General features: G+C 38.9%; 1 protein-coding gene, 1 long non-coding RNA gene and 1 pseudogene across 8 annotated transcripts; 1 reads left to right on the forward strand and 2 right to left on the reverse strand.

The window, feature by feature from the left end:
- Positions 1 to 22655: 22655 nt before the first annotated feature.
- On the reverse strand, positions 22656 to 91053 carry LOC140685391 (junction-mediating and -regulatory protein-like). Of its 7 annotated transcripts, none has more exons than XM_072956906.1 (7): positions 90918 to 91053; positions 90385 to 90549; positions 88910 to 89044; positions 86059 to 86302; positions 65864 to 65939; positions 53266 to 53347; positions 53046 to 53180 (listed from the first exon to the last, which is right to left on the reverse strand). In XM_072956906.1, exons 2-4 carry the CDS (start codon positions 90418 to 90420, stop codon positions 86201 to 86203), a joined length of 273 nt encoding a protein of 90 aa, XP_072813007.1. In that variant the 5' UTR covers positions 90421 to 90549; positions 90918 to 91053; the 3' UTR covers positions 53046 to 53180; positions 53266 to 53347; positions 65864 to 65939; positions 86059 to 86200. The 7 variants fall into 7 exon arrangements, with proteins under 7 accessions (XP_072813011.1, XP_072813008.1, XP_072813007.1 ...); XM_072956908.1 differs by lacking the exon at positions 90918 to 91053 and adding an exon at positions 90676 to 90789; XM_072956905.1 differs by lacking the exon at positions 90918 to 91053 and having other exon boundaries at positions 90385 to 90643.
- Positions 63117 to 63804, reverse strand: LOC140692172 (large ribosomal subunit protein uL16-like; annotated as a pseudogene).
- Positions 91054 to 129237: 38184 nt separating the features above from the next.
- LOC140692201 (uncharacterized) lies at positions 129238 to 133028 on the forward strand. The gene is made up of 3 exons (XR_012067774.1): positions 129238 to 129508; positions 132326 to 132515; positions 132902 to 133028. It is a non-coding gene; the product is annotated as an uncharacterized lncRNA (long non-coding RNA).
- The last annotated feature ends 6017 nt before the right edge of the window (positions 133029 to 139045 follow it).

The raw sequence follows: 139045 nt of genomic DNA on the forward strand, positions 1-139045 counted from the left end.
TTCCCCTTTTCTAGTATTCTATCTTTTGAGATTCTGAGACACTATTGTACTTCATTGCTTCTCTCAGGTCCGTTTTCAAGGCTTGCTCTGGAATTGTTTTGGAGTCTAGTTCTTTAAAGCATTTTCTGGAACCTCAAACTCTTTTGAAGTGAAAATGGTATTTTCTTTCTCTTTGAGTATACTTCTGTATCTCTACTGGTCAAGTATTATCAGGTATATAATGTAGACTTCAGGGCTTGATTAAGTGAAAACTTTAGTCTCTTGTTTGTACGCAATTCCATGATATTTCTGTGAGGACAATTTTTCCTAGACACTGATGCCATGTCATTTTTCTCTGTATGTAGTGTGGCATATCTCTAATTGCTTGGGTTTGCCTTTGTTGTCGTGAACAAAATCTACTCTTGTCGTTTAGTAGAACTTCATTTTTATTACGATTATGTCACAGCTCTGAAAGTGCACAGAACCCTACCTCTTGTGTAAATGAAGCTTCCAATGAGTACTGCTCAGCAGGCGGCTGTATGTCAATTTGGAATGCTTCCAAAACCCCATCCTGACAGTGTGCGTGTCCTTTTTATTGCAAAGGGAATTTCCCAATAGTACAAGGTCTTCCCAGAGCTTCTTTGTCTACAGAAACATCTCTGTAAACATATCCAAGGATGTCACGCATCAGAGACTGCTACAATGATCCCACATCCCCACCTTAAGGTCCTCGTTGCCGTAACATTTCAGTGTCATCCCAAATGGATCATCTGCACTTGAGTGATAATGCTGAAGGAAATGCTTCATCTTCTCACGCTGCGGACCTCGACCACTCTTCTTTGTTCTCTCATTCTGCCAGCATGGGACCATAAAGGCTACCACAGTGCTGATCCGCATCCTCTGCCTCGTACCAAACGCTAATCCCAGTCCTGCCTATGAAAGTGGCAGATACTATGGCACTGGATTCTGATTTCAAACCCAAGGGCCCCTGGATTATTCAGACAAGGTGCATGATGGCTCTGATTGAGCCCCACACGTGCTTGATTGCTGAAATGCGAAATTGGTCCCTGGGACTCCAGAAGCTTTGGTTGTTGTCATGGGATATTTTGATAATCTCAAGCTCACATGCCAGTGTTGTTGCATTCTCATTTTGATCCCAAACCGGTTTGCTCCCTTGATAGGACCATCCACAATCCACAACACCCTCCAGATCACTAAGACTCCGTGTGTGCCATCATCCATAGCCCTCTCCGTCATCTTGCGCAGCTTCTGCTAGCTCAATTTTGGCAGCCCCGATCTTCGTCTGGGTATCAACTGTGGGGATATTTTGTGTTGATTTCTTTGAATTCTGTCAGACAAGCATCTGCTGTGCCCTCTTCTAAAATTCAGTGCAGCACTTTCAATCACTTGTGTCCTGTCCGCTTGAGAGTGTGCGCCATATAAAGCAGAATTTCACCTTTGCTGCTCCTTCACCAGAGGTCAGGTCCTGCACTAATTTCCATTCTCTAGTTTCCCTCTGCTCCTTCCAGGTTTTGTGGGGCCTCTTTCTGTCTTTGGAATTAAGAGACCATTCTTCTGCAAGTGTCCTGAGCCAAGGGCTGTTTGAGTCGATATTTCTTTTGCTGTGTATGTGCCAGCAAGTGAGTAAAACTTGCATGTGTACTCTGCCAAATTGACATTGATAAATCAAAACTTTCCAGACATAACTCACAGACATGTGATCCGTGATTAGCTCTTTTATCTCTACAGCCATATTGGGAGGGTTTGTCTGAAGACTCCAGTACTGACATTTTGTTGATACTTCAGTTGCAGTCTTTCAAATGGTTAATGGAATTGATTTACATATTTTGGGATTTTATGAAAATGAAGTTAATTTTCAAAACATACTGAATCTAGCTCCAAACCTGACTTGTCATTTTCAGATACCAGTTTGTCAGCTCTAAGAGAAAAATAGACAGAAAGTATGTAATATTGCAGTCCAAAGTGATGAAGGGGACAGGTGAAATCTTTACTGTTGATGCCTCCAACACAACAGGAACTGTGAAATAAATATTGGAATCATGATATAACCCCCATCCTGGATTTCCCTTGTGCATGTGGTGCCCTTTCTTCTCAATGACACATACTGGACAATGTTGGCGATTCAAGGGACAACTTTTCTCTCTAGGAAAACACAAGGAAACCCAAACTACATATTTAAATATAGGCTTGTTTCCAATAGCAGCTAGAGGCATTATAGCTTTGAGAAGACTGCTGCAGCTTTGCTAGTCTATGGAGAACCAGGTGCTCTTCTATCAAAAATGAGAATGTTTAATCATTCAATCATCTTTGGTAAAGCAGTTTGACCCATCCAAAACAGCACCCCCATGATATCCTGCACCCGGGACTTGACTGAAGGGAAAAGACAATCCACAACACATGTGTCCCTACATGTCTATGGCGACTTTTACAGTTCATTTCAATAACTGACTTATAAGAGTTACCTATGCTGTCTTGAAAAACTGAGGCCTAATTCATATTCAAGTTCAGTCAAAGATTCCCCTCACTTACTACACTCCTTTCAGCCCAAAGAAGACAATACTGCAGCATTTGCTGAATCTATGGGATGGTCATCATTTCGTGGTGTGAGCTAAGAATTCAATACCAATTTATTTTATTCGGGAGTAGTTGACCATGGAGGGTTTGACTGTTGTGCACAGAATGTGAATTTAGAATGACTCTGATACTAGGAGGGGCTTGCTCTGCTCCTACTGGCTTCATTGCAGCTCATATGTTGATCCTTTGAAATCGATTCCTGAGTGGATGGGAGGAAAGAGCAAGTTTTTGATAACTAGACCCAAACCTGGGAATAGGCTTACCAGGGCATGGTGCTTGGTGGTCTGCGCTGTTTGTAATTACCCCTTGTGACGTGTGGATACTCACATCCTCCTCCAAGAACATGAGCATTTTATTATCTCTACCATCTCTTCTACTTTAGACAGCAGGAATCTTGGACCCGTTCTTGGAGCAGTGAATTGAGTACATTCCTCAATTGCACGTTGACCCTCTACAGATTTCTACCAGTATCAGTGAGGCTCAATATGTCTCAAGAGTTTCTTTTGAGCCTAGTATTGTGTACAGAACTCTCCATACCAGTATTCTCCATTGTATCATAACAACTCTCATCAATGTGTTCGCTTCTATCCTGAATCCGTGCAGAAATCTTTTCTGCCAACTTCTCTTCATGTCTCCCATAAAGTCGTCTTCTACAGGACTGGGCAATTCTGAAAGTACCTCGGAGCCTCACCAGTATGCTGAAGACTGACAGAACTTCCACTCTCTGCCCTTTCAGGTTCTGGAAACTGACCCGTGAAATCAGGCCATTGGGCAGCAGCAGTATCTCGAACTTACACAACTTCCTGAAAATGAGACCTAACCCATGCTTCACAGAGGGTGGCAGCCCGTCTTTGACACTGATCCACCCACTGGGTTATGCCCAGTTACCTTGGATCCACCAGCCACAACAAGCCACGTGGAACACACCAACATTCCACCTGGAATTCAACCGGTAACTGCCATCCCCAATGGTTGCTTTATCTTGTCAGTGTTGGAGGAGGGGCTGCATCAGACAAGAGTTTCCTAAGGTAAGTGTGATTCTCTGCATTAGCGTCCCATGGTCCTTTTTTCCTTCCGTCTTTCCTTTTGTGCAGATCTCTATACACAGTACAGAGAGTAGTGTGTCCATGATAAGTTTATGGATTCACACATCTTTAAGCTTTCTTACAGTTAACAGTATCCAAAGACCCACTACAGGAATCTTATGTTTGTGTAATATTCATTCACCCAGAATGCATATTCGTCTGTTGCATTTCTGCTGAAACCCCCCACTCTCAGATCATGGATCCGTTTGTTTCATGGGGGCTGAATTTCCTAGAAACCGAACCAATCTCAATATACACTTTTCTGTCTGTCTCTTTTGCTCTTAGTACAGTTTTGCAGAGCTATTTGTCTTTGTTCTAGGCATATGCCATTTATTCTCTTCATAGGCCTGAATATCCCATTCATTCTTCCTGAAGGAAGGCTTGTAAGTCTATATCACGGACTGTGAAACCATTTTATTGAAAATAGTCATTTGGGTTAGGTCACGATGTGCTCTTTTGTATCAACATTTATGAATATTAATGCATGCATCTGTTTTCTAAATACAAGTGTGTTGTGTACATGCATGCAGCGAAACTGTGTCAGAGCATGCTGAATGGTCCTTGACATCATTTTGAGTATATTCTTTTGAATTTTCTTGGTTCCCCCGGATATATTTCAGTCAACTGAATACTTCTGTTGTTTGTTTTTTTGCTTTTTGTTTGTTTTGCAAACACATTATGCCATACATCTCTCCGTTTGCTTCAGAGAGTCATATAAGCTGATTCACATAGTGAAGTGCTGAAAATCACCTATCTTTTCCTGCTTCCCTCTCCCTTCTTTATTATTTTGAAGTCCTCTTTGCCTTCTTCTTGTTTATTCTTTGCAACTCATTGCACTTCTTGCATTTCCAGTGGTGATTTTCTTATTTCCAGATAATGTTGCTTGTTTTGTATTCAAGGTAGAATTCTCAGTTTTTCTTTTAGGATAAGTTTTGAACTGCTGAATTCTTTTATGTTTTGCCGGTCTGCGAATTTCTCTACCTCTGCCATTATTGTAAATTGTGGTCTTTTGGCATAGGGTACACTAGACTGCAGCATTTTCTCATTCAGATTTTGGTCTATGTCTTGGTCCTGCTTCCTCTCCTGCAATGAATCTGTCGAGATATCAACTGAATCCCCTCTGGAGGTTCTGTTGTGACTAAGTTGCTATTCTCTAGGTCCATTTATCATCATTGTGTAGGTCATGAGGTTTGATGATTTGAAATATAATACAGCTGCTTGTACATCTATTGGGATTCCGCCTTCGTTGGACGCTCTGTGCTTCCTGGTTTCGTATTGATGATTGTTGCTTGGCTTTCAGCAAGTTTCAGTCTGATTTTTTTCGAATTAGCTTTTCAGACCTTTTTTTCTTTTTTCTTTTTTCTTTTATTATCTTGCTTTTTCATCTGGGAATCCTATATTTCCTAGCCCTGCATCCTTTGTCTTTTCCCAGATTTCAACAGCAATGTTTGCATTGGTTTTCCCTTGATTTTCTATATCATCTTTTTACTGACGTTTTTCTGTTCTCGTGTGTTTTCAAACACTTTCAAGTCCCTCTTCATTACCTAGTCTGCCAATTACTGTCTTTAGCCGTGCTATTATGTCACCCATCAAATTTCTTTTTTTAAGTTTTCATTGATTCATAATCATTTTACAATTTTGTTTCATATTCCAGTGTAGAGCACAGTTTTTCTGTTATGCATGAGCTTATATACATTCATTGTCACTTATCTTCATTGTCAGCCAGCACAAAATCTTGTAAATATTTCCCTGTGATACACAGTACAGTCTTGGATATATTTTCTACATTTTGCTATCCCAGTCCATTCCCACCCTCATTCCCTTGGACCAGAAGTTTGTATTCTATGTCTTTGATTCTGTCTCTGTTATATATATATTCACATATGAGTGATCACATATGGTATTTTTCTTTTTCTTTCTGGCTTAATCCGCTTAGAACGATATTCTCCAGTAACATACATGCTGTTTCACATGGCATTATGTTGTCGGATTTTATGTCTGAATAGTATCTCATTTTATAAATATACCACATCTGCTTTATCCAGTTATCTGTTGATGGGCGTTTAGGCTCTTTCCATGTCTTGGCTATTGTAAATAGTTCTGCTATGAACATTGTGGTGCAAGTGTCATTTTGAAGTAGGGTTCCTTCTGTATATATGCCCAGGTGTGGTATCCTGGGTTATATGTTAGGTCTATTCCTAATCTTTTTAGGAATCTCCATGCTGTTTTCCACAGTGGCTGCACCAAACTGCATTTTCTCCAGCAGTGTAGGAGGGTTCCCTTTTTTTCCACAGCCTCTCCAGCATTTGTCATTTTTGGACTTTTGAATGATGGCCATTCTGACTTGTTTGAGGTGATACCTCATTTTAGTTTTCATTTGCATTTCTCCAATAATTAGTAATATTGAGCATTTTTTAATGTGCCTGTTGATCATTTGCATGTCTTCCTTGGAGAATTGCTTATTTGGGTCTTCTGCCCATTTTGGATTGGGTTGTTTGTTTTTATTATTATTAAATTGTGTGAGCTGCTTATATATTCTGGAGATCAAGCATTTGTCAATTTCATTTGCAAAAAATTTTTTTCCATTCCCTAGGTTGTCGTTTTGTTTTACTTATCATTTCTTTTGCTGTGCAGAAGCTTGTAAATTTTATTAGGAACCATTTGTTTATTCTTTCATTTATTTCTATTGCTTGGGTTGACTGTTCTAGGAGAATATTTTTGAGATGTATGTCAGATAATGTTTTGCCTATATTTTCCTCTAGGAGGTTTATTGTATCATGTCTTATGTTTAAGTCTTTGATTCATTTTGAGTTTATTTTTGTATATGGTGTAAGGGACTGTTCTAGCTTTATTGCTTTATGTACTGCTGTCCAGTTTTACCAATACCATTTGCTGAAGAGACTCTCTTGATTCCATTGAATATTCTTGCCTCGTTTGTTGAAGATTAGTAGACCAAAAGTTTCTGGGTTAATTTCAGGGCTCTCTATCTGTTCCAATGCTCCATATATCTGTTTTTGTACCAATACCATGCTATCTTGATTAATGTAGCTCTGTAGTATTGTCCGAAGCCTGGGGTAGTTATTTCTCCAGCCTCTTTTCTTTTTCTTCAGTAATGCTTTAGCAATTCTAGGTATTTTGTAGTTCTATATAATTTCTTCTTTGAATTTAATAGATGCAAATAGAGCATTTGATAAAATTCCATGCCAATTTATGATAAAAATTCTCACCAATGTGGGCTTATAGGGAACATATCTCAACATAATAAAAGCTGTTTATGGCAAACCAATAGCCAGCATAAAATACAATGGTGAAATGCTGAAAACCTTCCTACTTAAATCTGGGAAAAGGAAAGGTTGTCCACTCTCACCATTTCTGTTCAACATAATCTTGGAAGTCCTAGCCACTGCACTCAGGCAAGAAAAAGAAACAAAAGAGATCCAAATTGGAAAAGAAGCAGGAGATAAAGATCCCTGTGATGTACAGAAGAAATTTGTTTTTTTAATAGTTTTTATATATTGTAGCCCACATTTGCAAATCACAAACTCCCAAATTTATCCCTTCCCACTCGCTTTCCCCAAGTAACCATAAGAATATTTACTATGCTTGCAAGTCTATTTCTACTTTGTAGATGAGTTCATTACTGTCTTCCTTTTCTTTCATTTTTTAGATTTCACATATAAGTGATACCATATATTTTCTTTCTCTTTCTGACTTACTTCACTTAGAATGATGACCTCTAGATCCATCCATGTTATGATTTTATTCTTTTTTATGGCTGAACGGTATTCCATTGTATAAATATAACACCGCTTCTTTATAGTGTCATATGTCAATGGACATTTAGGTTGTTTCCATGTCTTGGCTATTGTATATTGTGCTGCTATGGACATTGGGGTGCATGTATCTTTTCAATTTAGAGTTCCTTCTGGATATATGCCCAGGAGTGGGATTACTAGATCATATGCTTGGTGCAGCCATTATTGAAAACTGTATAGAGATGTCTCAAAAAACTAAAAATAGACTTATTTCATGATCCACCCCCTGGGCATATCTATTTCTGAATGATCTGATTATAATTTATAGAAATCATGTCTCAAATTCAATGACTATTTTTTAAGATTTTCTCTTATGCAATCACAATATATTTATCAAAATCAGGATACTTAATACTGATTCAGTATTATTATGTATGCCACAGTTCATATTCAAATTGTACCAGCTGTTCTAATCATGTCCTTCTTAATAATATCTTTCTTGGTCCAAGTGCAATCCAGATATTTGTGGGAAGGTTTTCAGTTTTTCACCATTGAGCATTGCGCTGACTGTAGGTTTGTCAAAAATAGCTTTTATTAAACAAGATTATGTAAATTTTATTATGATTTATTCTACTTCTGTGAAATATGTCCTGGGTAAATTGATAGGGATCACCTTAAATCTGTAGATTGCCTTGGGCATATGACCATTTCAACAATATTGATTCTTCCAATCCAGGAGCACTGGATATATTTCCATTTTTTAATGTCTTATTTAATTTCATTCATCAGTGTTTTATAGTTTTCTGTGTAGAAGTCTTTCACTTCCTTGGTTAGATTTACTCCTAGGTATTTTATTACTTTGGGGGCTATTTATTCTTTACATTCTTTTTCTGTTGATTCATCATTAGTGTAAAGAAATGAAATTTATTTTTGAATGCTAATCTTGTAACCTGCTACCTTGCTGAATTCTGTGATTATTTCTAGTAGTTTTTGGGTTTTCTATATATAACATCATATCATCTGCATATAGTGACACTTTTACCTCTTCTTTTCCAATTTGGATTTCTTTTATTTCTCTCTCTGGCCTGATTGCTGTGGCTAGGACTATCAAGACTATGTTGAATAGGACTGGTGATAGTGGGTAACCGTGTCTTGTTCCAGGTTTTAGTGGGAAGATTTTGAGTTTTTCACCATTTAGTACTATGCTGGCTGTAGGATGTGTAGACATATTTTTGATTTAGCATTTCCTTTGGATAATTGCCCAGGAGTGGGATTGCTGCATCATAAGTTATTTGTATTTTTAGTCTTTTTAGGAATCTCCATACTGTTTTCCACAATGGCTGCACCAAACTGCATTGACACCAACAGAGTATTAGGGTGCTCTTTTCTCCACACCCCCTCCAGCATTTTTCATTGGTGGACTTTTGAATGATGGCCATTCTGACTAGTGTGAGTTAATATTTCATTGTAGTTTTGATTTACATTTCTCTGATAATTAGTGATATTAAGCATTTTTTCATGAGCCTATTGGGCATTTATATGGCTTCATTGGAGAATTGCTTGTTTAGGTCTTCTGCTCATTTTGGGATTGGGTTGTTTGTTTTTCTTATTAAGTCATATGAGCTGTTTATATATTCTGGAGACCACGCTATTGTCAGTTTCATCTTTTGCAAATATTTTCTCCCATTCCATAGGTTGCCAATTTGTTTTGTTTATGGTTTCCTTTGCTGTACAAAAGCTTGTAAGTTTAATCATATCCGGCTTGCTTAGTTTTGCTTTTATTTCTATTGTTTGGCTAGACTGCCCTAGTAGAACATTGTTGAAATATATGTAAGATAATGTTTTGCCTATGATTTCTTCTAGGAAGTTTATTGTGTCTTGTCTTATGTTTTAGTCTTTAATCCATTTCGCATTTATTTTTCTGTATGGTGTAAGGGAGTATTCTAACTTCATTGATTTACATGATGCTCTCCAGTTTCTCCAACACCATTTGCTGAAGAGACTCTGTTTATTCCATTGTAAGTTCTTGACACCTTTGTTGAAGATTAATTGACCAAAATTTTCTGGGTTTATTTCTGGGCTTTCTATCCTGTTCCATTGATCCATATTTCTGTTTTTGTACTAATACTATGCTGTTTAGATTACTGTAGCTTGTAGTATTTTCTGAAATCTGGGAGGGATATTTCCCCAACCTTATTATTTTTCTTCAGCAATGCCTTGGCAATTTTGTGTCTTTTGTGATTCCATAAAAAGTTAAATATGATTTGTTCTATTTCTCTGCAGTATGTCCTAGGTAATTTAATACAGGTTGCATTAAATCTGTAAATTGCCTTGGGCAGGTGCATGGGATATCTTTCCATTTTTTCAGGTTTACTTTAATCTCCTTAATCAAAGTTTCATTGTTCTTCATGTATAACACTTTCACCTCCTTGATTAAATTTATTATTAGATATTTTATTACTTTGAGTGCTATTTTAAAAGGGAGAGTTTCTTTACATTCTTTTCCTGATGATTCATTATTAGTATAAAGAAATGCAACCGATTCTTGTCCATTAAACTTGTATCTGCTACCTTGCCAATTTCTTTTATTAGTTTTAGTTTTGTGTGAAACTTTCAAATTTTTCTGTATTGAGTATCATGTCATCTGCATATAGTCACAATTTTACCTCTTCCTTTTCCTTTTTGGATCCTTTTTATTTCTTTTTTCTTACCTGATTGCTGTGGCTAGGGCTTCCAAGACTATATTGAATACAAGTGGTGAGAATGACAACCTTGTCCTTTTGAAGATTATACTGTATAGCACAGGGAAATATATACAAGATCTTGTGGAAGCTCACAGCAAAAAGACAATGTGACAATGAATATATGTATGTTCATGTATAACTGAAAAGTTGTGCTCTACACTGGAATGTGACACAACATTGTAAAGTGACTATAACTCAATTTTTAAAAGTTAAAAAAAAGCTTATATTATGTTGAGATATTTTCCCTCTATAACCACTTTGGTAATGTGTTTTATCATAAATTAGTGTTGAATTTTATCAAATGATTTTTCTGCACCTATTGAGAAGATTGTGTGTGTGTGTGTGTGTATGTTTTCTCTTGTGATGCATTACATTGATTGATTCATGTATGGTGCAGCATCCTTGTGTTCCTGGGATGAATCCAAATTGATCATGGTGTATGATCTCTTTTAAGTGCTGTTGGACTCTGCTAATATTTTGTTGGGGAGTTTTGCATCTATGATCACCAGTGATATTAGTATGTAATGTTGATTTTTGGTAGTACCTTTGTTTTTGGTATCAGGCTAACGGTGACTTCATCGAATGAGTTTGGGGGTACTCTCTCTTTTTCAGTCTACTGGAAGTGTTCAAGAAGGACCGTTATGAGTTCTTTGTATGGTTGGTTGAATTCCTCAGTGAAGCCTTCTGGTCCTGGACTTTTGTTTCGAGGTAAGCCTTTATTTCTAATTCAGTTTGATTTCTCCTGATTGGTTTGTTCAACTGGTCAATTTTTCTTCACTCAGTCTTGGTGGACTCTATGTTTCCAGAAACTTGTCCATTTCTTCTAGGTTATCCATTTTGTGTCCTAGTAGTTGTTCATAGTATTTTCATATTACATTGTGTATTTTGTGGTATTGTTTGTAATTTCTCCATTTTCCTTTCTTATTTTGTTCATTTCTGCTGTCTCTTTTCTCCTCTTCATGAGCTTGGCCAGAGATGTGCCAATTTTGTTTACTCTTTCAGAAAACCGACTCTTGGTTTGATTGATTTTTTTCCATTGTTTTTTAATCTTTATTTCCTCCATGATCTTTCTTATTTTCTTTCTTCTGCTGACTTGCTTTTGTTTGCTCTTGGTTTTTCTAATTCTTTTAGCTAGTAGGTTAGAATGTTTATTTGAGATTGTTCTTCTTTTTTGAGGAAGTCCTGTATTATTATGAGCTTCCCTCCTAGGACTGCTTTTCCTGCAAAGCATAGATTCTCTGTTGTTATGACTAGTAAAACTTTAAATAGATGTTTTCCAAGAGCAGTTTTATGTTCACAACAAAACTGAGAGGAAGATACAGAGATTGCCCATATGCCCTGTCCCCATACTTGCACAGCTTTCCCTATTAGGCCACTTTGGTGCGGGACGTTTCTATCTGTTTCTGTTGATGAACCAATAATGACACATCTTTATCACCTGAAGCTCATGGTTTCTATTATTTCATCTTGGTGTTCATTCTGTGGATTTGGACAAATGTGTAATGACATACATCCATTATTATAGTATCAAATGGAGTATTTTCACCAGCTTCAAAATCTTCATTGCTTGCCTATTCAGCTCTCCCACCCAAAATCCCTGGCAACCACCAATCTTTTTACTGTCCATATGGTTTTTCCTTTTCTAGGAAGTCACATAGTTGAAATCATACAATATGTAGCCTTTTCCAATTGGCTTTTTCACTTAGTAATAGGCATTCAAAAAAAATACAGGCATTCAAATTTCTTCCATGTCTTTTCATACCTTGATGGCTCATTTGTTTTTAGGATAGAATATTATTCTATTGTCCAGCTGTACCACAGTTTATTTACCCATTACCTAATGAAGAACAACTTTGTTGCTTCCAAGATTTGGATATGATGGATAAAGCTGCTCTAAACATCTATATATTGTTTTTTGTGTGGACATAAGTTTTCAACTCCTTCGGGTAAATACCAAGGAGTGCAACTGCTGGATTATATTGTGCCTGAGTGTTTAGCTTTTTAAGAAGATGACAAACTGTCTTCCACAGATTCCCTACCATTTTGCATTCCCATCAGCAGTGAATAAGAAGTGCTATAGATCCACAACCTCACCAGGGTTTGGTGTTGTCAGTGTCCTGAATTTGGGGTGTTCTAATATGTTTGTTTCCATTTGCCTAACGACATATGATGTGGAACATTTTTTGATATGCTTATTTGCCCTCTGTGTATTTTCTTTGGTGAGATGTCTATTAATGACTTTTGGCTACATTTAGTCAGGTATTTTTGTTTCACTGTTGAGATTTAAGTGTTTTGTGTATATTGAAGGTAATAGTCCTTTATCAGATGTGCCTTTTCAAAATATTTTCTCCAAGTAAGTGTCTTCTCTGTCATTCTTTTGGTATTATCATTTCTCTAACAAGTTTTTAAATTCAGTTATACTTTTCAACTTCATGTTTCCCATTCTTATTTTTTTAGTAAGTTCTCTCTTATTATTTTCTATTAGATGAGACATTTGCATATCTTCTTTTAAATTTTTAACAATGATTTTTGTTCTTATAAGAGTTATAATGTCTAATATTATATCTATAATGTCTAATATCTGTGCTCAGATATTGAAAAATAGTATTCATTTGATTTGTACTTTTATTCTCCTTTAGAATGGAACAATTTTCAGCATTTCTTTTCTTTCATGATCTTATGATTTTTGAAGAACATATGTCATTAATTTTATAGTAATTTTAAAATATAAAATGTGTCCATTTTATATTTTTCTGATATTGCCTCATGACTAGTTCCATGTCATGTATTCTTAGCAGGAGCACAACAAGCATCAGTGATGCTATGTTCTTCCCAAGGTGTTATTTTAAATGGCACAAGATATCAATTTTTCCATTTATGGGTGATGCTAAGTTCATCACTTCACTAGGTGGTGTCTATTAGGTTTCTCCCCTATAAAGTTCTTTTATCCTTTGTGACTAACCAGTAACTTGAGATTATGTAAATATTCTGTTCTTCATCAAAATTTTACCCACTGTTTTTAGCATCTATTAATTTGAGATTATGTAAATATTCTGAGATTATGTAAATAATCTATTCTTTTTTTAATACTTACTCAATTTCATTTCTAGTGATCGGTTTGTTCTAGTGGTCAATTTCTTCTTGATTCAGTCTTTGTGGACTGTATATTTACAGAAACTTGTCCATTTCTTCAAGGTTATTCATTTATTTTCCATAAAGTTGTTTACAGTATTCTCATATGATATTTTGAATTTCGGTAGTATTGGTTGTAATTTCTCCATTTTCCTTTCATATTTTGATTATTTGTGCTCTGTCTTTTCTCTTCTTTGTGAGCTAGGCCTGAGGTTTGTCAGTTTTATTTACTCTTTCAAAAAACCATCTCTTCGTTTGATTGACTTTTTCTGTTGTTTTTTAAAATATCTATTTCATTTATTTTCTCCCTGATATTTATTGTTTTCTTCCTTCTGCTGGCTTTAGGTTTTGTTTGCTCTTCTTTTTCTAATTCTTTTAGTTGGTTGATTAGGTTGCTTATTTCAGATTGTTTATCTTTTTTGAGGAAGGCCGTTATTGCAATGAATTTTCTTCTTAGGACTGCTCTTGCTGCATCCCATAGATTTTGTGTGGTTGTGATTTTTGTCATTTGCCTCAAAGTATTTTTTTATTTCTTCTTTGAATTTAACATTGACCCATTGGTTTCCTAGTATCATGTTGTTTAATCATCATGCTGTCAATTTTTTCTGCTATGTTTTGCTGTAGTTGATTTCTAGTTTCATGGCATTGTGTTCAGAAAAAAAAATTGCTTAAAATAATTACTATCTTCTTAAAGTTGTTGAGTCTTCTTTTGTGCCAAAGTGCATGATCCATCCTAGAAAGTGTTCCATGTGCACTGGAAAGAATGTTTATTTTAATTTTGGGGGATGTAATATTCTGAAAATGTCAACCAAGTCTAATTGTTCTATTGTATCATTTAGTTGCTGTTTTGCCTTTGTCTTTCTGTCAGGAAAACCTGTCAAGTGATGTGAATGGGGTGTTCAAATCTCCTACTATGATTGTGTTCCCATACATTTCTCTCTTTATATTTGTTAGTATTCACTTTATGTATTTAGGTTCTCCTATGTTTTGTTCTTATATGTTAACATATATACTATCCTCATCTTGCACTTTGCCTTCGATCATTATATAGTGCCCTGCTTATCATTATTTATGGCTTTAGTTTTTAAGTTATTTTGTCTGTAATCAGTATTGCTACTCCTACTTTGGTTTTCTTCCATTTGCATGGAATATCATTTTCAATCCTCTCATTCTCACTCTATGTCTCTTCTTCTCCCTAAAGAGTGTCTCTTGTAAACAGCATACTGTATGTTCTTGTTTTATTTTCCAATATACCACTCTGCCTTTTGATTGGAGCATTTAGTCCATTGACATTTACAGTAATCATTGATAGACTTGTATTTATTGCCATTTGGAACTTAGTTTTGCAGTTGATTTGGTATTTCCTCTTTGTTTCTTTTTCTTTTTGTGGTTTGATAATTTTCCTTGTATTATCTCTGTTTTATTTTGTGTGTGTCTCCATTGTTAGTTTTTGTCATATGGTTACTCTGTTTTTTGCATATACTAACCCATTACTATATCTGTTTGTTTTAAACATATAGTGATATAAGTTAAAACCATCCTGCCAAAAACAAAAAGAAAAAGAAAAAGAAAAGAAAAATACTCTTAATTTTCTTGCTCCCTTCTCCCACTCTTCATGATTTAGACGTCTCTCTTACAGTTTCGTGTTTATTCTGTTGTTATTCATTAAAGTTATCATCTTTCCAATTATGTTCTTTTCCCTTTCAGTAGAAACCTGGCCATCCTGATTACAATATGTCTTGGTGTGGTTATGTTTGGTTTCTTCTTGTTTTGGACCCTCTGTGCTTCCTGTACTTGGATATCTGATTGCTTCTTAAGGTTTGGGGAGTTTTCAGTTATTTTTTCTTTAAATGCCTTTTCAGTCCCTTTTGATTTTTCTTCTCCTTCTGGGACCCCAATTATGCATACATCAACACACTTTATATTATACCATATGTCACTTATATTGTTTTCATTGTTTATTTTTTTTCTCTCTCTCTCTCTGCTGTTCTGATTGGGTGATTTTGTTTTCCTGTCTTCTAAGTCACTTATTCATTCCTCTGCATTATCTAGCCCACTAGCTCTCATTTCAATAAATGGGTTTTCCAATTTTATGTGGCTCCTCTTTATAGTGTTAATTTCTTTTTTTGACATATTCTCTGTCTCTATGCACAATTTGTTTCATTTCCTTCTGTACTGTGATCAGTCATTTTTTGAAATAATGATGTAGTAGACTATCAAAGTCTGTTTCATTGATTATTCTTTCAGGGAATTTCTCTTGTTCTTTTAATTGGGAGTGATTCTTTGCCTCTTTACCTTGCTTATCTTTCTCTGGCACTATGGATTATAAAGTATCAGTTATCTACTCTGGTCCTGAAAGGTTTTATTTATTCATTTATTTATCTGAAGTGGATGCAGAAATAAAACTATAAAAGAGAAATGTAAAATAAAAAAATTGAAAACAGTGTATAATCAATAACAGAAGAACAAAACAAATAAAAATCAAATAGAAATCAATTTAAAAATTAATAAAAATGTCTTAAAGAAAAATTTTAAGTTAATTAATGAATAAAATATTTTTAAAAAGTAAAAATTAAAGAAAATATGGATACATTTCTCTATACACTATGCCCTTATAATTTTGTTGAGAGTTCTTTCTAACTTACAGGTAGTTGCCAAGTCTTCCTTCCTTCCCTTTTGCCTGTTATTACTTTGGTTGGGGATGTGGCCAGTGTTCTGGTGGCAAGAGCATGCCCTGGCTATTTAGTGGGGCCTCCTTTTTGTTCTGTTGTTGTCACCAACCCTATCCTCACCCTGCTGCCGGAATTCCACTCACTGGTTCTAGAGGCCCACCAGTCATGTCCCTGGATCAGGGAAAATGGCCTCACTAGCCCTTGCCTCTGCTCTGTGCCAAATCTCTGCTTCTTATTCATTTGTCTTAGAAGCACGAGTCCACAGAGGCACCTTTGCAGAAAGTTTCCCTCTGCATGGGGCTGCAAACAAATCTCAGTCTCACCTATGAGGTTGCCGAACCCTAGGTATAGCTTCAGGTTTCAACCCCACTTTCATGTGGGAGCTGCACACTAGAGAATATGGTTGTTGTCATTAAGCCCTGCCTCTCTTCTCCCAAGGATACACCAGTAATGGTGCCATGGGTCTGCAGAGACAAATGCTACAGTGCCCCTCTCCCTAGGGCACACCTGCAGTGTTGCTTTGTGTGTGTGTGTGTGTGCGTGCGTGCGTGTGTGTGTATTTTATGAGGGATCCAGGCTTTTCTGATCTGTATATCCCGCTAGTTATGGCACACAGCTCACTGAAGTCCCCCAAGCTTGCCTCTGTACACTTGGCCCATGTCCTTTTCCTGGCTCAGGCAGCCTGTCCTGTCCCAAACCTGCTGGTTAATATCTATGCCTGGGGATTACAAGGATCCTTTGTGCCCACTTAACTTAGTTCTGTCATCAAAGGCCATTCCATCCAGATCCAAGCCATGGAAGTTCCCCCTCCATCCCACTGACCTCTCCTTTGGAGTGAAGGAGACCCAGCAAATGAATGCTATTTCTCTTTCATCACTCTCTCCCTGCAGGACTGGTTCCCCACTATTTTCCTTTCTCTTCCTTTTTTTTTTTTTTCCTCTTTTCTCCTACTCAATTGGCAATGTATTTTTTCTTTTGAAGAAGGCAATGTTCTGTCAAAGTTCAGCAATAGTTCTGATTGGATGGGTGGGTTCATGGATATCAGTCTTGGTGTATTTGTGGGAGAGGGTGAGCTACAAGTGTCCTTCTACTCCACCATCTTTGCCCTTCTCCTCTGCTTATTTTCTATTTAGAGTAAACCTTTCATTATTTACTTTAGCATAGATTTAGTATTGCTGAATTCTTTTAGTCTTTGCTTGTCTGTGAAATTCTTTCTCTTTCTATTCTAAAGTACAGCCTTACTGCATAAATTATCCTAGGTTGCAGCTTTCTCTCATTCAGAACTTTTAATATATATTGCCACTCCCTTCTGGCCAGCAGTGTTGGTGAAGGGAAACCAACAGATAGCCTTATGGGGTTTTCCTTATAACTAACAATTCATTTTTCTCTTGTTGCCTTTAGTATCATTTCTTTATGTTTAACTTTCACCATCTTAATTTTAATATGTCTTGGTGTAAGTCTATTTGGGTTCTTCTTCTTGAGTACTCTCTGTGCTTCCTGTACTTGGATATTTGATTGCTTCTTTAGGTTTGGGATATTCTCAGTCATGATTTCTTCAAATACCTTTCAATCTCTTTTGCTTTTTTTTCTCCTTCTGTGACCCCTATTATGCATAGGTTGGAATGTTATATATTATCCCATAGATCCCTTATATTGGTTTCATTGTTCTTTTTTTTTTTTTCTTGCTTTTCTGTCTGCTGTTCTGATTGGGTGACTTCTCTTATCATGTCTTCTAAGTTACTTCTTCATTTTTCTGCATTGTCTAGTCTGCTTTTGATTGCCTATAGTGGCTCTTTTCATAGCCATTGAGTATTATGTTTTTTATTATCTCCCCTTTATAGTTTCAATTTCCTTTTCATAATGTTCTCTCTCTCTATTTATAGTCTCTTTTATTTCTTTCAGTGCTTTCATCACTCCAGTTTTGAAGTCATGATCTAGTAGACTATTCAAATGTATTTCATTGACTGTTCTTTCTGGGGATTTCTATTGTTCTTTTAATTGAGAATCATTCCCCTCCTTCATCATTTTACTTATATCTCTCTGGCACTATGGATTATGAAGTATCAGTTATCTTCTCTGGCCTTCAAGGGATTTCTTTTTTTTTGAAGAGTATGTGTTTCTGTGTAGACTGCACACCCCTAATAATTTTGTTGCTAGGTCTGTTTTTAGTATGGATGGTAGCCACGTCTTTCTTCCATGTGTGTTATCTGTTATCCATTTGATTAGGGATGTGGCTGGTGTTGTGGTGACCAGAGCCTTCTCTGGTTTTTTAGTGTGGTCTCCTGTTAGTTCTGTGGTTGTCACAGCTCTGTCAGGGACTGGGTCTGTTTCCTTTTTGTTGGGAGTGAGGCTTCCAGACCTGGTTCTGAGCTCTGGTGCATACTAGGTGGGGTTGGATCACTTTAAGTACTTTTTCTTGATTCTGCCCTTGTCCTAGCTTCAGTCACAGGAATGTCAGTATGCTGCTCTGGTTTCCCCAGGTTCTCTGCCCTCAGAAATACCAATGCAATTCCACTGAATTCTGGGTTACACACTTGGTTGGTGATGCACTATCAGGTCAGTGACATCCCCAGCAGCAAACACTGCACCTGCACTTGCCCTGATACACAAACTCTGTTCACCTGTCTTAGATGCCTACACCAGTAGGGCTTCCAGCACTCAGTGACTGCATTCATGCTACCAGATCAGCACCATGCCAAGTGCCAAATGCTGCCCCTTCAATCACCCCACTTTTCAAACTCTGCTCATTTTTCCCAGAGGCCCACAGGTCATGCAAGTTGGTCAGAACTTCTCTCGGTGCTGCATCCACTCAGGGTATGTGGGCTCACAGAAAATGGCCACACCAGCACTAACCCTCATTCTGTGCCAGAATCCTAGTCCTTGCCCATTTGTCTTAGAGGTGTGGGTCCACAAAGGCACCTGCATAGCAAAATGGTCCCCTTTGCTTGGTGTTGTAAACAAATTTCAGTCCTGCCTGTGAAGTTGTGGAGCCTCTGGGTATGAATTTGTGTTTCAAATCCACCTCTACCTGGGAGCTGAACACTAAGGGATATGGTGGTTGTGGTGGAGCCCTGCATCTCTTCTCCTAAGAACACACCAGCAATGGTGCCACAAGCCTGTGTAGACAAAGGCTATGGCCCTGCCTCATTGTGCTCCTCCCTGCAATGCACACCAGCAGTATTGCTTTCTTTTTTTTTTAATTTTATGGGGAACTCAGGCTGTTCTGTTCTCTATACCCTCCCAGACATAGTTCATAGCATACTTCAGCCCCCTGAGATTGCTTCTGTGCAGTTGGCCCCAGTCCACCACTTGGCTCTGGCAGCCATTCCCAGCCCACCCCCTGCTGGTTTGTGTCTAAGGCTGAGGTCACAGGGAAATTTAGTGCTCATTTTACTTATTGTTTTGTGAGCCAAGGGCTACTTTGCACAGATAGAAGACTTGGAGTACCCCTTCCCCCCCAGTTTAAGAGTGCAAATCCTCCTTTGTCACTCCCACACTGTGGGATTTTTCCCATGCTATTTTCCTTTTACTTTTTCCTACCAGATTTGTGGTGAATTCTGTCTTTTGAAGAAGGTGATGTTCTGTTAATGTTCAGTAGGTGTTCTGAGTGAATGGGTAGGTCCAGGGGTGTCCCTCTTGGTGTATTTGTGGGAAAGGGTGAGCTCCTAGTGTCTTTCTACTCCACCATCTTGGCTGCTCCTGACTCCTCTTTCTTAAATTTGATACTGAAATTACTAATAATTGCCCAGAATTCTCAATGTTTCCATGATTTATTCAGACAGATATTGTATACCTGTCTGAAAATTAACATGACATTTCTTATTTTCAAAAAAAATTGACAGCACATTCTGCAGGGAAGAAGTAAATATAAGTGTAATCCTATGAATTTTCAATAAAAGGATGAACCGATGAAAAGTCTGGTAGCCATGTACAGTGAACATCAGTTATCTTTGTTCTACCTTCCTTGATAATGACATTTTCTGTGGTACTAATTTCTTCTCTTCCCTCTACTGATCAAAACTTCTCCACTTTAAGGCATATAGTGGTGAGCATAGATGCCTTCCACAACTTCTCCACTCTCCACTGTGAATAAAACATAAAACTAAAATGTCTTAGCCAGACATCCAAAGTCCAACATAGTTTTATCTTAGTTCCACTCCCCCACAATTCATTTAATTCTAGGAAATAAAGATGAACATGTCAGTCTAATACTGGAAGACACTGCACTTTTTTTGAATGTTTATTGATGGATATCTAATATCAGTTTTAGATTTTTTTTCCTCTTGGGCTAAATCTAATTCCCCAAAAGTAAATATTTAAGTATTTTCTCTGCTGGGTTTAAGCGTTACAAGTTATTTATTAATTATAGACTATAATCATCCTTATATTATGAGATAATGAAATACAAACACATTTCAAATTGCTTCTCCACTCACTCTCCTCTTTCTTTTAGAGAATAAAAGTTTATCATTGAATTTTAATTCATAATTAAAATATATCTATATATAATTGTTTATATTTATTTATTGAAGTATAGTCAATTTACAATGTTATGTCAATTTCTGGTGTACAGCATAATGCTTCAGTCATACATTAACATACATATATTATTTTTATATTCTTTTTCACCATAAGTTACTACAAGATATTGAATATAGTTCTCTGTGCTATACAGTATGTAATTGTTGTTTATATTTTATATATATATTAGTATCTGAAAATCTCAAGCTCTCAATTTAACCTTCCCACTCTCTTCTCCCTCTGGAAATCATAAGTTTGTTTGCTATGTCTGTGAGTCTCTTTTTTTTTAAATAATTTCATCTATTTTTTAAATGCTACATATAAGTGATATCATATGGCATTTTTCTTTCTCTTTCTGACCTCACTTAGAATGATACTTCCCAGGTCCACTCATGTTGCTTTAAATGGCATCATTTTATTATTTTTTTATGGATGTGCATTATTCCATTGTATAAATATACAACTTCCTTATCCAGTCATCTGTCCTCTTGTTAATCTTACTGGGGAAGCCAAATCTTACTGGAGAGACCAATGCTCACTTTCTAGGTCACAAGTGGAATAGTCAATTTGTTTTGGCTTGCTTTGAACTGAAAATTGTTGAGTTAGAGGATTTCATTTCCTATGATGATGCCTTTTTCCACACAGTAATGTTCCCACTGTTTAGTCATACCTTTCCTGAATCTCCCTACATGGACAGAAATGTCAAGCTTCACCATGAGAGACACAAGCTCATAGACTTTATACTTCCAGAATGATTCAAGATTTGGATGTAAGACTCAGGCTAGAATCAGTGCATTAAGTTGTTCAACAAATAAATTACACAGACTTAGTATATGCCAACCTCAGACACTGGCTGCAAGTGGAGTCAGGGTATTCACAAACCAGAAAGCATCACTGAGTTTATGTCCAGAGTTTTTACTTGGGCTTTATAATTTATTAAATCATTGGACACATGATTAATCTCCATCTCCAGCACCATCTCCTCCCATCTTCCCAGAGTCCAGCATGGCCCTAATTTTCAACCCTCTAATTATGTGGTTGGTCATTCTGGGATTAGCCCTCATGCTGAAGTTAACTTGGGGCCCACTACCATGAGTCACCTCATTAGCATAATAGACACTCTTCTCACTCAAGAAATTCCAAGAGATTTGAAGTTCTGTGTCTGGTACCAGAAATAAAGGACAGATATTTTATTTATTATACCACTGGTAATAACTCTAAAAATTTGGTATGCATGAGAACTACAAAGGAGATTGTTTAAAATTTTACCCTTTGTAGAACTGAATTGAGGCTCAGAACTTCCTAACTTTCAGGAGCACATAAAGAATGTTACATTGCTGATGAGCATGTAAATTGGTACAATCACCTGAGAAGCAAATATCTGTCAGTATCTACTTTAACCTGAACATACAGATAAACCTATTCCAGCAAATCTGCTTCTAGGTAAATACCTAATATAAGTGGCCACTGTCAGGAAAAACTGAAACATTTTGAAACACACACTCAACAACACTAAAGATTACTTGTTGTCTGTCTAGCTCACCCTTTGAATATTTCAAATTCAATGTTACTGAGCTATTTTCTAACTCTGTAGGTAGTAGGAAACATACAGTGCTATAAATTATTATTTTTCTGTAGAAATGTTAATGTACTAAATCTTGTGGAATGTAATTGCTGGGTACCATTGACTCAGTGTGCTGTAGTTTGTCTAGATTTCTTCTGTAAAGGAAACCTTCATCTCCTCTCTAAGTCACCATTTCTAAGAGGGACAACACTTAAATTGGTGTGAAATACAAGACTTATAAAATATGAGAGCACATCTTAATTTGAGCTTCTAGTCTTTTACATTCTGGCCTCAAGCATCATTTCCAAATTCCCCTTTTTATTTCCTTTTCTCAACTCATATCCAAAGACTGTTACTGACACTTCAGCCATCTTGCATGATGTCTTCATCCATTACCCAATTCCTCTCCCAGCATGCATGCGCACACACACAAACATGACCACTTCCACCTGGTTTCCTTTCCTCTTTGAACTTTTTGAGCACAACTGTGAGACACTTAAATTTCAATTATACATCATCTTACATATTTACCTTAGTGCATACCAATCTCTCCTTTTGCTTGGCAAGTTCTGAAGGCTTATCCTTCCTGTTATTAACTGATTTTTTACCTGGTCCTGGGGTGGCATCTTTTATGCATATGAGTTGAAAGAGAAGCAGTCAAGTGAATGGTTGATGAAGAAGTATAAAAATTGCCATGTAGGAAAATCTAGGACAGCAAAAAGAAAGAAATAAACAAAAATAATTGGTCATGCAGAGAAACTGTGAAACCAATGATCTTTATGCTTTAAGTCCAGGATTACCTCCCTGCCTAGTTCATTGGAATTCAAACCTAGGAATTTGCGCATGTGGTCCCACACCAGCTCCACTTTCTGCTTCTGCTATTCATTCTTGTGGAATTTTCTGTATGACATCTGCCTTCAGCCTGTCTTTGTCTTCTGGTTTCTGCTTATGTCCCTTCATCCCAGTTCTTAGTGACTTGTCAGATGTCTCTGAGATCACAGCGATGAAGTTCCTTATACTATGTCTGGTGCAGGGTAGGTGCTCAGTGAGGATTTTCCTTCTTCTTAAAGTAGCTCAGATTTGTTATTATGCTTCCCGTGGAAGTGAGCAAAAGGCTTTTATTAAATTAGGACATAAAAGCAACCTGTGTTGTCAAAGATGTTAGCCTGAAGCAAAATTCCAAGTTGGATGCTTGGAGAGTCAGTGGGAGCACCACAGGAACCTCTCCCTCCTTGTCTCTCTAGATGGACTCACTTGCTCATTGTCCTTTAGGGGCTTAAGGAGCAAGTCTGAACTCACAGCTCCTTGTTCACATCAGAGGCTGCCATCCAACCACTGTGGCCCTGACTCGACCCTCTCCTCCAGCAGCACCAGCTCAACTCCAGAGTAGAAGCTGAGAGCAGTGTCTGTAGATCAGAGTCCAGAGAGCTAGCTCTTCCTGCATAAAGTGGGGTGCCCCTGCATTGAGCTGTGTTGAATGGCAGCAAGCATCCACTTTTTAGCAGGTAGGGCTTCCCCCTTCCCAACTCTCTCACCCTTAGGGTATCTTCCCCCTCTCCCCTTTCTCCCCTCCATCCTTCTCTAACACACCATTGAATAGATGATGCTGGCTTGCAGCTGTTAACTTAGTTCTTTTTTATAAACCCAGTAGTTTATTTCAAAGTAGAAATTTTAGGTTTACTGGAAAAAAATCCCACTACAATTGACACTTATACAGACACTAGACTACTGTACATTTAAAAAGAGAAAAAATCAAGAAGGGCCAATGTGGTGGATTAGAACGACACTCTTAGCTCACCCTCTCCCACAAATGCACCAAGACTGACATCCACTGACCCACTTATCCAATCAGGAAGTCTGCTGAACTTTGACAGAACCTTACTTTCATCAAAAGACAAAACACGTCATTAATCTGGTAGGAGAAAAGGAAAATAAAAGGAAGAAAAAGGGAAATAGTGCAGTCCAGTCCCATGGGGAGGGAGCAGCTCATTTGCTGGGTCTCTCCCACTCCAATGAAGAGGTCAGCTGGATGGAGGGGGGACCTCTGAGGCTTGAAATAGTATAGAATAGCCCTTGACTGACAGAACAAAGATAAATGGGCAAAAAGTGTCCTCATGATCCCCAGGCTTAGACACCAACCAGCAGGTGTGGGATGAAACAGACTGCCTGAGCCTGATGGAGGACTTGGGCCAACTGTACAGAGGTAACCTCAGGAGATTTCAATGTGCTGTGTGCCATCGCTGGAAAGGTATACAGAGCAGAACAACATAAGTCCCCTATAAAATATAAAAAAAAAAAAGGAAAAGCAACACTGCTGGTGTGCCCTGGGGGGGAGGGGTGCCATAGCTTTTGTCTTTGAATACTTGTGGCATCATTTCTGGTGCCTTTTCTGGAGAAGAGAGGTGGGACTCAACCACACCCACCATATACTCTAATGTGCACCCAGGTGGAGGCAGGGTTGAAATCTCAGTCCCTACCTAGGGGCTCTGAAACCTCATAGGTGGGACTCAGATTTGTTTACAGCCCCAGGCAAATAGGAAAGTTCTGCTTCAGTACCTCTGTGAACTCATGCTTCTAAGACAAACAAGAAGGGTTCTGGCACAGAGCAGGGGTGATGCCTGGTATGGCCATTTTATCCAAGTTCACCTAAAGAGCATGGAACTGAAGTGAAGTTAGGAGGGGCACTGAAAGGCAGAGAGACCCAACCACCTAACATGCACAAGTGCACCACCACAATACAGCATTTGGAGGAGACATGAGACATGGCACTAGGAGAAGCACAGATCAGGGGCACAACTGGAGGGCCTCTGGAACCAGTGAGTGGAGTTCATGCAGCAGGGTGAGAACAGGAACAGCGACAACCACAAAATAAAAAGGAGATCTCACTTAATAGCCAGGGAAGACTCTTGCTACCAGATCACAGGCAAAATCCCCAACAAAAAGAATAACAAGCAAAAGACAGGAAGACATAGCAACCACCCATACTTCAGACAGAGCTATCAACAAAATTATTAAGAGCACATAGTGCCCACAAGAACACATCCACATTTTTTCACTTTTTCTTTTACTTTTTAAATTTTTACTTTTAAAATATTTTTATGTTTCTGTTTAACCCCTTTTAAAATTGGACTTTAAAATATTTTAAATTGTTTTTAGTTTGTTTCAATTTCATTTTTATTTCTCTTTGCTTTATTCTTCTATTATCGATTAGACTATGTTCTCAATTTTTTTCTTCTTTTAAGCTTTTTAAATTTCTCACAATTTGCTTTTTATCTCTTTGTTTTGTTCTCTTATTAAAATCAGCTTTCAGATATTATTTTCTAATTTTAAGACTTTTAAAATTTGTCTCAATTTTTATTCCTCTTTGACTTGTTCTGTTATTGTTCATAATCTGTTTTCAAATCTTATTCTCTTCTTTTAATTTTTTTTAGCTTTATTTCTGCATCTGTTTTAGGTAAATAAGTAGAAAGAAAACCTTTAGAAACAGAAGAGATAACTGATGCTCCATAATCAATAGTGCAGGAGAGATATAAGTAAAATAAAGAAGTAGAGGAACAACTCCCATTTAAAAGAACAGGTAAAATCCCCTGAAAGAATGATCAATGAAATAGACCTTGATAATCTATTAAATCATGTTTTCAAAAAAAGAGAGATAAAAGTACTAAAGATACAAAAAGAGATTGTATATAGAGGCAAAGAATATGGCAAATAGGAAATTGAAACTTTATAAAGAGGAGTGAATTAAAATAGGAAAACAAATTTGCTGAGATAAGAGCTGAGTTAAAAGTTGTAAAAAAAAAAGTAGGCTACTTAATGCAGAAGAATTAATAAGTGGTTTAGAATACAGGACAACAGAAATCAACTAATCAGAACAGAAGAGAAGAAAACAAACAAAAACCAATGAAAGAACAAAATTCAATGAAAACAATTATCCTGTGGGATACTATAAAGTTTGCCAAAACCTACACATAGCAGGGGTCTCAGAAGGAGAAAAAAAAGCAAAAGGGATTGAAAAAGTATTTGAAGAAATCATAATTAAGAACTTCTGAAACATAAAAAAGCAATCAGATATACCAATACAGGAAGTACGAAGGGACCCAAACAAGAAGAAACAAAACAGACACACACTAAGATATATTATAATCAGCATGGCCAGGGTTAAAGATAAAGAAATGATTCTAAAGTCATAAGGAGAAAAACAGAGTTAGTTACAAAGGAAAACTCATAAGGCTTTCAGCTGATTTCTCTACACAAACACTACAAGCTAGAAGGGAGTGGCAAGATATATTCAAAGTCCTGAATGAAAAACAAAAAGATTCAGCCTAGGATAATTTATCCAGCAAGTCTATTCTTTAGAATAGCAGGAGAAATAAATATCTTCACAGACAAGCAAAAATAAAAGTATTTAGCAACACTAAATCTATACTAAAAGAAATATTGAACGGTATAGTCTAAATCGAAAAGAAGCAGGTTGATTTTGAAAGGAGAAAACCATAATTGGAAAGGTGATAACTACCATGAATTACAACAGAATAAACATGGAATTGTAAAAGAAGACATCTAAATCATTAAGAGTGGGAGAGGGGAGCAAGAAAATATAGAGTTTTCTTCATTCTTTAATTTGTTCATTCTCTGTAGGATGGGTTTGAGCTTATATTACTATAAGTTTAAAACAAACAGATACAGTAATGGGTTAATATATGTACAAAATTGGGTAACCATAAGACAAAAACTTACAAGAGAGTCACAAAAACTAAAAATTAATGAAGATAATAGAAAGGAAAATTTTAAAAAATAAACACACACACAAGAAAAAGAAAGGAACAAGGGGAAAAGTGCCAAATCAACTGCAAAATTAAGTTTAAAATGGCAATAAACCAAAGTTGATCAGAAATTACTTTAAATTTCAATAAATTAAATGTTCTAATGAAAAGACATAGAGTGACAGACTGGAAAATAAAACAAGAACCTACAATATGACACATACAAGAGACCCACCTTTAGGAAAAGGACACAAATAGACTGTGAAAAAGATATTACACACACCCAGAAATGAACCCACAAACTTTTGGTCAACTCATCTTCGACAAAGGAGGCAAGAATATACAATGGAATAAAGACAGTCTCTTCAGCAAATGGTGTTGGGAAAACTGGACAGCAGCATGTAAAACAATGAAGCTAGAACACACCCTTACACCATATACAAAAATCAACTCAAAATGGATTAAAGACTTAAACATAAGACAAGATACAATAAACCTCCTAGAGGAAAACATAGGCAAAACATTATCTGACATACATTTCAAAAATTTTCTCCTAGAAGAAATAAAAGCAAGAATAAACAAATGGGACCTAATGAAACTTACAAGCTTCTGCAGAGCAAAGGAAACCAGAAATAAAACAAGAAGAAAACCTACGGAATGGGAGAAAATTTTTGCAAGTGAAACCGACAAAGGCTTGATCTCCAAAATATATAAGCAGCTCATACGACTCAATAAGAAAAAAATAAACAACCCAATGCAAAAATGGGCAGAAGACCTAAACAAGCAACTCTCCAAGGAAGACATACAAATGATCAAAAAGCACATGAAAAAGTGTTCAATATCACTAATTATCAGAGAAATGCAAATCAAAACTACAATGAGGTATCACCTCACACCAGTCAGAATGGCCGTCATTCAAAAATCCAAAAATGACAAATGCTGGAGAGGCTGTGGAGAAAGGGGACCCCTCCTACACTGCTGGTGGGAATGCAGTTTGGTGCAGCCACTATGGAAAACAGTGTGGAGATTCCTCAAAAGACTAGGAATAGACTTACCATATGACCCAGGAATCCCACTCCTGGGCTTGTACCCAGAAGGAAATCTACTTCAGGATGACACCTGCACCCCAATGTTCATAGCAGCACTATTTACAATAGCCAAAACATGGAAACAACCTAAATGTCCATCAACAGGTGACTGGATAAAGAAGATGTGATATATTTATACAATGGAATACTACTCAGCCATAAAAACCGACAACATAATGCCATTTGCAGCAACATGGATGATCCTAGAGAATGTCATTCTAAGTGAAGTAAGCCAGAAAGAGAAAGAAAAATACCATATGAGATCGCTCATACGTGGAATCTAAAAAACAAAAACAAACAAAAACAAAGCATAAATACAGGACAGAAATAGACTCATGGACAGAGAATACAGACTTGTGGTTACCGGGGGAGGGGTAGAGGGTGGGAAGGGATAGACTGGGATTTCAAAATTGTAGAATAGATAAACAAGATTACACTGTATAGCACAGGGAAATATACACAAAATGTTATGATAAATCACAGAGAAAAAAAAGTGACAATGAGTGTGTATATGTCCATGAATGACTGAAAAATTGTGCTGAACACTGGAATTTGACACAACAATGTAAAATGTTTATGAATCAATAAAAAATGTAAAAAAAATAAAATAAAATAAAAAATAAATTAATTTAAAAAAGATATTACACACAAACAGAAATGAAAAGAAAGCAGGAGTAGCAATACTGATTTCACACAACATGAAATTTAAAACAAAGACCATAAAGAAAGATGAAGAATGTTTTACGATTTAAGAAGCAATACAAGATGAAGATACTACATCCATTAACATAACTATACCCAATGTAGGAACAACTAAATACATAAAGCAAATACTAACAGATATAAAAGGAGAAATTGCTGGGAATAAAATAATGGTAGGAAATTAAAACATCCCATTATCCTCACTGGAAGATCTTCCAGATGCAAATTTAATAACGCAACTGAAACTAAATAATACCATACATAAATTAGATGTGGTTGATATTTCACAACATTATATCCTAAAAAAATACAATATACATTCTTCATAAGTGCACATGGAACATTTTCTAGGATGGATTATGTACTTGGGTACAAAAAAAGACTCAACAATTTTAAGATGATAGTAGTTATTTTAAGCATTTTTTCTGAACACAATGCATGAAACTAGAAATCAAATACAGAAAAACAAAGGAGAAAGAAATGACAGCATGATAATTAAACAACATGATACTAAGAAACCAATGGGTCAATGATAAAATCAAAGAAGAAATTAAAAAATACTTTGAGACAAGTGACAAAAATCACAACCACACAAAATCTTTGGGATGCAGATAAGCATTCCTAAGAAGAAAGTTCATTGCAATAAAGGTCTTCTTCAAAAAAGATGAACAATCTGAAATAAACAACTAACCAACTAAAAGAATTAGAAAAAGAAGAGCAAACAAAACCTAAAGTCAGCAGAAGGAAGAAAACAATAAATATCAGGGAGGAAATAAATAAAATAGAGATTTAAAAAACAATAGAAAAGGTCAATCAAACAAAGAGCTGTTTTTTTTGAAAGAGTAAATAAAATTGAAAAACCTCAGGCCTAGCTCACAGAGAAAAGACAGAGCGCAATCAAAACAAGAAAGGAAAATGGAGAAATTACAACCAATACCACAGAAATTCAAAATATCATATGAGAATACTGTGAACAACTTTATGGAAAATAAATTAATAACCTTGAAGAAACAGACAAGTTTCTGGAAACATACAGTCCACATGACTGAATCAAGAATAAATTGACCACTAGAACAAACTGATCACTAGAAATGAAATTGGATAAGCAAAAAAAAAAAAAAACTCCCAACGAACAAATGTCCAGGACTGCATGGCTTCACTGGAGAATTCTATCATACATACAAAGAAGAACTCATACTGGTCTTTCTCAAAATCTTTCAGAAGTTTGAAAAGGAAGGGGTACTCCCAAACTAATTCTATGAAGTCACCATCACCCTGATACAAAACCAGACAAAGACACTACCAAAAAAGAAACTCACAGATCAATATCAGTGAGGAAACATAGATACAAATATTCTCAACATAATATTAGCAAGCAGAATCCAACAGCACATAGAAAAGATCATATACCATGATCAAGTTGGGTTCATCCTAGGAACACAGAATGGCTCAACATATGCAAATCAATCAATGTAATACACCCTAACAACAAGAGAAAGGACAAAAACCACATGATCATCTTAATAGATGCAGAAAAAGCATTTGATAAGATTCACCACCCATTATGATAAAAATCCTCACCAAAGTAGGTATTGAGGGGACATATCTTAACATAAGAAAAGCTGTTTATGACAAATCTACAGCTAGCATAGAACTCAATGGTGAAAAGCTGAAAACCTTCCTACTAAAATCTGGCAAAAGGCAAGGTTCTCCACTCTCACCATTTCTATTCAACATAATCTTGGAAGTCCAAGCCACTGCAATCAGGCAAGAAAAAGAAATAAAAGAGATCCAAATTGGAAAAGAAGCTAAAAAATCCTCACTATATGCAGAGGACATGATACTATATATAGAAAACCCTAAAAGGTCCATGCAAAAACTACACGAACTAATGAAAGAATTTGGCAAGGTACAAGGATACAAGATCACAAGATTAATGTACAAAAGGATACAAGATTAATGTACAAAAATCAGTTGCATTTCTTTACACTAATGATGAATCAACAGGAAAAGGAAGTAAAGAAACAATCCCTTTTAAAATTACACCTAAAGTAATAAAATATCTAGGAGTAAATCTAACCAAGGAAGTGGAAGACTTATACATGGAGAACTACAAGGAAATTAAAGGAAATTTTAAAAAATGCAAAGATATCCCATGCTCCTGGATCGGACAAATCAGTATTGTTAAAATGGCCACATTTCCCAAGGCAATCTACAGATTTAATGCAATCTCTATCAAATTACTAAGGACATATTTCACAGAACTGGAACAAATCATTATAAAACTTATATGGAATCACAAAAGACCCAGAATTGCCAAAACATAACTGAAGGAAAAGAATGAGGCTGGAGGAACAACCCTCCCACACTTCAGCACATACTACAGAGCTACATTAATCAAAACAGCATGGTATTGATACAAAAACAGACATATCAATGGAACAAAATAGCCCAGCAATGAACCCACAATCTTTTGGTCAATTAATCTTCAACAAAGGAGGCAAGAACATACAATGGAATAAAGACAGTCTCTTCAACAAATGGTGTTGGGAAAACTGGACAGCAGCATGTAAATCAATGAAGTTAAAATACTCCCTCTCGCCATACACAAAAATAAACTCAAAATGGATTAAAGACTTAAACATAAGACGTCACAATAAACCTCTTAGAAGAAAACATAAGCAGAACATTATCTCACATACATCTCAGCAATGCTCCCCAGGGCAGTCTACCAAAGAAATAGATATAAAAGTAGAAATTAACAAGTGGGACCTAATTAAACTTGCAAGCTTTTGCACAGCAAAGGAAACCATAGGCAAAACAAAATAGCAACCTATGGAATAGGAGAAAATATGTGCAAAAGATGAAACTGACAATGCTTGATCTCCAGAATATATAAACATCCCATATGACTTAATAAGAAAAAGACAAACCACCTGATCCAAAAATGGGCAAAACACCTAAACAAGCAATTCTCCCATGAAGACATACAAATGCCCAAAGGCACATGAGAAAATACTCAATGCCACTAATTATCAGAGAAATGCAAATTAAAACTACAATGAGGTTTCACCTCACACCAGTCAGAATGACCATCATTCAAAAGTCTATAAATGACAAATGATGGAAAGGGTGTTGTTCAAAAGGGACCCTCGTACACTGTTGGTGGCAATGTAGTTTGGTGTAGCCATTGCGGAAAACAGTATGGAGAGTCCTCAAAAGACCAAAAGTAGACTTACCATATGATGCAGTGTTCCCACTCCTGGGCATATATACAGAAGAATCCTTAATTCAGAAAGACACCTGCACCCAAATGTTCATAGCAGCACTAGTTACAATAGCCAAGACACGGAAGTAACCTAAATGTTCATTGACAGATGACTGGATAAAGAAGTTATGGTATATTTATACAATAGAATACTACTCGGCCATGAAAATTGAGAACATATTGCCATTTGTAGCCACGTGGATGTCCCTGGAGAATGTCATTCTAAGTGAATTAAGCCAGAAAGAGAAAGAAATATACCACATATCACTTATATGTGGACTCTAAAATTTAAGACCAATGAACTTATATGTAAAACAGAAACAGACTCATAGACATATAATACAAACTTGTGGTTGCCAGGGGAGAGGGGATTTGGAAAGGAAAAGCTGGGAATTTGAGATTTGCAGATACTGAGTGACATATATAAAATAGATAAATAAGTTTTACTGATAGCACAGGGAATTATATTCAATATCTTGTGGTAGTCAATTTTTTAAAAAGAATATGAAAATTAATATATGTATATTTATGTATCACTGAAGACTAGTGCTGTGCACCATAAATTAAGGCATTGTAAACTAAGTATAACTCAATTTTAAAAAGTAAAAAAAAAAGTTGTCATTAAACTAGCAAAAATGCTCAGAGAGCGCATACAGATGAACCCACTGCCTCTGTCAAAATGAAATCACAGTGGGTTAGGAGGGAACTTGCACTGATTTCGAAAAAAACAGGCAATGAGCCCAAACCAAAGTTAATATCTTCCACTCCGTTTTTCCCTTGGGGCTTCATTCTCATGGAAATCCGACATGGAAGGGAAGTGTTAGGGACTTCAGGCTAGCTGACGCTCACTCCATGTTCTCTGATCAGCCATCTTAGCTGCCACAGGGGAGCGAGTGTCTCACTCCAAGTGGAAGAACACAGCACCAAGGCAGTGAGGGACCTCAAATACATCCACAGCATAAAGAAACAGTTTCTCAAAACATTTTGAGATATATGTCTATCAATCAGCATCATCAAATTATTCACTTGTATGTACTGCTTATGAAGCCATCACTATGGTCTCTGAGGGTACTAGAATTACAAGAGTTTACAAGATCTGACAAATAACAATGAGTTTTTCTTCTGTCTTTAAAATTTAAAGAAATTGAAAACATTATTTTGGTGGGCTAGCTGCCTCCATTGAGAAAAATTTAAAGAAGCACAGCTACAAATATAAATATCAAACCAAGCTCGGTCTCTGTACTGATCACTGGTCCCTGGCAGACACAAGATGGAAATGTGTAGCTCAAGATCTTGGCATGAATTACTTCCTATTAATTTGTCATTAACAGTAAATTCTGTTAAACAAATTTAATCTTATTGATTTGTTTTCGAAAATAAAGACCTCTCACTTAAAAAATAAAAATCTTCAAAACCTTTTAAAAATGGGCAACTTGCTATAGCCTGGTTTATATTAGACATTAGGAAGGTCTTCCATTGTCTTCTTATTTACACTTTCACGTGCAATAAAGAAAAATCAGGATGCAGTTTAATCTAGTTCTTTTAAAAGATCTCTGAAGCCACCATAGCAAGATAGATAGGTTGATTCACACACTACCTTCTCCAAATTTCAGATAATTTTTACAAGTGTCATTTATTCCAAATTTGGAAACACCCTGAAGGAAGGTAGGGACGAACGGTGGTAGGAGACACACTGTAACTATAGGAAGGACCTTACCTCTTCCCTGAACGTGTAGAAGAGCAGAGTGAGTCGTACTTCTGGAGAGCAGAGAGGAACCGAGTGCAGGTTCCACCGTGGACCTGCTGAGGGTAGGGTTGGCGGGGTGCTGTTGATGAGCATGTGCTCCGAGGAAAGGTGGGGTCAGGGAGTCCAGAATCACTGGAAATGGTTTCCTGGGACATGTGTCTAGAACCGGATGGCCTGGAATGGAACTAGCATGCACAGAATTCCACAGTCCCACAAAGGTAGTTTCCCAGGTCCATGAACAACCAGGACCACAGGTGTGGGGTAGATGAAGGCCACTGTCTGAGAAAGTGGGAACAGGCCATGAACAGCAGTGAGGGTGTATGTGTCGGGGCTGGGAGGTGGGGTAATTCTTAAATCTTAGTTCACATGAAGACTACAAGAGACTGGGTGTGGAGAGGCCAAAGTCAGGGTGAGGTAAAGTAGTGGGGTATTTTTGTAGAAGGACACACTGAGGCTTGGTGATGTGTTAAAAATAGGGGAGTACCCCTGGTTTTTTGTTTGGGGAGACTAAAACTGACAGCAGTGGAATGAGAGGTGGATTGGAGGAAAGAAAGGACATGGTGATGTAGTGAAGACACTCTTCTTGGGAGGTGAGGAGACTGGAACAGAAGTAAAATGTCTCTTTTCTCCAAAGGGATCCTCAAAGGCACAGAGAGTTCAGAAGTACCCCATTCTTCTCCCATTACCTGTTGCTTTCAGGGACTCCATGAGGGATAGGGAAACCACCTGCTTGATTATCACAGTAGAGAGCATCCTTGGTGAAGTGGAAAAACTTAAAAATTATATTTGAAATTATATTTTCTGAAGGCATCCATTTAAGAGGTTGCCATTGGGGTTCTTTTTTGAGAAGACTTGGACTTACAAATAAGTGCAATATATCCATTGAGATCTGCCCTGTCCAAAGTGGCAGCTGCTAGAGGGAAGGGTATAGCTATGTGATAGAACATGTGCTCAGCCTACACGAGGTCCTGGGTTCATTCCCCAGTACCTCCATTAAATATAAATCAATAAAAACCTAATTACCCTCCCAAACAAACAAAACAAAAACCAAAAAATGCACAGAAAATAAAGTGGCAGCCGCTAGCCACGTGTAACTATTGCTTACTTGATACATAGCCAGCTGAAGTTGAGATCGCGGTACGTGTAAAATAGACTCAGATTTTGAAGGTCTAGTATGAATAAAAGCATATGAAATATCTCATATTTTTTTCTGTTGATTATATGCAGCAATGATAATATTTTGGCTCTATTGGATTAAATATAAATATATTGCTAAAATCAATTCCTTTTTATTTTTTACTTCTTTAAAAAAGTTGGGGAGGCTTCTGGAAAATTTAAAATTACATGAGTTGTTTGCATTATATTTGGACATCCCCTGAGTTGATTCACCAGAAATGTACTTTTGAAAGTCCTGTTCATTTTATGAAGTTTTGTTTAATTATTAGAATTACGTTTTCATGCTGTAACCTTTACCAGCCTTCTGTCTGAAATCAAGCTCAGTAAGGAGCTGGCGTTTTTGGTTTTCCTTTGTGAATTTGATGAATGATTGCATTACTGTTTTGTGTTTTCTTTTCCAAAATTTAATTGTGTGCTGGTTAATTCCAGGATAGTGATGTCTGAGTTTTTTTGTTTTTGTTTTTTTTCTCTTTCCCTTTTTAAATGTAAAATTGCACCATCCTGGAAATAGTTATCTCAGGGTATTAGGAATTATTTTTTAAAACATTCACCTCTCAAAATTCCTTCACTGGGCCTGGCAGCTCACACCATGACTCTATTGCTCTTTAGAGCTGCAATTTCAGAACATTTTATTGACATATATTTGATTTACAATGTTGTGTTAATTTCAGGTGTACAGCAGGGTGATTCAGTATATATATATTTTTTTCTTTTTCAGATTCTTTTCCACTGTAGGTTATTACAAGAAATTGAATATAGTTCCTTGTGATATACAGTAGGTCCTTGTGCTTATCTATTTAATATATAATGGTATATATAAAATATATATGTATCTGTTAATACAGCCTCTTTTTGGATGCAAACAACATAGGTTGGGGCTCGGAGCCTTGAAAAACGAACACTACTAAGGCCATCCGCCCAGGCTTTGGGGGCTTTCTGAGTTTGTCTGCCCTCCAGGTGAAGGCAATGGCTCCTGTCATGGGATGTGATGGTGCTTGGGCATCAGGGCTCTTTCCTGTAGCCACCACTGGGTGTCCTCAGTGAGCAGGGCAGAAAAATTGATGCCTACTCTGAAGTGGACGGGGGGTTCTGTGGACAGTGTGTTCTCACAATATTATCTTTTTCTGAGTGGCAGGGGATAATTATTTGACAACTTCTCTGTGACTGACAAGAAATGTGTGTGATAGAGTAGCCTTTCACATCTTACTTCTTAAAGCAATCACTTTCCCTCCCTTTTTGTTACAAAAGAATTTATGTTGTTGGGAAAACTACTCATTAGGTGGACTTACCATAGTCACGGCCTTATGCCACTTAACCATATTTTCTTCTTGTGCTTTCGAGAACATTGTAAAGCTGATAGAAAGAAAACAAGTAGGAGGGAATACTCCCAAACTCATTCTATGAGGCCACCATCAGTCTGATACCAAAAACAAGCAAAGACACCACCAAAAAAGAGAATTAAAGACCAATATCACAGAAGAACATAGATGCAAAAAATCCTCAAGAAAATACTAGCAAATAGAATGCAACAGCACATAAAAAAGATCATGCATCATGATCAAATGGGGTTCATCCCAGGGACACAAGTGTGGTTCAACACATGCAAATCAATGTAATACTTCACAGCAACAGGAGAAAGGACTAAAACCACATGATAATCTCAATAGATGCAGAAAAATGCACTTAATAAAATTCAATGGAGAACTATAAAACATTGACGAAGGAAATTAAAGAAGTTTCTAAGAAATGGAAAGATACCCCATGGTCCTGGATTGGAAGAATCAATATTGTTAAAATAGTCATACTGTCCAAAGCAATCTACAGATTTAATGTGATCTCTATCAGATTACACAGGACATTTTTTATAGAATTTGAACCAATAATCTTAAATTTATATGGAATCACAAAAGACCCAGATTTGCCAAAGCAATATTGAAGAAAAAGAATGAAGCTGGAGGAATAACCCTCCCAAACTTCAGACAACACTACAGAGCTACAGTCATCAGAACAGAATGGTATTGACATACACACAGGCACATGGATCAATGGAACAGACTAGAAAGCCCAGAAATAAACCCACAGACCTACAGTCAATTAGTCTTTGACAAAGATAGGCAAGAAAATACAGTGAGTAAAGACAGTCTCTTCAGCAAATGGTGTTGGGAACACTGGACAGCAGCAGGTAAATCAATAACGTTAGAATAACTCCCACACACTATACACAAAAATAAACTGAAAATGGCTTAAAGAATTAAATATAAGACAAGACACTCTAAATCTCCTAGAAGAAAACATAGGCAAAACATTCTCTGACATAAATCTTAGCAATATCCTCCTCGGGCAGTCTACCTACAATAGAACTCCTAGACACCTCTTCATACCACGATTCCACAGTGTTCAAATCAGTAATTCACTTGTGCAGCTGGGTAATAATCCACAGATGCCAGACCACTGGGCTTTTCTAGATTTCTTGTAATGTCAAAGAAATCCAGAACAGTCATTAGCTATTTGAAGAAATCTTTGGTATCTCATTTTACAGTTAAAATTTTTTATTTCATTTTTCTAAAATTCAAAACTTCTGATTATATTAAAGCATAATCATACAGACACCCTTTTCAGGTGTACACACTACACTTTTTTCTTATCATTATAAACAAAGTTCAATTAATCAAGAAGTTACAATGAATTACAAATTATGTGCTAGGAAATGAAGCAGATACATAACATGTGAAAAAGAGCAATCTTTATGATAGTTTGGAATCTAGCTGGAGATCTAAGTACTATGTTGTGCCATCAATTACTTGGTTTTGTGTTAATTCCAGATATATAAAAGAATTTTCAAGAAATCTTGTGTGACTAGAAATATGACATAGCTTTGCACCTGAAGGACACTCAGTAAATACTAAAGGAGGGAACAAATGAATGAACAAGAAGAACCAGCATAGCTGTGCAGATACATAGGATTGAGCAGGGTTTTCAACAACCAGCAACACAAAATCTGCTCCTCGCCAAAAAGAGCCCTCAAGTCTAAACACACACCTGAAATATTTCATTGAGTCTAAAGGCACTTATTTGTTTTCATGTCTCAGCTTCTCAGAAATTGATGAGATGGCATAATTTAAAGAGTAGCATTTTTTCTTTCTAATAGTTAAAATAAATGTGTATCTCAAGCTTCTTAAATTTGATCAAACATATCGATTGACCTAAACAAATGTTATTGTATGTAACATGATTTCAAAATTAATCACTTAATACATGCAAATTTAGATCCCTAATTATAACTTTTAATATTCATAACAGCTCAAAAACTTAATGAAATCTTGTGATGTCAAATCCTGTGAATTCTAATTCTTAAAGTTTCAAAACATAAAACAACAAAATTACAACCACTACAAACTCATACAGCACAGCTTAAAATCTAGAGCATGCAGAATCTACAATATTACTGCAAACGGTGCTGTGAGGTAAACAACTGTCGATATTGTAGACAAACCTCAGTTATAGAAACACTGAAGATATTCTTTCCTTTTTACACTAAAAGGTGGAAACCTGGGGAAAAGAAAATAGTTTTTGTTGCTGTAACTTTATAAATAAAGAATAAAATACTAACCATCTTAACATGTAGAAATTTTACTGAAAAACAAAAGGTGTTAACTTCGTATTAATGAATTTAATATTCATTTATAAATTACTCTAATTAAAACTCATACAATCAACATAATGCAGTAACATAATACAAGCAACCTGTTATATTTTATTTTGACCAGGGGAGATGTCATTTAAAAAAAAAAAAGGAAGCAATGAATTTGCCAATGTCTGACTATTATCAGGTAGCTAGGGAAACATTTTGCAGTCTACTGGAAAAGTGCAAACAGGCATGAATAAAACTGCTGACACAACCTTAGTACAGCATCCTAGTCTAATTAGTATAGGAAGATACATCAAGGAAAGAGCTTCCTTACCAATTTTTTTTTATCATTATCAGCCTCAATATCTGAATAGAAAAGGATATGAACTAGTGAAACATTAATCAATTAAGGGAAGAATAAACATAAAATCAGTAGGAGAATCTGCATATATCTATGCACCTACAGATATGTATGTGTGTATAGGAATTTCTCATAAGAATTACATAGTGAATCTGACTTTTGCTATGTACAGGGGTAACTAGTCACTTAATCTTTTTAGTCTTAAGACTCATCACTAGAAAATGAAATAACACTTGTTGAGTATCTGCAATATGCCCATCACTGTGTTAGCTGTTTTATGTAAATTATCTCAATCTCCAAAAGAATCCTACCAGATAATTAGTATTTACTTCACATAAGCAAAACTCAGTCACCTAAATTTGATTCCACTGGCCAAGTCAGCCGAATTCCAAAGCTCTTTTCCTTTACTACATGGTACTATGTATATATAACATGAATGTGAACAGATACTGTCCACTACATAAATCATGACATAGCAATGGGACAGCTAGAGGCTACTGTCTAATTTTTTTCTACATAACACACTTCTGTAGTGAGAATTAGTTCAATCATTCATCATTAAGTGATAAGGTCAGTATAATGTGAAAGTCACATTGGTCCAGAAATAATTGTCTCCTGCATAGCAACGTTCTAAAGCCATGAAGGATGAGCTTTCTCACAGAGTCTTAGCAATATATGATGACCTTAAGGAAAACACCTGACAATCCTGTGGAAGAGGGCAAATAGAGGCCAGTTAATGGATTCAAGAACTACTAGGATTTCTACAATGTTAGACTACCTGGCTGAGCTGTGAACACAAATAAACCATGAAAATGTTTCCCCATGTTTACTTAAAAAAAAAAAAAAAGAGAGAGAGAGAGAGAGAGTAGTATCTAAAAAACAAAGGCTACAACCTGGATCAGAATTTTTAATTTTGACAATTTATCTTTAACAGAATTGAATGCCCTCGTGGACCTACATTTCAAAGTAGAAGACTAACTGATATTGGGTGCAAATGTTCAGCTATACTAGAATTTTATGAGAACTCTTACCAGTTTTGCTAGTACAGAGATTACAAAGCTGCATAGTTCTGAGTGGCTTGTCTGTATTTTTAGGGTATGATTTTGCAGAACTTTAGGTTTTTTCCAGAGACACATATGTTGTTTTACAAGAGAACTGCCTGCATTATGGTATTGTAGAAAACTCAGTTTCACCATGAGCTTTATTCAGACCTAGTCTAAATTCTTCAGTATTTGCAGTTACAGAGTAAAACCAATCTACACTGAGAGGTTAAATAAACTTTATTTCTACTAAACACTAAAAAATTACTTTGTCAAAGCAAATCATTGCCCATTTTTATTTTTACTTTAAGAAATAAGAAAGAGTTGGAGTGAAATATTTGAAATAAACAAAAAATAGAAAATAACATTTTAAAATACAGATTATATTAATAGAAGTAGAATACATGATCTCAAAATTCTCAAAATTATGCTAAATTAAATGTAAATTCTAGTACATACTATATATTAAAAAAACAAATATTTTGAGTCAGTTTAAATTTTTTTTTAATTCCACAAGGAAGATGACATTCATTACAATAATAATACAGGTTTTTCCCTTAGAAGTAGTCTATAGGTAGCATATTTGAGATTATTTTCCTTATGAAAATATCAAATTATTAAGGAGTAAACAATATTTACCAATATTGGCCACAGAGAATAGACTTTACTAAGTTGGCTTCTTCATTTAAATCTTTTTCTGTAATGTGTCTAAGACATCACTAATATTTTAAAAATGTCAAATCCTAATCAAATTTTAACTCTGGTAAATTAAGTTACTAAAAGTTATCAATATTGAAAGTTATTAAATTTCCACTGTGATAAAACAAAATAGGAATCAAAATTAAACAGTCCTGCATATAATAAAATGTTTATTTAACAACTAGAGCTTACACTGCTTAGTAAGTGTTTTACTCTCCTCATTGAGATGACTGAAGATTTCAGAACTAGGCTTCTGTCAATTTTCTAACTCTCAATCTCAAAAGGCTTTTGTTTCTTGATTCCTCCTTCCGTCCTTCCTGTCTGTGAAGAAAAAAGTGATCCCTATCATTCCCAAGACTAATATCAGTCCTTTTGATTTTGTCTACCCCATGTCTCTTCCAGAATCTTGCCCTTTTAATCATCTCCCTTCTGCTTAAAAGTTCAGTTGCTTTAATCTCATTTGTCTCTCTTTCCATGAACATTATTCTTCCTAAGTTTAAAAGATAATGTTGTTCCATGAAACTTACCTGTGTTTTGTGTATTCAGATACCCTGCTGTAAAATGTATCTCTTACTATGACTCACAGTAAAAAAAAAAAAAAAAAAAAAAAAAAAGCTTGAAAGTTACTAAACTAATCTTGTGCCTTCATTTCATAGATGTGAACATTGAACCCACAGATCGGATCTATCAAAATTCACTCACTCAGTAATAGAATCCTTGGCCTTTCAATTCTCTCTATGGACAGAGCTTTTCTTTACTTTTCAAACTATGTCATGACATGGTGTCATTTAGTGACGACCATTTGTCATTATCTTAAGGTTGTCTGTCAATAGACGCTTTATGTTAATATTAAATGAAAACTCAAGTTACTGGTTCCAAGCAAGGTCAGAATTCTGGACCAAAACTATTAACATATTCATTTTGTTCATGTGCATCTCTTTTATTATAGGTCCATGAAGTGCCATTTTTTTCTGTCACCTTCTCCCTTTCTAGGTCATACCTCAGATAATGCTATCTACCTTGGAGCTCAGACTCCATCCTATCTTGTGTGTCTGACTGTAGAGAAGGCAAATGTGTGTATTTTCCCAGTTTTCTAGGATGCTCTTTGACTTGTGGGGTGACATATTGGAGACACTTTACAAAAATGTGTGCTGTTCGGAAAGTAACAGGACTTGCCTTACCCTGTGTGTAGGCTGGAAATGAAGGTCAGTGGTGGGCTTGGCAGTGGCAGCCGCATAGGCTTACTGAGCCGTCCTCCAGCAGGGGGCAGCACTTACTTTACTGCTAGTGGAAGGGAGGGAGAGAGTGTGCGTGTGGGGGGGTAATTTACAATAACTGTAGTATGTGCTTTACTATGTTAAAGAGCTCCTCCCTTCACTCTTGAAATAATTTGATTTCTTTGAATTTGATTTTTGTATAAAGATCTACAGAATTAAATTAGCTGTATTCAAAGAAGTTTAAAAACCCTCCCATCTTTAATAACAATTTTACCATGATTTATCATCATGTTTGTTTAAGGACCATTTAACATTGTTTTTTTAATAGAAGAAAAAACATTTTAACTTTCAAAAATATATTTATTATTTTCTAATTATGCATTTATTACATTTATTTTGAAGTAAAACCTGTAATCATTAATCACTTAGAAAAATCACTGTTAACATTTTTCTATGTGCAATTTTTTAATGTATAAATAAATTTTTTAAATATACAGCTAGACTGAAGCAATATGCTGTATACCAGAAATTGACACAGCATTGTAAACTAACTGTATTTCAATTAAAAAAAATCTAGAAGAAAACATAGGCAAAACATTCTCTGAAATATATCTTAGCAATGTTCTCCTAGGGCAGTAAACCCAGACAATAGAAATAAAAGCAAAAATAAACAAATGAGACCTAATTGAACTTATAATCTTTTCACAGCAAATAAAACAATACACAAAACAAAATGACAACCTATAGAATGGGAGAAAATATTTGCGAATGATGAAACTGACAAGGGCTTAATTCCCAGAATGTTAAAAAAAAAAACAGCTGATACAACTTAATAACAAAAAACCAAACAGTCCTATCCAAAAATGGACAGAAGACCTAAACAAGTAATTCTCCCATGAAGACGAACAAATGGCCAATAGGCACATGAAGAAATGCTCAGTATCGCTAATTATCAGAGAAATGCAAATTAAAACTACAATGAGGTATCACCTCACACCAATCAGAATGGTCATCATTCAAAATTCCACAAATGATAAATGCTGGAGAAAGTGTGGAAAAAAGGGAACCCTCCTACAGTGCTGGTGGGAATGTAGTTTGTTGCAGCTATTATGAAAAGCAGTATGGAGATTCCTTAAAAAACTAAAAACAGACCTAACCTATGACCCAGCAATCCCACTGCTGGGCATACATCTGGAGGGAACTCTAATTCAAAAAGACACATGCACCCCAATAGCAGCACTATTTACTATAACCAACCTAAAATGTCCATCAAAAGATTACTGGATAAACAAGCTGTGGTATATTTACATAATGAAATACTACTCAGCCATATAAAAGAATAAAATAATGTCATTTGCAGCAACATGGATGGACTTGGAGATCATCAGCCTAAGCAAAGGAAGTCAGAATGAGAAAGAAAAATACCATATAATATCACTCATATGTGGAATCTAAATAAAGAATAAAAGACACTGATGGACTCATCTACAAGAGAGAAAGAGACTTGCAGACATAGTAAACAATCTTATGGTTACTGGGGGAAAGGGGATGGGGAGGGACGAATTGAGAGTTTGAGATATGCAAACATTAACTACTATATATAAAAACAGATTAAAAAAACAAATTTCTTCTCTATAGCACAGGGAAATATAGTCAATATCTTGTAGTAATCTATAATGAAAAAAGTGTGAAATGAATATATTTGTGTATATGTATGACTGAAACGTTATGCTGATCACTAGAAATTGAAAAATTGTAACAGTATAATTTTAGAAAAGTTTAATTGACTAAAAAAAAAAGAAAGTCAAGGAGAAGAGAAAATATATATATATATATATATATGTATGTATATTCAGCTAGATTCCTAGTCTTATCACTTAATGTGTAAGGGGAATGATGTTTTTCCCTCAGCCACCTTCTGGCAGGTTGATGCGTTGGGAGTCTCCCTGGGCCTCTCCATCACCTCTCAGTGTGGAGACTGTCCGCACTTCCTGCTAGAACTTTGGTGTTCTTATGGCTTTAGTTACTGCCTCTATGTTGGGATCCATATCTGCATCTCTAGTCCCTAAGGCTTTTTTATATTCTTCTAACTGCCTGTCAGAAATTTTCAACTGGATGTTTTATAGGCACCTCTTCATGTAAATCTTTACTCTCTCCTGGGGCTTTTAGCGTGCCCTACAAACTTTTTGCAATCATGTTGATGTATTTCTCTCTTGTCACCTTACTGTCCTACATTGTTCTCTCCCACCCCTTCTAGGCTGGTTTCCTAGCTTCTGAGCAACTCCTTCCTTCGCCTTGGCCTGGCTACTCAGACATCAGCTTTCAGAGCCTGATTTCTGGGAAATGTTTTTGAACTCCTCTTTGACCTCCTTAAGACTGGGTCAAGTGCTTTAATGTACCCTGTGATACCTTTTTCCAGCATAGCATTTGTCACTTCATATAGTATTATTGTTGTCTGTTTACTAGACATAAGCTTCTTATTCACAACTTCCTAACACCTAGTCTGGGGCCTGGCACTTAGTAGGGATGTAATAAAAATTGGTTGGATAAGTGAGCAGTATTATGAAATGTCCGCAGTCTAATTAGCTGTAATTAATATTCTACAAAGTTATTTTTAATGTCTTTGATGGTATTGGCATTTAATAGCATAAAGGTTCACCCAGTGTTTGGGCATTTTCCTTTCTTTTTTTGAGTACAGCACGAATGGGTTTTCATAGCTCAGTGTTCAGAAGAAGCCTCCCCTTTGCTTTCTCATGGGAGACTCAGCGGAGCTTAACATGCCTGGGTGGTGCATCTGATTAGGATAACAGAACCGGAGCTGTTACCCAGCTCTCCTGTGTCCTGCTTTATTGCCCTATTCAGCTGCTTATATGGCTCTTATGAGAACTTCATACAGGCTTCAGATTATTTTTACCTACCCTCAGACTCAATGGAGGTTAATTTAACAGTCTCATCCTCTCCCTACAGGATGTTGTTAGCTAATAATATGTTTGAAAAGAATTCTCTAACCTAACAACATCCCCACATCTGTTTAAACTTTGTTATTGAGACATTTGTGGAGCTGGCTCTTATTTATGATTTGCTCTTAGTATTTTGCTAATACCATGGTAAGGAATTGGCCCTTGTGTACGGAAGGAGGTACTTTTCTTTTGGTGGTTTCTGACCAGCTGGCAGTATCTGGCCCATAAAAAGCGGCCCTTACCCCCACTCCACACTTCTCTAGCCATTCCTTTCCTGGTTCTCTTGTTTCCTGAATATGTATTTCCCAGGTGCTCTTTTGGGCCTTGTCTTCTCATCATCTTCATCTTAAAACAATTGCAAAGATTATTGACAAATTTTACTTCTTGGTTATCATCTCAGATTGCAGTTGCTTCTTGCATATCCCATAAACCTGAGAGTGAGGCTTAGATAACTCAGGTACCTTATACGTCAACTGATTAAGCAGGGCTCTTTCCCCTTCCTTCACTGAAGTTCTGAGTTGCTCCTGTATTTGTAGTTTTTGAAGACTGTCACTATCACTGCTGTCATCTGGGCTCTGAACATGGACAGATCATGCCAGTTCTATTTCCCATAACATATCCTGAATCTCTCTATGATGCACACCCTACCACGGTCAGTTCAGAAATGAATTTTCTCTGACCTGCTCACTACTCTTCCATCTGACCCCATCCTCCAATGCCTTGTGAAGGTGCACATTCACAGGGAGCCTCGGGTGCTTGTCTCTCCTAACTCTGCAATGCTAACCACCTGTTGCAAATTGCATAGTCCTACCAGTTCTGCCCCTCTTTAGCAGGACCTGGTAGTGCCTTTTCATGTGAATTCTCTGATTGTAAAACTTAAGCACCAGATGAAGATCTTTTGTAACTTTCTTTCAAAATTGTTCCAAGTTTAAATAGACCCTTGGCTTTCAGCAATTATCTGCTGTTTAAAAACAGTGCGGTTTTTTTTGGCTGGAGACCGTGGGCTCTTAAATACTGGTGCACCTCTAGAAAGATACAAGAATCATTTGGAATTGTTGTGACCTTGTCGACAGTCTTAAGTGAGTAGGCCATGGGACCAAGGTCAAAGTTCACAATAACTTGCATGTGTGTCAGGTGGGAAGTATATGTATGCATGTGCCAATAGCATGAGAAAGTGTTCTGAACAATACGCATACACGGGCATAATAAAAAGACAATTGCATACGCCCGAGTACGCGCTTCACCCGCTTGTACTGCAATAAACTGCGGTTTTGCTCCATGTCAGCTCCTCACGCATCATGTCAGCTCCTTGTGTATTTTTCCACTTGGGCAGCTCACCTCCTCGCATCCCTCTCCAGACTCCTGCGGCTGACAGACCTAAACCAGTATTTCTCAGATTATTTCTAAGGCTGTAGTTTTGCTCATGCTACTTCCCTGTACCCCAAAACTATTTGTATTCCCGCTGCTTTCAGAATGTTTACGTAAGTTCCAGATAGCCTGGCATTCTGGGTGCATTACATATTGGCTTAGAACTATGTTTCCAACCTCATAACCTGCCATTTTACACCATATTCCTGGTATAACTCCTGTCACAGCCATATAGGTGTATCTGAGGCACTCTGGTCTGGGGTGCCCTGTTCATTCCCTCTCCCAAACCCTTCATCCTCTACATCATAAACTCTTCAGTTCCAGCTCCATCATAAGCATTCTCTGGCATGCCTAGATGAAAATAATACCACACTTATCACCTCTAACACCTAAAACTTTTTACATTGGATGATAGTTTTTTTCTATGCACTGCTCCTACTCACTGGATGTTCTCACAGCAGGAATTTATATCTCTACAGCACCCAGCACATAATAAGCACTTGCTATTCTATTGATGAAGAAATTGTCACTTAATCAATTTCCACCTGTGATCCACCTGTTTGTAAGTTGAGAGTACTGTGGATTCATTGGTTTAGCTCCACACTATGAAAGTCTTCTTTGTGGAAAAACTTGTTCATAAAGGCGAAATTTCCCTTAGCTTACCATGATTCTGTTCCTCTAAACTTCTAACTCATTTTCAAGTTTACAGATAGGGCATGAGAGTCAAAGTGAGCCTGTGGACATATATATTTTTACTTGATAAGTTGTAGAAATTTACTGGTATATTGAGAAGATGATCCGACTAGGACTCAGAATACAGACCTAAATTTGATTTCTACATTTCCACCTAAGCTTAGATAAGTCATTTAAAATCTCTTGGTCTTAGTTTCCTCTATAAGGGAAAAGTTGCATAAGATAGTTTCAGCTGTCAGTTTGGAATGAAAAAGCCTATATAAATGCTTTTGAACAGGAGGCTGCAAACTTTTTTCTTTAAAGGACCAGTTAGTATTTTAGGCTTTGTTAGCAATAGAGTGTTGCAGCTCCTCGACTCTGCTATTAGTAGCTTGAAAGTGGCCATAAACAATATGTAAACTAGCATTTCACTATTTTATTTATGAGAACATTACTATATAGTTTCATTTTTATGAAATTATAAAACAAGCAATACTTATCTGTGCTTGAAAAAAGCTCAAAATTATGTCTGCCTTCAGGATGGTGGGTGTGGGGATTGACTGGGTAGGGACATGAGAGAGATTTAAAGGGTGATGGTAATGTTCTCTATCTTGATAGTGGCTTGGATCATATAGGTTGAACTCAAGTAATGGTACACTGGAGGTTTGTGTATTTCACTGAATATAATTTGCTTCCTCAATTTTAGTTAATATGCATGGAGTGTTTAGGGGTAAAGTGTATGGACATCTGCAACATGAAATGCATTAAAAACAAATGGTAAATAGATATAAGATAAATATAGTAGGCTACTGTAGAATCTAGGTGGGTTTATGGATGTTCACTTACATTTCTGTGAACCTTTCTATGTATTTGCAAATATTCCTAATTAAATGTTGCAGAAAAAATAATATATGAATATATTGATATTTCCCTTGTCTGCCTTCTACCAGTTAAGGATTCTTTCCTGCAGATAATGATTGCTTGTCAGTTTTCCTACCAGTGCTTTTCCAACATATTTATGTACGTCTGTCTGTATATGTCTGTATGTGTGTGTGTATATATGGGTCTATGTGGAATATGTAGGAATCATTTTCTTTTCCAATTTTACATGAGTAATAGGAAGAATGTATGTTCTCGAACTTATTTTTTCCCACTTAATGTCTTGATTGTGTTTCTTTGTCTCTCTATATATATATTATACATGTATATCTCCTTTGAATCATTGCAAAATATTCCACAGTAGAGGGATATATTTCCAAGATTATATATATATGTATTTCTTGATGATATATATTTAGATATTTCCATTTTTCTCTCACAAATTGCTGCAGTGCAATTTGTAAAAGAAAAAACTATTTCTCTAGGGTAGACACTGAGAAATGGAACCACGAGTTTGTAGTATATTTTTTTTTATATTAATAGATTGTCCTCCTGTAAAACTGTACCAGTAGTCCCTCCAGGGGAGATAAAATTACCTGTTTCTTTTGAACTTTCTGAGCATTGATTATCACTTTTTTCTTTTCTTTTTTTTTTTTTTTTTGCTAATTTGATAGGATGCTGGTATCTTGTTGGGTTAATTTGCAGTGTCTGGTGACTGCAGCTGAGCATATTTTTATGCTTGCACCATTTCCATTTCTTTACAGTCATGTGCTCATCTTCTTGCTCTCTTTTGTCTTATATTTTCTTTATTTTAGAAATTGTACTTGTTTTAAATTAATATTTTCATTATGGGCTTTTCCTAATCATTTATACCAAAATATTTTGCATAATCTGCCATTCCTCACTATTTCAATTGCCAAATGTGTTGCATGTAAAACTCCATTTTATATGGATCCTTTCCTAGACACTGTTTTGTTTTGTTAATTTCTACCTCTGTTCTGTACCAGTATCACACTGTAGTATGTAAGCTCTATGTAAGTGTTCGTAAAATAAAACAAATGTGTGAAGTTTGTGTGAGTACCGTCTCTCCAATTTTGGCTTCTGTGTAGTATTAGCTTTATTAAAATCATTTAGGTAAATTTGTAGAAAAGGAAAATATATGTAGAAAAATAATGTATTCCTTCAAAATTGGGAGAACCAACTAAAGGCATTTGGACATTACAGATAAAGCTCTATTTATTTTTTCTAAGAACTCCTGATTTGAAAATGTTAACCAGCTCTTACTTAGATGGTACCAGTAGGTCTTACTGGTTCCTTTTCTCGCCGTTGCTTTATATATTTTTCTTGTATCAGATTTTTTAAAAGAAAATTTTAAAAATGAAAAATATACAATTACATTAAATTTCTGGAATTTAGTCTATGAGATTTGTCCTTTTTCTCATGTTAGACAGATAATATTTAAGAAAGTTTTCTCCCCCAACCAAAAAAAAAATATATATATATATATATATATATATATATATATATGCCTCTAGAGGGCAGCATTCCTCATACAACAGATATGAGAAATCAAAAAAGAATTCCACTGTCCAAGAAGTTAAAGAAACAAAAGATAAACAAGCTTTTACAAGTTTCTTTCTTGTAAGATGTCTCAGAAACTTTAACATATTATTGTGCCTTATGAATCATCAATAGGCCACTATTATGGTACACAGTGTTTCTTCAAACTTAATCACAGAGACCTTTCTTCAAGGACCATCTCTAGTGACTACTCCTACAGAATACATTTGGAAACAGTCTAGTAGACAAATTCTCTAGTTGACAAGTTTCAATTCCTTTTTTTATTCATAGACTTGCTCCTCTGATTTTTAAAACAGGTCTTTAGACATCCCCCTCTATTCACAGATCATGACTGAGAATGGAATAAGAATTTACCTTCATTTATTTTGGGGAAATCAGAAACATGGAGAACTTACTGCTTGGCTTGCTCAAAGGACAACAGTGAAAGAAAGAAAAGAAGACAAAAGAAAAAGCAGGAAAGAAAGAGAGAGAGAGAGGGAAAGGCTGGTTCTATAACTAGTTGAGAGACCCCAGATTTAAAAACCACAGAGCAGTTGAGGTGTGCATAATAAAACATTTCCATATTTACCCAAACTCAGAATATTAAATACTTGAACTCCATTAACATCCTTCCACAGTCCATATCAGCTGAAATTAAATTTCCTAATTTAAAGATCTGTTGTAAGCCTGATGAGATCTCTATAGATCTCTATAGATGAGATGCTCTTTAATTTTAACTTGTGAGAGAGCGCTTAAACAAAATACTCCCCTCTTTTGTTGTCATTTGGTCTTTCACTGAAATGATGAAAGCTGTTTTAGAATATAGACATGCCCCCACTCCCCAAGTACTCCTGCAGAATACTCGGAGAATATTGGGGGATGAGCCATGACTTCAAATGTAATACATGTGTCCAAATGTTTGATTCCTAAATAGCCTTTATCCATAAGAAATGTTTGAAATGTTCTTTTTTCTTTTTAATTTTGCATGACTATGAGGCATGCCACAAAGACAATGCAAGTACAGGCATACCTTGGAAACACTGCAGGCTCAATTCCAGACTACTGCAATGAAACCAATGTCACAACAAAGCAAGTCACAGGAGTTTTGTGGTTTCCTAGTGCATATAAAGGTATAGTTACAATATACTCTAGCCTGTTAAGTGCACAATAGCATTATGTCTAAAAACTATACATACCTTTATCAAAAAATACTTTATTGTTAAAAAATGCTAATCATCCACTGAGCTGACAGTGAGCTGTAATCTTTCTGGTGGTGGAGGGTCTTGCCTCCATATTGGTGGCTGCTGACAGACCAGGGCGGTGGTTGCTGGAAGCTGGGGTGGCGGTGGTAATTTCTAAAAATTAAGCAGTGAAGTTTGCTGCATCAATTGGCTCTTGCTTTTACAAATGATTTCCCTGTAATGTGTAATGCTGTTTGATAGCACTCTTTCCACAGTAAAACTTTTCAAATCTGGACTCAATTCTCTCAAACCCTACTGCCATTTTATCAAGTTTATGTAATATTCTAAATTATTTTGGTCATTTCAGCAATCTTCATAACATCTTCACCAGGAGTAGATTTCATCTCAAGAATCACTTTCTTTGTTCATCCATAAAGAGCAACTCTTCACCCATTCACATTTTATCCTGAGATTGCAGCTAATTCTGTCTCATCTTCTTGCTCCACTTCTGATTCTCATTCTTTTGCTATTTCCACCACATCTGTAGTTCATTCCTCCACTGGAGGTTTAAACTCCTCAAAAAGTCATCCAAGAGGATTGGAATCAATGTCTTTCAAACTCTTGTTAATTTTGATACTTTGACCTCTTCCAACAAGTCACAAATGTTCTTAATGGCATCTAGAATGGGGAACGCTTTCCAGAAGGTTTTCAATTTACTTGGCACAGATTCATCAGAGGAATCTCTACCTATGGCAGCTGTAGCCTTGCAAAATATATCTTAAATAATAAGACTTGAGAGTTGTAGTCACTCTTTCCATGGGCTGAAGAACATGTTTTGTTAGCAGGCCCATAACATTAATCTCCATCAGAGCTCTTGGGTGATTAGTTGCATTGCCAAAGAGCAAAAATATTTTGAAAGTAATCTTTTTTTTTTCCCTGAGGTCTCAACTGTGAGCTTAAAATATTCAATAAGCCATGTTGTCAATAGATGTGCTCTCATCTGGGCTTTGTTGTTCCATTCACAGAGCCCAGGAGAGCAGACAAAACATAATTCTTCAGGGCCTGATGGTTTTCACAATGGTAAATAAGTACTGGTTTCAACTTAAAGTCACCAGCAATGTTAGACCTGAATGAAAGTCCTAGATGGCATCTTCCAATATAAGGCTGTTTCATCAACACTGAAAATCTGTCGTTTAGTGCAGACACCAAAATGAATTCTCTTATTGAGATCTTGAGGCGGACTTGCTGCACTTTCTCCACCAGCCTTGATTGTTTCCCCTTGTACTTCTGTGTTATGGAGATTGTGTCTTTCCTTAAACCTCATCAACCAAACTCTGCTAGCTTCAGACTTCTCTTCTGCAGCTTTCTTACCTCTCTCTGCTGTCAGGGAATTAAAGAGAATTAGGGCCTTGCTCTAGATTAGGTTTTGGAGTAAGGGAATGCTGTGGCTGATTAGATTTTTTATCTAGAACAATAAAGATTTCTCCGTATCAGCAATTAGACTGTTTCAGTTTCTTATTATTTGTGTATTCACTGGAGTAGCACTGTTAATTTCCTTCAAGAACTTTCCTTTGCTCACAATTTGGCTCATTTGTACAAGAGGCCTAGTTTTCAGCCTATCTCAGCTTTAGCATGTCTTCCTCACTGCACTTAATTGTCTCTAGTTTTTGATTTAAAGTGAGAGACATGCAACTCTTACTTTCACTTGAACACTGGGACCACTGTAGGGTTATTAATTACCCTGATTACAATATTGTTCTGTATTAAGGAATAGGCAGGCCTGAAGAGAGGGAGAGAGGGGGGAATGACCAGTTGGTGGAGCAGTGAGAACACACAGCATTTACCAATTGTTTGCCATCTTAAATGGGTGTGGTTTTTGGCACCCTGAAACAATTGCAATAGTAACATCAAAGATTACTGATCACAGCTTACCACAACAAGTATAATAATAATGAAAATTTTTGAAATATTGCAAGAATTACTAAAATGTCACACAGAGACATGAAGTGAGCAAAAGTTGTTGGAAAAGTGGCACCAACAGACTTACTTAACATAGTTGCCACAAGCCTTTAATTTGTTTAAAAAAATGCAATATCTGCAAAGCACAATAAAGAAAAGTGCAAAACTAAAACAAGGTGTCCCTGTAGCTTTAAGCAGCTCATTCCAGGTTTCTTGAGTCATACATAAGCCCTCTTTGTACTGCTCCTGTGACATTAATATTATCAAAAAAAGAAAAAAATGCTAAAAAGGCTATAATCTTTGATCTCAAGTCATCAAAATATTTTAACCAAATATATAACCAACTCTCAAAGTTTAATTTCCAATACATTAACTATTGGCTGCATGTGACTAGTGAACACTTGAAATGAGACTACCATTACTGAGGAATTGAATTTTTATTTAATTATAATTAATTTTATCTAAATTTAAAAGCTGAGGCAATGTAAAATATCTATCTACAAAAGAAACATTTATTGTTTTTATCTAGTCAGCATCAACTAACTAATCAACTAAAATGAATTTTCTCTACACATCAATGTAATAATAGAGTAAATCATTTATTGAATTTTTTGCAAAGTACACAAGTTACAGTGATCCCTATGTAAATCATAACTGATAACCAGAGATACTATTTTAATTTTAATTATTGAAATTTTTAATTTTAACATATTTTGAATTAAGTTGTTTTCTTTAACTTTTTGGTCTGGGCAAAAGGGGATAGGGTATAACAAAATTTCTAAATTAAAACATAGGCATTCTACCCAAGCAGAATCAAGTGGAGATGCAGTGAAGATTGCGCTGCCACCGGCACAGTGTTGTGAGACTAGAAGAAAACAATGCACCAACTTTAACATGAATAATAATCACAATTAGCTTTGGTAGAGCAAAATTTAAAAACTATGACTTACATAAAAATATTTTAAACAGCATGTAGACAATATTAGGAGACATTTTTCAGGAAATACATAGTACATTTTCATAAGAAGTTTCCTAAGTCAAAATAGAAGCAACAAAGTTATTCATCTGAGATCAAAATTAAATGTCCAACAAACATTTTTAAAAGATTTTTAAAGGATCTGAGTTTATTACTCTCGTGAGCTATAGAATGGCATGGATTCTTGCAAAAAGAAAGGGAGGGAGGGAGAGAGAGATGAAAGAAAGAAAGGAAGGATGGAAGGAAGGAAGGAAATAGGGAAGAAACCATATTTAAGTAGAGATGGTAAATAAATTATTTCAATTATAGATATTTTATTATAAAATTATGAGGAATACTAAAACAGATATTATAGAAAAAGTAGAAGACCTTCAATTAAGCCACCAATTTACTGTCCATCATATGGAAGACCTGTCTAACAGTATCAAAAATCAGTAGATTCAAAATATGAGAAATTACTTTTCTTTTAGCTTTAGATAAATCATGTGATACAAGAGACACTACCAAAGTACAAATTTAGACACATTTTGTTTGAAAGAACTTCCAAACTTAAGAAGAAATGTCAAATATGTACCTTAAAAAAATTAAAATTGTAGCATGGATTATTTTTCACCTTTAAAACGGCCAAAGAATTTCAGCTATATATTAAAATAATAGTCTCCATCTCAATAGACAGCTCCAGCCATGTTAGGTTAAAAACCTACACTTATTGGACTTTTAAAAGAAGAAACTGATATTCCTCTTATTGCTCTGCTCCACTGTATGATATACATAGAGTAGATTTGAGAGGGGATGAGTATAGCTCAATGATAGAGTGTGTGCCTGGCATGCACAAGGTCCTGGGTTCAATCCCCAGTGCCATCATCAAAACAAACATACAAACAAACCTAATTATCTCCCCCTCAAAAAAAAAGAATGAAAAATATTTGTGCTCAGCATTCTAAAGCTATGAAAAGTAGCATGTATTAAGTTGTTAAAACTGATGTGTGTACCTGAAAATAATCAGAATCCTAGCCAGCTTACAAAACTATTGAAAAAATGGAAAACAATACATTTAAGAATCTTGTGTTCCTTGCTCAATGGTTGAGTAGAGGAAGAATTTCACAAAGATTTACTGTATTATTAACGCTGATCAAGAAAGTATTTTTCTCAATATTCAATAATCAAAGACAAAAATGGCAGTGCTCATGTTTTATCACTGGTATCTCAGTACAGGTAGACAAGCATGGCCTGAAGTACCAAAGAAAGAGAAATTGTACCTATGACCTAGTTACACAGGTACAGACATTTATGTTGAGATTGAAAGCTTTCATAATTGTGGGAGCCCATGATTGGGGTAACAAATTGTAACAGATCCCAGTCGCTTATGTCCTTAAAGAAGACGTGCTTAGTAACTGCCTTGAGGTTTTAGCAATGACCAAGGTCCCTGGCTATAAACGTTGGGCGTGCCTGCTGTTAGTCTTCTATCCCCAAAACAGCCTTGGGCTGGAATGATAAAAAGCTGCAGACTCAGAGGTGAGGAGGCTGGGTAGCCAAAGACAGGAAAGATCCCCTGAGGGGGGCAACTTAAGACAGGCACAGCCACCTGAGTCCAAGTTGTTAGGCAGCTGATTCTCAGATGTTCCACCCTGATAAGCTGAAAGGCTCAAGACCCACGAACATGATTCACCAAAAATGGTCTTCTGACCTTGAGCCCAACACCAACAATAAACAAAGCCTTTGTACTCATTGTGATCCCACTCTATCCTTCACTAAATTCCTGCATTCCTCCTTTGACTGTACTCAATAAATGTGGGAGATTTGAGAGGCTCAAGGCTCCCAACTCTCTCTCGCTCTCTTGACTTTTCCACAGAGTCTTGAGTAATTTATTCCGTTTCGGTGGGACGTCTGCTGGCCAGAACCCACAACTGGTGGCGAACCTACAATAATATGATTTGATAATAAAGATTTTACACTTTTCCCTAACATGAATCAATATGCAGAATATTTTATTTACAATGCAGAGTGTTGTAAAAATTGGCTGCAAAAATAATCAGAAATAGTTGAACACTTAGTTGTTTTTATCGAGTTTAAAGTTGTTGTTCAACTTATGCAATATTCTTAGGAAATGATGTTAATAACACTGTTGACACAAGAATTAGTGAATTTGCTTAATTTAAGAAGCACAGATTTGAAACTGTTAAATTTTTGCTTCAAATTCTAAAAAAGCATGAACAAGTTTTATCATAATAAATAAAAATACTCAAAAGAAAAATTTTTGGCACTTAATTCAGATATTGAAAAGTATAAGTTTCTTTGGAACAACTTAGTCATGTGAATCTACATTTTCAACCATAAATTGAAGTCTCAACTGAGATCAAGCATTTTTGATGAAAATTTGGTGATCCAATCAAGATGTAAAACATCTACTAGGTTTCAAGGAATTGGTTTAAAAAAGTAAAGCAGATAAAGAAGTTTATACTGTATAGCACAGGGAAATATACTCAATAACTTATAGTAGCTCATGGTAAAAAAAGAATAAGAAAATGAATATATATATATATATTCATGTATGACTGAAGAATTGTGCCATACACCAGAGATTGACATAAGATTGTAAACTGACTATACCTCAATTTAAAAAAAGGATTACAAAAATTATTTAATAAATATAAAGTGAACACATAGTTCCAAAAACTTGAAAAAGTATTAAAACAATGTAAAATATCTCAATCCTGTTATATTGTTTAAATGTTAGAATGATAATATCCTGGATATGTCAGATTAAATGAAATACATTAAAACTATATCTAGCCCTTTTTAACTCTTTTAAATAAGGCTACTAGAAATGTTTAAATAACATATGTGGCCCAAATTATATTTCTATCACACAGTGCTATTCTAGGCAAGAGTAACTAAAGATAAACATAATTAAGTTCTTGCAAGAGGAGCACATGCTTTAGAACATTGCTATCAACTACTAAAAATTTACCCTGGAAGTTCACATTACAATAGCCCATCTCACTATCTGCACAACACACAGTGAAAAAGTCTCAGCACCAGAATGTAAATTTGCCCCAGAAAGATTCCGTATTTGCAGATGGATGGGTAAAACCATACAGAAGGAGGCAAACTTCAGTAGTATAATGGCTTAAAGTGTCTTTCATAAAAAACTAAAACATGAAAGACCCATACTCTAAGAAACTAGTTGCAGAATATAACAGAAATTAATTATAAAAACATAACAAGAGTAATAAAATTAGGTGCTAAAGTAAAGATACAAACTATACAACAGCAAAAAAAAAACTATAATATCTAAATTTTACAACTTTGCTGCAACAGGGATAAGCATCTCATATACTATACTAACGACATCATAAGGGTGGACTCACATGAAAAAATAGAATGGCAAAGCAAAAGTAAAGAAATTTTTAAGTAAATGAATGCAGTTGCAAGTTGTTAGAGAACAGAAACAAGACTTGTGCATTTTCATGCTTCCCTCAGAAGCCCAGGAGTGTACATATCACATAATACTAAAGTTACTTCTTTATAATTTATTAAGTGCAATATTTTAAATGTTTAAAGTTATTCATAATTTTAGTCTTATCAAGAACAGAAAGTTAAAATAGCACTTAAAGTGCCTAAAGAAGTTTTTTAAAAGTATATAAAACAGCATGAGAAATGTATATTCAAAACAACATAGTACATAAGAATAGACATATACACCAATGGAACAGAACTGAAAGTCCAGACATTAAGCCATAAATCTATTTCCAATTGATTTTGATTAGGGTGCCAAGTTCATTCAATGGAGAAAGAAAGGTCTCCTCAACCAATTGTGCTGGAGCAACTGGATTTCCACACATAAAAGAATGAAGTTGACCCCTGCCTCACACCATATACAAAAGCTAACTCAACATGGATCAACCATCTACATATAAAATCTAAAATCACAAAACTGTTATGCAAAAACACAGTGGTAAATATTCATGATCGTGGATTGCCATGATCATGGCAGTAGGCTCTTATATATGACACCAAAGTACAAGCAACAAAAGAAAAAATAGATAAATTGGACTTCATCAAATGTAAAACTTTAAAATAAATAAATAAGTAAAACTTTTGTACATCAAGATATTATCAATAAAGTAAAAAGATAACCTACCTAATGGATGAAAATATTTGTAAGCCATATATCTCATAAAGATATATAAGATATATAACTTTTTATATCTAAAATATATAAAGAATTTCCATAACACAACAACAAAAAGACAAACAAGTTAATTTTAAAATGGGCAAAGGTCTGGAATAGACATTTCTTCAAAGGAGATATATAAATGACCAGGAAGCACATGAAAAAATGCTTAACATCATCAGCCATTAGAGAAATGCAAATGAAAAACACTGAGACACTACTTTGCTCCTACTGGGATAGCCATAATTATTTTAAAATTTTAATACTTTTTTGAAAACAAAATATAAGCACTGGCAAGGATATGAAGAAACTGTAGCTTATTGGTGGTAATAAAAACAATACATACACTGTGGAAAATAGTTTGGTGTTTTCTAAAAAAGATAAAAACAGAATTACCATATGACCCTCAAATTCCATTCCTAGATATATACACAAGATTTGAAAAAGTCTCTAAAAAATATTTATATATCAACATTCATTGCAAGCCTTATTCACAACAGCTAAAAAGTGAAAATAACCCGTGTTCATTAACAAATGAATGGATAAACAAAATATGATATATACATACAATGGACTATTATTCAACTATGAAAAGGAATGAAGTTCTGACACACATTCTACAACATGGATGGACCTAGAAAACATGATGTTAAGTGAAATAAACAAGGCAAAAGGGACAAATATTGTATGAGTCTCCACTTGTGTGAAATATCTAAAATGAACAAATTCATAGAGACAGAAAGTAAATTTGAGGCTACCAGATTCAAAGGGAGGAGAGAACAGAGAGTTAATCTTCAAAATAATTCACTACCACTACAAGCTAGGTTAAACAGATAATATAAAACAGCAAACAGATAAACTGGCACTTTGTACCTCCACCAGTAATTAGAAACAATTTACAGGAAATGGACACAGCAATGTTTCTCCTGCATCAGGATCACCTGAGGGTTTGTTAACCCACACTACCTCCTCTGGGTGTTACCCGAGAAGGCTACACTTCTAACTAGTTCCACAGGAGGCTGGCACTACTAGAGGTAGGGGAACACACTTTGAGAACCACTAGTAAAGATAATTTACAGATAAATACAAGATAAATTAATGAAGAGTATGAATGAAATCTGTGGTGCCAAAACAACTCAGCCTAAGAACATGGGGTTCTAATGCCTCCCTTAGTTTTAAGTTCAAGTGTCTAGGAACTAATGGCTTGGAAATAATGCTTAATAATTTGTCTTTTCCACCATTCTACAGACTGCAAATTAGAAGTTACAGTTTGTGACAGGGATCTAATTTATACTGTATATTAAGAGCAAATTTGTGTTTTAGATGATAAATAAGGAGAAAAGGCTGAAATCTTTTGTAGATATTGTAAAGACTAATCAAAATTGTACTCTGGATAGATGGCCAACCCACCTTCTTGGAAGTGAACCAAGAAAGTACTTAAAGCAAAGTCAAGATTTTTCTTAAGAAAAAATAAAAGAGACCACTATACTAAAAATATGGAGAATATAAATATTTCTATACTATAAGCACTGGAAGAAAGCTCTTGGAAAAGTTTTCAAAACTGTTATCAAATACTCAATGAAGCCAAAGAAAATCTTCAACCATGTTTCCATGAAATAACATATTTGGCACAGTGGAACCTGTGCAGAAATCCTCCCACTTTAATTAGTGGAAGATGAATCTGCTGGGGACAGAATATATTACAAAGGGAATTACTGGATATAAACTAACTTCTGTACAGCAGCGTTAAGTGCCCGCATCCTCCAAAGTGGCTGTATATTGGAAAGATTTTTAAAAGATGGTGAGATACAAGTATAAGGGAAAGAGCATGGAAGAATTCCAATCTTCAATAAAGAGAGCTAATCTTCCTTGGTGAAATGGCTAATTCCAGGGCTAGAGCAGAGAATGCACAACATGAGCCTGGGACATCTTCTGGTACTAGAAAGCCAGTCAATCCTCAAAAAGTGATGGGCCAGAAGCCTTCTTGAAAGAGTTCCCTAGGGCCAAACTATAATTATAGCACAAAAATAATGATGGTAATGGATTGAATCCATAGAATAAGAATCTGTAAGTACATTTGATATAAGTAAAATAAAAATCCTCAAGGCTATTCTGATATAGATTTAAAAATTGAACACATACCTAAGAAAGGAAAGTTTTTCTTTTTTTTTTTTTGATTGAATGCAGATTTATTCAGAGAGATACATTGAAAGGCAAGAGAAAGGCCATGAGGTGTGGGGGTTGGGTGCTCAGATTAAAAGTAGGTACACACTCCATAGATAGTATACGGGCTGTCTCCAAAGAGGGAGAGAGGGGTGGCTGTGAAGGCACTGTGTTGCTGGTTTTTATGGGCTTGGTGGTGAAAGCTTTTCTTTATAGGAGATCCAACCAATAAATGCAGAAGGAATGATGGAAACAGAAAGTCACCATTTGGCAAACACCACAGTAATATCATTTCAGGTAAGAATCATCAATGAAAATAAAAATTAGAGAGTATGATGAAAAATAAGATAATTACCTGGTCACAAAGTGTTTTCCTACAGAACACTTTTCAATTACAAAGGAAAAGCACAACTACAGCAGACAAGCCCGATTGTATCACCTAAACCAAGTGAACAAATTAGCATCACTTGTAATTGTACAAATCAGTAGCACGTGCCTCCTAGTAAGCTTAATAACGTCACTTGCATAGTTCTCTTAACCAAAAATGTTTAACATTCATTGACTCATGGGGAAACCACACAAATCCAAATTGTGGGGTATTCTACAAAATTACTGACCAGTACTCTTCAAAGTATAACAGTCATGAGAGACAAAGAAAGATTTTGGAATTGTTTCAGATTAAAGAAAACTAAGAGGGGACATGACAACTAAAATGCAACTGCATCAGTTCCTAGACAGAGGGAGGACACTACTGAGACAATCGGTGAAAACTGAATACAGACTGGAGACGAGGTAACAGTACAATGTCAGTGTTAAGTTTCCTGATTTTGATAACTACACTGTCACTGTGTAAGCTGTTAATATTTGGGGAACCTCGATGAAGACGACATGGGAAATCTTTGTAATATTTTGGTAGTTTTTTCCTGAGTTTGAACCAAAAAAAGTAAAACCACCAAAAAAAAAGCTAATAGATCAGAATAAAGTCTTTCTTTCATATCATATCAAGTTATTTCTGTACCTGTGAAGAAACTATTACTGTTGACCCAGACTTTCATTGGGATAATAAAAAAAAAATGACATATGCTAGGGCAGATATTCAAGTTAAGTAACTTAAACTACCTTTGCTTCTTGCTAAAGGAATGAGAAGATAAAGAGAAGCCAAGAAAATCAGAAATAATCTTATATAATTTCTGCTATTTTTATAATAGTTTTAAACTGGCTGCAGTATTACCTCCTTAATGACAGTTGAAGATGCTTTGTGAGTCAGTAACTATACACAATTGTAGCACAATGGTATCACAGTGGAGTAGGGGACCAGAAAAGCATGGGACTCCCTCACCAATGGGTTGTCTTGTCCAAAACAAATACTAATGGCACCCTCACTGGCACACACCCCTAGAGGAAGGTGGAGAAGTTGATCGTGGGCAACAGTTAGGAGCGCATTTGTTACCACTGTCCCAGGTCAGTCTGAGAGGCCCAGATCTGCAGTAACTCCTGATCAGGAAGGGCCAAGGGTTTGCCATCAGTCACACACCCCTGCAGACAATCAGTTGTGACTTTAAACTGAGCTCTCCTGGGCTCCTTGAAGTACAAAGAGGAAAATGTAAAGCAGAAGACTTAACTACAGCAGGTAAGACACTTTCAGCACTCATAAGTGTGTAGCATGTACATCAAGATACTCACTGCAGCATTTTTTATACTGTAAAGCACTGGGAACAAGTTAAACATCCAGTAGGTAAGCTATAACATACCTCCACTGTGCCAGGAGAGCTGGGGTAGGTTTAACAGCTCTCTTGTTAGTAAACACTAAGTCACAGGCTGCAGCTGTGCTGAATTTCCATCAGAACAAAGAATTTTCATCTCTAAAAGACTCGCCTTTCAGATAAGGTTGTATGAGCACATCTTTAGCGCTCAGTTCCTGGAGGTACAGCTCCTGAGTCACAGGGTATCTACACCTTATTTCAACAGATAATCCAAAAAAGGCTGCATAAATGTACAACTCCCAGCAATGGGGAGAGAGGAGTGAAAAAGCACAGAGTAGGACAGGTCCATCCTGTCACAGGTCATGCCCAATAAGGGTTGAGAGCAGAACTACAGCTTTTGTAACTAAAGCACATGAGGAAAGCTGTGAGCCTGCCCCAAGATGGTGTTAAGGAGCAATTACAGAAAATACAAAACTGTGGGGGCACAAACTTGGGTTAACAAACTTTGATATTGTAATGATTGTTTAACCAAATCATATTCTCATCTTTGTGTAAACATATAAGAAATGTATAACCAAAACCCCTGCTTTCTATATTTGTCATTATACTGCTCCTTCAAAGCAAAATGTCCAAAAGCATGAAAGACTGAACTCTCAGTACCACTCACCGCCTTAACTGCGGGACTTCGCTCAGCTGCCTTGAAGCTGCTGTGCTAGCAGAGACCTGCTACGAACTGTCTCCTCGCCGTGAAAAGCAGAGACATAGACATGCTTTGCTCACTTTGCTTAGTTCAAGATCATAGACTCAGGGCTGCTTCTGCTTATGGAAAGCCATAGCTCATCCCTTGCCCTAACCGGCAGGACGTGCTTGGCTTACCAGGCGCAGGTGGATAGTGTAGGTCACTCCTGCTCACAGAAAACTGACCTAGCCCTCAGCTGGGGACAGCTGGGCTGCTTCACGTGCTTAGATGATTTCTGATCATAGTATGGAGACTCTGTGGTGGCCTGGTGTTTCATTATCAATTATTCAGAAAACTGTAACCTTGCCCATGATTTTTTGAGGCGTAAAATAACCATTTGTATTATCAATATCGTAACCTTCTAAGTATAAATTAAGATTATAATGTTTTTGTTTTTCATGATCTGAAACTGCTGACCCGCATCCCTCCACATACCACATACCCCTTACTCATTCCTATGATGTATTTCTCTTTGATTTTTTTTGAATATTCGCAATAAATATAAGAGCTTTGGAGCAGCTTGGGAGTCAGTCTCTGGCTCTCTCTCACTGTCTTGAACTGATAAAGTCTGAGAAAATTCATTCTTCCATGGTGGAACTTTTGCTGGACAAAAACCATGACAAACAGAACTCACACAAAAATATAGTGATCAAGAAAAAAATGAAATTTTCATGGCTGTACTCACTCAGTTCAGTCTATTTAGTAAGAAGGCTAACCTCACAAAGTCCTTTTATATTATCTTTTGTTTAATTTGTAAATTATTTTTTATTTAAAGACTGAAGCAATGAACAGGTGTTGTTGTCCTTGTTGTTTTGTCAAATGATTAGAAATTTGTTGCAACATAAGTCACCAAATCACGGGGGAGGGTACAGCTCAAGTAGTAGAGTGCAACCCCCAGTACCGCCTCTAAAAATGAAGAAACCTAGTTACCTTTCCCACCAAAATAAAAAATACTTATGTAAACCAATATTAAATACATAAATTTTTAAAAAATCATCAGCTCATCCATCTTCTCCCTCACCAATCTGAAATGCTGCCTGCGATAAATACCTATGTATATTGGGGTCTCTTTTTCTGTACTTCACTCAATTCATCCTAAAGTAGTGTTGTTGTTTTGACAGGAAAGTAGGATTTATTGGTGGTTGTGTGGAAGGAGGGGACAGCACCAAGGCTCTCATGAGTGCAGGGCCTGCCATTTGTCCAGGGGGCCACAATTTGGGATGTAGTTGACCCCACAGCCATCCGGGATGAGCCAACTTTCTGCCACCATGTTTTCAAATATATTTGTGTTAAACTTGGTAAATCCCTAATTCTTTGAGGTGTGGATCTTCTGGTGACCAGGGAACTTCAACTTGGCCCTGTGCACGGCCTCAATCACATGCTTCTTGTTCTGCAGCTTGGTGCGAATGGACGTGATGACTTGGCCAATGTGGATCCTGGCCAACGTGCCCTGGGGCTTTCCAAAGGCACACCGCATACCTGTCTGGAGCCTTCAGAGGAAAGCTGCTCATATTTATCTGACACCATTTGGCCACAGAGTGGAAACTGATCCACTTTTGCCTTCTTCCACCCCAGGTCAAAGATGCGGGTCTTAGTATCAGGGATACCTCGGCAGAAGCATGGCTTTGGGTGTGGATTGTTCTTACAGTACTGGTAACACCAGGCGGGGTGGCGGCCTATGGTGACACCAGGATATTCAGTAGCACGCAGAAGGGAAAGAGCTAAAGTGTTTTATTTACTATCATTTCATGATACTTTTTTTATATCAGAAATAGTCCTTTTGAAGATTGAAAAGCACACCTAGAGGCTTCAGAATGCAAAGCTTCTTAAAGGACTAATCCAGAAAATAAAGTCTGGAATTCTATTATTTCTGTTGAAAAAGAATTTGGCATGACTTCTCTCCCCTTTTTTTCATCAAATGCAACATAGATACAGCAGGGAGGCCATGAAATTGGAACACCTAGATTAGCATCGGGACCCTGCGCTGGTTGCATGATCCTGGGCAATTACTTAAATTTTCTGATCTTCCATTGTTTTCACCTATAAACAAAGTCCAAACATCTGCATATTGTTTCCTTTTTCCCATTTATATTCCCTTGTCTCTTTTTCTAAGTATAGGTAATCACATTTCAAGTGGATACACATTTTAAAGAAATTATCCTGCAAGAAAAAAATGAGAATGTCCTCAATCTACTATTATGAAAATATTTCTAAGATATACTGTGATTTTTTTGTCTACATACTATGCTCTATTTTTCCATATAATGGGAGAAAAATGCCACTATGCATTTATATCTGTATGTGTATATGCAGAAAATACTCGGGAAATAATTTTTAAGTTTATGTAAAAATATTTCCTTTTTAACAATTTCAGACATGTCAAAAGGAGAAAAAGATTGACTCTATCTGGATTTTTAAAAAAACAGAAAAACTGAGGCCCCAGAAAAAAAATAACCGTGCTAACCAGAAAATTAATGATTTGAATGAGTTCCACCTATCAAAGGCTGACTCAAATAAGGTGCTTTTTCACATTGTATGATATGAAATATCTCTGTTTGACATTATGGTCAAATCCAGAAAAGTTTGTTTTTCTATAATGTTTCACTTTACTCTGTTCTAATTCTCCAGACTATCTATCTACCTTCAATCTACTCTTTGGTTTGTAAATAAAGTCTTTATTCTTAAAAAGTTAGATCATTTTTAAGTGAATTAAATTGATAAAATTATATATATTGTTTACATACTCTATATTCATATGTAGCACACATTTTAGAAATAATAAATTATAACACAATGGAAAAGAAGGGTGGAAACGAAAGTAGCGAAGGCTTTTAATGCAAACTAGGCATCTTCTATTTTGTTGTACAAGCAATAGGGAGCCACTGAAAGTTTTGACAAGAATGGGAGATAATATGAAGAAAGTAATGTTTTTGAAGAATGAATGTAATCACAAAAACTAGGAGATTATTCATAATAGCCAAAAATTGGAGAAAACCAAAATGACCATCAACTGAAGAATGAATAAACAAAATGTGGTATCACTATACAATGGAATATTATTCAAACCTAAAAGAATGAAGTACTGATACATGGTACAACGTAGCAGAACATTGAACATTATGGTAAGTGAAAAATGCCAAATATAAAAGGCCACATATCATATGATTCCACTTATATAAAATGTCCAAAATAGGAAAATCCATAGAAATAGGAAGTAGATTTGTGGTTGCCAGGGAACTGGGAAGAGGGGAGATGGGAAGGAACTGTTAATAGGATTGGGGTTTCTTCCTGAAGTGATGAGAATGATAAAGCATTCAATAGTAGTGATGGGTGCAAAACTTCATGGATATACTAAACCCTACTAAAATGTATACTCCAAAATGGTAAATTTTCTGGTATGTGAATTAGATCTCAACAACACAAAAAAGGGGTGTGTGTGTGTGTGTGTGTGTGTGTGTGTGTAAAATACTACAGGCAAGGAAAATAGAAAGCAACCATATTGGTTTAGCAATGAGTGCGTAAAGGTCATCAGGGCTTCTATTGTTAAGCCCATCTAGGGAGCATCACTCAGATAACCAGACTCCACAGAGGACCACTCACAGGGTCCCCATGGGGAATACAGCCTGGGACTCTGAATGAGTAAGTGTAAGCAAAGGGGCAAAAGGACTGTCAATAACAATAAATATATGAATATGAGGAGAAAGGAAATATGACAAAAGTAAATATCTTTTCTCTTTAATTGAAAATGAAACATTCACAAAGAGGAAGTTCAACAGAATTCAATACTTACCATCTTTGGATTGAGAAATAAAGGCAATCTGTAGTCTCTTACCCAGACTTTGTCAAATTTTCAACAATAAGATTACCTGTATAAGGAGGAAAATGTATAAAAATGTGTTTGTCTTTATTAACAAAATATTTTATATCTCAACCATAGAAACCATTCTGAAATACTCAAGCCCTAACCTACTAGAGAGTCAAGCATAGTTAAAGCCAATTTCTGGTGGAATCTATATACTATTGTCTTAATGGGAAAAATAAAGTTCATAATCTGCATCTTCACTGTCCAATATGCCAGCCAAAAGCTAGTGAGCACTTGACATGTAGCTAAGTCTACACTGAGACATGGTGTAAGTATAAAATATACTCCAGATCTCAGAGTTAGTACTAGAAAAATAATCTAAAATATCTCATTTATAAGTTTCCATAGTTTCATATTGATTACATGTTGAAATAATAATATTGTGATATATTAAATAAAATGTATTAAAATTAATGTCACCTGTTTCTCTTTAGCTTGTGTTTATATGGCTACTATATATCTGGCTTGCATTATACTTCTATTGGACAATGTTGTGTTAAGTGGCAGCAAAAAAGCTTTCTGAGAGCTTCATGAGTCCTCCCTTGGTTACCTTTTTTTGTGCTCCAGGAGTGACTTTTCCCAGAGTGTTTCCTGCACTGGAAACCGCTGCACACAGCAAGCAACATGAAACAAGCAATAACCCTAAGATGTGACTGGGAGGGAAATCTCTTACAGTTCCTAAGATCCACACTGTACTATGAATCTGAACAAGAAAAATGGAGATTCTCTTGGGGGGTAAGACTGCCTTAAGTAACAGGAGAACAGCCTCAGACAGCAATGATGTGAAATTTTTTAGGAGCTTGGAACTCCCAGCTGAAAGCCGCTGCTGTTGCTGGGCCTCACACAGAGAGCAAACAGAGCAGTGGGCCAGGAAGCCACGCACGCACACGTGTGGGGCAGGAGAGCCAACTCCGAGAGGTGGTGAACAATGCCCAGGCAAAGAAGAAGTCAGGGGTAGCCCACGGTAGTGTCCAGAAAGCTTCACAGAGAATCATTTTACCCCCACACTGAAGGGATAAGCCCAAGACCTAAAAAGAAAATTATTCCTCTAAGAATGAGGGGGTCTGGAGAAAACCCCAAAATTAACAATACTGTCTCCATAACCATTTTTTCTCACTTAAATACCAGAAAATGCTAACTAATCTACAATAACAACAACAACAACCAAATCTATAATTGCCGGGGGTGAAGGAACTGACTCTTTTGAGGCTGATGGAAATGTCTTCATTGTGGTAGTGGTTCCATGAATACAGTTGTCAAAAGTTATCAAATGAAACCCTACATGGGTGCAGTTTACTGTATTTATTATATCTCAATAAAGCTGATTGAAAATAAGTAGGAAATAAATAAAATCAATCACCATTTTCCCTGTGGCAGTCAGAATATAGCTGTCATTCCCTGGGCATGTGAAAATTTGGTCACTGACAGTTTGTATCATCGTAAGCTTTGCTGAATTGTGTGTACTTTGTGTACACATATGTCACATTTATGACCCAACTTTTAATATCCTTTAAAAGATTACACTATGATTCAGCATTAAAACAAAAATTGATGCTTGCAAAAAAGCACAGAAAGGCAGCAGAGGGGACTAAGTTTGATATTCATGAAGCAAATATTTGTGGTTAGATGAATGACCACAATTCTATTTTTTTGTTTGTTTGTTTGTTTGTTTGTTTTTTCGGACAAGGCAATATCCAAGTGCTAATAATGCACTCTATCATACTTTAAGCCAGCATTTTTCTTCCTTAGTGACAAATAAAATAACAATTTGTCTTATAATTGATTATATAGTGGGCAGAATTCTAAGATGGCCCCCAAGATTTTAACACCCTGGTTTACACACCTTCTCAAAGTTATTCAACCAAATAGTAATCTAAATGCTGCTGTGAAGGGATATTATCAATGTAATTAAAATCCCTAATAAGCTGACTTTAAATTACTGAGATTACTGTAGGCTAACCTGAACTAAAAAATCGGTACTTATGAGAACAGTAACCTTTAATAGCAAACAGCCATGCTGTGAACTGTGCATACAGAAGGCCATGTGGGAACCTAAGCGTGGCCTCCAGGAGCCTCTAGGGGAGTGTCTGTGACTCCCAGCCAGCAAGGAAACAGGAATGCCATTCCTACAAATGCAAGGAAATGAATTCTGTGAACTACCATGTGAGCCTGGGAGAGGACTGTGAGCCTCAGATGAGCTCGCAGCACTGACTGACACTTTGATTTCTGTCTGGTAAGGCTCAGAGGACAGGACCCTACTAACCATGCCCAGACTCCTGATGGACAGTGACTGTGAGGTGAGCTGCTAAAGCAGCAATGGAAAACTAACACAGAAGGCTTCTTAGATTTGAGGAAATATGGTTTATATTATTTCTCTTAAAGGCTGCTGATATGCTCCATCATCAATACAATTTCTCACACTTCATATTATTATGAGTGATGTGATTCAATTTCACAAAGCAGCAGGAGGTAATACTACTCTCAAAATTTTACAGGTAAAAAACTTTAGAACATATAATAATTTGTTTCCTCCAGCAACTGGGCATACGATTTAGCATATTTGCCTCTCTCTGTCTAAACCAATATCATTCCAAAAATAAATAAATAAGTAACCATCTTAGTCCTTATCCATTTCAAAAGGAATGAAAATAAAGTTGAATCTGTGGTGAGAAAAGCTAATTTTGAGATCTAGCAAGGCCATATAATTTCAGGCAATCATCTAGTTTCTAAGAACTTCAGGGAACTCAGCTAATAAAAAAAGGACTAGTGGAAATTTAAATCAAGTCTGGAGGCTAATTAATAGCAGAAAAACATACAGACATATATACAGACATAAATGGATAATGACATGCTCTGCCAAAATTATACAGTGTATAATTAAATGCCATTGCAAATGGCCTGAACTTCAATATCTCTTGTGTGCCAGGCACTGGTCTGTAAGTGATATATGAAGTGTACAGACAAGGACTATCATATAGAATAGTGGTTAGGGATTCCAGCCACAGCCCCAGACCGCCTGGCCACAGCCCCTGGCCCACCACTGACTGAAGGCGAGGTCTTGGGCATGTCTAGCCCCCCTTTGCCAAACCTTCAGCTGTAAGACAGGGACATGGACAATGTTTATCTCTGAGGGCTGCGGTGAGGATTGAATGAGTTAATACATACAAAGCACACAGAAGAATGCTGGGCGCATATTAAGCATTCAAACGCTGACATCAATATTGTTTTCATAATAATGCCATATTAATATTCACTTCTAAGAAAGGCAAACTGTGCATCTATGGAGGATACTACCGGACTGTCCTCCTGGGATGGTTTTTACTTTTATTGTATGAATTTGCCAGGGCACTGTTCAAATTTGTTACTGTGTTTTTTACCTTAGTGAAATGTTTATGGGTTCAAGTACTGTATCTATTTCTGTGTTAAAAATCTAATTGAAACTTATATGGAAACATTAGACACTGACATTCTAGGGCTTTGTTATACAAAATAGTTTTGAGGACCACCAATTCAGCATCCCCCAGCTGCCTGTTAAAAATGAACAATCCCAGAAGACACAGTACATTTGGCCAATATACTTTGTTTCTTTTCCATGGGAGGGATAGTCTCTCAGGCTTTTCTCTTCTTCTTTTAATACTCAGCACTTCCTTTTCTGTGCCTGTAAGGCTCCTGGATGCTATTCAGCCTTTTTATAGCAGGTGCAACACTATTTTTCAAAATATTTTAAAAATCAAACAACATTATCTAGGCCATAGAAGACTTTGACAAAAGTACTTTTATGGAAATCAGATACTAGGAGGCAATATTCAAATCCAAATAAATGTTGCTTTAAAGCTCATGTTGATGCTTTATAGCCCAAAACAGTGCAAGCCAAGAAGCAGGAGTAGGTAACAAATGCAACATGAAAAGCTGATATCTAAGATTGGGTACTGTTAATTAAGGTTACAAGTTCAAAGCCTTAATCTTTATACACAAGTACTTGAACTTCTGAAGTAAGTGGTTTGCATCACCTCATTAGTACAGTACATTGGTTCTCAAATTCTGGGCCCCCAATCATCAGTATCACTTGTAAACACATAAGAATTATACTCCTGGGTCTCTCCCCAGACCTGCTGAATCAAATACCAGGATTGGGGAGCAGCATCTATGGTCCTACAAGCCCCCAGATGATCCTGATGCTTGCTAAATTGTGGGAACTACTGGAATAGTGGTTCAGGCACAGTACATTTCTGCTGAGTTTTTCATCACTAGTTTGAATACAATTCTGCCTGGTCAAGTATGAAAATGTATGAATATTGGAAATAGGACACTGAAATAAGGAAACCCAAAATGTATGCCTGCAAATAAGTGCATCCATGACAAATTATAAAGAATTATGTGATTTAAAGCTGATATAATTCAAAGTTACTGCACATTTACTTGATTGTCTACAATGTATGTTTGAAGAATTATTTATAAACTTTCTATAACCTTAAACTATTTACAAAACTGTAAGTATGCAAGCTTACAAGGTAGAAATAAAACCCGTTTGCCTGGTTGATGGGGGTGGGGGGAAATAAAGATAGGTAATGTGAAAAAACAGTAAGGTGCCTAAGACAGGATCCTTAGGTCTTGACAGAATTCTCTGACTCCCTGTACACCAACCATAAATTCCTATTTACCACAATTTATTTCATTCAGGCATTTTCTTCTTTTTTTTAATTGAGTTATAGTTAGTCTACAATGTTGTGTCAATTTCCAATGTAGAGCACAATTTTTCAGTTATACATGAACATACATATATTCATTGTCGCATTCTTTTTCACTGTGAGCTATTCAGACACTTTTAATCTTTAATAGAGCATCATTCAGCACACTGCTTTTAGTGTCTGCATGTAACTTTTGATAAAATTTTCAAAGGCTTTGAATTATAATTCTGGAAGGAGCAAAGTTCAAATGTATATAACTACAGTTAGAAATACAGTATTTAAAACACAACCAAGAAGAAAGAGAAAATCTTCTATGAGACTTTTTAAAGAACAATATTCAGGGTTAGCTCTTTTTAAGGTAACAAAATAAAATTCAAAACTATTTAAATCTCCTAATGAACAAATAAAATAACAGGGCACAGACGTCAAAACTATGTTCTCATTATATTTATTAAATGTAAAACAACTATAAATAAACTAATTAAGGAATAGTCCCATACAAAGTATGGGGAGGAAGGAAAAATTAATGTTATCCTAATGACAAACACTAACTCAGCAAACAAAAATAGTTTTAAAAAACCACATAAGAAAAACACTCTGCTTGTACCCACTGACTTAACTGTATATCTTAGAGACTAACAAGTGCTGCTTCCCAAATTTTCTGCTACCCCTTCCCAGCATGACAAACCACACGTTTCCAAATCTAAATAATATACTTCTGAGGCTTGTCTCCTAAATAAGAATCTCTTTCAAAAGATTTAACTCTAATGACAAATCACATTTTACAGATAGAATATAATTATTTATAAACATCACTTTGCTCCCTTAGCCTTTAGATTTGACCTAGACAGGCTTCTTCTACTGCTAAAGATGTATCTGGGACGCCTGTCCTGATGGTGATACCAAGGGCAAGACTGAATTTAATTTTAAAAATGCAAATTACAGCAAGTTGGTTAAATTACAGGTTTAAATTACATAATTATTTTGTATAAGAAAATAAAAGTGGAAACTGCTTCTTCAAGAGTCTGTTAATCTTCTAACATCTGTATAGGATGAAATCTGATGATTTTCCCCTCCTATTTCAGTACTACAATTTTCAATATAAAACTTTTCACTGAAGGGAGAGGGCATAGCTCAGTGATAGAGTGTGTGCTTAGCATGCACATGTTCCTGGGTTCAATCACCAGTACCACCTTAAATAAATGAATAAATGAATAAATAAATAAATTTAATTATCTCCCCCCAAATAAATAAATAAATAAAAACACAAATTAAAAGAAAAAAACCTCCTCCACTGAAACTTAAGAGGCAGCAGCACGGTGACTAAAAGCATAGATCACAGTCAGATGGATCTGGATTTGAGTTCTAGTTCTGTGAATTCAAATTCCTAGCTATGCATTCTTAGACAATTCTCTGAATCAGTTCTTCTGCCATAAAACAGGCTTGTTAGTATCTATTTCATAGGGACTGCTGTGAGAAATAAGTAATGCATGTAAATATCCTTAGCAGAGGGTCTGATATATTGCAAACATTCAATAAGTGGTAACAATGATAATCAAAACAAATAATGATCAAATTATTAATTTATCAAATAATCAAATCTGCATTTTTATCCTGTAGATTCTCAGCCCTCTCCTAGTTGATTCTTTATAAATAACTAGGGGCAGCTCACAGGTATAAAATCAACCATCAAAAGAAAGAGACCTAGCAGGCACCTTCCTCACCCTTGTTCTCTCCCATGTTTCAACAGCCTTAGTCATTATCCAAACTTGAGAATAAAGACCTGCTCACACTGGGCAGAGGAGATCAGAGGCCATATTTAACACCTGTACTTAATGATAGCTCACCCACAGTGTAAGACTGATACTGTACATTCATTTTTCCAACACACTCAACATAAGATTGGGCACTTAGGTGGAAAAGAAATCAAACAAAAGCATCTTTCAGGAAGTGCCTGTTGGATCAAAAGTCTCATTGCTGAGTCAAGAAGAAGGTCAACTTAATGCATCACATGTGCCAAAAGTATAGGCTGTTTTATACTTCCTAGAAATGAAGGGAAAAGTTCACATGAAATCTCTATCAACTTTGGTGACTGCCTTCTAATTCATTTAATAAATATTTGTTGAACACCTTTGGATTGACACTACACTAAGCACATGGATACAAAAGTGACAAGATAATAATATTTTCCTCTTGCAGAGCCTATTAGAAAATCATTCCCTTTTTTTCTCTCTCATTCATTGGTTGACTTACTATATGCCACTATGTGGCAGCAAATATTAGGCATTTTGGGGAGGAGAGATTTACTAAAAAGATAAATAAGATAGAACCCTTGTAGTCAAAGAATTGACAGGCTAGTAGAAGAGAAAAATACAAATACCTATGTTAACTGCTATGAAAGCCACATAGATACTGTGCATAATCAGTAGGAAAAACAACTAACTCTACTCACATTAAACAGGACAGGCTTTCTAAAGGAGATGATATTTAAATAGAGTCTTAAGGGATAAATGTTTCACAGATGAAAGGAAAACAGTACTTCAGACAGAGGAAATAGCCAGGTGCAGACACATACATGAAACCATATACATGCACACACACATACACACACACAAACTGCATTAAATATATACATGTTACATACAAATGGATATACAGTCAGTTTTTAGATGGAAGCAGTCATTTGAATTACAACACAGAAAATGATGCAATTGACTACTTTTCCAATTCTCCCAAAGATGGTACACAGCTAATATTATATTTATAAGGGAAAAGTTATTTCCTTCCAATTCCAGCCTTAGAGCATTAGCACTTAAATCTCTCCCTGAAATAAAGGGAGGTTTGAATGCTAGATTAAATCTGGACTAGAAAAGGCTCTCCCTTAAGCAAAGTATCAATTCAGGTAGGAAAATAAAGGAAAAGAGCAACGGGATCAAATTAGAAGCTCCTTAAATGGACAGGGTTCAATTTTAAACAGTAGGAAAAAAATTAATTCCTTAGTGAGTAATAAAACTTGAAGGAAGAAAGGGAAATCAGACATGATGCAAGGTTTCTCCCAATGATCATTCTATTAACATTGATACTTGCTTTTTCCATTAGCATGTACTTGACTATACAAATACTTACATATCATGGCACTCACATTTTGTAAGCCCCCTAACTCTTGCTATACTTTCACGTGAATAGTTTGCCATTTAAAAAAATTAAATTCAGGCAGATGGGGTGAATAAATTTTTTTAAATTGTATAAAAATTAGTAAAATCTACCCGGAAACCCTTCCTAGCTTCTGAATAATAGTATAAATACTTTTACCTTTTGAGTAATTGCCTTATCATCTTAAAAAATAAAAATCATGAAATTTGTTAATTTTCCTTTATGTCTATGTTTTAAAATGTGGGTTAGAGGCTTATCCATGTCTAAGCTTTATCTTTAACAATAATCAGTATTTATACAAAATCTAACTGGTAAAGTACCTTATGCTACAAAGGAAGTAATCAAATGAGAAACAGAGAATTTAATGATGGAGCAAGGTTTCCCAAACTTGGTATCATTGACCTTTTGGACCAGATCATACTTCATCATGGGGTGCTGTCCTGTACAAGGTTTACACCTGACCCCTACCAACTAGAAACCAGCAGCACCCTCACACACAACTCTCCCCTACTTGCGACCATCAGAAACATCTGCAGATGTTGCCAAATGCCCCTCTGTGGCCACTGCTGCATGCAGGCAGCGTGCTACGCTGCTCAGTGGTTATCTCACTTCACCTAACAACATAGTGTCCATGAAATAGTTGTTATTTCCCCAGCTCAACAAATAAAGAAACTAAGGCCAAGAAAATTAAACAATTTGCCAAGAGTCACATAACCAACAAGTGTGGCAGCCCATACTTAACCCACACAACGGGGCTTCAGTCCCTGCTCTAGTCACTGTTCTGTTGTCACTTATTAATGCCTCAGCCTTTTTCATCTGACACTTGAAATGTAATATTCTGATTTTTATCTGAAAATAAAAAAATAAAATTATCCACACAAGAGGAATTTAAATTAAAAGACTCCCAACCTCAATTCAGGATAAACTAACAAGTATTTTTTAAGCACTGACTGTATGTATGCCCAGTACCAACTTTAGGAACTAGAGTGATTCAAAGAAAAAAAAAAACCACATTTATTAAGGATTTGGCTCAAGACCTTTTCCACACATTACCTCTCTGAAGTCTCACAACATCCCTGTGAGGTAGGTATTAATATCGTCGGTGGATGTAACCAGTGTACCAGGTTCTTGTCCCATTGCAGAAAGAATTCTGAGATAAGATGTAGTGGTTAATAAAGGTTAAGTGAGAACTTATTAAGGGATGGATTGTACACTCTCAAGGGGAGAGTTAGCAGGCTCAGATGAGCAGCTGCCCTGTGTTTCTCTGGCAAGTTGATTACATAGGGTGTAAAAGAGAATGGGTGGATTATTCATTCGGGAAGGAACGGTTTGGGGTCAGATTCCCTGATTATCATCCCAAATCCACATTCCCAAAGAGAAAAGGGATTTCTGTCCTTATTTAGACTGGATCAGAAGTGTGGCATCAGTGCATGATGGATACTTCTAATCTGCAAGGGTAATATTAATGAAATGAGGACATAATGAGAAAAAGTTTCATTCAGACACTGGAAATTCCTGCCTTTTCTCATCTTTCTTTATTTGTCTCCAGGCCACTGATCACCCCCAAATGAGCTCAAAGATTCCTGCTTATCTTTCTCTGCCAATGGACCTCTGGTGCTTACATGATATGTGGTTTCCTGCATTTGGCTTGTGCCCCTCCTTTCTGCCCAATTGCTGCCATTTGGTCTGTGTTCCCCTTTCTCTGCTTATATCTAGCTATCTGCCTGCTCTAACATTACCTTGTTTCAAATGGGGAAGCTAAGGCTCAGAATAGAAAGGTAGTCCCTGACCTAAGAAGGCTTACAACTCAATTGAAGAGACACACACACACAAAAAAAAGGTTTTTTTAAAGACACAGAATAAGTTAAGTATCTCAGTTAACAACACACAGAGGGTGAGAAACACAAATGAGCAGAAGTATGAAGGAGGATTAAAAAATGGCCGCACTTAGGCTAACAGATTGCTTATTCTTATGCTCACCCTTAAAACGGTCAACTGACCTGACTGACCGGTTGCTACTCATGGTTCCAGGCCTGTTGTTGAAACCGAAGCTATTGATCCTACTGTTTCTACTTTATTCCAGTCATTGAAAGTCATCATCATGCTGGGTCTCTGAGTCCTTCTCCAAGAAGAAGGTCTGGTCACAGGACTGTCACCTTATAAAATAGCCTGAATTACCAAGAAGACCACACCTTGAAATAAAGCGATCTACCCACTACCCTCCATAGAACTGATCACCGGAAGCATCATAACACCATTCTGAGTTTTCTGATGAGAAAATGATTGTGTTGATGGTTATCAATGCTTTATTGTTTGAGCTATGGCTCTAGAACCACCCCCACCCACTCCATCCCCAAGGTGGGTACACAGTTTGGAAGGCACTAGCATGCTGTGAATCCCCTTTGCCTGACAAAGCTATAAAGCTGCCTCTTTTCTTCTAAGCTCCAAGATCCAGTCTCTGAATTCTTTGGCTTGTCAGGGACCGGGGGCCAATCTTTTGGCAACAAGTATACAGTTACATTAGTCAGGGAATACTTCTTAAAAAGGGTTTCTAGTATCCTCTCTTAGGAAAGAAAATGCATGAGCCAATTGTAATAAACTGAGGAGGAGCAACACATCTGAAAACAACAAGAAACAGAAGTTTGGGGACTGAAATGTAAACTTTGTGATAGCCAATGCAAGCAGCAACTCAGGGAAATGATGAGGAGTGATATGTGCCTTAGAATTCAGATGGAACAGTAGCTGGAGATGAGACTAGCTCTGTGCTTTTAGGGCGTTCCTGTCACAAACACTCAGGCACAACTACAGGAATGAAATCAAAAGAGCTGAAGGTGAAGACTAATGGTTGTTAGTGGAAGCTTAGACATATGGAGTCAAACACCAAAATTCATAAGATGGGTGATGGGTCATCTACTTTGCTTTATGTATTTTGTCTCCCCCAAGCAGAATGTAAGTTTCCAGAGGGTAGGGGCTTTATGTCCTGTTCACTTATGTCAATCCCTGTCACAGTAGGTGCTCAGTAAATGTCTGCTGCTGAATAAAGGCAGTTTTCAAAACAGTTCACCTATTCAGAAACTAAGGCCACAAATGTATTCAGCATTCAAAAAACAAAAAACAAACAAACAACAACAACAAAACACCCAGCAAGCACACACACAGAAATAAGAAGACTATTGTACTATTCAACGTTATTGCAACAGCTAACATTTACTGGGCACTAACTCTGAGCAGACACTGTGATATATTATCTCAATCCTCTTAGCTGCCCTGTGACAGAGGTAGGTAGTATTCTTATGATCCCAGGTTTACAGGTTAACACAGAGAATAAATAACCTGCCCAAGGTCACAAAGCAGCACAGCTGGAGAAAGCTGGGTCTGTCAACTCCAAGGCTTGCCTCTCAAATACTATGTCACATGCACAGAACTACAAGTATCCTTCTTAGGCAAGGCTAGGGAAAAGTGGCCAATGAGGAAAGAAAACAGCAAAACAAAGCAAAATAGAAACTCCAATGTAGTCAAAAACCATTGGTCCACCCCTCTCCTATAGCAGCTGCTGTAGAATCTCCCTGCCTGGGTACCCTGACTGACCCATGCCCAGCACAACTTCAGTGGTTTAAACAATCCAGATGCTGAAAAGCAGGAACTAGAATCAAGCATCTAATCAACATTTCAAAGAGCGGTAGATAACAAGTGGTAATGCCCCAGGGCCACAGCCCGAAGAAATGACAGCTGTGAACTCAGACTAAGGCTGACCTCAGACCTTCCCAAGCCCTTCTCTCCGTGTCTGCCTCTTCCCTCCCTCCTGTGCCCTGCGTGTCTCTCCCCACCTCTGCACGTCCCCTCTCCCACTAAATGGCCTTCACAAACACTCTGAAAATTTTTGTTTCCTGCTCTAAATTTCTCATCTAGTAAGTTAAATTTGTAATATTTCTCTAATGAAAAGAAGTCTACTTGTAGACAGGTAGAAAAATGTTCTCTGCATGTTGCAGCATCAGTCCAAAGGGCACATTATCAAATTCACACAGTAGTCACTAAAGAGACCACCAATCAAACAAATTAAAACTGACATCCCACATATATATTTATGTAGCCTTCTGGTGTTACACACATGGTAACTACACAGGAGGAAATTAAACCCACTAGACAGACTCTGCTCTTCTCCCTTCAGTCCAGTAACACATCCATGACTGCAAAGTTCTGAAAATCTCTACAATGGAAAGAAGTGTAACTCCAGAAGCATGATTGCAATCGTTACCAACAAGCAAAAATATTTAAAATATTGAATTTGCTTAAAAAATTAGAATATTCATTAAATTAACTACTTAGAGATGCACTAATACATAAGCTAATTTAACTTCTGCATTTACACCAAAATCTAAAGCAAATGTGCCTTAAAAGCAGTCCGAGAGTAAGCCAGAAAGAGAAAGAAAAATACCATATGAGATCTCTCATATGTGGAATCTTAAAAAACAAACAAAGTATAAATACAGAACAGAAATAGACTCATAGACATAGAATACAAACTTGTGGTGGTCAAAGGGGTGGGGGGTGGGAAGGGATAGATGGGATTTCAAAATTGTAGAATAGATAAACAAGATTATACTGTGTAGCACAGGGAAATATATACAATATCTTATGGTAACTCACAGAGAAAAAAATGTGACAATGAACGTATATATGTCCATGTATAACTGAAAAAGTGTGCCCTACACTGGAATTTGACACAACATTGTAAAATGATTATAAATCAATAAAAAATGAAAAATGTTTAAAAAAAAAGCAGTCAGGGAATGAGGACAAGAGTTGGCAAGATAAAAAGTACTAAGAAACATATCTCAATCTTTTCTTTCTGCCTTTGGATTTTTTTCATACACTTGTCTTAAATATAGAACTCTATTAAATAAACAGACTATGAAAGCAAATTCATATTGCTCTCAAAGTAGAAATACTTCCCAAATACAAAAAAAAAAAAAACAAGAAGCATTTATTTCTTGAATTTGACAGCTGAACACTGATTATGCCAAATCTAAGGAAGGAAAGGAAAATTATTTCTGAAAACGGATCCTGTATTTAATAAATATTAAGCATGAAAAGGGAATGTCCACCCCACCTTCACATCATTTTAGGAAAAGGAGAAAATCAAACTTCAGTTACAACAAAACCACCTGAATAAAATTCCATCAATCATAGTTTGAGATGTAATGATACAAATTAAACTTATTAAACTTCTTCCTGTATTTTTTTAAGCTTTTCATTTCAAAGCATTAAACCAAAGGATGTTTAAAAAAATAGATATTTCCAAACGGACAATTTAAACCAAAGTCACTTTCAGAGCTAATCAATGAATTCATCAAAAACATTCTTTCTGATCTAAGCACTACGGAGGTCTTTGGAGATGAATTCAAACTCTAATTATGTTCAAATTAGTCTTTCTTTTCTGTAAATAATAAGCACAGTAGTTCTGTCATTTCTCTACTTTTTAAGATTTTTAAATAATATGTTAATGAATCACACACTAGTACAGATGCTTTTGAAAACACTGTAGAATTATTTCAGTTTTATTTGTCAAACTCCAGGGCTGAGTTTAAGTGTTGGGCAACATAAAGCCTGACTTTAGCCTTCTGTCTGCTTCGCACTGTAAAAGACCTTTAACTCACGTTAATAGTGCGGGGCCACACTGTCCTATGTGGCGCTGGGAGAGTTCTGCATGTGCTTTATATTATCTCATTTAGTCCTAACAGCCCTGGGAAGGACATGGTTTTCCATCCACATGTGATGAGGCCCATAGCGAAAAAGGGTAAGTAACTCATTCCAGGCCACATAGCTAAGAATGACACTGCCTTACTAATGAATCTTCTGCCTCCACAGTGTGAATATATTTTATGAGGGAAATGAGAAGTGAACCAGCAACACGGTGCTGGCTCCAGATACGCATAGTGCTTCCAAACATGAGATTGTTGCAAATTACCCACTACTACTAGTGAGGCAAGTCCTTCTCAGACATAGAGGATGTCATGCAAAGGTCTATTATTAGACCCTTAACCAACCTAAAAAGCATGACATTTTAAAAGCCTCATAAGATACATACATTCTTCCAAAAACAAACCAGCAATGTGTCTTGCTACTTCATATTTGGCCCAAAATATTGATGCATTCAATGTATTATCCTAGGGTGATCATCTCAGAGGAAAGGCTAAGTGACAGAAAAATATTCTGCACCATTAATACTCCCTAAGTTCATAGCCATCATGCAGAAAGAAGCATCCAGCATGACTCAGGCTCCCACAGACACAATCTCAGCACGTGCTGCCTCCTGCCTGAAGCCACCCAGGTCTCCATTAGCCAACCTTCAGCTGGAAAAAGAGGGGGCAGAGGCCACACAGCAAAGCAACAGACACTTCATGCTATCTGACTGATCTGCCAGCTGTCCCTAAGGTGATGGGGGAAAAGCAAAATATAAGATACTCAAGCAGTAAGGACTCTTGTGCATTTGTATTATTTTTCAAAAGTCTGCATTGCAGGATAGCACAACACAAACATAGGATCTTGTATTTACTTGTATCAACTTACAAGTTTAGAGAAATCAATTGTTACTCAAAACTTTTTAAGGGAATATTTTAGAAAAACTGTCATACATTGGTCTGTCTCTCAGTATCCAGATCAAGGACAGATGTTCCCTCAAATAATTCATAAATTCTAAAGGTAGAATAGGAGGAAATTTTAAATATACTTGTGGGTAAAAGTATACTTATTAGAAAATATATATCCCATAGTGTTCAGGAAATGTCATGTTGATTAAGGAAATACACTCTAAACACATATGAAAGGGAGCATGAGAATGTGCCCAGGAGGGGTCAGAAGAAAGCAAGGAAAACCTACAACTACATGAAGGAATAAGACAGGCTGGTTTTCTGCTTAGTGGGAAAAAGTCTCAAAGGAGAAAGGTTGAACAGCAAGAGTTCATTATTTGAAAACAACTTTACTCATCTGTTTGTAATGAAAATTCAACTACACTAAAAAGGAAAAATAAACCAATGCTCCACTCTTTTCCCTGGTCCACTGAATGTGTCAACAATACGGAACATTTCTATTTGGGATATTTGCAGATATGAGAGGAACACCTTGTGTCTTTTAAATTGCCACCCATCCTTAAGCCTGAGAATGACAAATTACGTAAAAAGACAAAAAAATTAATAAATAAATAAAAGAAAGTATTCAAAGACAGCAAGGAAAGAATCATCTCCTAATGAATGGGAAAGTAACTTTACAGTGACCTTCTTTCTAAAAGGTATACTAAAAATGTCGGTTTATATAAAACTGTCAGGCACCTTTCTTAAAGGAAGAGGAATTGAAGTATCTATTACATGTGTAGAAATACTATGTAAAGTAAAAGCAGGCTTGACACGAACTAAAAAGTGTCACTATTGGAAGAGTAATCCTTTCCCCTAAGGGAAACTGGGGAACCCAAAGATAAATAAGATTTATGAAACCAGGCAAAAATATACCATCATCCAACGTAGCTATTTGTTGACATATGAAACAAGTGCTGTGGTGCTAGCTATGATGTAAAATTGACCAAAGTGAATTATTCTTTCTAAACAACACTTGTGAGATAGAGTCACTTAGGAAATAATTGGCCCCGTGCTGCCGTCACCCCAGGCTGCGGAAGCGCTCTAACGCGCACGCGCACGCACACACGCTGTGCGGGGCGCCTAGGAAACAACAGCCGCCAGTAGCAGGACCAGACGGCAGAGCGGGACTCTGCACACTGCGCTGGGCGCTGCAGGAGGTCAAGGCTCTAAGACGCTTAAGTATCAAACCTCAGTGTTCTTACAGTTAGACGAATACTTCCATCTGGTTCAAACAGACCATAAGCACTTCTAATTTCACATCTAAAGTAAGTGCTTTACAACTTATTTTCAGAATCTTTCATAATTATACCCAGAAGTTTCTTCAGATCCTCCAAAGACACTTCTGGCCATGATGCACAGCCATTATATCACTATGTAGTACCTTATATATTATGGTATCTTTGAACAAGAAATGCAAGTGTCCCTACTTTTTGGCTGCATCCCTTCATAGATGTCATTGCCCCTGTTCCTCAGTCCATTGTTTTCATTACTATGGAGGCAAAAGTAACTTGAACAGTAGACTCTGCAGAATCATTTTAAGAAAGCCCCCAAGGAACACATCTCACTTAGAAAACAGAGGCCACCTGAAATATCCAATCTCAGCTTTGCAGTAGAGGGATTCTCAGACTGCATGCAGGTGGACTTGGCAGTTGTCTACATCAGGGGTCCTTAAACTATAAGCCAAACCCATCCTGCCTCCAGTTTTTATGCATAAGGTTTTATTAGAACACAGTCACCTTCATTCACCTACAGAATGTCTGTGGCTGTATTTGCACTACAAGAGCAGAACTGAATCATCGTGACAGGACCATGTGGTCCACAAAATTTAAATATTTACTAACTGGTCCATCACCAAAAAAAAAGAAACAAACAAACAAAAAAAGTTAGCCAATCCCTCCACTACACAACGAGATGTCAGAGGCAGCACAAGAATTCTCCAAGTACCATCTCCAATGTACACACACTGGGCTGCTGCTAGCCTAGGTGTGGGCTGCTAGCTCATCTGGTGTCAAGCACACAAACACAAATGCACACTCCTAAGTCTTTTTAATCATCTCATATCCATCCCAAAGTTGCCAGGGCAAAGCACATGACGTTACCATTTCCAACTACCAGAGTCCCACCCTTCCCACTGCCTTTACTAGTAAATTATGTTAACCCAAAAAGACTGCCCTTTAAAGTTCATCAAACCATGATTTCACTTGCATAAAAATGTTGTGGAAGATAGAGGATGAGGAGGGAAGGTGCCCATATGGCATCTGTTCCAGAACCACCTTACATCTAGCTCCCCATCTAAATAGATCTTACCTGGAAGTTCTGCCATTGGAACAGTCACTCCTAAGAAAAGGCCAAAGAAGCTACAAAGGAGGTGGTGAATTCAAACTAAGAAACACAAGACTACAAAGGAGGTGGTGAATTCAAACTAAGGAACACAAGATAGTGTGGCTATAGAGATTCCCTACCTCACAATCCTCAATCCTTGTTGGCATCAACAGTAAATTCCATGCTTCACAATGAAAATTTTTAAATTGTTTTAAATTTTTAAAAAATCAGTCTTCCAGCATCTTATGCTTCAAAAATGTAAGGAGTTTTTAAGTGTCAAGTTGGTTTTATTTGTTAGTTTTTTAATAAAAAGATTTTTTAAAGGCATTTTCAGCAATGCTATGCCAGCAAAGGGCTGTCCCGTCCACTGTATGGGACACAAATACACACACCACCTGCCAGCAGGAGAAGCAGCCTTCTTTGCCAGCTATTTTAGCCCCACTTCATCATGTTGGGGACAAAACTCAGTATGATAATGAAAGGCAAATTTTAAAAACATGAATTTGGTGAAACAGATCTGTCCTTTATGTATAAGTTCCTTAACAGTGAAACCCTACATATTCTTTTGAACTTAACCTCAAGAGACATACATACCCTACAAAAAGCTTGCCAGGAGTTTCAAAAAAATCATGTGTCCTGAGACTGGCTGTTCCCCCTTTTCCACTTCAAGTTTTACTCACTTTAGAAATATCTATTTTAGGGAGAGGCTCATCCATCTCTATTCTTACTGTACCTTTGCTAACTTTAACAGATTCTCCTCTCCCAAGTAAAAATACCCATTTGTCAGCTCTTTGCTCTCCATCAGCACTCTTGAGAAACTTTAATACTTTGATAATGACTTCCAATTCTACATTTTCAGCATATTGCTCATTATTTTACTGTCTTGAGATTTCATCAGTATCCAACTTCAACTCGAAAATTTATTGTCCAAAACAAAGTCCACTGCCCCATTTCTGAATTACTTTGTATCAGAAACCACTAGCACCATGCTAATATATTGGAAACACCTTTTTCACTCCTCCATCTGTATTGCTCTTCAGTGACCATGGTATAAAAATGTTGGCTCCCTAGAAAAACAAAATCCTAATCCAAGTATAATGCCTTGGTTTAAAATACAATTTCTCTATGGTTTAAAGCTACCCTTTCAGGAACATTGTTCTCAACTGATTCTTTGAGCTGTAAACACATACCCACACAAGCACAAACTGACCCTAAGCTACTCAACAACTTCCCTGTGATTTCCCATCAACCATCTTCCTAATTACCTCTGCTCCCCACATCCTCCAGCTCCAAAAGTCTTCAACACTATCTCCAGCTGCTCTTTTCTTCTACTGGCTCAGACACTCCAATATGTTCTGTGTAGTCCAATATCAACATTTCCCCAATGAAAAATGTACAAACACACTTACATCTATAATATACCAAAAACTTTCTGGCATATAGTGGTCATAGATTAAAAACTGGTTCATTTCCCTTTCCCTACAGTTTTGTGCAATCTGTGTATCATTGTCTCTGCCATTCATAAGTAAAAGCATCTCAAAAGCGGGGCCCCCAATTAATTTGTTGTTTCTTTGCTCCTAAATAAATACACAATAAAGCACTGACATGAGTTTTAACCAATCTATAGTAAAAGCAATAAAAGTCTTAAATTTACTAAGAAACTCTGATGGAGTATAATTTACACTGAAACTATTTTGTTGGTTTGTCCTCCCTTCCTACCCCCGAAAAGCAGCCTATGCAGGACTAGATGTCTCTTCATATCTTTGTGAAACATGGGATACATGACTTTCCCATGGTCACAAAATAACAGGTCCAGCAACAGTTGTCTTTGATCTCACATCTAACATTACATCCATTACACAATAATTTAATGTCAGCATCTATTTAAAATAGACAGAATTTAAGGTTCATAACAAAGGCATAACAAGAACAAGGCATATAAAGAAGAATAAAACAGCTGGAGAAGTTCCAGGGGAGGGCAAAGTGATTGCAAAACAGACAAAAACAGTCAGGAACAATGATGGTAAAGAGGAATACTGAAAATCTACAAAACCAGGAAAAGATGAACTCCAGCTCATTTTAGCATTTCTCAAAACACACGCTCAGGACTTGTCCTGGAACTTTAAAGAGACAGGTTTTGGATAAATAAATGAATTACTAATAAAAACGAGGGCTAAAAAACTTGTAGAATTTGTCACTTTAGAAGAAAAAAGTACAGGCTAAAAAGTGTTTGAGGAAGTTTTAAATAAGTTTGATCAAGGTCCTGAATGGAAAAGTTGACACAGATGACTCAGGCTTACATTCACTCCACAGAGCCTCTCTCAGCAGTGGCTTCAGAACGAAGCCCACACAGCTCTCCGGGGGCCTGCGATCCTCAGTTTGGTACTGTCTGCTTTGTTATGTAAAATTCCACCTATGCCTAACACTTAAAGTCTACGTAAACATACAAAATATTCATTATCTTCCTCCTCTTTAATTTTGCACTCTGAGAGGATACTTAATATACAAATCAAAGATTCTATAGGCTTCTCCTTTAAAGTAACAAAAAGGGATAAAAAAATCATCCTCATTTAATAGAGAAGACAACTGAAATAAGTCACAAGTCATTCCACCAATTAAAAAATGCTGTCGATTAGGACATATACAACTCAGGGAAAAAACAAATTTTGGCTAAGGAAAAATGAAATACGTTTTTAATAAACTGGTTAAAGTACAAAATGCTCTCCCCCAAATCAGTTATGATTCCTAAGAACCCCAAGTTTCCTGAGTAACTGATCTCGGTTACCACGTCCTGCTGATACGCAGGAACTGCACCCAGGAAATGAGAAGGTAAAAAGCTCCTGTACTGAAATGAAAACTCTCAAGGAAGACTGCAGAATAGAAAATAAATTTTACATTCAGGGCCTCACAGAGTCAGAGGCTTCCATTTGGGAACCCAAATAGGAGTTGCCCAGAAACAAAACCTACAGCGCTGTTTCCCACCCGATGTACCAGGAAAAGCTACATACACAGAGATGTCCTCTGTGCGCACATATGCTCTGGCTTCCTCAGTTTCCTTTTACCAATTAATGGCCAGAAACATGCAAGGGTCCACTCTGCAGAAAGACAGAACTCCTCAAAAAGAAACCTGCAGGCTTGCGTATCACACGCACAGAGAACTAAAAGGTTACAAGACACAGGACTGCCTGATGCCTTCTGCCCGCAGTGAGGACTCAGACACCCCGCTCATCTGTATGCTCCCAACACTCCAGGAAAACATCGGCAAAACACCGCAGGACGCACGGGCACCCTCCCCCTTCCCCCAACTCCCCTTCCCAGAGCCACTCACACTTTACAGAAGAGCCAGAGCGCTGAAAGTGGGCTGGTTCCCTTCCTCCTCGGGATGGAGGCGGCAGCTGCGGCAGGGCCTGCGCCTTACTGAGGAATAAGCGGGGCTGGTGCCGCTAAGCTGGGCAGCCACTCAGGTCTTTTCAACACCGACAGAGCAAAGGAGGCAGCGGCCCCAATTCCCTCCTCTTCTCTTTCTGGGCCTCTTCAGGCTGGGTCTTCTGCCGGTCCTGGTCCACTTGTCCCTGGACAGTCAGGTTTGGGATGCTCTGTACTTTGATTTTAATAAAGTTCCCTCTGGGCAAAGGCTGCAGTCGGCCCTCCAGGTCCCCCAAAACCCGCCGCCCTCGGGGCTGGGGTGGGGGTGGGGCCCTAAGACCTCCTCCCGGAGTCCTGCCGAGGAGCCAGGGTCCAGTGACTGGTTAAGGGATAAAACCCCCAAGGGGGCAGAGGGGAGGGGGAGAGAAGGAAAGAATGGCGGCACCGGTCCTGCTGATCCCGTTTCCCAGGCCACTACTTCATATTGGTGTCCCCGCCCACACCCCTGGCTGGGGGGTGGTGGCCGAACTTGGGGTCCCAGCTCATATACTCAGTGTCGAGATGCTATAGACGCAGGAGGATGGCGGAGATGGCACCGAGGTGGGGGATCCAGCCAGCTCCGCTCGGCGCCGACCCGGCTTCCGGCTCCCATAGGTGTCGCTGAGGCTGGGACCCCCTCCCTCCACCTTGGGGGTCCCTTGCCCCACGCCCCAGGATGAGACAGAGGCTCTGGCCCCTTCTCAGCGCCCTCTCACTGCGGAGCCGCTGACGAGCCCCGCCCGAGGTAGGTAGCCGCCTCCCGGCCCCCGGCCGCCGGCTCGGGCTCCGACGTGTGCAGCTGTCGCTGCCGGCGGGGAGGGGATGGGGAGACGGGATACCGTGGCTCCCGCTGGCCCCAGGTAGGGCACGGGTCTCGGCTGGGCCAGTGCACAGGGGCTGGGTCCCTCGGGTGCTCCCTTGCTCTCATGCTGCGGTGGTGGCAGCAGCTCCAGAATCTCAACTCGCAGTCTTGCTCACTCAGTGCCTGGGTCTGGCCTCATTCCAGAAAGAAGGGCGGAAGGAAAGCGGTGCAGACTGATGACACTTATAAGGACACTAATCCCATTCAGGAGGGCTCCACCTTCACGACCTCATCTAATCCTAATCACCTTCCGAAGGCCTCACCTCTTAGTACCTCTGAGCATCTCATAAGGAGGAAAAGGAAGGGGGTGGAGGGGCAGAATCGAATTTCAACGTGTGAACATTTAATCCATAATGCTCTTAAAGATGTTTTTCTTAAGAAGCCCATCTACCCTAGAGATGAAATGCCAGTGTCATAAACCACAGAAATTTCTACCATAGTTTTTGTTTTAAATAGCAATTTAAAACAAATTTGGTATGCAATTATTGGTAACATGTAGAATTTTCCTTTTGGCTTCTTAAAGTTTAAAACTTCTAGCTATGTAATTCCAGGATCATTTTTAATAAATGAATTTGTGATCTCTAGATGACTGGGTTTTAATTTGTTACATTATCATCGCAAAACACATCATATTAGTGACATTTTAAGCTCTTTTTTTAGACCCATGTGTAAGAATGATTAATTTCCCTTTTAAAACCACAAATTATTTTTTATTTAGTTTAAAACAATCTGAAACTTACAGAAAACTGCAACTAGAGTGTAAAGAACTTTTTTTTAATCTTGAACTCCCATTTGGGATTAAGTTACCAACCTGACTGTAGTTCCCTGAGGCAGCTCCAACCCTAGCTCCCTTTCTCAGAGGTGGAAAGTGTGGAGACTTGGACTATACCTGGCCCGATCTGCACAATAACTCCTCCCCCACCCCACAACCCCCATCATCTGCATTTCTGTTGTTCTGGGTGGGGGCAGTTAAGGTCTTGGCCCCAAATTCTGGGCCAAAGGCAGAACTCATGCAAACTGTCCCCTGCCCCAGGAAGTGTAGTTTCTCAAGGCGGTGGGAGGAAAAAGGCACACCCGCAGCAGAGCAGGGGCAGCAGAGGGGAATGACCCCAAATTTAAAGCCCTGAGGAGCGGGTCTGAGGACAGTCTCAGCCCTGCTGTCCCAAACATGAAACGAGCATCCAGGACTCACCTACCTTTGCCTCTGAATTTCGTGCTTTCCCAGAAGGTCTAAGGGGTGGACTTCAGCCCCCAGGCTGTCACATGACCCACTATGGTCACGTGATTCACGGACACCGGGGACAGTGGTTAGTGTCTTTTCACCTCTCTGAGCACAGGTTGGAGTGGCTGTTGTTTCCCAGGATGACCTGTTGGGTAGGAGCAGTCACCACTGCCCTGGTGGAGGCTCCGTGGCCTTCTCCTCTGTGCTCCTGGGAGCAGCGCAGTGACAACAAGGTCACCAGAGCCTAAGCAGGAGTGACAGGTGTGGTGGGCCCACCCATGGCTTCCTGGGAAGTGCAGGTTAGCTCCCTTAAACCTTGTATTTCCTCACTACTCATCTCCTCTCTCTAACCTTCTCCTCTAATGTCCTTTCAGCTTTCTGCTTTACAAGGGGAAGCCTGGGGAAAAAAAAATAACTTATTGGATGGTTTCCAATTTGCACTTTCCATGTGTAAAGCCCAGTGTGGGCTTTGTGAGAGAAAAGCAAACCTGTGAGAAAGAACTCTGTTGTTATGATAAGGGACTGTGATCCACCATCTAGTGGACAAAAAATTGAAAATACACAAGCAGGTTTTCCTTTTCCCTTGTCTAGAAAAACAAGTGTCCCAGAAGCGCACAGCCTAGACCTAGGCTCCAGCCTTTGGCAGTGAGTAACTAAAAGCTATGACTGGAGCCCAGACTAGGTCCTTACCTCCTGGATGCGCTTCCTGGCCCTTCTGCTGCAGCTCGCTAAGGGTTCATAATACTCCCGGTCGTGGGTTTCCGTGAAGAATTCTTGGGAGAGGATCTTCCAGCCACAGGTGTCCAGGTCGTGGCCCAAGTAGACCTGAATTCGGTGATGGTAGGTAGTTAGATAGAAATGAGCATTGGGCAGGGGGAGAGGAAGGGGGAAGGAACAATCCAGGAAATAACAGTATGTATGCATTCAGGATTAGGGTTTCCAGAAATTTTTACTTTCTCTAAATGAGGGCCAGCAAAAGAAGCCAGTTAAAATCAAAATGCTGCGGCTGCATATAAGACAAGGACCCGGCATAACTTCAATCAATGCTCATTGTAATGTAATTAACATTACAGTCTGAGCCCCCTCCCATTGGTTTCTCTATGTGCTTCATGGGTAAAAACCTGCCCAAAAGGGGATGGGCATGCCAGAGCACAAGGAACCTGAGCTGTCAACCAGAGCATAAGGAACTTGAGTTGTCAATCAGCTTGTTCACTCAAAGAACCTGAGCCATTAATCAATCAATCAATCACACACACACACACACACACACACAATGCCCCTAGGCCAGGATACAAGACAGAAAATCAAAGGAGCAGCGCCATTTTTCCCCTCTTGGATTGGCCAGCTCCCAATTCTTGGGAATGTACTATTTTTTACTACCTTTTTATTTTACTAATAAAAATCTGACTTATATCACACTTTCTTTCTCTCGTTAAAAATTCTTTCTTTGAGGGGTGACTAAGAAACTAGGTAATTCTTATTTCCCTTTTCCCAGTAACAGTAACAGTGGCGATCTCCTGCTCAGTCACCTCCGGGACGCCCCCAAAGAGCACTGTCCACATGCCCAAGATCTCCTCGAGGAATACCAGCAAGCACGGCTCCAGCTGCGAGTTCACGGGGCTTGGCTGCTGGTGCACTGAGCGCAGATCTTGGAAGAAGTGCCCAGCCCAGCTTCACGCCTTGGCGGGGACTCCAGCTCCACGGCGGGCGTCCACTGCTTCGTGACCGAGAGTCCCAGGTATGCCGTATCCGCCTCATCCTCCCTCACCATTTCTAGCACCTCAATCTAGGTGACCATCCTGCAGGCGCTCACTACACGCACTGAGGACACCTGGGCTTCCATAGGCGCCAAGAGGGCTTCCACAGCGGCACATCACTACCTGCAGATGTGCTCAGGATCGGGCTGGACTTGGCCCACACCAGGATCCAGTGAGGACTTCCCACCTCTTTTCCAGACAAACTTCAGGGCAGCAGGTCCCCTCAAAGGCTGCACATGCTCCATGGAGAGCTACCCTCCGTCCAGGACGGGAGGCTCTGGGCCCAGGGCTTCTGCCCTGAGTCACTGAGGCAGTGGCCTCAGGCCAACCCCTGCCTGCTGGGCTATACAGCCTGCAGGTCCTGTTGGACATGGGTGTGCCAGGCTTGGCGCCCCATCCCGCACCCACCTGACCGCTGGTGCCGCTCCTCTGCCTCTGGGCCATCCGGTTGTAGCAGGTTATGGCAAAACTGCCCTCAATCTCATTCCAGGAGATGATGAAGATGAACTTGTGCTTCTTCCGCTTGTAGAACACATGCAGCCGCCAGGCCACTCAGTCCAACTGGAGTCTCTCCTTGAGCGCCAAAAACATGGTGGCTCCAGAGCCAGGCCCCGGGGAAGGGGTCACCAGCCCTGCCCGCCAACGGACTCAGCCGCTGTCTATGCCGTGCCAACAGCACCCCCGCCCCCCACCGCTCACCCTCGCCAGGCGCCTTCAGCCATCCTAAAACGCTGGGGGTCTCTGCCTGCTTGCTCGCCCGCCTCTCTGCCCTCCGACCGCCCCCAACCCTTTGTGGCACAGCTCGCGGGAAAGAGAACACGCCCCCAGGAGCTCGTAGTTCACACGGTCACGTGCGAGGGTATCTGTTTACAAGCCCCGAGCTGCCGCAGCGCCTGGCGCCCGCGCTAGCCACCCCCTGGGGCGAGGCCACGGTGCTGCACCTGTGGGGCTCTGGAGGTGAGGCGCGGTTCCGTGGGACCAGGCAGGTGGTCGGGAACCGTGTGTGTGTCTCCAACGCTGGTACCAAGGCCGATCTCCCCGCCCCACCTCCTCCTCTTCCCGGCAGCCGGGAGCTGGCTTGAAGGAGGGTCGTGTCTCCTAAACTTTGTGCCTCAGTATTGTCACAATGTCGCCAGTCGGCTGCTGACTTAGGCTCCACTGGGACGTAAACACAGACACTTGGCGCACTCCAGTGACGCGGTAGCGGCGGCAGCGCGCGCAGCCGCCCGCGCCCGTTGGCCCCGCCCCCAGCACCCCCGCCCCGCCCTCTGGCTGCTGCGAGCCCCTCCCTTCTTCCTTCCGCAGAGCCGCCTGCGGGCTGGAGCCGCCGATTGGCCGGCGGTGAGAGTGGCAGGTGCGCCCCGCGGTAGAGGCGGCCTCCGAATCCAGGAAAAGAGGAACAAAGGCGGAGGGACTGGGAAGTTTTGAACTCCATTTATTCAAAGGGACCCTCAAGTGTAAGTTTTCCTCCATTCACCGGGAGGGATAACTTCTAAGTTCAGAAAGTACTCCGTATCATATGAACTATGTGCTTTATTTTATTGAGACCCCCTAGGCTGTTGAATTCTCTCCTAACATCTTTGTGATACAGTTTTTAAGATATGAAAGGAAGGTGTCTGAAGACAACTGAGTAGAACTCCGAAACAAAATAAAATTAAGTGAAAGTTAAAAAAAAAGAAACAGAGGAAGGAAGAAAGAAAATACAGAGAGACACCGCAAGCCCTACTCACCTCACAGCACCTCTGTGGTTTCCCGCTACCTCTCCTTTTTCTCCATCCTACAGTGGCATTTTACGATTATTTTCTTGGATTTTTACTTTATTTTTGCCATTGCTTCCTCTAAAAAAATAAAAACTTAATGCACGCTGGAGTTTCAGAGGACAGCATTTAGGATACTGAAAGGAAAATTGACAGCAGTTGAAATCATTGTTGGCAGACATACTTAAGGATCTCATCATGTCTGTCCTGAACTTCTCATTCAGCAAGTGTTTATTGAGATACAAATGTGTACAAGCCAGGAACTGTGCCCTATGATAAAGATGTGAAAAATAATGGAGCTGTTTTAAAGCTACTATTCACTGAGCACTTAAGTTGCGAGGAGCTGTACACACATTACTTCACTTAACACTTACAATCTACAAGAGAGTTCAATGAAATTTATATACTTGTTCCAATATGTGCTAAATGGGCTAGGACAGTCATAATCCCTGCCCCAGTAGAGTGTTTGGTCTTAGTGGAGCAGATAGATAAGTGATCTGACAATTGCAATTCTGTATGACAACAGCTACTGTAGGAGAGGTACATGTGGCTGAAAGACATTGGAGGCCACTTCAACCCCTGGGAGGATGGAGAAAGCTTCCTATAGGAAATAAAGGCTAAATTTGACCTAAAGCACCTAAAGGATGAGGCAGCAAAGGTTGATGAAGAGAAACCAGCCACTTTCAGTGAGAAAAATCCATGTGAATAGCTGCATAAAGTCTCTGTTATCCCCCAATTTTACAGACAGATAAAGTGAAGCACAGAAATTAAGTAACTTGCTTGAAGTCATGGCTGAACCAGAATTCAAAGCTTGTTTTCACTCCCTTGCTTATCCAACTTCCATTCTCTCATCCTTCCAGTGGTCTTTTGTCAATACTCTGAACCCTTGAACAACAGGGGTTGAACTGTGAAGGTCTATTTATACACAGATTTTTCCCCAGTAAATACATGGTGAGCAGATTCCTAACATCAACTGTCACAATGCAAAACCCAGGGCCTGCACCCAATTTCTGGATTTATTTAATTTGAACAGACCCGGGTACCATTGGCTAAAATGGAGGGTGAGTGCCTGTGAGGAAGGACTCTGTAATGACATAAGAATAATTATAAACATTCTACCTACCCTTCTACAAAGGGCCTTATGAGAAAACTACCAAATGCTTGTTGGACTTAAATGATGCCCAGATAAATAAAAAGGTCTTCAGGAGGCCCAGGCAGTTGTGCAAGTTTCTTGGAATATCAGGCCATGTGAACCAGCAGATCTGACAGTAGCTAGAAAGAGCTGTGCTGATTAAAGAGGAAAAAAAAATGCTGGCCTGGTTCACATGTGGGTTAGGGTGGCATATTGATGGCAGCCATAAATGAACTGTTGTCACACTACAGCTGCACTCAGAGCTCGCCCTAAAGAACGCATCCCTAAAGGGAGATCCTTCCAGTGGGAAGAGCTCCAAACAGAACAACTCATATATTACATTATATGGAGGCAGAAGTGGCCTGAACTATGGATACGTATAGACTACTGGGAAGTAACAAATGACTTTTTGTCAGGGGCTTTGGTAAAGCAAGAAAAAAAAAAGAAAACAGAGACAAGGAAATCTGGGGAAAGAGGCAAGTGGATGGATATCTAGGGGCAGATATATAGCATTCAGACCATTATCTCGCGTTAGTGCCCACCAAAGAGCACTCTCTGAATAGAAGACTCTCAGCAATCAACTGGACAGCTTAGTTTGCTCTGTGAATGTGAACTATACTGCATCCTTAACCTTTAGAGGTCCCCTGTTTGGACGATTGGAGCATGAACAGATATGACAACATGGCTGGGAAGAGCCGTGGGCACAGCAGACCAGGCTCCCTCTCCCTAATGCAGATCTAGACACTGCTCCTTTCTGAGTGCCCAGCTTGTCAACAGTAGAGCCTGGTCCTGAGTCTGTGATATATTATCTCTCAAGGAGGCCAGCCAGCCATTTGCTGTCAGATTAACTTTATTGGATCCCTTCCACTCTAGAGATGGCAACAGTTCATCCTTGTTAGAATTTAAACCTACAATGGTAATGCATTTAATTCTCTGCCAGCAAAGCCTCCACCAGCACCATGAATTTGGGGCTTACAAAATGCCTTATTTATTGGCACAACATCCTCTACAACACTGTGTTTGAGGGATTAATTTATGACAAAACTTGTGAAACTAGGGGTGCATGAGCACAGATTCCACTGGGATTACCATCTGTCTCATCACCTAGAAGGAGTTGATCTGATATAGTGGTTGGATGAGTTGTTGATGGCTCAGCTCAAGTTTCAGGTTGGGGAAAGTGTGTGCTATGTGTGCTGTATCGATGGCTGACATATGGTGCTGTCCTGTCAGGAACCAGGAGGTGGGAGTACAAATGGCCCCATTTACCATTACTCCTAGTGACTCACCTTCAAAGTTTATGCTTCCTGTGTCTGAAGTTTTAGGCTCTGCTGGGTTGGAGGTCTTGGTTCCCAAGAAGGAAAACACTTCCACCAGAGGACAACATAAACATTCCACAGGATCTGACTATCATCTAGCCACTTTGGGCTCCTGATTCCAGTGATTGGCCTTCTCATTCCTGGATCAGCAAGCAAAAGAGAATTAATATGTTAATATATTTTCAAGATTAACTTGCCCTTATTAACGTGAAGAACCTGGGTCACTTCTGTATAGTGGAGGCAGGAAGGAATAGTCACAAACTTCACTGATGCACCGCCTGGTGTTTTGTATCAGGTGATAATGGTATCTTGGCATTTACAGCAACTATGTCCTCATGGAGGTAAAGCAAATCAAATCTAGATAAAGAAGGTCTGGCTCACTCTACCAGGCAGGCAACCTTAGATCAGCTGAGACACTGGCCAAAGATGAGAGAAATTTAGAATTAGTGGTGGGGAGGAGAGATGCTGACTCTCAGCAAGGCTTTGGGAGCAGCTGTGGCCACCGGGATGTTCCACAAACCCTCTTATGGAGATTGCAGTTGGCCAGCACCTGGAAGGAGACTTACGGGCAGATTAGAGCTAAGGGAGAGAAAAGGGGTCTGAGGAGTGCTAAGGTTCTAGTGCACCAGCACGCACTCTGAGCATCACTTAGCACCCTCCTGGCCCCGTGTCCTACTGCAGGCACCTGTCCTACTACCAATTCTTGGAGACTTTGACCAGCTTCCTGCAGGTGCAATTGGGAAGTCCCTTACTCTGGCTAAGGTGTGAGCCTCTCCTTTCCTTTCCTGGAAGCTTTCTGACAAGAAGTGCAGGATGCGGAATGTGCAGCCTACAAGTGCTTATGTGATAGACAAAGTCCAAGGACCACTAAATCCATGGCAGGTGGAAGCCTGTGGGAAAAGCCTTCTCTTCATTTCCTGGCTTTGATGAGGCCTCCCGGAAAGCCTGTGGACTCCAGCACAGGTCGGCCATGGTCATTGTGATAACATAACCTTACTTCAGCATTTAATTCTTCCCTGTTTTCACCACCTTGTTCATTATTCCTACTCTTTGGGGTCACATTCCCAGATAAATTCCTTGTGAGAAGGCCTTTTTGGGAGGAATTCGTGTCAAGACAGTAGTCTTATTAACTAAGTTTAAGTAATGAATTCAAATCTTAATATAAAATATTGCTGCCTTATTCATATGTACAGGATTAAGGAAAAATGATGGTTTTGTAAATTAAAATAATTCTTTCAACTTAGCCAAACTTTATTCAATTTCCATTTGAAAGCTAGTAGTCGGAGGAGTATGTTTTTATATCAATGAAATGTTCATTTTACTGTATATAATGTGCACACATACACTTTGAGATTTATACACTGTGAATAAGAGGGATTTCTTATGCTTTGAAGTAGTATGAAATTGTCCAACACTCTTTCTATATTGTTGAATAATTGATAACGTTACATTCTCAAGGTAAATAAATATGAAAAGAAGGGAAATGATCTTCAGTAACAAGGTAAATGGAATTTGTAGCATTATTTCTGTTGATATTTATAATGTCAATTTACATTTCCACCATCAGAGGTCATGAAAGAAAAATGGTGAAAAGAAAATTTGAGCTTTGTTGAAAAAGCTGAAGTTTGAAATCTGAACTGTAACATTATTAGTTTTTTGGGGTTTTTTTGTTTGTTTGTTTTTGCAAAGGAAGAGCCACAGTCTACTGAATTTTATTTGTAAAGGAAGAAAAATAATTTTTAACAGTAAAATTAACTGATAGATTACAAAAACATGAGGTTCTTATTTGACTTTGGTGCTTTCAAATTTTAGTTTAAGAATAAAATTGTAAATGCAAAATGGTGATGACTGCTTGTCTTGGGAATATATAATATTTATTTCAGCTGGGTTTGTGGTATCTGTAATTGATGAAAATTTTCCCACTTATTAAAAAAGAAAGGAAATAAGTAAAATTAACACTTAGAAATATTTAGGAATACACTTCTTTGTGAAAATAATATCTACTTCATAAAGAATAGTAAAGTGTGTCTCAAAGTTTTCATTTGAGAAACTGACAATGCAAAGTGTATCAAATATCTTATTGATAATAAATTTTAATTTAAGTGTATACTATTGATATATATTTTGTTATTGGTAGCATGTGTTGATTTAAAACCTTTCTTGCTCTAAGTAAATGATTAGAAATAAAAAAGTAACAGTAAGTTAAAATCATTATTTGAGTTAAAAAAAGCACAGAAGTCATCATTTGTCATGACCCTTTTTGGGAGATAGTAATAATTTTAAAAAACCTTCTTATAAAATGAAGATATGTTTCTTATAACATGAAAATAATATGTTTGCATTATCATAGTTTCATACGTTTTCAAAAATTCTGTGACACATGAAATAAGGAAGCCACAAGAAGACAACTGCTGTGTGAATTTACTTGTATGAGGTGTCTGGAGTAGACAGAGTAATAGAGACAGAAAGGAAAGTGGTGGGTCTGTGCATTATTTACTGGGTATGGGATTTCAGTTTTGCAAGATTTGAAAAGAGTTCTGAAGATTCTACAATAATGTACTTGTTATTAACATTACTGATCTGTACACCTAAAATAGTGAAGATAGTGAAATTCATGTTATGAGTATTTTACCACTGTTTTTAAATGGGAGATAAAAAATACTGTGCATATAATTTGACATCAGATAATCAAAATCCTGGTAGAAGGAAATTGTATTTGACTTACACAAGAAATTTAGATTAAAATGTGACACCATCCACCCAAAATTCCTAATTGATCCAAGAAGTGTAACAAAAGAATCCGCACCATATTGTCGTGAGGAATAAATGAATTAAAACATGTAAAATTGCTCATCGGTGACTGTACATCACAATGCTCAATGCCCGTTAGCTCTCGTGTTGTTGTTGTGAAGCACGTCCTCGTATGCTGCGTGTAGTACCCAGATTTAATACCTATTATTATCATCATTATTAGTTGTTCTGTTTTCCAATCTAGTGTATAAAAAGACAGTTTTCATATGTATCTTGGAAGCCCAGGAACGTCACAACCATCAAAAAGCCTTAAAATTAATAAAAACAGAAGTCTTTATCTCACAGAAGAATTCATTTTTGTGACTATTTGTTTAAACAGCCAAAACTTAGTCTTCACTAATGTCCATACAGATGTCCCTCCCCTTGTTTGTCCTCTTTTATTGAATCAGTTCTATCTTATTGGGTTTAAATAAAGTTCTGGCAGCCCCCATACTGCTTACATGTGCAGCCTGCTTCTGTCTGAACTTGTTCTCCGTGTTACAGGCAATGACCATGGGGGTGCAGTAGATGAGGAGGCTGATTAGCATCTGGGGCTTCAGAAACTTTCACCACAGATTTCATCATTTTAATTCATGTTCCTTTCTTGATAAGAATCACTATTCTAAAGTCATTCTTTGTTGTTGTCGTTGTTGTTTTAATTTTACTTTTAGATTTTTTGTTGCTCTCACTTGTTTATTTCTTTACTAAATTTAAGGTCCATCAATTTTAACATAAAAACAGATTCTGCTAGTTCTGTGAATACTGATGTGTTCTGTTAGTTGAGAAATATTTTATCTTGGTTTGTTTTAGGTTATAAAATCAATTTCAAGAGGAAAATATAAATTAATATTTGATATGAAATGGGAGAAAACTTTATTTTCTTGAAGTCCTTCTTTGAAGACTCCTTTATCCAGAAAGTCAAAGCACACATGCCATTTTCTAGTCTCCATATAAATCTCACTGATGGGAAACAAGGTTTTTTGAAAGAAGACAGTATAAAGAGACTGTTTCTACAATTCCATCAAAACTTTCACCAATGCTCCCCAAAAAATTCCAAAAGGAGTTTCAGTTCCCTCCCCTCACTTGTTTGCCCTCTGCAGGTGGTTTTAATGAGCAGTGAGCTGGTTCTCATGGTGAAAGACAAAGGAAGAAAAATCCTGAATAGCCTGCCATCTGCATTGTTCCACATTCGATAATTAGGGATATTAAGAGTAGTGTTAGTTCTGAAACACCACTGCCTTATGGAAGGAATCCATTTACATTTGGGAAGACTACAAAAGGGACAAAAGAACATCCAATTCAACTTTATTTCATGCTCATATCCCCAAGCCTTCAGTGCCTTCTTATGCTTTAAGTTGGAAATGCCAGCTCTTCTTTGCTTCTATTTCCAGTAGAAAATTCATTTTTTCAGTATTTATGTATTTACTTATATGCTTACTTCTTTGTTGAATACCTGCTCTTTCTCTTTCTCTTTCTCCTACTAGGTCATAAATTCTTTCAGGGTGGGTGTGGTGTTATCAGTTTTCTGTATCAGACAGGTGTTTTGCACTAGTCAGTGTTGCTTAGCTAGCTGTTGAAACCATTGGCTTTAATGTTTCTGTTACACTTTATTATTTCATGGTTTAAGCTATAAGTTAAAACATTTCTAAAATGATTGTTCTATGCATGGGGTAATGGTGTCCCACTCCCCCACTAACCTACACCTGTGTATTGGGAGAGAGAGAGTTCTTCGGCCTGAGCCTGGGAAGCCACATTATTTCTAGGTTGGAGGAATCACAATCACAATCTAAATGCAATGATGATCCATTATGACTTTCTCTAACTTCAGAGAGAGCCATGAAAACCAAATGTCTAGGGGGAGCACCAGGAGACATGTGGGAACTGTAGCATCATTTCCATCAGCTCAGCAGCTGCTCAGAGTCAACCCACATGTCTCCACCCTCCTGGGGTCTAGTAAATGGATGAATGAGTTTCTTCTCATTATGGATAAATATCGCACCAAAGGGAAATTGTTCTCATTTTATGCCTTAATTCTCAAAGGTTCAGAATAAATTGATAATATAGACTAATTGCTTACTATTTCATAATAGATTTCCTCCTCTAGAATCAGAAAGACCATTGGTAATGACCTTTGTGATAAGGTACCTGTCTCAATATCTTTGAGAAGTCTGAAGAAGATTTGCAATTTTCACCACATTTTTTTTCATAAATTAAATTAACAAGGTAAAGTAACTGACTTCAGGAGTCTAATTTCCTACCTCTTATAAAAAATAAACACAGTTAGGCTGTTCACCCACTCTGAAAAGCTATTTTTTATACATAAGTAAACATTCAGGATTAATGCTCCCCTCCCCATGTCCCCACTGAGAAGAGAGGATATAATGATTTATTTTGCTTAAAAAAAGAGAATAAAACCCATGAGATTATGACCGCCATATTTCAAGGTTGTTTCCGATTTCTTGATCCTATTATAAAGGAGATACATTTGAGTTAATTTTAATTGAAATTGAGTCTTTTATCTAAAAATATGTAACATGGACACTGCAAGAAATAAAGAAGTAAAGTCATAGATTAACAAAAATGTACATTATGTGTAAATCTAAGAAGAAACCTTAGGCTTATTAGGGGGAATTTCATGGCAGACCCAGCTATGACGTTAAGCGTGGAGGTAGACCCTACATAGAGCTTGGAAACGCCACCATCACAAATATACTTTGAACCCAAACACCAAGTAATATGGCAGTCGAATGGCCAGAGATGTCTGCCATCCTGGAGGATAAAGTTCCGTGGTCTGAGATCTCCCAGTCATGTGCAGCAGAGCCACAGGTAAGTGAATCACATGAGTGGGGAGCCAGGGCTGGCAGGGCCAGCAGGCAATTGAATGGAAAACAACTTGGGGGAAGGCTACTTAAATGGTAGCATCTGACATTAAAAGAGAATTATATTTTTTTGGCTCAGATCAGCAGTCTTCTTTTTTTTTTTTTTTGTAGAATCTTTTTATTCAGGAAAAATACACAAAAAAAAAAAGTTATCCAACCACACACACGAAGGGTATGAGAAGAGGGAGGTGTACATCCAGCCCTGGCCTCTGACCATGTGGTTTGGGCAGCAAAAAGGGATGTGGCATAATGGCCCCAAAAATAAAAGTGGTGTATGTGGGGGGAAGGAGAGGGGTGCAAAATCAGTGGGGAACAGTAGGGGAAGGGACAGATGAGGTCAGTCCTGGGAACACCACAGGAGGGAGGCCATTTTATAACATTTCCTGTTGATCATACCACCATGGACACCTTCTTTGCCCATCAGCAGGACTAGCGTCTTGGCAGTCACGGTGACCATGATATTGAAGGTGAGTGATCCACCTGTCATCTTGGTACAAAGATCCATGGGAAATTCCCCATCCTGCAGCAGCGAGTCCTGGATCACAGTACATTTCTGGCCCCCAAGCCTTAGCCCACTCATGAAAAATCTTGACCAGTCTTTGCCAATCAGGACACCAACCTCAGCTGGTGTGATGCTAGCAAAGGTTTTCCTGGGGTGGTGGCCCAGATGTGGGGCGAGTCCTTTGAGCCTACCATGGCCGCATCCTGAAAGGTCCCGTCCACGAGCAGGTTATGGATATAGGTCTTCCCAGGCGCTGCTGCTGGGGCCTCGGGCGGGGCTCGGGAGGCCTCGGGCTGGCGGGCGGGGGGAGGCGGATAGCTCGGGGCACGGGCTGCCCACTGGACTGCAGCTCTGCGGGCTGTTCCAACAGTCTTCTAAAGTCTGGATCATATAACTAGAATATACTGCGAAACTGGATTTTACATTTTGAGTTCTGGCAACTCTTCAAGAACAAAAGGCTATTTTATTTTTGGTTTCTTTTGTATTTTGAAAAGCCCTCTAGTCTTTAAAGTTTGAAATCTCTGGGATATATATATATATATTCCCAAAAAAACAGTCTGCGGTCTCAGGTGCACCCTTTGGTCAGCGGTGGACACAGGCGGGGGTTGGGGGTTTCTCAAGGCCTGGAGGGCGTCCGCATGGAATTTACAGGGGTCAGATGGACCAGAAACACTAGAAAGCAGCTAGATAAGAGCTGGGCAGGCTCCAGGAGGTCATTTCTGGGAGAAAGAATGGGTGCCCCTCATGGTATTTTGATGGCCCAGCCCTGCCACCGGTCCTCTCTGGTCCATGGAAGGACAAGAAAGCAGGGGAAGAGGCTGATGTTTGGTAAGTGAGAAAGTTCCTGAAGACCGAGGCAGGTTTTGTCAGCTCAGGCCTCGGCTGCCCCATCCGGTGGTGATTGTGTCACTGGAGGGGCAGCCCAGAGCCACAAAACTGTCTTCCCCGCAGAGCCCTGAGGAGGGCTGATGTTCCCCTGCCTTCGATGAGGGCCAAGCATCTCGGTTTGATTACAGAGTTGCTGCAGATTGGATAATCTCTGGTTCCTTTGTGTGAATGTGCCCGACCCTCCTAAGCGGGAAAAGCACGGTGCACTTCAAAAGATACTGATGGTGTTCACACCAATATAAGAAATCTGTTGCTATTAAATGGAACGAAAAGGAACAGGCAAACTGTAGCAGAAGAAACCTTTCCAAATACAGTTATTAGAAAGGAAGAAAGAAAGGAGGAGGGGAAGGAGGGCAGGACGAGGGCTGCATCCTGACCTGAGCAGAAGCCCCGCTGCTGGCTCACCCACATCTCCCAGGTCCGGGTCTTCTCCTCAGGCTCTGCTTCTGTGAGGCTGTGAGGTAATTGTCCTGCTGAGTTTCTTCTTAAAAGTTTTTCCCACTTGACACCTTAAAATATATGACAAATTTAATGATGAGATGGAATTTACTGTGAGTCAGTGAAGCCTTGTGGTTGCCACTGGTCAGTCTGCTGGGCTCCCCGCATGGCCCCAGGGAAGGGGGAGACACGGGCATGTGCCCTATGTGTGTGTGATGTGTGTCTGCATGTGTATGTTTGTGTGGGGGGTGTATGTGTTGTGTGTGTGTATGTGGTATGTGTGTTTATGTAGGGTGTGTATGTGGTGTGTGCTGTGTGTGTGTTTGTGTAGCACCCAGCAGCCTGAGACTGCAGGGTGACCCTTGCAGAAGTGAAGGGCCAAGTCCCTGCTTCCTCTGGAGGAGCACAGGTAAAACACATGCCCCCATATGTGGAGACCCCTGGCACAGAGCCTTGGAGCCCCATGGGTCAGGTGGCCCTTGGCCTGTGTCACTTGAGGATTGGACACAGACAGACCCAGGGTGGCACCTGATGTTTGGATCCCAGCTTTGGTACCCAAGACACCTCCCTATGAGGGAGCTCCCATCATTTCCAGGCTCCTGGAAAGAAGCGGCCACCCCAAGTGAAGGCCTGTGGGACAGTCATGAGGATACTCAGAGAGGCTGAGCCAAAGATTCTAGCCCAGTTCATGTGGACCGGGGTAAAGGGGGTCTGTCTGGGTTGGGCTGGAGGGAAAGGAGGCCATAGGGCCACCCCCTGCAGCTTCATCTGCTCTGCCCCATCAGTCCTGCCCCTCAGTGCATCACCCCCCTTTCCTGGGCATCCTGGCCAGCCTCTAGTCCCAACCCCGTGGGCTCCAGCTCACGGAGCGCCGCCCAGCAACAGTCCGTGCCCCAGGAGGGAGACGGCTCCTTACTCCAGCCCTGCAGTCGGGAAATCACTGGGAGAGGTGACCCTATTTACCCAGAGTCACAGAGCTGGCAGCTGGTGGAGCCTGCATTCCCAACATCAGGGTTTTAACTTTTCTATTTCCTCTGTGATCACAGCGTCTAGTATTTAAATGTACATGTGTTTGTGAGTTTCAGTTTCCACATTTTTACATCTAAAATAATTATTAAATACAGTATAAATTCAACATGATTATAAATTTAAAAGGGGATATACAAACTATTGTATATAAAATAGATAAGCAACCAGGATTTACTGTGCATCATGGAGAATTAGACCCAATATCTTGTAATAATGTATAACGGAGTATAATCTGCAAAAGCACCAAGTCATTATGCTGTACACCTGAAACTAACACAATATTGTAAATCAGCTATACTTCAATAACAATAGAATAAAAAGAATACATACTACCTTGTTAATTAAGATATAAGGAATGTTTCAAATGAGACAGCAGAAGGTAAAGTGCTTTAAAACAAAGGTGCTGTGGCAGTGGAGACGTGGGGGGTGTATTCATTGCTTCTCTTAGTATTTTATTGTATTTACCTAATTCTTTCATTGGAGGAAATGGGATTAGTGAAAAGCCACAGGTCTTTTGTCTGGTGACACAGAGGGTGGCTGGTGACTGGAGACTGAGGTGACCTCAAGTCCTGGGAAAGTGAGCATCTTGGGTGGAGATGTCTGAGGGGGGCCCTCCTGGAAGGGGAGCCTGGGTGGCAAATGGGATGGTTTCCATTTTTGTGTGTCCATCATTTCAGAAATTGGGCGCAATGAAGACAGTGCCCTGATCCATGGGCAGCCACAGCACTACTAGGGAAAGTTACTCGACAGGTGCTAAAGATGGAACACTATATTCAGGAGGGACTCTCCAAGGGATGACATGGCTAGGCGGAACCAGGCCCAAGTCCACCTTCGGCCTAGTCCAGTGGGGGTTACGGCCCAGGAACAGGGTGGGGTCATGGATGAAGACTCACTGAGAGGAAACATCCCTGGTCTGGGCTCTGGCTGGCCCTTAAGTGGTTCCTGCTGCAGGCAGTCCAGGTGGTCAGATTCCCTTGGGTGGTCAAATCCCACCCCTGGCTAAGCTGACTCGGCAGGGGACTTGCCTGGGTGACATGGGCCCAGCAGGATGATGCTGAAGGTCAGATGATGGAGGTCTAGTCTGGAGAAGCCAAGATTTGGTCAAGGAAGGGTCATGTGCCTCATGGAGGATTTGTTTGTCCAGGGGGTAGTGCTCTCAGACTCAGACCCTGGAAGCAGGTGCTTCACACACCGCATGTATCCAGAGGTGCCCTGAGACTGTGAGTTAGAGGCTGCACTGGTGGGGGCTTTGCAAGTGGATAAGAAATCAAACTAAGGTTAGAGACCTGGAAATCCAAGGCTCAGAGAGGGCAAGTAACTCTTCCAAGGCTTCACAGTGAATGTGTATTGCTTCTTTATACTGAAGACAAGTCCCCCATCCTCATCTCCCCTGTGAGGTGTTCCCTCTACTACTGCCTCGAGAGTCCTAGCCCAACACACTCAAAAGACTCCCCACGGTCAGCAGGTCAAAGAGCAGAACTCTTAATGTTTGCCAAGGACCTTGTTAATTTGAACAATACAGAAAAGTACAAAAACGGAAAACAAGTTTCCCATAAATAGGCATGTCACTCTTAGTAATGTTTGTGTTGTTCCTTATGTTTAACTGCCGGAACGTGAGCTTGTGTATATTCGCCATCATTATGCATACATTATGATATACTCACTGAGGTCATTGTAGGATTTTAACATGAAAAATAACATAAATAAATTAGAAGAAATCATTTAATTTAAATGTAAATTAAATCACATTGTGAAAGTGTTGCAAATTCCCTCTCTGTTGCAATGTGTAAATTGTTTATATTTTATAGAGTAGCAAATTTCCTAAAAATTCAAAACAGCAAATACTTTTTGAACACCTGCATACACACAAGGTATATACTATGTATGATTTATACATACTGCAATGTCTATGTGTCAATATTCATGTACATAACTGCATAGACCGACGTGGAGATTTCTCATGTTGTTCCTTGGGCTTAATTCCTACATGTAACCAGTTTTGAAGTTTGCTGCAAATCCTATTGGGTTTGTTTTATGTTTTTGTTTTTGTTTTTTTAAGTAGAGCTAAAATTATATTCCAGGTCAATATGCTCCAAATTCCGTGTTCTTTCCATGAAATGAGATAATGCACATAAAATAGAAGGAATGCCTGGTTTGTAGCAAGACTCAGGATTAGCTGTCATCCTGTTTCATTTCTATCAATGCTGCTAAGTGGAATTAGCTGCTCAGTTAGTGAATACTTGGTGCACACATTGTTCTCAGCACCACAGTAAGTACAGAAGGTATCTGAGAGGGTTTGAGTGACAAAGGCTATGCAATGTCATTTTCATTTTAATATATACCTACAGTTAAGTGTGGCACAGAGACCATTGTAATATATCAGGTTATAAATTAGATCTTCAAGGCCATATTGATCTTAAAGTTTACAGATTGCCTTCATTCTCCAAATATTACCATTGCCCCTCCCTTGATTTTGATAAAGACAGGTTGTAGGAGTGTGGCAATTTATGTGTGGGTCTTTGCTGTAGTGTGTGTAATCAGCAGCACACAGATACACCGAGCTTTGTGGCCCACCTTTCCAGAAATATATGATTTCAAGTCTGGCTGCCCTCCCTGTTCATATCAAACTCTATACCAGCCCACTGAGGATGAAGAACTGTCTCCTGAGGCAGCTCAGACAGCTCTGATTGCTAGAAATTTCCATGTGCTGGCCTTTAAATTTAACTTGGCCAGAGTAAAATCTCACTAAGCTGAGCCTTCAGACAGGGATGGCACACTTGATCTTTGATAACACAGAATTTATGCCAGCAAATTTTCAGGATTCTCATCCAATAAAGGCCATTCAGGCTAATGTTAGTGGCTTCCTCCAAAGAGGGCTCTGTACACGGAAGTTTCTTTAACCATGTGCTTCTAGATGCAGAGATGGGCTCTTAGGTGTAAGCGTTGTAATTCTGTGACACTGTGTTGTGAAAGGTGCACCTCTTATGGACTTTAATAAAAGCATGAGTTAATTTTATAAAACTCATAAATGAGTGAGTGACTAAGGTCACATTCCTAGAACTCCTGACAACTGCTCAGAATTTCAGAATGCCTGAAGCTCTGGGACAGTCACCTGCCCCCACCCCTTGCATCAGGAATTGTGCTTTGGGTGGGTGGCCTTCCCTGCTGTGTTCTAGAAATAATGCAACATGTTGTTTAAGTATTCTGGAATTTAGCTTTTTGATTTAGTCAGCCTGGCCTTGTTCCAGATAAGATGGCCTGGATATGCATAGGGTTACAGTTTAATTTACAAGGGAGATGTTCAAAGCACAGGAATGTGGATATGCAGACCTAAAGGAAGCCAGTGGTCTGGGCACAGGCCCCCTGTGCCGTGTTTGGGAGAATCAAGGGATCCACATTATTTGTTGAAGTGTTCTGAGTTGGTTTCCCTCGTTTTGTTTGTAGTGATATTGAAGGGGCTGTGTTTAGATCCTGGCTTTGTTTTGTAACCTGAACTTTATGGTTTTTGACTCATCAATGTTTGTACTTGCAGTGGGTTTATTATTATTATTCTGGTCCCTGGGGTACAGGCTCATCCTGTGTTGGCAGTACCTGCCCCAGCTATTGCCATGTGGACACTCAGGATTTCCATTCCTGAAGCCTCCCCAGTCCAGAAGTCTGAGCTTATTTGACCTGCTTTGAAAAGGTGTGCATATATACATTTTTAACATTCTTCAGTATCCCCGTTAAGAAGGAGGACTTTAATTTCTACTAGGTAGAATGTTCTTTTTTCTTCATATTTTTTTCTTTTGCAGTGGCCCTGCGTGCCTGCACAACGTGAGTGTGTCCTGCCACGCTGCTTCATGCAACCCCATGCCCCACTGTACAACCGTTAGATTGCTCCTTAGTTGGTGTTCTGTGGTTTTACATCAGATTTAATATTGATGTCTGGTGGATCCAGAGGTCCTGGTGATTGTCTGTGTGTTTATCTCATAAGCCTTATTGTTTCAGAAAGAGTAGCCCCTGTCCCTGACAAGCCAAATAACAGAGACAAGTTCTTAGAGTTTAGAAGAAAAGAGCAAGCTTTATTATTTTGCCAGGCAAAGCGGACCCACAGCAGGCTAGTGCCTTCAAAATTATGAAGCCATCTTGGGGATGGGGCAGGGTGATTAGCCATAGCTTAAACAATGAAGCATTGATAACAACCAACAGGATCATTTTTTCATCAGAAGACTTAGAATGGCGTCATAATGCCTCCAGGTGACCAATTCTATAGAGGCTAGTGGTTACATCTCTTTATATTGTAAGCACTTAAGATGTGCTCTTGGTAATTTGGGCTATTTTGTAAGGTTACAGTCCCGTGACTTTCTCCCTGGAGAAGAACTCAGAGACCAAGCATGATTATGACTTTCGATTACTGGAATAAAATAGGAACAGTAAGATCAATGGCTTTAGTTTTAACACTGGGCCTGGAGCTGTGGGTAGCAACTGGTCGGTCAGGTTCATTAACCATTCTAAGGGCAAGCATCAGAATAAGCAGTCTGTTAACATAAGTGTGACCATTTGATTATTCCCCCTTCATCATGACTCATTGAGAATGGAAGGTGGGGACTTCAGATCTTCTTGCCAAACTCTTGCTTTCCACCCGACATTTAAAATTTATCTTATCCCATTCAGCTCCTCGGCCCTTCCCAGGCCCTAACCCTAACCCTGCAGCCACTGAGTCTCTCCTTGGGGCTCTTGCAGGCCTCTCCCAAAGACAAACTCAGAGTCTCTACATATTCAAGTTTTGCTGCTAATAACTTCTGAAAAAAAAAGTACATTTAATTTTTTTCAGAATAGTAAAGTTATAAAGCTCAAGAAAATGTTTACAGAAGCCTAAATTTCAGAATTCTTTTTATAAAATGTATTTTTAAATTCTTCAGGTATACGTATTTTGTGTGAAAACATAAGCAATACTGAAATATATGGAGTAAAACTTTCTCTGTAGACCTTAGTTTTCTGGTTGGAGGGTTTGCACATAAAAATTTTGATAGATACTAACAAATGGATGCTTTCCAAAGATGTCATACCATTTACAGGCCACCACCACCGGCAGCCTTTGAAGGCTTCCCAACAGGTTTTCCAACACTGGGAACGTGTTTGCAAGTGTTTAACAGTTTGATAGGTGGGAAAATAACTTTTCACATTTGATTATATTTCTCTGATTATAATAGAGTTGAGTATCTTTTACTATGTTATTGTTTGGCTCTTTTCTGAGACAGGAAATAAAAGTACTGGGAAGGTGTGAGGTGCTGTTACTGAGTCTAAATATGTCCTGCTCACCACATGACAGACCAATAAAAGGGGAGACGAGGTGTTGGAGCAAGGAATAGTGACTTTATTTGGAAAGTCGGCCAATTGACAAGATGGCATACTAATATCCTGGGAAACCATATTCCCCAGTCAGAATTCAGTCTCCTTTTATACTAGAAAGTGTGGGTTCTATCCAGCAGTAGTGCCAATGAGATGGAATGTATAACTCAAGACTCTGTGGAAAGTCAATAGAGTGAGAAGGAATCAGAGACCAACTCAATTGACCCTCTCAAATGCTCTCACATCTATCGTGTAGCATCAAAGAAAAAATCACCGACAATTGTGTGAAAGAATGCAAGAACTTTCCTCTTGAGACTTGAGCTCCTAAGAAGGACATGTTCAAAGCTCCTGTTCCCCCTTCCCTCTGCCCCTAGATGAATGAACACAGTCCCTGAACCCACCTGGGCTGAGCCCAGGCAATACACACAGCCAAATGCCTGCTGCCCATCCCCAGGCTTGGCCACATCCTCCCCTTGGCAGGTCCATGTACCCAGCACCTCTGCCCTTGGGGCCTGGATCACAATACATGCCATCAGCCTGGGACCACCCTGGGGCATAGCCTGGGACACCAAAGCCTCTGGCTCAGAGGAGGTACAGGGCACAGGGGGAAGTGCCCCTGGGCGGGAATTTGACCTGCCTCCAGCCTTGCCTGCTGACCCCCAGAGCCTGGACACAGGGCTGTTTGTCCACACACTGCACCAGATCTCTGACTGGTGGCTGTCACCATGGTGACTGGAGAGTGAACCGCCCCAGCACACATGGGGTGAAGGGTGAGGGGGTCAGCTTGGGGTAGGGGTGAGACAGGATGGAAAGGGGCAGGCGCAGTCATTCAAGGAATGCTACAGCAATTAACATTAAGATGGTGAAAGAGTCAACCCCCAGTAGGCCATGAGGCTCAGGATAATGAGAGATTTAACTTCAAGTAGATCTTGAGCTTCATTATACTCTCAGTGGAATAAATTAACATGGTAAATAACACGCCCACAGGCACCATGGAAGTCCAAAGGCTGGCCACAAAAGGTCAAAGAGTGGGAAATGGCCAAATTCCTGGGTATCACAGCACCTTCCCCTGGCTACTTAGACTAGTCCTTCCACTTATTAACATATGAAGCCACCAAGCTCATAAAAATCAACAACATGGCATCTCACGGTCGCCCCTCTCTCTCTCTCTTTGGGGACAGCCTACATTCTGTCTATGGAATGTGTCCCTACTTTTAATCTGAGCACCCAACCCCCACACCTCGTGAACATTCTCTGGCCTTTCTCTTGCATTTCAATGTATCTCTCTGAATAAACTACCTTCACTCAACTGTGACTCTCTCTTGAATGCTTTCCTGCATGAAGCCAAGGACCCACACTTGGCGGGGCATGTCCCAGGGGCTCAACTGAGACCTGGACTTTGCCTTCCTCACGCCCCACATCTGTTTTCCTGCCTCAGGGGTGCACTCAGAGTGAGGGGGGTATCCTGCAGTGGCGGAAACATGCTGAGGGTTGGGCCCCTCAGAATGGAAATGACCTGGCTGAGGGTTAAGGCTGCAATCTTGGGATGAGGGGAAAATCTTGGAATGAGGGGCCTGGGGTGAGGTATGAGGGGTCATCTTGGGGTGCAGGCCCCTTAGATTAGGACATAGTGGGGCAGAATGTGGCGGCGGGGACCTCAGTATAAGAAGGTGTTTCATCTTGGGGGTCCTGTCAGGGACCTGGCCTAGCCTGGGGTGAGGGGCCAGTGACAGGGGTTTGGACAAGCAGGAGTGTGGTTGGGGGTGTGGCCTGGCCCAGGGCAGGTGTTGGTGGTTTGCTTGGGCGCCAGGACCCGGTCTGTGGCGGGGTGGGGCGTTGGGAATGGGCCTCGTCCAGCCCAGCTCGCCACGCGCTGTGCTGCAGGAGCCGCTGCCCAAGCACCGGTGCTGCGGGCGGGCGGGGGAGGTTGCGCGCAGGCCGCCCGGACGCCAGTGCCCGCCCAGAGCTCGCGGAAGCTGTGCGGGAGCCAGGCGCTCCTGGACCAGCCCCCCCGAGGAGGAAAACGGCCTTGGATCTGGGCAGCCGCCTGCTGTCCCCTTCGCTGGCCCCTCTGGGTAGGTGAAGGGATGCTGGTGGGGGCACGCAGGTCGGGGAGCCGGCGGGAGAGGCACACATGTGGGAGTGCGGAGGTGAGGCCGGGGCCGCGTGCCTCGTTAGGACCCCGAGGCCGGTCCGGGGCCGCCGCCATGTTTCGTTGTGCCCCCCCAAATTAGTAGCCACTGAACCCCGCACCTTCACCGCCACTCATACGCTGGTTTGGGAAAGCGGGCGCAGCCCCAGGAGGTGGGAGGGCGCCGGCCGGGCCCAGAGCACCTCCGACTGACCCTCAGGCCAGGGTCCCCCGGCGCAGGTGGGCCTGCCTGATGAGTGGTGGCTGCCCCCAACCCTTCAAGGCGCAGGCCACCTGGGGCGGAATAATGGGCGAGGCCCAGGTCTTTGGGAGCTTGTCAGCCTGTTCTGAGATCAAAAGCCTTTGACAAGTCTAGTTTTAGTCTTTTGAGGAATCTCCATACTGTTTTCCACACTGGCTGCACCCAACTACTTTCCCACCTGCACTGTAGGAGGGTTCCTTTTCTCCACAGCCACTCCAGCATTTGTCATTTGTGGACTTTTGCATGATGGCCATTCTGATTGGTGTGAGATGAGACCTCATTGTAGTTTGATTTGCATTTCTTAGATAATTAATGATATTGAGCATTTTTTCATATGGCTATTGGCCATTTGCATGACTTCATTAGAGAATTGCTTGTTTAGTTCTACCCATTTTTGGATTGGATTGATTTTTTTTTAATTCAGTTTTATGAGCTGTTTATTCTGGAAATGAAGCCCTTTTCAGTCTCATCTTTTGCAAATATTTTTCTCATTTCATAGGTTGTCTTTTTGTTTTGCTTATGGTTTCCTTTGCTGTGCAAAAGCTTATAAGTTCATTTGGGTCCCATTTGTTTATTTTTGCTTTTATTTCTATTGCTTGGGTAGACTGCCCTAGGAGAATATTTATGAGGTATATGTCAGATAACATTTTGTCTATGTTTTCTTCTAAGAGGTTTATAGTGTTTTGTCTTATATTTAAGTCTTTAAGTCATTTTGAATTTATTTTTGTGTATGATGTGAGGAAGAAGTCTAACTTCATTGATTTACATGCAGCTGTCCAGTCTTTGCTATATCATTTGCTGAAGAGACTGTCTTTTCTCCATTGTATGTTCTTGCCTCCTTTGTCAAAGATTAACTGACCAAAAATTTGTGAGTTTATTTCTGAGCTCCCTATTCTGTTCCACTGATCCATATGTCTGGTTTTGTACCAATACCTTGGATGACTGTAGCTCTGTAGTATTGTCTGAAATCTGGGAGGGTTACTCCTCCAGCTTTGTACTTTTTCTTCAGTAATCCTTTGGTAATTCTGGGTCTTTTGTGATTCCATATAAATTTTAGGATTATTTTTTGTAGTTTTGTGAAAAAAAAATCCTCGGTGATTTGACAGGTTTTGCATTAAATCTGTTGATTGCTTTGGGTAGTATGGCCATTTTAATAATATTAATTCTTCCAGTCCAAGAACTTGGGATATCTTTCCATTTCTTTAAGTCCTCTCTAATTTCCTTAGTCAGTGTTTTGTAGTTCTCCATATAAGTCTTTTGCTTTCTTGGTCAGATTTATTCCTAATTATTTTATTGTTTGGATGCAATTTTAAAAGGGATTATTAGTTTCATGTAAAGAAATGCCACTGATTTCTGTATGTTGATGTATCCTGCTACTTTGCTGAATTCTTTTATTAGCTCTAGTAGTTTTTGTGTGGCGCCTTTAGGGTTCTCTATATGTAGTATCATGTCATCTACATATAATGACAATTTTACCTCTTCTCTTCTAATTTGGATCCCCTTTATTTCTTTTTGTTGTCTGATTGCTATATACTATATTGGATGCTAATACTATATTGAATAGAAGTGATGAGAGTTGGTATCCTTGTCTTGTTCCAGATTTTAGCAAAAAGGCTTTCAGCTCCTCATGGCAGAGTATTATGATAGTATGTGGGGGCACACTCAGGGGTTAATAGATCATAGGGCTGCGATGCAAAAAACTGCTGCTCTGTGTCTTGCTGAAAACAGTGAGACCAGCCTTGCTTATCTTCGGTGTAGCTTGTTAGCTATAGGGCTGCTTCTGCTTCTTGGGAAACCATCGCATCTTTCCCTTGCTGAAAACAGCAGGGCATTCTTCACTTATCTAGTTAGATCTTGAAATTTATGGGGTCTTTGTGCCTGCCTGGTTTCCATTATCAATTGTATACTCCCTGAACCTTGTAAACTTCTCCCTAGAAATACAGATTAACACTAGTGTTTCTATTTTTCACAAAACTGCTGACCTGCATTTCTGCACGCGCCCTGCCTCTTGCCCATCCCTGTGCCATGTTTTGTCTTAATCCTTTGTTAGACTATTCTCAATAAATAGAGAGCTGCAGAGGGGCCCTGGGAGTTGGAGTTGATATCTGGCTCCCTCTCACTCTTGACTTGCTGAAGTGTTGAGTAATTCATTCTTCTGCAGTGAGTCTTTCCCGGACAAAGCCCACAAGCGGTGACACCGATGTGACAGTCTTGAGCAGCAGAACCGACACGCTGAGGGAGGGGAAAGCACTTGGGGCTGAAAACTGCCTCCCGGTAAGGGACAGCAGCCCCCGCCTGGAGCAGCTACCACCTTGGCCAGCATTCAGTGCGAGCTGTCTTTCTCTTTCTTTTCTCACTTCCTCTTTTAAGATGGACCAACAAATGACTAAAGAACAACTTCTTTACCTCGGGACATTACAGCAACTCTTAAAAGCGGCCCAGTGTTCCGTTCCTGAGGAACAATTAGTTAAGCTACTGCAAGTCATACGGGATTTCTGTCCTTGTTTCCTGCCCAGGGAACAATCGATTTAGAATTATGGGAGCAAGTAGGGAAAAACTTAAAAAGAAGATATGAACAAGGAGAAAGGGTGCCCGCATTTGTTCTGGTCACCTGGAGCTCAGTCCGAGCCGCATTGTGCCCTTTGTATGTGGCGCCCTCGCCAAACAACTTTAGGGAACAAGACGATGCCCCCTGCCGCGTCTGCCCCCTCGGCCTGCCTTTTACAGACGGCGAGCCTGCCTTTCCGCCGGCGCCTGAGAACGTCCAGAATTGTGTGGGCCCAAAAAAGCCCTCTGTCATACAGCAGTGTCTTAGAGAAGGCTTAGCCCTTGGAGAGCCACATGCTGTCCCTGTCACCCCTGTGCAAGGGCCACCCCCCAAGACACGATGCTCTCCTTTTTCATGTTTTCAAAGAACTGCAGCACAGCATCGAAGGGAACGGGCTACAGTGCCCTGTACTAAGGGCATCACTGGGGTAATAGGGTGTGAATGAAAATACTGCCATGTGAGTGAAAATACTACAACCATATCAGTAAACAAAGAATGCTGAAACCAGGTCATCAGTGGCTGCCGCCACCCCCTAGTGGGAGCGGGCCTGCAGCCCAGCCTCTGCAGCCACTCACAATGTTGCCCTCTGAGCGGACTCAGAATAACAAAGGACAGGACACTGGCCCTGGATAGCTAGGTGCTTGTCAAAGGAATGAATTCAGTGAGCCCAAATATTTGCTTCTTCCCATACATAGAAAGACACTAAATTCTTTAACTTGAGATGCCTGGCTTTCTTTAGATAACAAGTAATTTTCTATTGTTCCTACTACCTGGTCTTTCTTGTAAAGCTCCTATATATCCTAGCTCCTCCCCAACCTCTTCGGAGCAGTCCCTCAGAGCGATCTGAGAGGCTGTCATCCCGGCTCGAGTCCTCCCGCCAAATAAAATATAACTCTTAACTTTTAGGCTGTGCATTTATTTCAGTCGACAGTTTTGGTGACCACAAAGGGACGCAGAGCAGACTTCTCCTTTGCCTGAGCTCTATGAGGAGCTGGAGCCTTGGTACCAGCAGTGGCACTTTGTGCCCACCCGCCTCCTCGGGGAGTCCAGACGAATTTGGTTGAGTCTCTCCTGGTTTTCAGATCTCCCATATTTGTTGATGATCCTGAGTTTTATTTGGCAGGGTATCCAGGTACCTGGCCCTCCAGTTGAAAGATACTGGGGGATATACCCACCCAGTGGAGATGTCCTGGGTGGGGCCAGGTTGAAAGATCCTGGGGTCTGGACTGAGTGGTTAGGTAAGAGGCTGGTCTAACGCTTTCCTCAATTTGGCTACCTCCATTGAATTTGTCAGGATAAAAGTAAAATCTTATGAGGAACATTTCAACTCCATAAATGGGACCCTCCTTCTTGCTGGCAACAGCTTTCTCAGGTGACTGAGAAACTTGCAGGAGTGGTAGAGGCAAAGACCTCATGCCGTGCAGTTGTCCCTGCAGGAAAACCTACTAGCGATTTTATTCTGACAACCCGACCTTAGAATGGGAAATAAAACTTTCAAAACAAAAGAAAAAGAAATGACAGATTGCCAGCCTCCAACTAATACCCCAGCCAGGTTTATGTAGGTACAAAACTTACAACATTAATTGAGAATTAAAAAAAAAAAAACTCACTCTGAAAATAACTAGCCAGGCCTGATAAAAACATTTTATTTTGAAATTCTGACCTTATGAAAATAAAATCCCCTTTAGAGGGAACTTGGATTTCTCTTCCTGTGTCCTTGAAACGTAAATGTTTTATCTTTCTCTGGGTGTTTTATGGGTGTGTATGTATGTATATATGTTTCCTTTTTTTTTTTTAAGGAAAACTTGTACTCTGCCATGCAAAGGTTCAAGTATTGTGTACACATGGCGGCCAAGCAAATAAATTGGGTTCGTCAACAATCCTTTTTACCAATTCTCAGGCATTTTGCCAACTTAACCTTTGTTGCATCGGCCTGGACCACAAAGGCTTTTACCTTTTGGGGAGTAAACTTCTGAATTTTATTTAGGCAACACCCCCACCCTTATGTCGAAAAGCCTCTTCATCTTATTGGGTTAAAATCACTATATTAATTGATGGCTATATGATGGATCCTTTAATTTATAAAAACTTCTAAATTGGTGAAAGTTAAGGGAGTTCTCATTATAAACATCTGTTTTATTGGTATCTATTAAAATCAATCAAGTTTAAAGGTGGAAAAATATATCTAATGGTTAAACTAAGAACATAGTTTAAAAAAAAAAAAGGTTTATAAAGCTACATTTGTGTTTTCCCTTTCCCTTCAATGGGTTTTAGAGATGCTAATAAAAATATTAGAATAATTCATGTTAATTAGGTTGAGTAACTGAAAAAAGGAATGTAAAAATGTCGAAATTTTTTTCTTAACAAGAAAAGAAAAAAAATAAATAAGGGACTTATCCCAAATGAATAAATGTTTTGAAATGGTCATTTTGAAAGGGATAAATAAAATGGACATTTTTGGATTTAGATACAAGGTTTTGATACTATGCTATGTAAAGTTAATATAAGGCCAAGGGGATCACCTACTGGTCCCCAGCATTAAAGTTCAAACAAGAATGCTTTATTTACCCCAGTGTAAAATATATACACTTATAGGGGTGGGAAACTATATATAGACTGAGATATTAGATTAATGATTGGGGAAACAGACATATTAATCAAATTAAAAATTGATAAAGGCCTAAATCTTTTGGCTCAAACATGGGGTTCCCTGAGACTTTTATATAAAATTAGATAAAGTGGACAAAAAATAAAAGAAAAAGTCTTCTGGCACTCCTTCTAAAATTAAAATTATTGATTAAACCTAATGAATATTAAAATTCAAGTTATAAGAGTTAACAAAATTAAGATAAAATTTGTAAAATTGGTATATTTAAATTGGCTTTATATAAACCTCTTTTGCTTAATTACATTGTGGGATAGATATGTTTCAATGGAAAAACGCTTCTCTTCTTGGTATTATAAGGCTTGGCACATATCTGTGCCTCAGAAAATATTAATTTAACAAACTAAAAGAAACCAATAGTTAACCTGAGCCATCCAATATAAAGTAAAACTAAAAACTGATATTCAGGGGATAATAAAAGTAAATAAATAAGTAAATAAATAAACAAACAAACAAATAAATAAGAGATTTACCCTGGGTTTAACTTATATCTCAAGGAAAAGAGATCTTACTAAATATGCCTTAGGCATTTGTTTTAACATGGAACACTTTGTTTGGAGGTCTTCTCACTGATGCAGAAAAGCAAATTAAGGAGAAACATACAACTGGACCCAGGTGACAGACCAGTTCTTTGGGGAACTGGAAGCAACTGTCTTTGTCTTGCAGATCAGAAATATAAATACAGCAGACAATGACCTGAGACTGAGCCTAATTAGCTCAATAAGGTAGAATTTATGGCGAAAGAAATTTTTGGCATTTTTGAACTCAGAACTCTGATGGGTCCTTCAGACTTTGTCAAAGACGAATAGGAATCTTAAAAGTCTTTTTCATAAATAGTAAGCTTTACTGATTTGAGCAAATTCAATTTATCCCAACTGTTATTTATAAGCAATAAATTTATAAATACCTAACTCATAACTAAGTTTTAAAGTGAAGCTATAAGATATCTAGATTTGTCTGTTCATAAGTCTGTGTACACATTATAGATATGAGATCTCTACTGCTAAAAAATTTCCAAAATTAAATTTATAAAAGAGGTCTGTTTAATTCCAGCAGTGTAACCTAATGTGCTCACAAATTAAATGTTTCTAAAATAAAAACTGAACAAACTGACTTTCAGGTTTACATGAACTGGAAAATACTCAATATTAAGTTAAAACCTGGTATTAAGTTCAGTTTAAGTTTGTTTTATTTAGTACAGTTGTCTTTAGAGTCACCAATATTAAGTATAATACCTTTACTGTACCTAGGCTTAATGAAACTCAAATACGATCTTGCTGTATCTGTTGCACATTTGTCAAAAAAAAAAAATAGAAATTTGGTGTGATAAAATTCCAAGTAAATTAAATGCAGATGAGATAAGTGCTTTCGGGTAAGTACTTTTAAATATATTTTTAGAAATGTATGCTTAAGATAATCTCTGTAAATATTTGCTATCTTAAAATTCTAGAGTTGTGCTAAATTAAGTTAAATAATGGGAGTTTATTAAATAGCTATGCCATTTTGAGGTAAAATAAGATTGAAATATTAATTACTTAACACTCACTTCCTCTTACAGAGAAACTAAAGGTGTTTAGATATATTAACAAATGGTTGGTGCAGAATTCTTTTGACCTCCAGCTAAATCTAGTATGCTACATAGGGCCCCAAAACATCCCAAAGAGAGATTTTCATAGTGACCTATAATTTCATCTGACCAAGTGTTTTGAAACTTAACAAGCTTCCCAAATATCAAATTTTAATCAGAATTCTTTTGACTTCCAACTAAATCTGGAATGCTTCAGAGGGCCCCTGAAACATCCCAAAGAGAGATTTTAAACTGGTAAGTTTCATATGGTATGTTAAATAACGTGGGAAATATTGCCTAATGAATAATAAACCTTCCTAGGTTATACTGTATGAGCAAATATGATTAATATAGATAGTCTAGAAATTATATGGAATCCCTAAAAATCTGGTATGCCTGAAATGTTACTAGTCATAATTCTGGTCATTGTGACCCAATCTCTTTATTGACTGCAGAGTAACTAGGTGTTTAACCATGTCGTTTATACACAGTTATGGTTTTATTCTGATGCTTTTGCAAAATGCTTTCTCTTCAAGGAGATTTACTGGTTTCTAATAAATTTCAAACTATAGCACTGATCTAAACTGGATAAGAAATTTTAAAGATCTGATGAAAACTCTGATTTCATAAAAATGTTAATAAAAAATGATTAGTTACATGGGACTAAGTAAATTGATGAATATGGTTATAATTTTTGGTTTTGTCTGAAATATTACTGGCTTTTAATCTGTGTTCCCCAGATATAAACAAACTTTCTCCTTAAGCTAATTATGACTCAGCAATTTGGTAAATTATACCTATGTAAGCAGACTTGGACCAGTTATCTTTTCCCTCTATCTGATCCCTCCAGAGACTAGAAACTCTTAGATCCCCAGTGGCTCTATCAGATAAATCAAGAAAATCACCTCCTAACAGGTAAAGGAACCTCAAGGCATTTTGAGGACCTTAAAGAGAAGAGAATTCACTTAAATCTGTAAGGCAAAAATATATGACAAGCCCTTGATGTGGCTTTCCTGGCCTTAGAAAACCTTATTAAAATTCTAACCTGAAAGTCCTTATTAAAATTTCCAACACAGCCAATTTAAAAGAGCCTACATGATCAAATAATCAGACTTAACTTATAAACAAATTAATCTTGATTTGGCTATATTTTACAAAATGAGGGTAACTTTAGAGAGAAAAAGACTATATTTTAGTGAGTATTAAATTCTAGTTTTGTTGACTGAGGTCTATATTTTACTAAGGCTCACTTCCCAGATCATTCTTTGTTGTTATGTTACAATGCTGCAATGTTTAATTGAATTATTAAAAGGGCACTCTAGGTTTGTTTCTGAAGCTCAGTAATCTATCCTTCGCTGAATATCCGATGTCACATGACCTGCAACCAGGGGATTACACATACAGGAACAGACATAACTTATAGAACTGTCTCCAACCTGAATGGAAGGACACTTTATCAGGTACTCTTAACTAGACCATGCACAGTGGAAGCTAAAGGAAATTGACTTTTGGATAAATTTTCAATCAGAAATATCCCTTGCATTGGACTGGCCTATAGATTAGTGCTCACCTTAAATCAATGCTCAAATGGAAAAGAAGCTACCAGGCCAGGATGAGAAGAAGAGACATCTGAGGTAGACACCTGATCCGAGAACCTGGACCAGGCCTGTTTATCAATTACTTTGATAATTGCTCTTACCTTTGATTATGAACTAATCCAATTGTTAGGTTTATGGTCAATTAACTATATCTTGTACTTCTGTGTTATCTTGGTGGGTTTCCCTACTCCAAGGTTCTAACTAGATAGCCCTCAGAAGTTTATTTTAAAAGAGAAATTGTAATTCTATTTAGGCCACTATTGACATTACAATTTGGGAGACCTCACCTGGGCAAATAATAATACCTGCTCTGAGCCTGACCATAAATATGAAATTTCTTATAAGATCACTCAAGCTCAATCAAGACAACAAGCAAGATTTCCACCAAAGAATATAACCTTCTTCAATTATGAAAAGAACTTATATAGTTAACACCAGGATATGGACATTTAAGTTTAAAGGCTCTCTTATGTTGGAAAAATTAAACTGTACTAAAGATAATCAACCTAATAACACTATGGAATTTGGCTGAGAGACTTATGAACAGTGCCTGTATAACATCTTCCCTAAAGATAAGGATTGGCACAAAACAGACTAAGTCAGATGACCTGAGGATACACTGAGCTGCATCTAATGGAAGTTTTTCAATTAAATTCTTACTTATGACTTTAGTAACACTGCTAAATACATTATTTGTATTTTGTCTGTTTTACAAAATTGTTTCTGCATTACCAAATGTTAACTAGGCCTCCAACAAGACTGATGATGGCTAAACATCTTGAATAAATAGATAAAATTTATAACTCTGCATAGAATAATTTTAATAGTGTAATTCTAGGTATGTATATCAATTTCTTTGATAATTGCTCTTACAATGAGGGGTAACAATTTTCTGGACCATAATAGACTAGTAAGTCAGATGATACAGAGAATTTTTGAGTATAAACAGGGCCAGATCCAAAAATTAACACCTGAGTTACATGTCAACACTATCTTCCACATGACCTAGGAATAAGCCTTCCTAACACCATGGGACAAAATTGGTCATGAAATGTCTCCCAAAATATTGGTTGAATTTAGGACCCAGGTTGAGCACTGTGAATGAAAATACTGCAAACCATATCAGTAAACAAAGAATGCTGAAGCCAACAAGTCATCAGTGGCTGCCGCCACCCTCCACTGAAGAAAAGCCTGCAGCCCAGCCTCTGCAGCCACTCACAATGGGGTACTCTGAGGGGACTCAGAATAATAAAGGACAGGATACTGGCCCTAGATAGCTAGATGCTTGTCAAAGGAATGAATTCAATGAACCCAAATATTTGCTTCCTCCCATACATAGAAAAGCACTAAATTCTTTAACTTGAGATTCCTGATTCTCTTTAGATAAAAAGTAATCTTTTATTGTTCCAAATAACTGATCTTTGTTGTAAACCTCCTATGTATTCTAGCTCATCCCCTACCTCTTCAGAACAGCCCCTCAGAGTGAGAGGCTGTCATCTGGGCTCCAGTCCTCCCACCAAATAAAACGTAACTCAATGTTTAGGCTGCACATTTATTTCAGTCAGCATAGGAAAATTTAATTCCACGAGGAAGGGAAATGTATTCCCACAAATTCTCAATTGTGATCATAATGGATAAATGTATGTCTTGCTAAAGGCCTCAGGATTATACATGATTCCATCTGGAATCCAAATAGCACTAACTCAGAAAGTTATTCCAAGGATGATGCTGACAAAACTTCTTTAAGGTGACACAAGGCTGCCCTTTACTGGACACAAATTATAAATTCACAAAAACCCTTATTGACTGTTTCCATAAAAAAAATTATTGCATGGCCTTGTAGACACAGGAGCAGATATTTCTGTAATAGCCCTACATCAGTGGCCTGAACAATGGGTACAAGTGACTAGTCATATGGCTGTGACAGGAGAAGGATGCACTCACACGCTGATGCAAAGTAAAAAAAACTCTAAAATGTATTGGCCCAGAAGGACAAGCTGGGCATATTCAGCCATTTATTCTCCCTATTCCAGTCTCTCTGTGGGGCGGAGACCTGTTACAACAGTGGAAAGTCACAATTCAAACTTTTGGGACCAAGCCACTGTTAACATACCTCCCCGTCCATTAGTCTGGAAATCTTCCACTCCTTTTTGGGTCAAACAGTAGCCCTTTAAAGGGGGGAAACTTAATCAAGCTAAGCATTTAGTCCAGCAGGGGCTGGACACACTGAGCCACCTGCTCGTCCCTGGAACACTTCTATCTTTACTATCCCAAAAAGGCCAGGCAAGCGGGTTGCATTACCTCAGGGCTGTAAGTGCTATAATCCCACCCCTGGGAGCCCGGCAGCCAGGCCCCCCAGCCCTGCTATTACTCCTGCAGATTGGCCTGTCGTGGTTGTTGATCTTAACGATTGCTCTTTCACTAGTAAGTTGGTAAAATCAGACCGAGAGCGTTTTGCTTTCTCTTTACATTCACCTGACAATCAGGCCCCTTTGTCTCACTGTCAGTGGCGAGTTCTGCCTCAGGGAATGACTAACAGCCCCGCTACTTGCCAGCTCTGTGTTCACCAGGCCCTGCTGCCTGAGCGCTCTGCTTTTCCCTCCTGCCTGGTTTATCATTATGTGGATGATGTTTTACTTGCAGCCCCTACACAATCCCAGCTTCTAACTAACTATCGATTTATGATGGATCCCCTTTCCAAATACGCACTCCAAATAGCACATGAAAAACTTCAGCTTCAAAGACCTTGGGATTATCAAGGTTACATCTTTTTTAGATGAACTAATCCATCTCAATCAGGAATCTAGATACTACTCACCTTCCTACTTTAAATGATTTTCAGAAATTTGGGGGAGATATAAATTATATTTGACCCATTTTAGGCATCACTGTGGGACAACTTTCTAGTTTATTCAACAACCTTAAGGGAGATTCACCCTTAGAGCCCCCCTGAAAATGAACTCCAGAAGCTAAAGAGGAAATAGCACTCATTAAAAGGGCATCCAAAACAGACAATTAGGTAGGAGACAATTGGACCACCCAATTGATTTGTTCTTATTCCCCACCTTTTGGAACCTTACAGGATTATTGAGACAGCTTATTAGCAAAATTCAATGTATAAAAGAGATACTACTTTCTCATTTCTTTAAAACAAACAAACAAAAAACTTCTCTCCTATGCTCAACAGCTTATAAATTTGTTGTATATGGGCCGATATCGCTGTCAGCAATTGACTGGCTATGATCCAGACATGATTTACCCAAAAATATCCTTAAGGTTTCCAACAATTAGTCTCTTGATTTCTAATCTGCCATAGCTGACTTTACGGGGCAATTTGTTTATTCTCTACCCTCTGAGAAGTTGTTACAACAGCTAGCCCTTATCAATGTCATTTTGCCTCACAAGATTGTGACCACTCCTATTCACAAAGCTGTCATTGTCTTTATTGATGGCTCTGGAAAAACAACTAAGTCTGCATTTCCTGGACAAGCAAGGGCATAGATTGTTTTCTGCAGGGCAACCTCAACACAAAGAGCAGAACTTAAAGCTGCCATTATGGCATTGCAACACCCTGTTAATTTGATGTTTCACAATACATGGTTTATTTATACAAAATATAAAACAGTCATCAATTAAGAAATTAACAGACTCCTCTCTCTTTTCGCTGTTTCTTACTTTGCAATCTCTAATAGATAAATGTAAACATCCCCTTTTTGACATACACGTAGGGTCCCATACCAATCTACCCTTGACAGCCAGCAATGCTATGGCAGATCACTTTGTTGGTTGCAGCTTGGCTTTCAAAACAGCACAACAATCGCATAAATTCTTTCATCAAAACTGTAAGTCTCTGGTTAAACAGTTTCACCCAACAAACCGTCAAGCAAAACATTATTTCAGCTTGTCCTGTTCGACAGTTATTGGCTGGAGGGCAGAAATCTTGGGGTGCCAATCCTTGGGGCTTAGAGCCCAATCAAATATGGGAAACAGACATGACTCACTATCCTTCATTTGGTCCCTAAAAGTATGTCCACGTTTCCATCAATGCCTTTTCTAAATCTATCTCTGCTTCCACACACATTGGTGAAAAAACAAAACACGTTATTAGTCACCTTCTTCATGCCTTTGCACACCTGGGCAAGCCATAACAAATAAAAACTGGCAATGGACGCAGCTATACCTCTGCTAAATTTAAACTCTTGTCAAAACTGCGAATTACAACAAGTTACAGGAATTCCTCTTAATCCCTCTGGACAAGCCATTATAGAAGGTACACATTCCACATTAAACTCTATGATTTAAAGACAAAAAGGTGGGGGGAGGATACACGCAGTATGATCTTCACAGATAGGTTACACAGAGCTGTATAAACTAAATTTTTTAAACTGTGTTGCTCAAGGTCTCACAGCAGCAGCTCACCATTTTACTAAAACAGCTCTGTTAGAGCAGAAATTCTAGAAAAAATATTACACAGGAAAATGATTCATGGGAAGGGCCCTTTAAATTAGTCACCTGGGGGCGAGGATATGCTTGTGTTCTTTTACCCCCAGGACCAGTTTGTCTACCTCCCTCATGTCAAACTTCACCGCAGACTGGAAGAACATACCTTATGACCCCAACCTTCAGGAGGACAATCCTGTCCCTCAGATGGCCAGCCTCTCCCTATTAGACCCCCAACCAGAGACCTGCCCAAACATCCTTAAGGCACCAGGTGTGACCTTGGGACAATTTAAGAAACTCAGTCAACAGACCAATGAATTTATGCAATGTGTTGGAGTCCCTCCAATCCAGAAAACAGGTTTTTATCAAGACTGGTTGTTGTTTCTCAAAACTCAGCTAAGGTAATACCTCTCCTGCTTTTGCTTCTCTGCCTCTCTGTCACAGAAGCGCTCCTATACTGGGCTCATATTGTAGATCCCCCTCTTTTAGGACCTATCTCCTGGTTGGGTGCCAATCCTCCTCTCAGCAGTGGTGACACCCCGTGGACTGGAAGAACCTGGCTCCCAACTCAAGGACCTCTACTAGATCAATGAGACTGGCTCAACTTAAATGAATCCATCTCCTTTGTCTCCCCTTTCCACCAGCCTGTTTTGCTAACATAACCACACCTGATTGTCTTATATCAAGCCTCATGCTTACTTACATTGCACTCCTAAAGACGGATTTCATAAGATGAATTTGACTTTCATATTTACTGCAACCATTGATGCTGGAAGGCTCCCTGATCAAAATTGCCCTCCACGGTTGGAATGCTGTCATATGACAGAAGCATGGACCCCAGAAAGTCAAAACTGTTTCTGGAACCCATGTCCCTCTCATTAAGCTACCATGAAAACTCTTTTTGCTAATTTCTCCCTTTTTGTTTGGGGCCACAAAGTTATTTATCATCTGAACATTTGTCCACTGTCTTTTAATGAAACCAGTAATTCTAGCATCTCCTGGAGTTATGAGGCTTTTCTGGCCCTATTCTAAGCATTCCCAGTGCTCACAGACACAGCCCCAGCACAGTAATCTACGCCATGTGGCTCTGCACTTTGTGCCTCATAACATATCTCATGGGAATTACACACTAAAAGACGGCCTATTTAAAGTTAACCTTACTTCTCATGTTTCTGATCACATTCTTTCTTGTACTCCACATCCTTGTATTTTTACTATGTCTTACCAAAAAATCAATATTACTCTTCAAAAGAGATTTTATTTACTTCAAGTTCATACGTCTGTCTGGTATACCTCCATATTAGCACAACGAATATTACATATTTAGGTCTCTCACATGTTATTGTCCTGAAGGGACAGCCATAGGTCTGTTTCCAGTCAGTCTCACACGTCCCTGGGAAGGGGCTAGCGGCTTTAATAAACTAGCACAAACTATCTCTAAATGGAGACCTAAATGCTTTATTGGATGGCCCATAACATTCATCATCTCTGCCGCCGTCACTACCGCTGCAGCTTCTGCAGCGACTGTAAGTTGCTATGGGGCCGCGCCGTCTGTTCCACCCAATAGCCCATTGGGCAAGGTTTTGAATGGATGGTCTAATTATAGTTAGCCACCTATGACTAAGAAAAAGATGATATTTTACTGTAATACTGCTTGAGTAATGTATGTCTTAGGTTCTGGGGAACACTGGTCTGAAAATGGGTTATTAAATTACTATATCATTCTCCAGTTAGAACTGTTTTGCCAGAGAAAAGGTAAATGGGAAGAAGTACCATATATACAAGTCTTTATGAAAGTCTATAATGAGGAAGGAAGGAAGCCAGGTACTAGATTGCTGGTTCAAATACAAGCAGAGAAGGAATATAAAAATGAACAGAGAAAGGTTACCAGACAAGTGAGGGAAGAAAGAAAACAGCAAGAACAAGCAACTTCCAATGTCATGGTCGCCCAAGGTATCATAGACGAGGAAGTTAAGGACTGATGGGGCCCGGGGCTCTTAGCTATGTTAAAGGTCCCCTGTAACAATTGCCACCCAAGAGCCTTGGGTACAGCTGACAGTGGGGTCTCAACTAGCGGACTTTCTAGTGGATAATGGCAGAAACTTCTGTCCCAGTACCAATGACTCAACTGCTGTTACGACCTGTGGAATGCAAATTTTGAGAAAGGGAGCAAGTAATTTGGAAACAAAAAGAAATCTTAAATGTCTTCTATAGAAGTCAGTAAAAATGTTTAGCTATCTAGTCAGGCAGCTTTGATTTGTTCCACCTGCCAAAAATTCAATTTCTATCCAACCTCTTCTGAGTCTTACATCGTTGTACCTAATTTATGGCTAAAGATTTAAAATGGGAATTATGAGGTCTCTGTGTTTGTGATTGTACGTACCTATATGTGTGCTGTATATATGTGGCATGGCCAAAATTAATTCATTAAAGAGCTCTATCCAATTGGCTTAAAGGAAATTAAATGCTTATATAAATACTCAGGAATATAAAAGAAACTGGCCAGAATGAAAATTGGGTTTATGTGATCTAAAAAATATTCAGTACTGAATTAATACCTGGTCATTGAAGTTAGCTTAAGCAAATTGGTTTGATAAATATAGACATGTCTCGAGATTCATTAATGTTAAGAATAAAACCTCTACTGTACTTAGGTTTAATAGAAATACATAAGATCTTGTCATATTTGTTAAAATTTGTTAGCAAGAAAAACAACTCGGTATAATATTCTTGTAAGTAACTTAAATACAGATGAGAAAGAGCTTTTCGGTAAACTCTTTAGGAATGATTATTTCAGGAATATCTACTCAAATTGTTAGAGCAGGCAGATAGCTAGATATGAGCAGAGAAAGGGGGACACAGACCAAATGGCAGGAATTAGGCAGAAAAGAGGGGCACAGGACAAATGCAGGAAACCACACGTCATGTGAGCAGCAGGGATCCTTGGGCAGAGAAAGAAAAGCTGGAATCCTTGGGCTGATAAGGGACCACAACTTTTGGCTTGGAGACCAACAAAGAAAGGTCAGAAAAGGCAGGAATTTCCAGTGCCCGAATGTAACCTTTTACTCATTATGCCCTCATTTCAATAAAATTAGCCTTGCAGATCAGAAGTACCCATCATGCACCGACGCCATGAGGCTTCCGATCCAGACTGAATAAGGACAAAAATCCCTCCTCCCTTTGGGAAGGTGGAGTTGGGATGATAATCAGGGAATACGACCCAAACCCTTCCCTCCCCAATGAATATTCCGCCCATTCATTTTTACACCCTATGTAACTAACTTGCCAAAGAAACTAAGGGCAGCTGCTCACCTGAGCCTGCCCGCTCTCCCCTGAGAGTGTACTATCCATCCTTTAATAAATCCTCACTTTAACTTTTTAACCTCTAAGTCTTGTCTGAATGTTTTCTGGGACGGGACAAGAATCTGGTACACCAGTTGCACCTATCGGCGACATGTTTGGCAAGCTGCAGCCAGGAGATTGCAGATCTGGTAAGCCAAGGCCTCTCGCCTCCCTTGCGCTTGAGAGACTCAATTACTCTCTTATCATCTGTCACTTCTAGGGCGCTCGCCACTAAAACCAGTGAGGGGATCATGGACTAAAGAGACGATAGTTCTGTTCTGATAGTTCAGTTCTTTGCCTACCGCAAAACAATTTTCTATGCTGCATTCTATAGGCACACAGTTAAGAGCTTAATACTACCCCCTCCCCGAGGCTATCCTTGTCTCCTCTCCCTGCCTCCACCTCGCTACTTTCTGGTCTTTCTCTGCAAATGGAAGGGGGGAAGGAGGAATTTACCGAGCACTTCCCAAACCTTGCTGCCAGGTTTGTTTTCTATTTCTCATTGTTACATATGCACAGGGCTTGTTAGGGAAAGTTCCCAACAACTTTCACAGGAAGCTAAGGACCCAAACAACTTATAGGATATTTGCCCTCTGGGTTTCAAAAATAAATACAGCTTTAAATAAACTACAAGAGAGCATAGACAGCGGCTGAGGCTGCAGTCCCTATGGGAGCTCCCTCCAGCCACAGGTGCTTACTGGGGGACCATGTCCCTGATGATGGTGGGGGGACAATCCCTCACCGCGCGATAGGGTTCAGGCTATCATTTGCTTCCTACCACGGCACAAGGTCCTGGCATCTAAAAGACGCCCTCATGGTACACTATGTATACGGGGTCTACACCTACTCCAACCCCGCCTCTCTTAAGGTGGGACAGGATCTGGGCAATAGGGCCATGCTCTTGGCTGCGCCCCGCTGATACTGCACTTGGCGTTTTCCACCCAGGCCCTCAGTTCCCCCTCAGTACAGGCATGATGCTTCCACCTCGCGTCACCATACACCTTTCCCCGTGCGCAGCCCGCTGGATGGAGTGCATGTGGGAGGGAGAAGGGGGATGGAACGCTAAGATCTGGGGCATCACCCACAAAAGAAAGAGGTTATCCCACTGGGCCTTCAGGAAGGTCGCCATCTCGGGTTCTGCAGACCCAGGATGGGACAAGGTGAGCTCCCAGGACACTGAGACCATCAAGGCAGTTTGCCATGTGGGGGGTCGCTACCCCTACATCGGCCAGGTTCGGCAGGACTAGGTGGACAGGGACGCCTGGAACCAGTCCTGTCTTACGAAGTCCCCAGGGAACCTCCTAACGTTAATGTTCCTTCTCTGTTACAGGAGCATTCTCTCCCTGAAGGATCCATGGGAAACACTTCCTCCATCCCCAAGGACTCACCTCTTGGGTGCGTTCTGAGTCACTGGAACCAATTTTCTCTAGATTCTTTAAAACAGAAAAAATTCATTTTCTTTTGTAACACAGCCTGACTCCAATATAAACTCAGGGACAATGAGGCCTGGCCAGAAAATGGAAGCCTCAACTATAATACTATCCTACAGTTAGACTTTTTTGTAAAAGACAGGGAAAATGGACAGAAGTTCCTTATGTTCAGGCCTTTATGGCCTTAAGAGAAAACCCAGAGCTTTGCAAGTCCTATGTAAGGGAACCTTGTCGGCTGGGACCCATTCAAGCTACACAGAAGCCCCTATAATAGCAACTCTGGAGGAACACAAGCCCCAGACAGAAGACCCAAGCCCAGATGCTCTTTCACCATCTTCAACCCCTCCCCCACGCTATAAGCCTCTTTACCCTTCCGTACCGAAAGTGCAGCCAAACTTTCTTTGCCCCCTCCAGGAAGTAGCAGGTGGGCCTCAGGGAATTACCAGAGTCCACACTCCATTTTCTTTAACCTCAACCAGTGTCGCACACTGTTGGGCCGATTCTCAGAAGACCCCAGTCGGTTCACTGAAGATTCCAGACACTGACTCTCTGCTTTGATCTTACATGGAAAGACCTAAATATTGTCCTTTCCCACTGCTGCACCACTGAGGAAAAGACCCGTATCTGGGTATAGGCTCAAACATATGTTGATGGATTACACATTACCCAGCCTCAGCAATACCCTGTGGGCTTGACAGCAGTGCCTCTAATTGATCCCAATTGGGATTATCATCCAGGCCAGCCTGGCATCACTAGAAGGGACCGCATGTTCCTTTGCCATATTGAGGGAATGAAATGGTGCATAATTAAACCTGTTAACTATGATAAGGTTAAAGAGATCACCCAGGGCCGAGATGAAAATCCAGCCCTATTTCAGGCTCGGTTGGTAGATACCCTCAAAAAGTATACTAATGTAGACCCAAACACTTTTGAGGGACATACTGTATTTGCAACCCACTTTATTAGCCAATCAGCCCCTGATATACGTAGAAAGCTTCAAAAGCTTGCCATGGGGCCCCAAACCCCTCTTAACCATCTTATTGGCACGGCCTGCAGTGTCTTTAATTATAGAGACCTGGCTGAGGAGGAAAGTTAGGACCAGCGTGACGTAAGACGGGAGCGACGGCAAGCCAAGCTTCTGACAGCTGTCATGATAAAACCTAACCCACCTCCTGGCCACCCCAAAAGTACTCCCAGAAGACCCCCACCAGAAAGAGGAGTCTGTTTTGGCTGTGGGAGCCCTGAACACTGGAGCAAGGAATGCCCAGGAAGCCGGTCTCAGCCTCCACCCAAGATGCCATGCCCACTCTGTAAAAAGATGGGCCACTGGAAGAGGGAATGCCCTCAGCTCCGAAGGGAGGGAGGAAATTCCCCCACACCAGTCAAGGCAGTGGTTGATTGATGGGACCCGGGACCTCCCAATGCTCCTGAGAAGACAGTCATCATCACTCAAGAGGAACAACTGGTGACCATTGACGTGGCAGGTAAGCTTGTCCAATTTCTAGTGGAAACAGGAGCCACTAAATCTGTCCTGACTTCTCACGCTGGGCCACTTTCCCCTGAAACCTGCTCTATTGTTGGGGTAGAAGGAAGGGCAAAGCTAAAACATTTCACCACCCCTCTAACTTGCGCCTGGGGAAATACCCTTATAACTCATAAATTTCTTGTCATGCCTAAATGCCCCAGCCCATTATTCGGAAAAGATTTTTCTCTCGGCCTTGGAGGTAACTCTTATGCTCCCTGAAAACCAAAAACAGGGCTTATTTTTGTCTGGAATATATATTATAAAAGATACAAACAGTCCAGCCAAAAATATTCCCCCAGAAATAAAAAAAAAAAAAAACTTGTAGATCCACAGGTCTGGGATCAGAGAATCCCAGGAAAGGCAAAGTTTGTCACTCCTGTAAAAATAACTTCAAAGGAAACTAGTAACTTCACTTCCAGTGCCAATATCATATAAAACCAGAGCCTCGACGAGGCCTCCAACCCCTAATCCCAAAATTCATTAAATATGGGCTTTTGGTGGCATGCCAATCCCCTGTAATACTCCAATCCTACCTGTCCTCAAACCAAATGGGGAATACAGAATGGTCCAAGAACTTCGAATCATAAATGAAGCTGTAATTCCTCTCCATCCTATTGTTCCCTACCCATACACAATCCTCACTCAGATCCCTGAGGACACCGCCTGGTTTACAGTCCTAGATCTTAAAGATGCCTTCTTTTGCATACCCATTCACCCTGATTCCCAATACCTTTTTGCTTTTGAGTGGACTGATCCAAACACTAATGAAACGCTACAATATACCTGGACTGTCCTTCCTCAGGGATTCCAGGATAGCCCACACCTGTTTGGCAATGCCTTAGCAAAGGAACTAAGGGAACTCAAATTAGAGACGGGGCATTATTACAATACATAGATGACCTCCTTATCTGCAGCCCCTCAAAGGAAGCTTCAGACCAAAACACTATACAGGTCCTTCTCAGCACTCCTACTGCAGTAAAGTTACAGGGGACCACTAATTCGGTACATCTTTCTAGAATTAAACCTACCCCTCCCCCTGAGTCTTCACAGGACACAGATTCCAGGCTAAGTACCATTATCTCCCCTTGTGCCTGCTGTTACCCTCATCCGCCCACACTGACAAATATGCTTTGGTGGATTTGCATACTTATTGTCCTCTTTCTCCTGCTAGCTCTCACAATCTTATGAGTGCCGCTTTAACACCACACCCACACTTGAAAAAAATGCTCTGTCAGTACTGGGTTTAGTAAAACCCGCTCCAATTCTAAAAGACACCCCACAGTTTCTTTTTTTCTCTGCCTTTTTTTCTTTTTCTCTTCCCCCCTCACCCCCCAAGTGCTAGGAACCCTAACTCTACCCTTACTTGTTCTTGTCTCATTTATCCAATCTCTTTGGTCTCAAGAGTTAACATGGAAAGATAACACAATAGTCAATAACTCTCGGATTATCGCTAAGGGAGAAAATCTCTCTCTGCTGGATTTGCCATACACAACCCATCACCCCAGGAGACATAAGCACTATTCTCAAGGACTACCCAGTCAACAACCACACTGTATTCTCTGCTTTTAATCAGTCTACTTTTGATTACTCTAGACAAGATTTCTCTTTAATCGTTACATGGGAGAGGCCCCCTCCTCTGTGTTACCACATCACACCTCCCTACTCAAAGGCTATAAATATCACCAAAACCTCCCTTATCTGTAATCAAGTTCTAGGATGTACCCCTTGTTACAATGATACTCACAGAGGAAACATAGACCCCTTTTCAGCCCGTGAGGCTCTCTCTAACAAAACATAAGCCTACCCCTAAATATCTTTAAGCCTATAAATTGGAGTGATATAGTGGGCCAGCCTCTTTACACATCATCCTGCACTCCTAACCACACACATTTATGCTATTACAATTCACAAACTAATGCCAACAAAATTTCTTGCTCTAGTTATATCAGCTATCCCCTTACTATGAGCCTCCCTGTCTATGAACCCCCTCCTGGATACTCCAAACCAAAAACAAAATTCAAAATACAGATGGACCCCTCCATAACTGTCTCCCACCTCCCGAAACTTTTCTCCAGCTATATAACCAAACCAATCTCACAGTTTGACCAGCACCACCTGGATTATTATGGCTATGTGGAACCTCAGATAACTACCTCACAGTGACCAAAGCCATTGCTCTCTCACATCTAGACAATACACTTCACTATGGGGACTGCAGCTTGGGAACCCTGGCTCCAGCCCAAATAACTGTCCTCAATGTGACCCATGTGAGACAAAAAAGGGCCTTTGGTCTGGTACTAGCGGAAATTATAGGGACGGTAGGTGATGCTGCCCCTTGGGGAGGATTTGCCTACCATGAAACAACCTTGAGGGACCTAACCTCCTTCCTGGATAATGCACTAAAGAAAACCGGAGACACTCTAACACTCTTACAAAAGTCCCTTGATTCTCTGGCAGGGGTAGTCTTTGACAATCGCTGAGCCCTAGACTATCTCTTAGCAAGCAAAGGAGGGGTTTCTGCAGTCATAAATAAAACATGCTGCACATACATTAATGTCTCAGGGGAAGTAGAAGTAAATGTTAAAGAAATTTATGAACAGGCTTCCTGGCTCCACAGGTACAACCAAGGAAAACAGGAATGGACTGAGACACTTAAGGGATCGTTTCCAGGGTATACCTGGCTTCTTCCATTTCTAGGCCCCACAGCCACCATATTTCTCATCTTTCTCTTTGGTCCTTGTATTTTTAACCACCAAGTAAAATTTCTATCCTCTAGAATACAACAACTTCATCTTCAAATGATGATGCAACAAGGATTCCAACCCATTCCACCTGAAGATAAAGACCATCAACATCCACTGGACAAGGCCTCTGCCTCCTTCTACTCCCCACTCTCCATCCCTGCCACTACTAACAATCACGAAACCCATATCTCTGACAGATAGCAAGGAGATCTGGGCCCACAGGTAGGGATTACGTCCATATTCAGCTTGAAGCAGTTACAGAAGACTGACCATCAGCCCTTTTCCCCTTAAAAGATTTTAAGGGTCCAGACTCCTTGAGGGGAAAATGTTAGAGCAGGCAGATAGCTAGATATGAGCAGAGAAAGGGGGACACAGACCAAATGGCAGGAATTAGGCAGAAAGGAGGGGCACAGGACAAATGCCAGAAACCACATGTCATGTGAGCAGCAGGGATCCTTGGGCAGAGAAAGAAAAGCTGGAATCTTTGGGTTGATAAGGGACCACAACTTTTGGCTTGGAGGCCAACAAAGAAAGGTCAGAAAAGGCAGGAATTTCCAGTGCCCGAATGTAACCTTTTACTCATTATGCCCTCATTTCAATAAAATTAGCCTTGCAGATCAGAAGTACCCATCATGCACCGACGCCATGAGGCTTCCGATCCAGACTGAATAAGGACAAAAATCCCTCCTCCCTTTGGGAAGGTGGAGTTGGGATGATAATCAGGAAACACGACACCCTATGTAACTAACTTGCCAAAGAAATTCAGGGCAGCTGCTCACCTGAGCCTGCCCGCTCTCCCCTGAGAGTGTACTATCCATCCTTTAATAAATCCTCATTTTACCTTTTTAACCTCTAAGTCTTGTCTCTGAATTTTTTCTGGGACGGGACAAGAACCTGGATCACCAGTTGCGCCTATCGGCGACAAAATGATCTCCCCAGATATTTGGTAACTTGAAATTTTATAGTGGTGCTAAGTTAAGTTAAATGATGGAAGTTTATTAAATAGCCAGTTCATTTTCAGATAAAATAAGACATTGAAACATTTATTGCTGAATATTGACTTCCTCTTGCAAAGAAACAATAGATATTTAGAAATAAATATTAATAAATATGTGGTGCCACCCTGAAATATTCTCTACTACTAAGGGAAATATCTCAGTATTCTAGGAAAGTAAGATGAATGCTTTCATTAAAAGAAGATATAAGAAATGGAATTATGTTTTGTTAATAAAAAAAAAAAAGTGACATTGTCCTAAAGCTAGTTGCTTCTGAATGGAAAAGAAAATATGGAACAAAATAATATGGATAGGGAAATTTGTGGAAGGCTTGCAAAAGAGGAACCCTGAGGAAAAGGTTTTACACATGGTCTGGATTGGCTAAGTTTAAAATGAATTTAGTCCAGAAAATTAATCCTTAAAGTAAGATGGTACAAGGCTAGATTCAGTTCGCTTTCTCTCTGTTGAGAGAACAAAGTTATCTTAAAATGTTAATCTGCTTTTAGTAACAGATTTTAAAGTTTCTTTTATCCCTTAAGTGATCTGTTCTGTATTTATCTTTGAAATATTTTGTTAATGAATAAGTAATGTTTCAAAGTGACCAATATGTTTATCTGACCAAGTGTTTCGAAACTTTATAAAAAGCTTCCCAAATATCAAATTTTAATCAGAGTTCTTTTGACCTCCAGCTAAATCTGGGATGCTTCAGAGGGCCCTTGAAGCATCCCAAAGAGAGATTTTAAACTAGTAAGTTTCATGTGGTATGTTAAATAACATGGAAAGTATTGACCAATGAATAATAAATCTTCCTAGTTTATATTGTATGAGAAAATATTAATATAGATATTCTAAAAATTATATGGAATCCCTAAAAATATGGTATGTCTGAAATGTTACTAATCATAATTCTGGTTATTGTGACCAGGTCTGTTTATCAATTACAGTGTAAATAGGTGTTTAACCATGCTATTAAGTCTTCTGTCATTTATAGACAGTTATGGTATTATTCTGATGCTTTTGCAAAATTGCTTTCTCTTCAAGGAGATTTACTGGTTTCTAATAAATTTCAAACTATAATAGTGAACTAAACTGGGTAAGAAATTTTAAAATTCTGATGGAAACTCTGATTTCATAAAGCTGTTAACAACATCAAAAAGATTAGTTACATGGGGCTGAGTAAACTGATGAATATGGTTATAATTTTTGGTTTTGCCTAAAATATTACTGGCTTTTTAATCTGTGTTTTCCAGATATAAATAAGCTCTTCTCCTTAATTAATTATGACACAGCAATTTGATAAATTGTACCTATGTAAGCAGACTTGGAACAGTTATCTTTTTCCTCTATCTGATCACTCCAGAGACTTGAAACTTTTAAATTCCCAGTGGCTCTATCAGATAAATTAGGAAGATTACCTCCTAACAGGTGTAGGAATCTCAAGGCATTTTGAGGACCTTAAAGAGAAAATACTTCACTTAAATCTATAAGGCAAAATCTGTGACAAGCCCTTGACATGACCTTCCTGGCCGTAGGAGACCTTATTAAAATTCCAGCCAGAGAATCCTTATTAAAAGTTCTGGCACAGCCAATTTAAAAGAGCCTATATGATTAAATAATCAGAATTAATTTGTGGAAAAACTTTTCTTGATTTGGCTATATATGATAAAATTGAGGGTAACTTTAGAGAGAAAATGATTAGGTTTTATTGAATATTAAATTCTAGTTTTGTTAATTGAGGTCTATATTTACTAATACTCACTTCCCAGATCATTCCTTGCTGTTATGTTACATTGCTGCAAAGTTTAATTGAATTATTAAAAGAACACTCTAGGTTTGTTTCTGAGGATCAGTAATTTATCCTTGGATGAAGATCCGATGTCTCATGACCTGCAAACAGGAGATTATACACACTGGAACAGACATGATTTAAAGAACTATCTTCAGCCTGAATGGAAGGACCCTTTATCAGGTACTCTTAACTAACACAGTAAAAGCTAAAGGAAATTGACTTTTGGATTAATTTCCAGTCCAAAAGAGCCCTTGCACTGGAATGGCCTATAGAGTAGTGCTAACCTTAAATCAATGCTCAAATGGAGAAGCTAGCAGACCAGAAAGAGAAGATGACATCTGAGGTAGACAGCTGACCCAAGACACCGGACCAGGCCTATATACCAATTATTTTGATAATTGCTCTTACCTTTGATTATGAACTAATCCAATTGCTAGGTCTATGGTCAATTACCTCTATCTAGTGCTTCTGTGTTATCTTGGTGGGTTTCCCTACTCCAAGGCTCTAACTAGATAGTCCTTAGAAAATTTAATCTAGGAAAAATAAAAGAAGAAATTATAGTTCTATGTAGGCCACTATTGACATTAAAAAGTGGGAGCCCTCTCCTGGCTACTTAATAATACCTGATCTGAGCCTGGCCATACATATGAATTGTCTTATAATATCACTCAAGCTCAATCAAGGCAACAAACAAAATTTCAGTCAAAGAATATAACTTCCCTCAATTATGGAAAAGACTTGTATAGTTAATATCAGGGTATGGACATGTAAGCTTAAAGGTTCTCTTATGTTTGGAAAAAATTTTAAAAATTGAACTATACTATGGATAAGCAACCTAATAACACTAGGAAATTTGTCTAGGAGTCTTATGAACAATGCCTGTATAACATCTTTCCTAAAGATATGTATTGGTACAGAACAGACTAAGTCAGTTGACCTGGAGATACACTGAGCTGCACCTAATGAAAGTTCTTGTTTTAAATTCTTACTTATGGCCTTACTAATGTTGCTAACTATATTATTTGCATTTTGCCTGTTTTACAAAATTGTTGTTTCTTGCATTACCAAATGTGTCAAAAGTGTGACTGAGCCTCTGATAAAATGATAAAGTAGCTTGGAACAGTAGAACAGATATATGCTTCTGCATGAGACCTATGATTGTAATGGTGCAACTCTAGATATGGGAAAAAACAACAAGAGAGAATATTCTCCTGGACCATAACAGACTAGTAAGACAGGTGGTCCGGATAATTTTTGCTACTGTTAATAAGGCCTAGTCCTGTAATAGCACATTGAGTGGCCTATCAATATAATTCTTGCATGGCATAGGAATAAGCAGTCCAAGCTCCGTGGATGAAATGGTTGTGCCAAGCCATGGTCAAATGTATGATCATGCAGGCACTCGCCATCAGCCTCTACAAGGATTGGGTCACGTTGGCACTTGCCTTCGTACTCTGCTTGGATTAAATCATGAGCCACTGCAGCTGCTGACCTCCAACACACCCTGAAAGGTGTTCGGGGTGGAGGTCAGGAATGGGGCGCTCTGTGCTCTGGGAAAGCTGGCTGAACAGACCTTCAAATAGCTAGATTTTTTTCAGGAAAAGATCTTATGAGCCCAAATTCCTGCATCTCCTCATATCCAGAAAAGCACTAAAACCATTAATGGTGACATCTGCTTTGTCCACTAAGAAGAGAAATGCATTTGAAAATCAAAATGAAATAACTATAGTTCAGACATTCAATGTAAAACTAGGTAAACATTGTAGATGTGATTTCAGACAAATTTCTGTATTGCTGAGAACTTGAGTTTTCTGAGCAATGTCAAAATTGGGATGTCACCGCCATTCTCAAAGCAGTGTCTGCTGGCAACTTGTAGCTACAACCTAATGGGCTTAACTTCTCCTCTTGTAATTATTGAGTTCCTAGATCCATACTGCCTGTCATGCTTTCACACCAGATGAGTCCAGGAGCATCACAACTGCCCTAGAGGACATGAAACAACAAATACATAATGTAGGGGATTCAGATGCATATGTGGGAGAAATTACATCTCAAGTTAACACCTGATTTTCTGGCATCTTTCCATGGACCTCAAGGTCTCAAATGCATTCTTTTGGGAATTTTACAGTTTCTGTTTTCACTTCTGTTAACAAAAGTGTATATATATATATATATATATATATATATATATATATATATATATATATATATTTAGACTAACAGTTTTCTGATGTCTAATGTGCAGGAAACAAAGAGCTAAGGCTCTTTCTGAACCCCCAGCCATATGGCAAGATCAGGCTGGCTTGTTCCATTTCAAGAACCCCCCAAAAACACCCACATTCAACAGGAAGCAGGCAGATGAACACGACGCCCATCTCCCTATTTCCATAGAAATTGAATGAGAAACTGACAGTGGGGATTTTGAAGTAGAATTAATAAAATGGCCACACTTAGGCTAACAGATTTCTTCTTCTCATACACAACCTTAAAACGGTCATCTGATCTGATTAACTGGTTGCTACTCTTGGTTCCAGGCCTATTGTTAAAACTGTAGCTATAGATTTTACACTTTCTACTTTATTCCGGTAATCAAAAGCTATAATCTCACAGAGAAAAAAATGTGACAATGAGTGTGTATATGTCCATGAATGACTGAAAAATTGTGCTCAACACTGGAATTTGACACAACATTGTAAAATGATTATAAATCAATAAAAAATGTTAAAAAAAATAAATAAAAGGAGATTCTAAATACTAAAAAAAAAAACCCTATAATCACGCTTGGTCTCCAGGGAGAAGGTCACAGGACTTAACCTTATAAAATAGCCTGAGTTACCAAAAAGACCACAACTTGGGTGCTTCTAATGAAGAGATGGAAAGAGTGACAAACACTGGCAGAAAATGACCTTTTGTATATTTGCCATCATTATGTTTACATTTTGATATAGTCACTGAGGTCATTGTAGTGTTTTAACCTGAAAAATGAGGTAAATAAATTAGAAGAAATCAATCATTTAATTTAAATGTAAATTAAATCACATTGTGAAATTGTTGCAAATTCCTTCTCTGTTGCAATGTGTAAATTGTTTAAATTTTATAGAGTAGCAAATTTCTTAAAATTTCAAAACAACAAATACTTTTTGAACACCTACATACACACTAGATATAAGATATGTATGACTTATGCATAATATGACATCTATGTGTGTCAACATTCATATATATAACTGCATAAAACAAAGTGGAGTTTTCTCACCCTGTTCCTCAGGCTTATACCTTGCAGGTAACCAGAATTAATGTATGGTGCAAATCCTTTTGGGTTTGTTTTATTTTAAACAGAACTAAAGTTGTAATCCAGGTCAATGTGCTCCAAATTCTGTTATATCAGGTTATAAAGCAGATTTTCAAGGCCACATTGATCTTAAAGTTTACAGATTGCCTCTGTTCTCCACATGTTACTAAAGTACTTCCTTCGATTTCAATAAAGACAGGTTGCAGGAATGCGGCAGTTCTGTGTGAGTGTTTGCTGTAGCGGGTGTAACCAGCAGCACACAGACACTCCTGGTGTCATGGCCCACGTCTCCATAATAACATCATATCAAGCCAAGATGCCCTCCCTGTTCAGATCAGCCCCTGTGCCAGTCCCCCATGATGAGGAACTGTCTCCTGAGGCAGCTCAGACAGCTCTGATTGCTAGAAAGTTCCATGTGGTGCCCTTTAAATTTAACTTGTCCAGAGTAAAACTCACTAATTTGAGCTTTCAGAAAGGGACAGCTCTCTTGATCTTTGGTAACAAAGAACTTACACCAGCAAATTGTCAGGACCCTCGGCCAATAAAGGCTTTCAGGCTAATGTTACTAGCTTCCTCCAAAGAGTGCTCAGTACACGGAAGTTTCTTTAACCATGTGCTTCTAGATGCAGAGATGGGCTCTAAGGTGTAAGGGTTGTAATTCTGTGACACTGTGTTG

Source organism: Vicugna pacos, unplaced genomic scaffold, assembly GCF_048564905.1.
Source record: "Vicugna pacos unplaced genomic scaffold, VicPac4 SAC-SAT, whole genome shotgun sequence".
In the NCBI taxonomy this organism is placed as follows: domain Eukaryota; kingdom Metazoa; phylum Chordata; class Mammalia; order Artiodactyla; family Camelidae; genus Vicugna; species Vicugna pacos.

Excerpts from the sequence above, each read along its gene's own strand:
- LOC140685391 (XM_072956910.1), bottom strand. The coding sequence starts at position 90,420 with ATGGCCCAGAGGCAGAGGAGCGGCACCAGCGGTCAG. Across the intron at positions 89,045-90,384 it reads GGAGCGGCACCAGCGGTCAG|GTCTACTTGGGCCACGACCT; the intron begins GTGGGTGCGGGA and ends CACCGAATTCAG. Across the intron at positions 86,303-88,909 it reads CCAGGAAGCGCATCCAGGAG|GGACAAGTGGACCAGGACCG; the intron begins GTAAGGACCTAG and ends CTGACTGTCCAG.